Consider the following 137,003-nt stretch of genomic DNA (forward strand, 5'->3'; position numbering starts at 1 on the left):
TTCCTCACTGAGTCTTTTGAGGTATTCTTGTGGAGAATGAAATCCAGAGAAGTTTTTCATCACATTGCATCTTGTTGGGTTTGCGAAGTTATTTGCTGCCATGAGGAAAGTGTCCTTGAGCTGGATTCCTTCAAGGGCTGGCTCAGTAGCATGCATTAGTCCATGATTAGGAGGGTAAGAAGGGCCATAGAGCATGAGTCAGAAGGTGTGATGATTGTGATGTGGAGCTGTGGGGGTGTCCTTTCAGTTAGGAAGCTTGGTGTGGTTTATTGGAGCAGGAGGTTTGCCTTGGTACATAATGGGTTAATAACAGAGGGTAGAGAGATTTAATAAGAAAGGGTGGTGGGTCAGGATTAGGGGATGAGCGAATAGAGGGATTTCTGAAAGGTGGAGGGATAATATAATAATAATATAATATATACAGTTTAGGCATGGTTTGTTTACATTTTAGGTTTGGCAATCAGAGAGAAGGCCACTGTCTACAAACTCATGCCCACGTAAAGGTAGACATTAGTATTCTATTCCTAGGTTGTTGTTGGAAGCCTGACCCTCATAGGCCGGGTTTGAATTTTTGAGATATGATTGAGTTAAGAAAAGATAAATAGGGGCCGGGCAGTTAGCGCTAGAGGTAAGGTGTCTGCCTTGCAAGCGCTAGCATAGGACGGACCACGGTTCAATCCCCCAGCGTCTCATATGGTACCCCCAAGCCAGGGGCAATTTCTGAGTGCATAGCCAGGAGTAAATCCTGAGCGTCAAATGGGTGTGGCTAAAAAAAAAAAAAAACAGAAACAAAAAAAAAAGAAAAGATAAATAAGGCCCCATGCCGGAGGCCTTCTCCCTAGCCTGGGGAGTGCTGGGAGGCTTGGCAGGCCCCCAGCCATCCCCCTCTTTTTTCCCTGGACTCCAGGCCCTCCCTGGGTGCAGGCTCAGATGGCCAGAAGTGGGTTCAGGTGGAGGTGGATTCTTAGGGGTCCTCAGGCTTCCCTCCTCCTTCCATACTCCAGGTGGGGAGGTGCATGAGGAGGAGGGTGGGCAAATATCTGGCTTCCAGTTTCCCCTTTGATTCTGGAGGCCAGCTCTTCCCAGGTATGGAGTTTGGGGAGTCCCCATGCCGGAGGCCTTCTCCCTAGCTTGGGGAGTGCTGGGATGCTTGGCAGGCCCCCATCGTCCCTCTCTTTTTCCCCTGGACTCCAGGCCTTCCCTGGGCGCTGGTCCAGGTGGGCTCTATAGGGGTCATCAGGCTTTCCCCCTACCTCTCCCTACAGTAATGGGAATTTGCTTTGGGAGGAGGGCGGGTCATTCTAGCACTGGTTTATGTTGGACAGTCACTGAAAATTTTTTCTCCTTGGTCTCCTATTGATAGTATTGTATGCATAGTTTGTATATGCATAATATCCAACTTGTATTGTGACCTTGAGACTGCCCTACAAAGCTCATATCTAATTTTTACTGCCTCATTCCCAACCCTTATTTCCCCACTTCTTCCCATGTAGTTGCAGCTCATGACATGAAGCTCACCGCATAGAGTGATGAGTGCAGTTAGAGAAATAACTACACTGAAAACTATCATAACAATGTGAATGAATCAGGGAAATAGAAAGCCTGTCTTGAGTACAGGTGTGGGTGGGGTGGGGAGGAGGGAGATCTGGGAAATTGGTGGTGGGAAACTTGCACTGGTGAAGAGGGGTGTTCTTTATATGACTGTTATCATACAACTACAATCATATTTGTAATCAATAAAGATAATTAAAAAAAGAAAAGATAAATAATTGGTTAAGATTTGGCTTAGGATAGAAAGGGGGAAAGAACAAAAGACTAGTGAGAAGAAAAAGAAAGAATAAGAATACGGTAAAAACAAGTTAAAGAGGGCCCAGAGAGATAGCACAGCGGCATTTGCCTTCCAAGCAGCTGATCCAGGACCAAAGGTGGTTGGTTTGAATCCCGGTGTCCCATATGGTCCCCCCCGTGCCTGCCAGGAGCTATTTCTGAGCAGACATCCAGGAGTAACCCCTGAGCATCTCTGGATGTGGCCCAAAAACTTAAAAAAAAAAAGTCAAAGAGAATTGAGCTAGTGCGTCTGTATTGGCGGGTTTTCCTCTTTCAAGGCTCTTCATCCCTGATGGGTGTGGTCTTTGATAGATAAAAGTTTCAGGATTATATAGTGGCTGGAGGTTTTTAGAATGAGCACAGTTTTGTTTTGTTTTGTTTTTTTATTGTAAGAATTTATTCAAGAGACAAAATTGATTAACATAATGGGGTAAGCTAACATAACATAATATAGTGATATAACATAACATAATATAATTGATATAATAATAATAATACATGTAAGTCAAAGAAAGTTTCTGAATAAAAACATATTTTTTCCATAATGGCTTACATACCTTTCACAGTAGTATTTTAGATGCATATTAACATTGAGTCAGGGGAATACCCATCACCAACTATGTGCTCCCCCCATTCCAGTTCCCTTTCTACAACCCATATACCCCACCATCACCCCCCAGGTTGCTAGAGTAGGTGGACCCCCCTTTGTCTGGCTTACTATTAGTGATCTCATATCTGTTTGGTCCTGGAACCCTCGTTTCCCCTTCTATTTAAGAGGCAGAGCTAGAAAAATCGAGGTATGTGGTTTTGTTTGAAGGCAAGAAAAACAATAGAATGGGGTACAAAATAAGAGCAAAAAAGAAAAAAAAAAGAAGTAAAAAGTCAAATACGCTGAAAATGGGCTGAGTCTCTCTAGAGGCTTCCAACCTCAGTTTGAGAGAGGATGTGAAAAAGGTAATTGAAATACCACAACAATACAGAAAAAATTATCGAATTAAATAACCGGTGAGCACTACAGCAATAAAGATAGGCACCACTCAATAGTGTCGGTTCTGAAATCAACTCATGCTCTAATGCAAAAATAAAGAGAAAGACAAGACAAAATAAAATAAAATAATATTGGAGACATCAACCGTAATCTCCACACCAAAATAAAGACGTCAAAAAAATCGATCAATCGATAAATAAACATGTGAAAAAATGATTGTTTTGTGCTTTTTTTTTCCTCCTTTTCTTTATCACCCTGCACAGGTACAGTAACTATTGGGGTTATTGTGTGAGCACAGTTTTTGCATCTAGAATACTAAGCAATGTGACAGTGAGGACTATAGGATGTGGTTACCTTATGTAGTTTTATCTGTTGCATCTTAAGTATAGAGGTATCTTTCCTACAGAGCAACTGACAGCTAGAGCTCTTTTTATTTTAACAGAGTGAATTGACGGGGAAGGATAAAGGAGTAGAGGGAAGAAGAGAGAAAAAGAAAGAAATTTAAAAAGAAAGAAAAGAGAAAGAAAAAGCAAAAAAGGAAGTAGTGATTTGCCAGGACGCGTTCTGTGAGTGGGACCTGTAACATAGGTCCTTGGTGCACCATTGACTGTTCCAGTGGTCGAAATGATCACCTACTTTGGGTCCCCTGGTCTACAGGTCTACAGGGAGAGAGGGGAAGGTCCTGGTGATTTATTTTTTAAATCCAATAAAAATTGTGATCAAGTGGATGTTTTCTCAGGAATTCCAATTTGAATTAACATTGAAACAAAAATCCACACTGAAGAGAGCTCTGAGGCTTAGAACACCTACTTAGCAAGCATAAAAGTCATAAGTTCAATTGCCACATGAGCCCACCATGATCCTGGCAACTCTGCAGAATAACCCACAATGCTACAAGCACTAGAATCCATTTAAGCTACATTACAGCCAGATGTTGCAAGACCCTGGGTTTTGAACAAGGAGGGATGCCATTGGGTAAAGAACCAATGCTATAAACCTCTTAGGCTTCTTTTCTCAAGCCTAAATTTCCATTAACACAACCCGGAGATACCTGGCCACACGAGGTGACCTACCTGGAAAGGACATGAGGGAACAGTAGGAAGGTACCATAGACAGCAACCAATCATTTTTAAGATCAGAAGTTAGAACTTCCCTATACTCATCCCCTCCCTCTATCCCTGCTCTATATAAACTGGCTTGTGACCTTGGGTGAGGTTATCTCCTCTGCAGAAAGCCATAACCAGTCAGTATGGGACTTTAGGCTGATGGAATAAAGTTTTGATTTGCTTTATTTCAGTTGTGTGGTCTCTCCTTTGACTCTGGATCCTAACATTGTATGTAAGCTCCAAATGAAGAACTGTGGCCCCTGGCAAGCACCTGTGTGACCAGTACAACCAGAATGTATATGAGTATAGTGAAAGAATTAAAAACCCAGCACAAGCATCAAAATTAAGGGAATGGAATCCTTCATAAATAACTAGGCAATACAGCAGCATGGTATTGGAATAAAGACAGTCCCTCAGAACAATGGAATAGACTTGAATATTGAGAGAATATTTCCCAGACATACTATTAATTCATCTTTGATAAAAGGGCAAAAAATGCAAAATGGAAAAAGAAAAGCCTCTTCAAGAAGTGGTGTTGGAACAAATGTTCAGCCATGCCTACTTTCAAGTAGCTTAGAGTTTGACCAAGCAGTCAACAAATAGCCAAATGAATAGACAAATCATGAGAAGACACTGGATACACAGGCTTCTACCTTCTGTATTTGGCATTTCTTAATGTCTATGACTATCCTTGGTCATTTATTCTGTGGAGAGATAACTGGAAATGATCAAATAAAGACAAGCAGAAAAATGAAGAAAAACCACTGACCCAGGGCAGAATACTCAGGAAAAGAGAAGAGGGCCTTGTCCATGGAGGGAGCAGACCAGCAAAGATCAGACAGTATTTCCTCGCAACATAATAGCACATCACTAAAGACAATGATACATTCTGAGAGACAGGTTTATTTTGACACTGAGCTGCCTACTGGGCAATAGGAGGCAGCTTGCCAGGACCACCATCACTGTGTGGTTTGTCACTGCTGTGATTGGGAAGTATATTTACAGACCTTCAGTGGGCAAGAAAGGAAGTGACCTCTCCAGAGTCTTGCTGATATTCCTTGGCAAGGCTGATGAGGAGGGTTCTTTTACTTTCCCTGGCATCTTTCTCTCCCATTGTATAAGACCAGAGTCTCCCTCACACACTAGCTTCCAGAATGAAATACCAGCTGACCGACTGACCTCCAAAATGGGCACTCACAGCAATTCATCTCTGGTATTCTTGATTTCAAGCTGCATTTCTTTGGGCCAGCCAGCTCTATACACTGACAAATTGCAGTAGTTATGATCATAATAATGACAGCACAAGAATAATCATATGCGATTGAAACAAAAATGTGCCAATTCAAGCTTGACTTCAGCCATTGTAATGTGCATTAAGTTTATGCACATCTATGATTATAATAAAGATGATGTCCTCTATGATTCCTGGGAAGCTGTGATAGACTGCCCTCTGCAATCTGGTTCTGTTTGGCTGTTTATTCATTTCCCTTTCTCAATTTTAAAGGAAGGCAACCAACCCACTTGCTGTAGTCAGGCACCAACTCCTTCCTGTATGTCTAAGTGGCTGACTGAATATCCTATTACCCTATACAAGTCAGTTGGTTTCATTCTAGAAACTCTGCTACTTGCAGACTCTTTTTTGGGGGGAGGGGTGGGAATCATACCAGGCAGCGCTCAAGATTTACTCCTGACTCTACGCACAGAAATCGCCCCCAGCAGGCTCAGGGGATCATATGAGATGCCAGGATTCAAACCAATGTCCTCTTGTATGCAAGGCAAACGCCTTGCCACTGTGCTATCTCTCCAGCCCCATACTTGCAGACTCTTAATATCAGGCAATGTTAGTCACTGACAATTTCTACAAAAAGAAGCAATAAACATATTTGAATACCAAAGGCTTTGGCTTTACTGTATTTATATATTTGTTTGAAATGTCTGGGTGAAAATTGAAGTGTTGTGTAGTTAGAACACTCTCAGCTCATTCCTCCTAACCACAAGTAGGAACCCTTCTTGGAAGATGGTTTTATTTTTGCTATTTCATTTTCTATTTCGTTCACCCCAGTGGAAGGCCTCTCTCCACATCACAGTTAACCTTGGCATCTCTTTCTCATCTAAGTTCTCTTTACAGCCTGACAGGTACTAGAATTTCTAAGTTTTCTCTATTAGAGAGGATCATTTTATGATCTTTACACATATCTCTCTTACAAGTCCAGTAAAACCTGAGAAAATTGTCAAAGTAGAAAAAAAAAAAGCAGTTGATTCTATCTCAGTGAAGCTGTATCTGAAGGCTGCAGAGAAACAGAAGTAGATTGACTGTATTTAGATTCTATGAACAAAGGAAGTACCCAGATCCAATGATCAGAATTTCCCATCAGAAAGGTTTGACTTAAACTTTTATGGGAGGAAAAGGAAAAGAAATAAGTTATGAGTGAGCTCAGAGATGTGTTTGTTTTGATCTGGTTGTTTTGAACACCAGACAAGTCTCAGTTAGTCCTCAGATCAAGAAATGTTCTCTATGCTGGACTAGTTTCAGGGAAACAAACAGCTCTAATCTCAGCTAATCATGAGATAAAAATAAACAACAATAGGGTTGTAGGAATCTGTGCACCAAACTGTCAGCAGATTCAGACAAAAGGGAAAAAACTGTATTAAACCTTGTCGCAGGTAAATAAGGTAAATCTCAAGAATTGTAAAAACTGCAGGAAGAAGAGAAAGGACAATGACTTTCATCTAAGTAGAAGTTTATGGAAAACTATTTACCTAAGAAATAGCATCATGGGACATTTATTAACTGTCACTGTTGTCTAGAAGTATGGGGGCACAGACAAAGTTCAATATTGTAAAGTAGTTTATATCTTTGTAGTTTGCAAATCCTTCTCTTTTGTCCCTCTCCTGCACCATTATAAGGGAGAAAAGAAGAAAATAAAATAGAAAAGAAATAAAAAAGGGAAGGAAGGAAGGAAGGAAGGAAGGAAGGAAGGAAGGAAGGAAGGAAGGAAGGAAGGAAGGAAGGAAGGAAGGAAGGAGGAAGGAAAGAGAAAGGAAGAAAGAAAAAATGAAGGAAGAAGAAATGAGGAAGGGAGGGAGGAAAGAAGTAAGAAAGGAAGGTAGGAAGGAAGAAGAAAGGAGGAAGGGAGAGAGGGAGGAAGAAAGAGGAAGGAAGAAAATGAGAAAAGGAAAAATGGAAGGAAGGAAGGAAAAAAGAAATGAGAGAAAGAAAGAAGGAAGGAAAATGGGGAAAGGAAGAAATGGAAGGAAGGAAAGAAATGAGGAAAGGAAAAAATAGAAGGAAGGAAAAAATGAGAGAAAGGAAGAAGGAAGGAAGGAAAATGAGAAAAGGAAGAAATGGAAGGAAGGAAAGGAAAATGAAGGAAGAAAGGAAGGAAGGAAAAATGAGAAAAGGAAGTGTAACTCCACCCTGGATTTAGGTGTACCTACCTGAAACCCTCCCATTCCAGGGAGTGGTCTTGAAAGGTTATATAAGGCCTTTGACCCAGGGGATTAGGCCCTTTTTCTCTTTTGGTCTTTTGCCAGCATGAAGGTCAAAGGGAAGATGGCTGAAAGGAGTTAAGATGCAGGGCTAGCTAAGAATAGCAAATACTTAAATAGGTTTATGATATAGGCCACACAAGTAATGGCCCAGGCCAATAAAGATGATATCTCTCCTGAAGCCTTTCTGAGTGGGTCTGATTCCGCCGTTCACCTAAACCTGGGACCCGCCAGCTGAATGGGGATTGCGGAGCCACGTGGCGTGGGGTGGCAGAGAAAGATCCCTCCATCCTTCACCATCCACCTCTATCCAGCACCATCGTTAATTATTTAATGCTACAGGAAGAACTGGAAAGAAGGAAAGAAGAAATGAGAGAAAGGAAGGAATAGGTTTTTAATTGTTTTTATTTTATGAGATGTCATTATTAATGTTACTATCCTGTTACCTAGAATAGTCTCCAGCATATAGTAGGTGTTCACTAAATGGATATCAGCTGGATGGTTCATAATGGTACTTATTCTTCTCTCATTAAAAAATGTGTTGTATCTACCAGGTTTTTTGTGTGTAACTTGTCAAACATAGCAAAGTTTGAATTAGCCATCATGGCTTATCTGTTTACTACATTTTAAAGTCCTTGTTATTGGTGGTACAGATGAATAATGTTGCAGACAGAGGACATGGGGAAAATGTATCTAAATGCACAAATTGGTGCCCAAAAGTGTTCATTCTTAGTCAACAAGAAAAAAAGTTCTCTTTGTTTGCCTGATGAAACTTGACATCTAATTTATAGAGATAGAACTTTCTAGACCATGCCTTCTTTTGGACTTAGCAACCACTGTTCTCCATGGCCTTGATATCAGCTCACATAAGCTGAACAAAATGGTAGACTAATATTGACAGGGAAGATCTAATTAGGTGACATCAGCTTTGGTAATGGCTTGATGGTGCCTCAATTTTCACTGGGAGCTCTATGAAACATGTAAAATAAAGTATGTACTCTAAGTTTGAAAATGCAAGGCAGATGACTCCCCAAAGTGTAGCTGTCTCTCCAAAAGTCTTTCTCCAGAGTGAGGTTTTGAGGTTGAGAAGCTCCTTTTACTTTTCTCCTGCAACATTCAGGGAACACTAAACTTGGGCAAGTGAGAAAAAGTTAGAACTAAAACTTCATTTCTCTTGTTCTTAAGGAATACCTGGATTAGTACTTACAGATCTTGGCATTACATTTGGTTGCCTTTTTTCTGAGTCGAGAGAAGACCACATACTTTTCTCCTAAACTGGTTAACCTTTTTCTGAGGCAGCACCCTAACTCTGTTAATTTATTGCTGCCAGGTGTTCAGACATGCAATCTTCTTTTAAGACTTTGTTCCCAGAATCTAGAGCTGATAACATCAGGGCCCTTGGTATATGAAGTGAATCTCATAAAACTGATTGAATCCATCAATCAAGCCAAAGTGAAAAAAGATTTTTACTAGAAACTCTTAATCTACATTCTTCTTGTCCCTCAGAACTTTCTAATGTCTTACACTCAGGGCAATGGGTTGTTTTGTGTTTTCTTTTTTGTTTTGTTTGTTTTGTCTGGTTAACTAAAGATAGTGCCCAAAAGTTGATTAAACTTTGTTTAACTAAAAATTCTGGGTCAGTGCCTCCCAAATAATAGTTTTCTCTGTGGGAAGCTCCTCAATGTCATTGGCTTTTTGTGTATGGAGCCATAATTCAGGGTTGTAGATGAAATTAGCTGGTGACCCTAAATTGAGACTATTGAAAAATGTGGAATCTGGAATTTCACTAATTAGTAGTTCTGATCTAAATAGTTTCACTTGCAAAAACACTATTTTGATTGTTTTCAGACATGGTGGCAAATCCATTTGGTAACAATTCCATAGTAATCTAGAAATATGCCCTTCATTCAATGTGAGCAAATTAAGCCCTCTATTGGTTCTGTTAAAATTGGTTGTTCTGAGACTTTTTTCATTTTCTTGACAAAGGCCTTTTGCCTACTGTCATTCTAGGGTATTTTCTGACAACAACCACTGATTCTATCAGTCTCCAGATACTGACTGAAATCCAGTAAATTAATATGATTGATTCTATGTCTGACAACATGGAGTGAGAAAAGACCCTGTAAGTTATGGGCTCAGTCCTGCAAGATGGCCTATCCTGAACCTCCCCTACTTCTGACCAAGTAACCATAAATCAGTGATTCCCACAACTCTTTTCTCAGGATTGATCACTTTTTCAGACGAATGCACACAATTTAGTAAACACTTTATTGTTACCAGTTTTTCATAAAGAATGTGATTCAGAAACTTCCAGATTGAAAATAAAAATATATGTCAGAATAAGTAGGCTGGGAAAGACTTGGAGAGAATTTCCATAACATCTCCAGATGTCCCACCCTCTCAATATTTTCATATGCCCACCAACTCAGAAGTGTTCCAAACACAACCATTGATGAAGTTTAGCAGTTTCCATTACCCAACCATTATCAGTGATGGGCTCACTCTCCAAAGGTTGCAGGTTCCAGGCTACTAATAAAGGTTCAGTCTTTCTGGATTAAGCCCCATCCTGAAACTATACAAGGGTTTTCCAAGAGTCAACTCATTAGAACAAAACAAAAGGATCCTATTGCTCTTATTGTTCAAGAAACTAAAGATTTCTGTCTGAAACCAAAGAAAAATATCAAATTTCTTTCTTTTTTTTATATAATTATCTGTATTTAAACACCGTGATTACAAACATGATTATAGTTGTATGATTACAGTCATGTAAAGAACACCCCCCTTCACCAGTGCAACATTCCCACCACCAATTTCCCAGATCTCCCTCCTCCCGACCCCCCTACACCTGTACTCAAGACAGGCTTTCTACTTCCCTTATTCATTCACGTTGTTATGACAGTTTTCAGTGTAGTCATCTCTCTAACTGCATCCATCACTCTATGTGATGAGCTTCATGTCATGAGCTGCACCTACCAGCCCTCATCTCTCTTGTCTCTGAGATACTATTAAAAATGTCTTTCATTTTTCTTAAAGCCTATAGATGAGTGAAACCATTCTGCGTCTTTCGCTCTCCCTCTGATTTACTTCACTCAGCATAATAGATTCCATGTACATCCATGTATAGGAAAATTTCATGACTTCATCTCTCCTGACGGCTGCATAGTATTCCATTGTGTATATGTACCACAGTTTCTTCAGCCACTCATCTGTTGAAGGGCATCTTGGTTGTTTCCAGAGTCTGGCTATTGTAAATAGTGCTGCAATGAATATAGGAGTAAGGAAGATATTTTTGTATTGTATTTTTGTGTTCCTCGGGTATATTCCTAGGAGTGGTATAGCTGGATCGTATGGAAGCTCAATTTCCAGTTTTTGAAGGAATATCCATATCGCTTTCCATAAAGGTTGTACTAGATGGCATTCCCACCAGCAGAGAAAAAGAGTTCCTTTCTCTCCACATCCCCGCCAGCACTGCTTGTTTTCCTTTTTTGTGATGTGTGACAATCTCAGTGGCGTGAGGTGGTACCTCATAGTAGTTTTGATTTGCATCTCCCTGACGATTAGTGATGTTGAGCATCTTTTCATGTGCCTTTTGGCCATTTGCCTTTCTTCTTTTTCAAAGAGTCTGTTCATTTCTTCTCCCCATTTTTTGATGGGGTTAGTTGTTTTTTTCTTGTATAGTTCTGTCAGTACCTTGTAAATTTTGGATAGTAGCCCTTTATCTGATGAGTATTGGATGAATAATTTCTCCCACTCAGTGGGTGGCCTTTGTATTCTGGGCACTATTTCCTTTGACATGCAGAAGCTTCTCAGCTTAATATAGTCCCATCTGTTTATCTCTGCTTCCACTTGTTTGGAAAGCCTTTAGTCTCAATGTCCTGGAGTGTTTCACCTACATGTTGTTCTATATACCTTATAGTTTCAGATCTGATATCAAGGTCTTTAATCCATTTGGATTTGACCTTTGTACATGGCATTAGCTGGGGGTCTGAGTTCGCTTTTTTGCAAGTGGCTAACCAGTTGTGCCAACACCACTTGTTGAATAGGCTTTCCTTGCTCCATTTAGGATTTCTTGCTCCTTTATCAAAAACTAGGTAGTTATATGTCTGAGGAACCTTCTCTGAGTACTCAAGCCTATTCCACTGATCTGAGGGTCTGTCTTTATTCCAATACCATGCTGTTTTTATAACTATTGCTTTGTAATACAGCTTAAAATTGGGGAGAGTAATGCCTCTCATATTCCTTTTCCCAAGGAGTGCTTTAGCTATTCGATATTATTTATTGTTCCAGATGAATTTCAGAAGTATTTGATCCACTTCTTTGAAGAATGTCATGGGTATCTTCAGAGGAATCGCGTTAAATCTGTACAATGCTTTTGGAAGTATTGCCATTTTAATGATGTTGATCCTGCCAATACATGAGCAAGGTATGTGTTTCCATTTCCGCCTGTCCTCTCTTATTTTTTGGAGCAGTGTTTTGTAGTTTTCTTTGTATAGATCCTTCACATCTTTAGTCAGGTTGACTCCAAGATATTGAGTTTGTGTGGCACTGATGTGAATGGGATAGTTCTCTTAATGTCCATTTCTTCCCTATCATTATTAGTGTATAAAAAGGCCATTGATTTTTGTGTGTTAAATTTGTAGCCTGCCACTTTGCTATATGAATCTATTATTTCTAGAAGCTTTTTGGTAGAGTTTTTAGGGTTTTCTAAGTAGAGTATCATGTCATTTGCAATCAGTGAGAGCTTGACTTCTTCCTTTTCTATCTGGATTCCCTTGATATCTTTTTCTTGCCTAATCGCTATAGCAAGTACTTCCAGTACTATGTTGAATAGGAGTGGTGAGAGAGGACAGCCTTGTCTTGTACCAGAATTTAGAGGGAAGGCTTTTAGTTTATCTCCATTGAGGATAGTATTTGCCACTGGCTTCTGCTAGATGGCTTTAACTATATTGAGAAAGGTTCCATTTATTCCTATCTTGCTGAGAGTTTTCATCAAGAATGGGTGTTGAACCTTATCAAATGCTTTTTCTGTGTCTATTGATATGACCATGTGATTTTTATTTTTCTTGTTGTTTATGTTGTGTATTATGTTGAATAGATTTAGGAATGTTAAACCAGCCTTGCATTCCTGGGATGAAACCTACTTGATCAAAATGAATGATCTTCTTTTTTTTTTTTTTTTCTTGTGGTTTCTGGCTCCAGGCTCAGAAACTGCTCCTGGCAGGCACGGGGGACCATATGGGACACCGGGATTCAAACCGATGACCTCCTGCATGAAAGTCAAACGCCTTACCTCCATGCTATCTCCCCGGCCCCAGTGAATGATCTTCTTGGTGAGACACTGGATCCTGTTCGCCAGGATTTTGTTGAGGATCTTTGCATCTGTGTTCATCAGGGATATTGGTCTGTAATTTTCTTTTTTGGCAGCATCTCTATCAGGTTTGGTATTAAGGTGATGTTGGCTTCATAAAAGCTATTTGGAAGTATTCCTGTTTTTTCGATTTCATAAAAGAGCCTGGCCAGAATTGGTAGTAGTTCCTCTTGAAAGGTTTGAAAGAATTCATTCGTGAATCCATCAGGGCCTGGGCTTTTGTTTTTGGGTAAATTTTTGATTACAGTTTTAATTTCCTCAATAGTGATGGGGGTGTTTAGATATGCTACCTCTTCTTTATTCAACCGTGGAAGGTTATATGAGTTCAGAAATTTATCCATTTCTTCCAGGTTCTCATATTTAGTGGCATAGAGTTTCTCCAAGTATTCTCTGAATACCCTTTGAATCTCTGCAGTATCTGTAGTGATCTCCCCCTTTTCATTTCTAATACGCGTTATCAAGTTTCTCTCTTTCTTTTGCTTTGTGAGTTTTGCCAATGGTCTATCAATCTTGTTTATTTTTTCAAAGAACCAACTTCTGCTTTCGTTGATCTTTCGGATTGTTTTTTTGGGTTTCCACTTCGTTGATTTCTGCTCTCAGCTTTGTTATTTCCTTCTGTCTCCCTATTTTTGGGTCCTTTTGTTGAGCACTTTCTAGTTCTATTAGCTGTGTCATTAAGCTACTCAGGTAAGCTCCTTCTTCCTTCCTGATGTGTGCTTGCAAAGCTATAAATTTTCCTCTCAGTACTGCTTTTGCTGTGTCCCATAAGTTCTGATAGTTTGTGTCTTTATTGTCATTTGTTTCCAGGAACCTTTTGATTTCCTCCTTGATTTCATCTTGGACCCACTGGTTATTGAGTATGAGGCTGTTTAACTTCCAGGTGTTAAAGATTTTCTTCTGTCTCCCTTTGTAGTTCACATCTAACTTCAGAGCCTTGTGGTCAGCAAAGGTAGCCTGCAAAATGTCTATCTTTTTTATTTTATGGAAGTATGTTTTATGTGGCAGCACGTGGTCTATCCTGGAGAATGACCCATGTACATTGGAAAAGAAAGTGTATCCAGGTTTCTGAGGATGGAGTGCCCTATATATATCTACTAGGCCTCTTTCTTCCATTTCTCTTTTCAGGTCTAGTGTATTTTTGTTGGGTTTCCATTTGGTTAATCTATCAAGTGTTGACAAGCCTGTGTTGAGGTCTCCCACAATTATTGTGTTATTATTGATATCCTTCTTCAGATTTGTCAACAATTGTATTAAATACTTTGATGGTCCCTCATTGGGTGCGTATATGTTTAGGAGAGTGATTTCTTCTTGCTGTACAAATCCCTTGATTAGTACATAATATCCATTTTTGTCCCTTACAACTTTTCTGAGTATAAAGTTTGTGTCATCTGATATTAGTATGGCCACCCGCATTTTTTTAAGGGTGTTGTTTGCTTGAATGATTTTCCTCCAGCCTTTGATTTTGAGTCTATGTTTATTCTGACTATTCAGGTGTGTTTCTTGTAGACAGCAGAAGGTTGGCTTCAGTTTTTTGATCCATTTCGCCACTCTGTGCCTCTTAACAGGTGCATTTAGTCCATTGACATTGAGAGAAATAATTGACATGGGATTTATTGCCATCTTTGTGTAGAAGTTTGGTGTGTTTTTTGTTCTGTCTTGTCTTTAGAATAGATCTTTTAGTTTTTCTTTTAAGGCTGGTTTTGAGTCTGCAAAGTTTTTGAGCTGTTGTTTATCTGTGAAGCCATGTATACATCCTTCAAACCTGAAAGTGAGTTTTGCTGGGTGCAATACTCTTGGCGAAGCATTTATTTCATTGAGTTTTGCCACTATATCCCACCACTGCCTTCTGGCCTTGAGTGTTTCTGGTGACAGGTCTGCTGTAAATTTCAAGGATGCTCCCTGGAATGTCATTTCCCATTTCGATCTTGCTGCTTGCAGTATTCTATCTCTATCTGTGGATTTCATCATGGTGACTAGGATGTGTCTTGGGGTGTTTCTCCTGGGGTCTTTTTTAGCTGGTACTCCTCGGGCATGCAGGATTTGGTCACATGTTTTCTTTAGCTCTGGTAGTTTCTCTGTGATGATGTTCTTTACCATTGATTCTTCCTGGAGATTTTCTTCTTGGGCCTCTGGGACTCCAATGATTCTAAAGTTGTTTCTGTTGAGCTTATCAAAGACTTCTATTTTCATCTGCTCATATTCTTTGAGTAACTTTTCCATTGTCTGATCCTTTGATTTAAGGCTTTTTTCCAATCTCTTCTGCTGTGTGAAGTTGCTATTCATCTCGTCTTCCAGAGCACTAATTCTATCCTCAGCTGCTTTTAACCTGTTGTAAAGCTCATCCATTATGTTCTTCAATTCATCTACTGAGTTTTTCAGATCTGTTATTTCACCTGATATTTCAGTTTGGAGTTTTCTGATTTCTACCTTCATATTCTCTTGATTTTTATTAGTGTTCTGATTTATACTTTCTTTGAGTTCTGTGAGCAACCTCCATATTTCTTCTCTAAACTCCATTTCTGAAAAACTGCTTAGGTAGTTGGCCATTGTTGGGTCATCAGAGTTTCCATCTTCATTCTCTATGGTTGAAGTTGGTCTGTGTAGTTTCCCCATTGTCACATTTATGCTGTGGGTTTTTCTATGTGTTGTGGTGGTACTCATTGGCTAGGTGGAGTGTGCTTCTACCCCTTATAGGTGGGCTTAAGGGGGCCAGCAGAGTCAGCTTTATCTGCAACTCCAGCCCCCAAACACTCATCTCAGCTGAGGCAAGCCATCAGGGGATGAATGCCAGAGAAGATCAAAGTTCCCAGGTTGAAGCAAGCCAGGGGAAGCCCCAAAATGTCTGCCAAGCTTATGGGGCCCAGCAGAGTCTCTTATCCACAACTCCAGCCTAAAAGACACACCTCAGCCGAGGCATGCCTTCAAGGAATTAATACCGGAGTAGATCAAAGTTCCCAGGTTGAAGCAAGCTGGGGGAGGCCCCAAAATGTCTGCCGAGCCTAGGGGGCCCAGCAGTCAGCTTTATCCACAACTCCGGCCCCCAAACACTCACCTCAGCTGAGGCAAGCCATCAGGGGATGAATGCCAGAGAATATCAAAGTTCCCAGGTTGAAGCAAGCCCAGGAAAGCCCCAAAATGTCTGCCTCAAATTTCTTTCTATGATGCTATATGAATATATTTATGTTGTTATGTCAGTGATATTTTAGGTGTGTCAATCTATCCAACATTGGTAACAAAGAATTCATTTATTAAAAAAGTAAGGGATGGGAGCTTCCTGCTCCTTGTCCCAATGAATTAATAAACTAAATCACAATGGGGTTTTGAGTATATGCAGTAAAAGATTAACACTAAAGACAGAAAAAACAGTGTCACTTTTACTTGGAAGTTTATGAGAATGTCAATATCAATTTCTATATAAAAAATATCCAAGACTTGAAGCCAGAGAGATAGCATAAAGGTAAGGCGTTTGCCTTTCATGCAGAAGGTTGGTGGTTCGAATCCTGGCATCCCATATGGTCCCCTGAGCCTGCCAGGAGCAATTTCTGAGCATAGAGCCAGGAATAACCCCTGAGCACTGCCAGGTGTGACCCAAAAACCAAAAAAGAAAAAAAATTCAAGATTCATTAGGTACAAAGATACACCTTATGATTTCCTGCCCAAATCTTACTGCCTTTATTCCCTATCAGTGAAACTTCCCTCAGTTTATTCAAATGAGTACTCTTCTTTGAAATTCAGACAAATGTGGCATTTAGTAAACATCAGTAACCAATGGACTAATAAGGATTTCACTCCTAACTAGTTCTCATGAGTCTCTACTCCAGAGAGTAGATCCTTGTTCTTAGGAGAAATAAAGTGGAGAAGTAATTCAGAGTTCAAAGTTAAAAGAGCACTGGCCTAAAGTATTTAATGTGAGAAGTCTACTAACCTTGTCAAAAGAAGAGCATAAGGAACAATTGATCCTTCTTATGTACAAGTTTCCATTAAATTAAGTTCCTTTTGCTAGAAAGATCATTCAAGCAATATACATATAATAAGCACAAAAGGCCCGGAATTGTGTTCACTTTGGCAGCACATATATATTGTGCTTTATATTGGAACAATATAAAGAAGATTAGCATGGCCCCTGCACATATGAAATGCAAATTTATGAAGCGTTCCATATTTTTAGTTGATTAATATTTTTGTGTGATGGATTCTACTGTTTTTGACTTTCTGAGTAAGAAGCGGAAGAGAAGCTATTTGAATCAGGGCACAATGGAATAGAAGTGATTCCAGGAATGCCCACCATTATTCGTCCTGGACTCACTTGAGATCAAGAGAGCTTATATAGATCCCCTTCCCCTGAGCACATTTACAATAGTGAGGGGAAATGGCTCAACATCCGAAAGTTTCATACCTACAAAAAAAACACAAGGAGGAGGTCACAACCTCATCACAGAAAATGGTTGTGCTCAACCTTGACCTCAAGCCACCTGTAGATTACCAACCACCAGCAACATGTGTGAGTGATAAAGTAATCATTCCACAAGATGAATATCCAAAAACCAACTTTGTGGGCTTGCTCATTGGGCCTAGAGGAAACACCTTGAAGAACATAAAGAATGCAACACCAAGATCACACTCGGCGAAAGGATCTGTGAAAGAAGGGAAAGTAGTGCGCAAAAATGGCCAGATGTTGCTGGGGTAAGAGTTTGTAATGGCCCACCGCCTCAATTAGAGACCACTACAATTCCAAGAATGCAATTAGCAAGGGCAGATTTATTAAAATGACCACTCAGGGCATTTGGTACCTCAACAGACAGAGGACGGGAGCCCTGAACAAAAAAGTAAGAGAGTTTTTATAAGGTAGGGGCTCAGAGGGATGTAGGGTTAGGCAATGTCCAATCATGAGTACAATTGTACTTTCTTCTAATATGGCACAGTGTTCTGGGGTAGCTGTGAAGCAACTTTACTATTACATTCTTCTGACTTTGCTGACATGGGTTGTTCATCCTTCCAGATGTTTATAGCCGGCTAATATTTTGTTGACACATCATACATCTTATGATAATGGGGGAAACCATCCTGTGTCAGGAAAATTCTGTTGGCACAAAATATATCTTATGATAAGTGGGACACCTTATGATAAGGGGGAAACCATCCTGTGTCAGGAACATTCTGTTGGCACACCATATATTTTATGATAGGGGGATTGGACAAATAGCAGAAGTTCAGAAACTGGGAATTCAGCACAAGTTTAACAAGTTATTGCTAAGAGGCATTTTTCATTAGTTGATATATTCTTTTGGGGGGGCCACACCCGTTTGATGCTCAGAGGTTACTCCTTGCTAAGCGCTCAGAAATTGCCCCTGGCTTGGGGGATAATATGGGATGCTGGGGGATCAAACCACGGTCCTTCCTTGGCTAGCGCTTGCAAGGCAGACACCTTACCTCTAGTGCCACCTCGCTGGCCTCTAGTTGATATATTCTAAGCAAGCTTTTCCTAACTTTATATATATATATATATATATATTCCAAATTCTACTCCCACAGGGGAAAGATGAGCCACTTCATGCTCTGGTTACTGCCAACACCATGGAGAATGTAAAGAAAGCACTAGAACAGATCAGAAACATTATAAATCAGGGGATTGAGACCCCAGAGGAGCAGAATGACCTATGGAAGATGCAGCTTCAGGAGTTAGCTCGCTTGAATGGGACCCTTTGGGAAGATGATAACAGGATATTAAGACCCTGGCAAAGCTCAGAGTCTTGCAGCATTACAATACTACAGTGTGCACCAAGTGTGGAGGGGCTGGCCACATTGCTTCTGATCGTAAATTCCAAAGGCCTGGAAACCCCCAACCAACTCAGATAAAGCACAGATGGATAAAGAATATTTGTCCCTTATGGCTGAACTGGGGGAAAGCACCTGTCCCAGTATTTGTGGACTCCACTTCTGGCCCTGCAACCACACCTCTAGCCATTGCACCTAATGAGAGACCAGCAAAATATTTAGTACTATTATTGACAAATATGAAAGAAGACATCAATAGCAACACAATAATAGTGGAAGACCTAGACACTGTCCTACTGTCCTATCACCACTTGATAGGTCAACCAGGCTAAAACCAACAAGAATACACTAGTTCTGAAAAGAGATATGGAAGAAAGTGGACTAGTATATATATATATATATATATATATATATATATATATAGGGAACTCCATCTCCAGAAAACTGGATACACATTCTTCTCCAATGTGCATGGGTTATCCTCCAGGATAGACCAAATGCTAGTCCATAAAACATATCTCCATAAAATCAAGTGAATAGATATCATAAAGACAAACTTCTCAGATCACAGTGCACTGAAATTAGAAGTGAACTACAAAGGAACACAAAAGAAAAACTTCAACACCTGGAAATTAAACAGTGGGTTAGGGGTGAAATCAAAGAGGAAATTAAAATATTCCTGGAAACAAATGCTAATGAAGACACAAATTATCAGAATTTATGGGACACAGCAAAAGCGGAATAAATAAAAAAAATTTTTAGCTTTGCAAGCACACAACCTGAAGAAAGAAGGGGCCTACATAAATCGCTTAATGATACACTTATAAAATTAGAAAATGATAAAAAAAAAAAAGAAACCAAAAATAAGTAGGCAGAAGAAAATAACAATGCTTAGAGCAGAAATCAGTGAAGTGGAAATAAAAAAAAAAATCCAAAAGATCAATGAAAGCAAAAGTTGGTTCTTTGAAAAAATAACCAAGATTGATAAACTACTAGCAAAACTCACAGAAATGAAGAGAGAGAAACTTTAACCAGCTTATTATGAACAGGTGAGATCATGACAGATACTTCAGAGATTCAAAGGGTAATCTGAGACTTTGAGAAACTCTATGCCACAAAATATGAGAACCTGAAAGAAATGGATAAATTCTTGGACTCTGATAATCATCCATGATTAAACCAAGATGATCTAGCATCTCTAAACAGATCCATCACTACCAAGGAAATTAAAATGGTAATCAAAAGTCTTCCCAAAAACAAAAGACTAGGCCCAGATGGATCCAATAACGAATTATTTAAAACCTTTAAAGAGGAACTACTACTTTTTCAGGCTTTTTCAAGAAAGTGAAGAAACAGGAACATTCCCAAATTTTATGAAGTTGACATCACCTTGATATAAAAACCATACAGAAATGCTGCAAAAAAAGAAAACTACAGAGCAATATCCCTGGTAAACACAGATGTAAATATTATTCTCAATGGAGATAAATTAAAAGCCTTTCCTCTAAAATTTGGTACAAGACAAGGTTGCCCAATCTCACCACTCCTATTCAACACAGTGCTAGAATTTCTTGTCATACCAATTAGACAAGAAAAAAATATCAAGGGCATCCAAATAAAAAAAGGAAGAAGTCAAGTTTTCACTGTTTGTAGATGACATGATACTCTATTTTGAAAATCCTAAAGACTCTACCAAAAAGCTTCTAGAAAGAATAGATTCATATAGTAAAGTGGCAGGCTACAATTAAACACTCAAAAATCAGTGGCCTTCTTGGACCAGACCAGAGGCAATTCACCATTGGGCTGGGACAGGCACGCTTGGAGGTGAACCACACCACCTGGCAGGGACTTTTGGATACAAAGGGTACTTCGGTGCTAAGTCATACTAGATACCATATTCAGTTTGCATTATAAAAATGTCTTGATAAAATACCCCAATATACCCTTTTTCTCTGGTTTATGTCCTCTATTAGGACCTGAAGTGCTGCGAACCCTTTATCCTAATGAGATAATAAGTCCCTAAGCATAACCTTAGTGAGTTCATTTTCCCACTGGAAATCAAGCAGGAGCACGAAGAGGCGAATATGAAATATGAATTATGAAATATGAAATAAATGAGACCACACAGAATTACATGGTGAAAACAAGAGGTGAGGCCAGAGAGAGAGGCCAGAGCTTTATTGGGCCTTAAATAGATGGATATTTGGGGCGTAGCCAGGGAGAAAGGATAAAGGGGATAAACCAATGAGATCAGAGCTAGAATTAGCATGTGAAGAGACAGGTAAGGAGAAACCAGATACCTTTATGGAAGTGAGGGGAGAAAGGGAGATCACAAAGGAGCTCTCAGCAGGAGAATTTTGGCGGGCTTCTGGCACTGTCCTTCTTTGTTAGAAAAACTGAGGCCTGATTTCTAAATAATGGTCAAAAATAGAGAGATAGTTACAGCTATGTTTTAGAATTATAGCCAAACAATCAACTGATTTGACTACTCTAAGCGGGCCTTTTTGGCAAATAATTCTTTTTCAGGAGTGCAACACTTCTGATGTGTGCCCTTCCTGAGTGGGATGTAACAGTGAAGCATATGACCATTCAGACCCCTGAAACAGTCAACTGTGAGCCACAGACTTATATTACAAGACCTATTCTTCAAACACGTTTGGGCAAATTAACATTTCCTTTCTCTCTCTTTCTCTCTCTCTTCTCCCTACTTATTTCCTTCTCCCCTTTCTTCTTCTTCCTCTTCCTGATCATCATCAATTCAATCTATGTCAAATAAAACCCATACTGATAGTTTCTCTTTAGGAAAAGAACTTCAATACATAAGATCCAGCAGACAGTACTAGATAGGGTAGCCTCACACATAGGTAGGCCTCATTAACACTCAAGACGTGAAACCTATGTGTATTCTAAATTGCTCCAGCCATTATCTAACCCTGAAATCTTTATTTAGTAAGACCCAACCCCATCACTGACAAAATGCATATAAACTGGGAAAACCTCCCAACTCCAATGCATTGACCCATTCTCATTTATTTGATTTATTAATTTTTTTTTATTTATTTTTACTATATTTACCTATTTTTCTGTTCTCCTCTCTCTTATCTTTTGCTCTCCCTTCCTCTCTCTCTCTTATGCTATACCTAAGCTAATTGTTTATCTTAATTCAGCCAGTCCTCAAGATCTCAGACCCATCCTATTAGGGTCAGACCTGTAACAACACTTTAAGAATAGATCACTAATGTATGTCTTTATATGGGCATGAGTACATAAAGAGAGGACTCCTCTATGAGAGCCAAACCTAAATTGTAAATAACTCATGCTTATACTGTATATAGTCCCTCCTATATACTATCCCTCCTTCCCCCCCTTCAGAATTCCTACTATCCCTTCACCCTCAATCCCAATCCGATATCCTACCTTATTAATGCTCTTTACCCTCAGTTCTTAACCCATTAGGTATCAAATTGACCTCCTTCCCCAATAAGCCATCACCCAGCTCCCAAGCAAAGGGGCACCACTGCAACATTCCCACCACCAATGACCCTCATCTCCCTCCTTCCCCACTCCCTGCCTGTATTCATTAACATTGTCATGATAGTGTAGTCATCTCTCTAACTATACTCACCAGTCTTTGTGGTGAGCTTCACACCAAGAGCTCGTCCTTTCAGCCTTCCCACCAATAGTGAATGAGAGTTCCTTTCTCTCCATATCCCCACCAGCACTCTTTTGCATGATATGGTATCTCATTGTTGTTTTGATTTGTATCACCCTGATGATTAGTGATGTGGAGTATTCTCTCATGTGCCTTTTGGACATTTGTATTTCTTACTTGAGAAATTGTCTGTTAATTTCTTATCCCCATTTTTTTGATGGGGTTAGATGTTTTTTCTTGTTAAGTTCTGCCAGTACCTTGTATATCTTCAATATAAGCCCCTTATCTGATGGGTATTAGGTGAATAGTTTCTCCCATTCTGTGGGTGGCTTTTGTATCCTTGACACTTTTCCTTTTTTTTTTATAGAAAATAATATAAATAAAATATCTCTTTTTCACTTGTATCTTTAACGAAGTATTTTATCACCATGTTTGGTAGTTATTTATTAAAACTCTGTCTTTCCTGCTAGACTATGAGAAACTAGGTTCGTGATATAAGTTGGTTGCCCTTTCCTAGAATTTTAAGCAGTATATGTGTTTAAGAGATATTTTCTTCAGGACTACTATTGATGCTGGTATGAATATTTTTCTTTTTTTTGTTTGTTTGTTTTAAGAATGTACACACTCCAATTAGAGAATGGAGGCTGAGTGAACTATTACTCTTACTTTTTATGATTTCAATCATGTTAGTGCTTACAGTTTTAATGTACAGTATTTGGACTTTCACCACCACCAAAGTACACGAGAATCTCCAACAATGTCCTTGTCACATCTAACCACCTCTTCTCTCTTCTCACTTCCTTCCCCAACTGCTTAGGAATCTCATTTTTGCAATAAATGTAAAATAATCACGAAGAAAATGGCAAGTGTCCAGTATAACCAATTCATCAGGTTTGGAAAGCTAAGTGATAAAAAGAAGAAGAATGGGAGATTTGGCTGAAGTCAAATTACATTGGGGCATAGATGTCAAAGCCTATACTCACTGCAGGCACTTGTGCTTCCAGCACACAAATAAATATTTGTGAAGCAAAATGACTTCTGAAAGAACAGGTCTAAGGCTGATTTATATTCCCAAATGTTTTATTTCATAAAGAAAGAAAATTCCTGTTGTCTCCTGATTTTTACCTTCCTTGTGAGGAAATAAGATATTCATGTTTCCATGACCATACCTTTCAGGTTTCCAAAAATATAATGAACAAATAAACTAGACGACAAACCAAGCACTAACGTTTAAGCTGCATTCTGTTATCTTTCTTTTAAAATTTACTTGGGAGCTGAAGAAAGTAGTAAGAAATAAGTCTAATCCTCCCTTGTCACTAAATCAATAAAGAAATTAGAGACATTATTCAAAACTATGGTTCTTAGAAGAAACCACCTTTTTTAAATTATTATTATTATTATTATTAGTCATTACTATTATTGTTATTTCATTTTTCAGTTACCACTGAGTCTGAAGGTTGAAATTACAGGTGTAGCAAGATATAGAAAAGATATTGCTTTTGCCTGAATTTCATGAATCTGATATCAATCTTTATTTCATAAGCTTCACTCTGGTTATTGCTGTAAACACAAGCTTTGCTGCATTAAATGAGGCACTGACAGGAATACAAATAAGAGAATTTCCCATATTAAATAGGGGTGGGTGAGAGACTACCCCCCTTCCATGCCTAGGAATGGAATACAAGAACATTCACAAAACATCCAGAATTTGGAGATAAATCTGGCTTCAACTAAATCAATACTCTAGTTTTTATTGTTGTTTGTTTACCAGTAAGAAAAGACAAAGACTTTGATTGAGTCTAAAGAAGGAAGTCTGGCTGTGGTGGGCTTGAAAGGCTTCAGATCTCAGAGTCAGAAAATCTGAAATTTACCTCTAATTAATCAGCTAAAGAGTCAGAAAACTGGGTTCCATTTAGATCTGTGAGATGCAATTTGCAGTACCAACAAATCCTTTCTTGGTTGAAAATTTAAGAATATAGTACATTTCTATAAAAAGAAGTAGTCAATAGTTGGAAAATATTTTTGTTTGTTTTTATTGGTTCACACCCGGCTGCTGAGCTATCGCTCCAGCCTCCATGAAAATAATTTTTAAAGGATTATTTCCTAAATGTTAATAAAAGAAATATTGGAGTAAATTGAGGGTTCTAGAACTGGCCCCAGGTGATAGGTGTTCTGCCTTCTAATTATGTGTTCTTTATCTTATCAAACATGATTTTATCTAAGACAATGAAATATCTTTATTTAAAAGATCATATTATAAACCCATATATAAAGGAAACATTCAAGTTAAATAGAAAAATGTGCTTTTAAGGAAAAATGTGCTTTTAAAAATAAATGTGCTGGGTCTGGAGAGTTGGCGCTAGAGGTAAGGTGTCTGCCTTGCAAGCACTAGCCAAGGAAGGACCACAGTTAGATCCCCTGGCATCCCATATGGTCCTCCCAAGCCAGGGGCAATTTCTGAGAGCTTAGCCAGGAGTAACCCCTGAGCATCAAACGGGTGTGACAAAATAAATAAATAAATAAATAAATAAATAAATAAATAAATAAATAAATGTGCTTTTGTGTTCTCAGGGGAAGATTTGGACTTAAACATACCATAAAGACGCATTGGGCTTCTCCATAAGGTCAGAATTGAGAACTCCTGTGTAGATACACAAAAGTACTAAAAATAAATCTATATGATTAGGGGGTATAAAAGGAGTTTCTAAGTGAAGTATAAATTTTGTTATGTTACTTATAATTTTTATAATGTTATCTAGGCTTCAAGGTGCATCATAATTCATCCTTATATCTAAACATCTATAATACATCCATGTTATGTATTAGAGAATCTCTATTACAATGTTAGAACAAGTATTTTTTGGGGGGAATTGGATTTTGGGGCCACTCCTGGTGGCACTCAGCTCTGTACTCGAAACCACTCCTGGTAGGCTTGGGGCACCATATAGGTTGCCAGGAATTTTTAACCCAAATTGGCCATGTGCAAGGTAAATGCTCTATCCACTGTGCTATAACTTCAGCCCCAGAACAAATCTTGATGTTAAAAAACTTCTGGGCATTATCTCCATAGAAGACAGTCATGTACCAGATAATCCAGTCATAACAAAGAATTCTTTCCAGTTATCTGCATCACAAAATCCTACTATCGCTATTGCTCATACTCTATTGTACTAAGAAGCATGCTGTGATTTATTCAGCTAGAAGTGATCCTCTTTTCATAACTAGTTTTCTCTTTCTTCTATATTCCTTACTTCTCTGCTATATTATAATTATTCTTCAACTTGCTTTATCTGTCTTCATAAGTAGCACTTCCCATTAAGGATGGAGAAAATGAATGATCAAAGCTCAGATTTGGGGTTTCAAATTAATCCAATATTTATTGCTATGGTACCAGGATCACTAATTGTTATCTTTGAAAAATTGGAAGGAGGATCCCAAGCAATACTCAGGGGAGGCCCTTCTGGCAATTCTCAGTCAATCTGACCCATTGTTCAATGCAGGGGTCCAAGTGAAGCTGGGGCTGCAACACATGCATCTTCACTGTTCTACTATCTCTCTGGATCTTCTAAAACTTTATATTTAGATATTCAAAACATGGTAAGTACAACTGCATACTTATTTTTTTTTTTCACTCAGACTGCATCCTCTCCCTCTACCACTTCCAGAGGAAAGAGAGACCTATCATCAATGGCCAAAGGCAGCCACAGAAGCGACACCTCAAGCCAGCTTCACGCTCAGGAGAGAATGCTCTGGCTCCTCCTCATGGCTTCAGGTGCTCTACAGGATCAGAGAAACTTCTCTAGTCACATACTATTGAAATGATCCCTGAAAGTATAGTCTTTGTGTGTGTGTGTGTGTGGTTTTTTTTGGGGTCACACCCGGCAGTGCTCAGGGGTTACTCCTGGCTTCATGCTCAGAAATTGCTCCTGGCAGGCACGGGGGACCATATGGGACGCCGGGATTCGAACCGATGACCTTCTGCATGAAAGGCAAATGCCTTACCTCCATGCCATCTCTCCGGCCCCGAAAGTATAGTCTTAAAATGCATGCTTATTAAATGTTTTTATTTGTTTGATTTTGAGTTCACTTGAACATTAATTCTTAATTGAAATTTTTAAAGCAGTTTTATACAATAGCACAACAAATTGGTGTAGTTGAGAACTTATAGGATCATTGTTAGTCATTTTCTTCAAGGTAAAAAAATGGAGCACTGAAGGCCGTCTCAAGATCTCTTTCCTAATGTTCAATTCTGATATCATCAGGATAACTTTAGCTTTGAAGATAAAAATGGTGGGTGTGTGGGGGTGTGTGTATGTGTGACATTTTTAAAGAGCCCAAATGAAAACATGCTGAACTGAAAGAAAATATTTATTTTGTTATGTTAAACCTTCCTTCAACTGGCTGCTAAAACCCAAGCCTAATCAGGGCACATATTTAAAACCATGAAATATTTATAATGTAATGCCCAAGGCAGATGATGTATAGTATACTCATTCTACAGTTCAATAAATTCTGGATACAAAGACTCAAATTGATGCCCCCAAGTCGAGGCAAATAAACTTCCCTCAAAAATATTTTTTCATCTCCAGGATCTGATTTTCATTCTGAAAGATGGTTTTATCAAGATAGTCTTAGATGACATAAATAAATTTAGGCTATAGCTCTTTCCTACAGCTATCAAAGTGAATTCTGACATCAAAGTGAATTCTGTTGGTGACTGAATCATCTCTAAGCAGGTGATATTCTTCCTACTGTTCCTAATATATTAGAGATACTCCACAGAAAACTACAACTAAGTTCTAAGTTGTGAAGTGAAATGAAAGGTATCAATGGAATTTTTTAGAATACTCCCCACTGTTGTCACAGAGGGAGTGCTGTCAGCATGAGTGCATTTGTAATTCTGGGGAAATCAAAAGACCTGGAGTAGAACTAAGTAGGGCATGCCCAATCTCTCCACCAAAGATAAAAAATGTTTTTACTAAATTCCGTGTGGTACTTATTTATGTCTTTAAATCATGCTGCATCTCAATTAGGCCTTATACCCTGAACATTGGCATAATGATTTGGCTTAGGCCTCAGAAGAATGGGCATCGCCCACACACACTTGAACAATGGATACCATCTATGGAAACAACCACAATTGTCTATAACATTACCAGGATCCAAGCCTGTACCAAGGAAGACCTACCACTGCTTTGGCATTGACTTACTCAAGAGTGCTCTTAACACCCAGACGACTCAGCAACAGCCTGCTTGCAGAGCAGATCGCTCCGCATTTAATGGTATGCTGAAAATAGAGGATGCACCACATCAGCCTGACATCAATGAAAGAAATGCACAGAATCCAGAATCTTTAAATATAAGAATCTGATACCAACAATAGCTAAAGTGTGAAAAAGTTTCACCGGGACCACAGAGAATGACTCGGGTTGGACAGACTGGTATGCCTGGAACCCAGAGTCAGTCTTATGCCAATAAACTTCTGGGGTGAGACCTTTTTGTAATCAGGTCAAGGATTTTTTTTTTTCATTTTCCCCATTTTTCTGGACCTATGCAAACAACAGCGATTGCCACTATCACACCTTTACTATATTTTTTACTCTTATCCTTTAAGGGAAAAAAAATACAATTTACTGAACTTAAAAACAAATAACTGTAGTAGAATGCCTGTCTCGAGTACATGCAGGGTATGGGAAGGGGGCGGGGGGAATGTTACACTGGTGAAGGGTGGTGTTCTGTTTGTGACTGTAACCCAACTATGATCATGTTACTTAAATGAAAAATATATTTAAAAAATCATGCTGCATCTACAACTTTCCTTTCTCTAAATGTTCCACAACCACTATGTTTTGTATCTATTTATTTTCTTGCTCACTTGGTACAATAGTCACTGGACTTTTAGTGAGTGTTCTACAAATATTTGTTGTATGCTAGAAAATTATGTAAGAAGTATAGTGTTGGGTACCAGAGATGGAATTATTAAAACATCTCATACATTGGTATTCTCAGTCTAACTGGGAAAGACAGACTATCTGTCAAACCAGCACCAAACAAATATTGGTTCACAGATGCACTTTATACCAAGAAAGAGCAGTTTTCTTGGTAGGGGTGGCTTTACGGTGGGAGCTCTGAGCTTGTAAAGAAGGTAAAAGGCAGGGCCCGGAGAGATAGCACAACGGCGTTTGCCTTGCAAGCAGCCAATCCAGGACCAAAGGTGGTTGGTTCGAATCCCGGTGTCCCATATGGTCCCCCGTGCCTGCTAGGAGCTATTTCTGAGCAGACAGCCAGGAGTAACCCATGAGTACCGCCGGGTGTGGCCCAAAAACCAAAAAAAAAAAAAAAGAAGGTAAAAGGCTGTTTCCCTGAGAAATGAAATTTAACTGAGATCTGGGAGGTAACAGACAAAAACAGAGTAGTCATATATTTGTCCCATGTCACCTCACTTGTAAAGAGACACCAAACTTGTGACTCAAATCAAAGGCTTTTTCATCTCCAGGATGTTGTTTGAACCAAGGGACTAATTTGCTTTCCCTTTGGGGTGTTTTTGAGAGTTTTATCCTTTTCTGTATCCTTGGGCTTCTCAGCCTTCTGGAATGGTCTGATAAGGATATACTTTTTTATTAAAAAGTTTAGAAAAAGATGTTAACAATCTGTACACTTGATTTTCTTTGTATGTATTACAGAATTAATACTGAGACTGCACATTCTATGTACAGAATCCAAAATTCTGATTTCAGACATTCTAATTAAAAATCTGAACTTTTATGCTTAATTCTGTCAGCCTTATGAAGTGGATAGGTCTGTCTCCTAAAAATAGAGTCTCAGAGTCAAAATCTACTATTTTCTAGGGGTACCTTCCTACTGCTCCCTTGTCCTTCCCTGATAGTCTATCTGGTATGGTCCAGTAGCTTGGGGTGGGGTCTATGAAAATAGGCTTGAGAAGACCTACCATGTGGCTTACACCATGTGGTTGTTACAAAATGGCTTCTCTCCTGCTCAGGACCAGAGAAGAAGCCTTCCATGTGACCTTTACAAAATAGCATCCCTCCTTGCTCAGAGTTCAGGTCCCAACAGGAGCATAGAGAGGCAGTGGTCAGGGATTGAGGATATCAGGGAAGTAGATAGGAGAAGGGTGATCACAGGAGCTTGGAGGCAGAGAAAACACTTGCTGGCACCATTATGATAGGTACATGTCATTTATTTGCCAAAAGCCAAAGACTGTACCCACCAGGGGGTGAATTAGGATGGAAAACTATACCCATAAAAAAGGCAATACATGGAGCTTCTGCTTTTACCTCAGTTTTGCTGGGTTTGATTTGTTTTAAGTCTTTTCTTTAAATTTTTTTTTATTTAAACAACTTTATTACATACATGATTGTGTTTGGGTTTCAGTCATGTAAAGAACACCATCCATCACCAGTGCAACATTCCCATCACCAATGTCCCAAATCTCCCTCCTCCCCACCCAACCCTCGCCTGTACCCTAGACAGGCTTTCTATTTCCCTCGTACATTCTCTTTATTAGGATAGTTCAAAACGTAGTTATTTCTCTAACTAAACTCATCCCTGTTTGTGGTGAGCTTCATGAGGTGAGTTGTAACTTCCAGCTCTTTTCTCTTTTGTGTCTGAAAATTATTATTGCAAGAATGTCTTTCATTTCTCTTAAAACCCATAGATGAGTGAGACCATTCTGTGTCTTTCTCTCTCTCTGACTTATTTCACTCAGCATAATCGATTCCATGTACATCCATGTATAGGAAAATTTTATGACTTCATCTCTTCTGACAGCTGCATAATATTCCATTGTGTATATGTACCACAGTTTCTTTAGCCATTCATCTGTTGAAGGGTATCTTGGCTGTTTCCAGAGTCTTGCTATGGTAAATAGTGCTGCAATGAATATAGGTGCAAGGAAGAGGTTTTTGTATTGTATTTTTGTGTTCCTAGGGTATATTCCTAGGAATGGTATAGCTGGGTCGTATGTATGGGAGCTCGATTTCCAGTTTGTGGAGGAATCACCATATTGGTTTCCATAAAGGTTGAACTAGACGGCATTCCCACCAGCAGTGGATAAGAGTTTCTTTCTCTCCACATCCCCGTCAACACTGCTTGTTCTCATTCATTGTGATGTGTGCCAATCTCTGGGGTGTGAGGTGATACCTCATAGTTGTTTTGATTTGCATCTCCCTGATGATTAGTGATGTGGAGCATTTTTTCATGTGTCCTTTGGCCATTTGTATTTCTTCTTTGTCAAAGTGTCTGTCCATTTCTTCTCCCCATTTTTTGATGGGATTAGATGTTTTTTTCTTGTCATTTTTGAGAGTAGACCATTGGAACTGTTTGCAGTCGGTGTACTCAAGCCCCACCAGCCAAATAGTTCCTTGGTGACTTATTTAAAATGAGGAAGAGAGAGGGGTAGGCCTCTTCCCCTGGGAGAAAGCCTGGGCAAGTCATGACTGACGCAATTCTGTGACTAGTCACTGCCCTGACCCTCACTTCCCTGTAGCCCCAAAAGGAAGCTGCACCTAAAGTCTACTTGTTCTTCCTGGCATGGCAGATGATCCCCGCCACCCATTTCTTAGGGAGCCATGGAATCAGGCTGGAGAGAAGAATTTCATTTTGCAGGAAAGTCAGTCCTAATCTTACTCAGGGGTCAGCCTTTCCCTGCCAGTGGGCTGGAGTGATAGCACAGAAGTAGTGTTTGGGTTACACGAGGTTGGCCCGAGACTTACCTGGATCAGAACTCCGGATCCCATATGGTCCCCTGAGCCTGCCAGGAGCGATTTCTGAGTGCAGAGCCAGGAAAAACCCTTGAGCACCTCCGCTCTCAAGAGAAAGTTACAAAAAGGAACACGCTCTGGACTCGGGTCTCAAACTAGCGGCCAGCTGGCCGTTTGCGCCCTTGGTACATTTTATGGCCCTGCCCTAGAGGAATCTTTTTTTGTTTTGTTTTGTTTTAGTTGTTTGGGTCACACCCCCCAATGTTCAAGGCTTACTATTGACTTTGCACTCAAGGATCACCCCGACTTTGCCTCCTGCGGCCCCCAGGTAAATTGAGTTTGAGACCCCTGCCTGAGTCTGGAGAGAACCGAGGCTTCTCCAGTATGGAGGGAAAAGCCCATAGATATTTCAAGCAGGGTTGTGAGGGCCATTTCCCCAGAACATGCATCTCCAGAGCAGTTGCTCGCCTGGCACGCAGCAGAGTTAAGTTACAGGCAGTTTTCCCAACCCCTCTGAACCAAGTCCTTTGCAGGTTGCCCATGGGGAGAACCTGGAACAGCTAATGGTTTTCTTTGATATTCTACACTTGGCCTTTATTCCAGCATAACCAGCAACCCTGTGCTATTAACTTGGAATTCTGTATCTCAAAGATTTTCCCTGCTCCTAAATGGCAAGGCTTCCTCGCCTTCAGGCTAGTTTAGGTTTCAGACACAATTTTCCAACGTACTTTATCAGCCTGTCCTATTTTCCTTCCAGCCTACAATAGATCTTTCTAGCAAGGAAGAAGTTGATTAGACTCAGCAGAGCCCACCCCTGTGCCCCCAGCAGCTGGGGATGTAGCAAGAGAGCAGAAAAGGTTTTTTGAGGCCTCTTATCAGTCCCACTTTGGGGACGCTTCTCTCCAGGTCCAGTCAGCTGGTTTTCAGCCCATTGTTATTCAATCAGCGCTACCTTCCCGGAGTCAGGGCTGGTAATCTAAACTCCAAGCTCCAGAGGCTCCTCCCCAGGACTTTGCTGAATGTGCTTCCCAGAGAGTCACAGTGCCATCTGCCGGCAGCACGCTCCGCATGGCCCGCCCAGACCCAGACGGCTATGCTATAAAGTCCCCAAACTAGATTCCTGGAGAAAAAGGTTCTGGCAGGTATGAAAGCCGCCAGCACTCCTTTGAGCTTTTCTGGGCATCTCCCTAGTCTCAACATCCTTTTCCTCAAAACCTTTCTATTATTCATAAATAGATGTTCCACCTCCTCCCTACCTGGGCATCTCAGTATGTCCTTAAAGCCAAAGGGGAGAGCAGAGGTCTCCGTGGGAAACATCAGGCACCTTCCACTCACCCCAGGAGTTTCACCACAGCCTCAAATCCCACGGTTTGTGATGTTTCACGTTTTAACAATTCAGAAATGAGGGTGAAAAAACCTTTGACTTTGCAGAGAAGCACCAACTTGTCTCGATTGAATTAGGTAAGTTGGATTGGCATGTGTATTGCTTTCTCCATAAAAGTGCATCTCTGGGCCCGGAGAGATAGCACAGCGGCGTTTGCCTTGCAAGCAGCCGATCCAGGACCAAAGGTGGTTGGTTCGAATCCCGGTGTCCCATATGGTCCCCCGTGCCTGCCAGGAGCTATTTCTGAGCAGACAGCCAGGAGTAACCCCTGAGCACCGCTGGGTGTGACCCAAAAACTAAAAAAAAAAAAAAAAAAAAGAGTGCATCTCTAAGGCAAACAATGAGTGGGGCAGAGATATGACTCAAGGGCTGGAGCACGTGTTTTGCATGCGGTCGCCCCAGGTTCACTGCATGATCTCCCGACTAGAGTAACCCTCAGGTTGAGTCACTGCTGGATATGGTTCAAATCTTGCCCTCCCCTACAAAAAAAAAAATTGGTGTTTCCAACTGTGCTAAAGTTATGAATGCAAAAATCCAGCTTACATATTTGGGGACACATTCTAGAGGACTTTTCTCATTCAGTTCTCTCACCCAAATGGGAGATGACACCACTAACCTCACTTAACAGACTCAGAGAGGCATGTTTTTGCCAAAGAACTCACAGTTAATACACTTTGTCCGCTGCTCTGGAAACATGTTCCAAACTAATGCATCAACCTGCCATTCACATGTTATTTTCTTTTTCTTTTTTTTTCCCCACCCCACACCCCTCACATGCTATTTTCTAAAGAAAAAAATCACTAAGATTTTTCTCCATAAGAAAAAATTTCCGGGCCCAGAGAGATAGCACAGCGGCATTTGCCTTGCAAGCAGCCGATCCAGGACCAAAGGTGGTTGGTTCGAATCCCGGTGTCCCATATGGTCCCCCGTGCCTGCCAGGAGCTATTTCTGAGCAGACAGCAGGAGTAACCCCTGAGCACCGCCGAATGTGACCCAAAAACCAAAAAAAATTTAAAAAGAAAAAAAAGAAAAAATTTCCAGGGCCAAGAACATGTTAGTAGGGTTAAGATGTTTGTGTTTAGCCACAGAGACTGCACATATCAAAAAAAAAAAAAAAAAAAAACAAAAACAAAAAAAAAAAACAAAAACAAAAAAACAAGAATAATCAGTGCTGGGAGGGATGTGGAAAGAAAGGAACTCTTATTCACTGCTGGTAGGAATGCTGTCTAGTTCAGCCTTTATGGAAAACAATATGAAGATTCCTCAAAAAACTTGAAATTGAGCTCCCGTATGATCCAGCTATACCACTCCTAAGGATATACCTTAGGAACACAAAAATGTAATTCAAAAATCCTTTCCTCACACCTATATTCACTGCAGTGCTATTTCCAATATCCAGACTCTGGAAACAACCAAGATGCCCTTCCACAAACGAATGACTAAAGAAACTATGGTACATATATACAATGGAATATTATGCAGCCACCAGGAGAGATGAAGTCATGGAATTTTCCTATACATGGATAGACATGGAAACTATTATGCTGAGTGAAGTCAGAGGGAGAAAGACACAGAATAGTCTCATTCATTTGTAGGTTTTAAGAAAAATTAAATTAAATTAAAATTATTGTAATAATTCCCAGAGACGATGGAGATGAGGGCCAGAAGGACCGGCTCACAATATGAAGCTCACCACAAAGAGTAGTGTGTTCAGGGAAATAAGTACACTAACAATTATTATGATAATCTTAATGAGTGAAAAAAGTAGAATGCCTGTCTTGAATACAGGCAAGGGTGGGGAAGGAGGGAAGGGGAGCATTGGTGGTGGGAATGTTGCACTGGTGAAGGGGGGGTTCTGTTTATGACTGAAACCCAACTACAATCATGCTTGTAATCATGGTGCTTAAATAAAGATCTTATTAAAAGAGAAAAAAAATAAGATGCTTGTGTTCCCCCCTAGTTCAAATCCCAGCAGGAATGATCTCCGAGAGGAGCCAGGAGGAAGCCCTGACCTGAACACCACTGGTTATGTCTCCCACACATCAAAAAAAAAAAAAAAAAGATAAAGAAAAGAAAAAAGTTCTCTTTAAATAAATAAATATGTTACAAAACCAATAAGTGAACTATAGTTAATATTGACTCAGTAATAGAAATGAATTAATCTATGAAACCACAAAAAGGAATGAATGAAAGTCAATGACAATGAATCAAGAGACCCAAACTACAACAAGCTGTACACAAAAGGTACCTTTACATTAGCAGTCCAGGTGGCTAAGGGTGGAGGTATGGGATGTATGCTGGGAACGGTGGCAGAGGGAGGTCAACACTGTAGTTGACCCTAATTCATTATCACTATGTACGACTTGTAATTCACATTGGTCTCAATAAAAATTACATATATAAAAAAGGAATGAATGAATACTATTTAAATCTTTAACTTGCTAAGTTAAAGATTAAAAATTAAACATGCATTATGGTTCCACTTATATGACTCTAGAAAAGGATTTATAATGCAAAGGTTGGTGACTGTCAAGAGTCTGAGAGACAGCCCAATAGGAGCCATACAGAGCTTTTGGGGAATCAGGTCAACAAAACTATGCAAGGGATTCTGTCATTGTGGAAACATGGCATTCTGCATTGACCCAAACCCATTGTAAGCTTCAACAGAGTGAACCTTAATGGGTACGAACTTACAAAGTCATCAAGGTCAAAGGAATCCCAGGATGCAACACAGAATGGGATGAGTCCATCTCACTGTATTGCAATGTAGCAACAACCTTATAAAAGAGAACAGGAGGATGCTGACAGGTAACTTTGGAAATGAGTTTAGACCAAAAGACCCTCCCGAAAAAACTAAACTTAAACCTTGCACTCAAATTGATAGTCATTTCCATCTGTGGTGCCAGTTAACATTTCTAACACTGCTGTGCATGCACCCTGGATTAAATAAGTAGAGGGGAGGGGCCGAAGCCATGGCACTAGAGGTAAGGCATCTACCTTGCAAGCGCTAGCCTAGGACGGATTGCAGTTGGATCCCCAGGTGTCCCATATGGTCCCTCCAAGCCAGGAGCAATTTCTGAGCGCATAGCCAAGAGTAATCCCTGAGTATCAGATGGGTGTGTTCCCCCCCAAAAAATGGAGGGGAGATGCTAGGATGCCCCCCAATGAAGTGGGGCCTGATACACAAGTAAGGGAAGTGAGAAGGATTGAAGTTGGATATGGATGAGTTGGATATGAGTATAGTATTTTAGAACCAAACAGATAATTACAGACAGAAACACACCCACAGGTCTTAGCCTCTAATAAATGAATTAAAGACTAGTTAGTCACCCACTGCTCCTTCCCTTTCCAACCTGTCACCCTCTTCCATTCCCCAACAGTCAACAGTGCTCAAGCAAATTGAAAAGTGCCACAAAAGTACTCAGACTCAGCTGGTGTGAAGGCCCAGCTGCTGAGAAACAAGGACACAATGTCCCATTGAACACTCGAATATAACCTCTTTTCGTTTCTCAATTGCCCTCTCAGACCTGATGAAAAAGAAGACTGTCAGGGCTGGCAGCTCCTTGTTAGTCAGGGCCCTCAGGCCAACCAAGGGCTGAAAGGATGGTGGCATATAGAAGTTAGCTGCTGCGATTCCACAGCAAAGGGCCCACATCTGGACCCTGTCTCAGAACTGATCTTAAACTCACATCTTGAAAGTGAGCTGACAAAGAAATGAGATCAACACCCTTGGAGTTATTCCATAAATTTAACATAATGAGTGATTTTTATGTCCAGCCTTTTGACTTAAAGTAAAAAAGAGCGGGTTTTTGGACCCACATCTCCCCCACTTCACTGAGCTCTTCACATTAATTTTATTTTGCCCCTCAGTCTTTTCGGGACCGTCTTGTCTTGTTTATATCCCTTGGACTTATTGCCAAGACATGCAGATCCAGACACTGGCACCAAGAAACATTTGCTTCTTGGGCCCAAGCCAATTAAACCAAACTTGCTCTGAGACTGCCTTGGGGAGTGACAGGCTCAGGGGCCTGATGAGCAACCAGTGGAGTGGCCGTCACAGCTGACTTACGATTTGTTTAAAACTCCAAATCAGCTGCATGTCTCTGCTCCCATTTCCTGAGAGGAGGAAACCTTCAGCTATCACAGAGACAGTGCTATGAATTCTTTCAGAAAGATGATGCATGAGAAATGTGATTATGTTTCATCATTTGAGGAGAAACCTCTAAACCCAATGTCTTGAAATAGAAAGATGAACAGTGTAAATCAAAGTCATCCAAGAACTGATCTTTGCTGGATCGCAAAATTCTTGTGAAGCGCCACTTCTCTATTTTCCTGGCCTTGTTACAGATTTAACCTGAGAACTGGCCATGGATTGTGCTTCCTCCCACACAGCAAGTTGAAGTCAATGATCCTTGAGGGGAAAGGAGTGCTGGTGCTGTCACTTTCAATCTATCTTGTTGGTAAAACTGTGCTGCCTGAATGTAAATGGTAAATATATAACAGCTCATTTCATGTTCTGCTTCCCATGCTAAAGAAAGCATTGGGTATCGCCAACTCTGCTTTGGCAGATGGTCAAAGTATTATATTTATTCACCTTTCAAATATATCCAAATCAGAGATATGACTTATTTAATGGGACTAGGTTTTTCTTTTTTTTTTTTTTTTTTTAGCTCTTGCATGTCCATTTATTTATTCATTTCATTAAAAAAAATCAGTGGGATGGACAATAGTGAGAAAAAATTAGCTAACTATTTAAAATTTTTGTATATAATTTCACATTATTTGAAATAAATTATAATTTAAATGCAATATAGATATATCAATTCTTTTTTTTTTTTAAGATTATTTTTTTTCTCTTTATTTGGATATCTTGATTACATAAATGATTGTGATAAGGTTTCAGTCCTATAAAGATCACCCCTCTTCACCAGTGCAACATTCCCGCCACCAAAGTCCCAAATCTCCCTCCATCCCACCCCACCCCCACCTGTACTCCAGACAGGCTTTCCAGTTCCCTCATTCATTCACTTGATTATGGTAGTTCTCAGTGTAGTTATTTCTATAACTGTGCTCATCACTCTTGTGGTGAGCTTCATGGAGTGAGCTGGTGTTCCAGCTCTCCTCTAATTGTCTCTGAGGATTGTTACAAAAATGACTTTTAGTTTTCTTAAGACCCATAGATGAGTGAGACTATTCTGCGTCTCTCTCTCTCCCTCTGACTTATTTCACTGAGCATGATAGATTCCATGTACATCCATGTATAGGAAAATTTCATGACTTCATCTCTCCTGACGGCTGCATAATATTCCATTGTGTATATGTACCACAATTTCTTTAGCCATTCGTCTGTTGAAGGGCATCTTGGTTGTTTCCAGAGCCTGGCTATTGTGAATAGTGCTGCAATAAATATAGGTGTGAGGAAGGGGTTTTTGTATTGTATTCTTGTGCTCCTAGGGTATATCCCTAGGAGTGGAATAGCTGGGTCGAATGGGAGCTCAATTTCCAGTTTTTGAAGAAACCTCCATATCGCTTTCCATAGAGGCTGTACTAGACGGCATTCCCACCAGCAGTGGATAAGAGTTCCTTTCTCTCCACATCCCCGCCAGCACTGATTGTTCTCATTCTTTGTGATGTGCGCCAATCTCTGTGGTGTGAGGTGGTATCTCATCGTTGTTTTGATTTGCATCTCTCTGATGATTAGTGACGAGGAGCATTTTTTCATGTGTCTTTTGGCCATTTGTATTTCTTTTTTATGGGACTAGGTTTTTCTTGATTTTGTTTGTTTCGGGGCCACACAGCCAGCAGAGCTTAGAGCTTACTCCTGGTTTTGTGTTCAGCGATTACACGTGGTGGTGCACCAAAGCACCAAGGATCAAACCAGTCAGCTGCATGCAAGTCAAGCACCTAAATCCCTGTATTATTGCTCCAACCCCCTAATGAAAATGATTTTTAAAGAATGTAATAGCCCAGTTGTTAAAAGTTTCATCTAGGGCTACCAGTATGAAAAGAAAATATATTACACCAAGTGAAAAAAGCAAAATGTTCTCCAAGGACCACTGAGGTGGCCCTGGTTGCTCCCAGAGGTAGAGTTCAACAGCTCCACATCCTCAGGTTGGTCCTAGCATTGAATTGTCCAGATTGATTTATCTAGTATTGCTGAGATTGGCCCTCAGGTCCCCCTGGGTAATGCTTAGGTGAGCCTCTCCCCTAAAAAAGCAAATGGTATATATAAATATATATACAATATATATAGATCCAATGTATGTGCATATAATTTATGTGCAAATATATGTATATATATATATTCTTTTGTAAATATATACCCACAAATATGTGGTATATATGTAATATTTTTACACATAACTCAAAACATAGAATAGTAGTTACTTAATATTAATATCTAAAAATTCAGAAAAGGGGCTGGAGAGATAGCTTGGAGGTAAGGCGTTTGCCTTGCGTGCAGAAGGTCGGTGGTTCGAATCCCAGCATCCCATATGGTCCCCCGAGCCTGCCAGGAGCGATTTCTGAGCATAGAGCCAGGAGTAACCCCTGAGCACTGCTGGGTGTGACCCAAAAACAAAACAAAAAAAAAAGACAAAAAAAATTTTTTTCAGAGGGAAAAATACACAGAAAAAGAACAATATATAACAATCATATTTAAATCTCCAAACTATGTCTTAGATTGGGTTTCTAGAATCTAACAGGGATTTGCATATAGATAATTTAATGAAGGTGGTCTTGGTAATACTAGTGGATGAAAAGGAAAGTAAGACCAAAAAAAAGAAATACAGCAATGGTGTATTTTTAAAATTACAAATATATGTGTATCTATTTTCTAGAAAATAGGAAAAGAGGCTTATAATAAAGCTTGTGAGTATGTAAAGAGTTAGGTAGGGTCTCTTCTTAAAGGGCACATCCAGGACCAGAATGACAGTGCAGAGGGTAGGGCACTTAGACATGCGTGTAGCCAAAACCCAGATGTGATCCCCAGCATCTTTTCTGGCACCCCCTTGAGCCTATCAGGACTAATTCTTAAGTTCAGAGCCAGGAGAAACCGAGTATTGCCAGTGTGGCTCACAAAGAACACATTGCTACCAGAGGCCACTGGCCTGGATGTTAATCGACCTACACACAGTATAGGAACACAAAGAAACAGAGAAACAAAGAAAGTTTTGACATTTTATTTGCTGATCATTAATAAGTCTCATGAGCAGTGAGGTGATCATGAAGAATGTACTAGCACCTGGAACATGGCCGGCCCAGAGAACTCCTTGTCTTGCCTCATGGGCCAGAGAACTCTCTGTAGCGGCTCAAGTGTCTCCCTGACTGAGTGTCCAGCCCTGTGGGGACCCGACTTTCTGGTGCAGTGATTTTATTCATGGCTCGCACCCAACAATTTTTTTTTTAAAAATCATCAAAGATCAAGTATTTGCAAGAAAATAGGAAAAAAGATAAGATTCTCAGTTCTTTTCAAAGTAAAGAGGGAGGGGAAGAAGGAAAGAGGAGGACAGTCCTGGGTCGCCCAGTCTTCCTTTCTCCAGAGCGTTGGACTAGATAACCCAGGGGTGGAGGTGGCAGACATGTTAGTGCTGTTTGGAGATGGGCTGTGTCTCTCTGATGAGCCACTCCAGGGCTTCAATGCGACCCTGCTTCTGCAGCTCTGTCCCGATCACATCCCGGCAGGTCAGGTGATAGTTGTTGAGCCAGTCGCACTGTAAGGGGAAGAAGCACAGTGTAGAGAGAAGCAGTCTGTAAGATGACTTCGAAAAACCCAGAAAAAAAACATGGTCCAGGGGCAGAGTGGCTTGTAACCAGGTGTTCCTGAACAGTGCCCCTAAAATTTGTACTCAAAGCTCTTACTGAAAACATGGGGTAGAGACAGATGAGAACCAGAGAGGAGGGATGTGAAGCTATAAAAGGACAAAATTTCCTCCTTAGAATGGAGATGAAGGCCAGACTGGATCAAGTCTACCTAGAGGAAAACAATCCATTTTCTTCACAAAGAAGTGGGCCTAACCCAGCTATTGCAAGGCTGGGGAAACAGGAACATCAGAGATGTGATGTTTATCACAAACAACATCAAGGAAGGTGGTACTTTTGCAAAAGCACAAATTCTAGGGGCAACAGTCTGGGCCAAGACTAAACTAAAGTGTCCATATGATGCAGGAAAGCAAACAGACAAGTAGTATTGACCAAGTTAGTTTTGGTTCAGCCAGGGCTCCAGTCCCCCCTGATAACACTCTACTAGCTCCTATGAGAGCTGAGAACAAAAGTATCAAACGCCAAGCTAAAGGATGAGTTGCTAGCAAGTCCTGGCAGGGCTACAAGGCCGTCTGTTGTCTAAAAGTGCTCAGTAGACAAGGGGACAGGAGCAGGCAGCAAAAGCCACAGCAAAACTCCATGGATAGTACAGGATTGGAGAGATGGAAGGGAGGAGGAAGGGACACAGCAGCTGGTCCTGCAGCTGACTCTACTCAAAGGCCAAGCAAAGCCCTCTGCTGCCATCAGGTGGCAACATAAGTAAATGAAGAGCCAAGCCCAACACTTTATCATCTCAAACGTTGTTCCTCATTTCCTTAATTTTATGTGCAATAAAAGAAGCCTATCCGGTAAATACAACAGATAGAAGGCCGCACCCTCGCCATGTGGCTTCTCTGTGGGAATAACACACAACCCATGTTTGCTCCACATGCTTCAGTGCAATTCCATCTCGTACCCCAACCCCCAAGCACGGACACTCCACCCACAAAGCCCTGCTTCCCACTTTAACTTAAAATAATGAAGTAGAGAATGTGGAATAGCTCTTCACCACCATCACCCTGCTTCCCCAAACACACAAGACTTCTGCCTTTCCCACACCATTACCTCTTTGTCTGTAAGAGCATCCACGTCTATCATTTTGGTCTGTATCGGAACCAAAGTGAGAGGTTCAAAGGTCAGGCTTCCCCGGTTACTGAAGTTATACTGTAGAAGAATGAAGAATACAAACACGTTTATGCCTCTTTATCAGGGTAGATCTCCTTAAGAGTGCAGAACCAGGGGTAACTGGGCGCCAAAAAGTGGGAGTTGTTCACCATGTGAAAGTTGTTCACCAGTAAGCACATCTGGCAGTATCCAATGAGAGCTGCTCACCTGTGTGCCACAGCCTGAATCGGGACAAGCCCAGCAGAGGGTGTAGCTACGCCAACTGCAGGCTCACTGGCCATGGTCTCCAGAGGCAGGAGTAAGTGGTCAGGGTTTAGGAATCAGGGCATCTCTGGTTTTGATTTTCTATTAAGACTACTAAGGCAGAAGTCCCACAAGTCCTCAAATCTTGTTTCACAACAATCAATCATGTGTCCTGACTTGACCTAAGCAGCCTAATTTATCAGGCAACAGCAAGTTTGCTGTTCTGTGTGAAAAGAACCCAAAAGAAAGTGGGGTCTCCTATCCTGGCACAGCCTCTGAGAATAAAGAGAGAAGCTTTAGTCAAGAACATTGACTTGGGGTCAGTGAGATGACTTAAGGGGGCAGGAGAGCCTGTTCAGCCTGCATAATGCACATTCTTTGAATCCCTGGGACAACAGGCCATTCCAATACCACCAGGGTACAGCCTAGGTGATCCCCAGAACCAGCAAGGCAGCCCAAAACAACCAAAAAAGGAACATGACTTCACTGAGGAAGAAGAGAGCAGAAGAAAAGCCTAGCACCCACCACCTAACACCAACCGGAAACACTGAGACTCAGCACTCCTAAAGGTAAGAAAAGTTCACTGCTGACCTATGGGACATGGCCCAGAGGATAAAAGGTTTCCTCAGGTGCAGTAGATAAAGTTGCCTGAGGTATTTGGTGAACAGTTTCCAGGGATTCTGACTTCAGGTTTGGGAAAGGCCTTTAAAAAGGCTTCTCCCAGCAAGGGGACTTCCAGTAAGGTCTTCTCTAGCTACTTCAGAGCCTGGAATCCAAGCAGGTTGACAACAGCTCCATGTAGTCCAGTTCTGGGTCCCAGTTCATTTTACTTTTGCAGAAGAGAACAATTCCGCAGGAAGTCTCAGAACAAATTTCATTTTGACCCCAGAAGGAACAAAATTTTTGATTCCAAGGCAAAAGTCTTCATCTTTCTCCCATTAAGAAATAAATTTTAGGGGGCCGGGCGGTGGCGCTAAAGGTAAGGTGCCTGCCTTGCCTGCGCTAGCCTTGGACGGACAGTTCGATCCCCCCGTGTCCCATATGGTCCCCCAAGCCAGGAGCAACTTCTGAGCACATAGCCAGGAGTAACCCCTGAGCATTACTGGGTGTGGCCCAAAAATCAAAAAAATAAATAAATAAATAAATAAATAAATAAATAAATAAATAAATAAATTTTAAAAATAAAGAATAAGAGGCCAGGAAGACAGTACAGTGGGTAGAGTACTTGGGTGCTTGCCTTAAACATGGCCAAATGAGTTCAATCCCCAGCCACCTATATAATCCCAAGCCCCACCAGGAGTGATCTCTGAGTGCAGAGACAGAAGTAAAGCCTGAGAATCTCCAGGTGTGGCCAAAAAAAAAACCAAATAAATAAATAAATAAATAAATAAAGACATAAATACAAAATTATTCACCTTGGTCTTTACAGGAACTACCAGGACAACATTCTCAATACGAATTCCAAAAGCCCCATCTTCATAGTATCCCGGTTCTGAAACAAATTAAATCCCAACAGGAAAAGCAACACATGGTGAGGACAGACGTGTACAAAGGAGTTTTCACTCCCATAATACAGTTCTTCTTTGAAGGAGGAGGCTACCCAGGTGGAGGATGACTCAGTCGGGGGTCCAAGAGCCCAGAAGTGCTGCCTGCCTCCAGATGCCCACTTTTCACACAGTGCATAGCAGAAACGGGTCTGAAAACTTCAGGGTAACTAGTAGGGGAACAGGATCATGGCTCGTGTTCAGAAACCGAATGAGCTAAGCAGTAAAGAATATTCAAGAATATTTAGCAACAAAATTGGAAAAGGTAATTATCAAATAAGAAAACAGGATATAGACCACAGATTCAGTACAATCTTGGATAAAAAAAATTCTATGTAATACCTATATAAAAGATTAAAAGCTAGTAGATCAAGTATCAAGTCAGGCTTCTCCAGGTAGCTGGACAACAAAGGATTTTCATATTCTTTTTTGTTTGTTTGATTTTTTGGGGGGGAAGCCACACATGGTGGTGCTCAGGGATGGCCCCTGGCTCTGTTCTCAAGGACCACTCCTGATGAAGATTAGGGGATCATATATGGGTGATAGGAATCAAACCCAGCTGGCTATCTGCAAGGCAAGCACCCTGCCTGGTGTACAGTCTCTCTAGCCCCTGATTTTCATATTCTATATAGAGTTCCCATAGACTCACTCTTTCAATACTAAACACTGATCATCTTATCATCAAGGAAAATCATTTTCCATTTACTTTAAAATAATAAAATTCTAAGAAACAACAAGCATTTAAAAGGTCAGAGAATCCACACACAGCTTTGTGAAGAGAAACTTACAGACACCTACCATCAGTGACAATCATGCCTGCCTCCAAAGGCTCATCAGAGAATGTTTTATAGCTGATCCCACAAGGACCCTCGTGAACATTCAGAAAAGCACCAACACCATGCCCTGTCCCATGCAGGTAATCCAGGCCAGAATCCCATAAAGCTGAGCGTGCAAAGGAGTCAAGAAGGTGGCCTGAAAGACATATAAAGAACCACTTGATGATATTTGTACAGCACTTTTCAATTTGCAAAGCACTTTAGGAGATTAGATTTATTATGTTTGGCTCCAGAAGGTGAAACTGAAACCAGCAGGAAAAAGTTACTGAAGGATTCATATTTCAGCCAGGCCATAAGGAAGAACTTTCTAACAATCAGAGCTCCAGGGAGGTCAGTGCTCCAGCCAGCCAGAACTCAGCCAGAAGCCAGAGGATCATTTGTCCAGGTGAGGGGATGGACACCTGCAGCAGTCAGGGGTTGCCCAGATGGCAGAGAATTTGGCCTAGCACTGAGCCCATAAAGTTTCAGAAAAATGAATTTCTAACCAGACTGCAAGTAAGCAGACAGGCCTTGGATTGAAGGAAGCTAAAGTTCTGGGAGATAGCATATGCCCAGACTTACTGGGATAAAGACCCAGGTCTTGGTAACTCCCAAGCTAATGGCTCGTCCACCAATCTGCAAGCAAAGACCTTTATATCTGAAATCTGGGCCCCACCCAAAAAAATGGCAGTTAGGATCCTGAAAAGGAGACACTAAAAGAAAGAGAAAGTAGGTTATAGCAACTTCTACTCACCTTCGGCACCTTTGGGCCGAATATCATCTTGTAGGAACCACCAAGTATCATCCAGTACCATGAGTGGATGGAAAAAAGCTACACAAGTCAAATCGCATCCAATCATTAGACCCTGGGAAGCCCTCTGAGCTCAGTTAGTGGCTCAAAAACTCACTCCTAGTTGCACTCTGCCCATCTTGGCTGGGCCTGAATTGGGCTGGGGGAACCACACGGCAAGTAAGAAGACATTTCTGGCATTCGATCTCGGAGTATGAGTAGGAAAAAAGAAGCTGTCACATGACAGGCAGATCCACCTACCTTTGGTTCCGGCTGGGAAAATGGCTGCGCTCACAGCTATGTGGCCCTTGAGGACATAAGTGAAGCACTCCTGCCAAAGAAAACCCACAAGGCGTGTTACAGAGCAGAGCAGAGAATATCTCAGAGCTCTAGTTTTGCAGTCATTCAGAAAACTTGGCCTCAAATGGCTTTTTAGCAATGCCTCAGAGGAAATCAAAATAAAAAGAAAAATATTCAGAGGGGAAGGAAGTTTAGTCCTGGAACCAATTCTCCAAAAAACACATGAAGTTCCATTTAGAAAAACAGAACTAGGCTGCAGATGGTTCTCTTACAGAGAACTCTAACAAACTCTCTGTCAGGCAAGTGATAGTGAGACAGGGAGATGCACTAACACTTCCTAAAACCACTGAGCCATTCATTCCTCTATGAATGACACACTCTCCAGCACTAGACCATCTGTCCTTCCTCCCTTCTTTCCCCCTCCATCCCTTCCATTCTTCCTTTTTCTTTTTTGGAGGGGCCATACCAGCAGTGCTCAGGGGTCACTACTGTCTCTACACTAAGGAATTACTCCAGGTGGGCATAGGGGACCATATGAGATGCCAAGGATCAAATCTGGATTACTCCATACCAGGCAAATGCTCTCCCTGCTGTACTATCACTCTGGTCCCTAAAGCCCACACTTTCTGAGGAGGATACACTGCCATCTCAACTTTAAAGAGAGATTAATTATCAGGCTAGGCCTAAGTAGCAATATCTGGCCCAGAGGCAAACGGACCCATTTCAACAAAGCCTGTTCCACACACCATGCTTAGAGAACCCTACAGAGGTCAGGGGCTCATCAGAGTCAGGACTAAACTCCACCCCAATCTGATCCCCAAGTACTTGATCCAGCACAGAGCCTTACAACAAAGGTATTGGGACCCAAGTTAAACTCCGGAGCATATAATTGTTTGAGGTAAGGGACCCAAATTCAAATGCTCCTCTGCTGTGGCACTTAAAACCCTCTTCTTAGAGGGGCTTCTGAAAAAATAAGATTCACTTGGAGACTGAATCAACTTTAGCAACAGGCCTGGGAAACTCCACAACCAGCTTTTGAAAGCAATTACTTTCATCCCCATTTTTAGGCATTTTCTGAGTGTTTCACTCAAGGTCATAGAGCCAATAAACAGGAAAGAAGATCTGAAGTCTCCAGAACTCTCTCCCTCAGGTCAGCTATTTACTCCTTTCCACACTAAGCAGAGCAGAAACTGAGCAGGATATGTAATTTCAGTGGCTTACTAGAGAGTTGAGTCTGTAAATAGGAACCGTGAACATGCAGAGAAATGGGAAGAAATCCAATCTAGGCAGTGTGACGAGCAAGTATTTCACTATTCCACTCCATCCCCACAGAGTCTTCCAGACTTGAGAGGCCAAAGCTTCTAGAATTTGACTGAGTTGTTTTGATCTTAGCAGACAGAATGCTGTATAATTTCTCTTATAATCAAGTGGCTGTCATACAGTAGACAAAGCTTGACTACAGAAATGAGCTACCTGACTATAGTACATATATACAGCTTTTATGCAACCCCTTCCATAAAAGCAATGCTCTTCGTAAGAGAGAGTCCTCTCAAGGTCTCTGTCACTCTGTACCTTCTCATAGGCCGTGGGGGTCCCAAAGTGCATGGTCCGAGTCACATCTGTGGTTCCATCCCTTTCCAAAAGAAAGGACACATTAGTGCTTTCTGTTAAAATACATTTTTGATCAAGGGCCCGGAGAGATAGCACAGCAGCGTTTGCCTGCCAGGAGCTATTTCTGAGCAGACAGCCAGGAGTAACCCCTGAGCACCGCCGGGTGTGGCCCAAAAACCAAAAAAAAAAAAAAATACATTTTTGATCAAACAAGATATGGAGAAACACAAACTCACAAGTATTGTTGGCAGACATATAAAATAAGGTGTCACTTCCAAAAACAATTTGCATTTCCTTAAGAAGTTAAACATAAAGTTACCATATGGCCCAGCAATTTCACTCCTAGGAACACATCCCCAAAGAATTGAAAACAAATATTTACAGCATCAGCATTCACAATACACAAGGGTAGATACAACCTGCAATTGGGCTCGCCCTACATCCCAACCAAATCTTGATTTCTCCTCTGAGAATTGATTCAAGATGATTGTGAAGGCGGCAGGACATGAAAAAGGACATTCAGAAATTCAGGGAAATGCCTGTTTCTAATTGAGTCACTCAAAATTAATCCCTCACAAAGTCTGCTATAAATACAGGAAACTAGCAGACAGTTTACAGTTTGGGGCAGGAGACATTCCAAGGGTTCTGAAACAATTACTTTCAACTATTTATTGAGTATTTAGCAACTTCTAGCCAAAGACTAAACATCTATCAGACAGTCCTTTGTGAAAGCAATGAGCAGAACTGGACTATTCAATTAAAGGTTAAAAATAAGACCCAGGCACAAAAATGTCTCCACGAGTGGCCCAAGCAGCATGAGATTACCAGCTAGTGCCTGGCATATGTGGCTACTAAACTGCCTTCTCCCAGCCAAGTAAAGTTCTAAGGCAGCCTAGTTTACTTACTTGTACTGAGCACCTGAGTCAATGAGATACACCTCTTCAAGTGACAAGGTCCTATTTGTCTCTGGGACTGGCCTAAAAAAGAAAATTAAAATTAATTATTCCACAAATGAATCTGAATCTGGAAGAGGACATAGAGTGTCTTGTACTTATTCCTGCCTGCAACTTATATAAATCTCAAACCATATCAAAATTAAGTTACTACCCAGTAAATTGATCCAACTAAGATTAACCTTCTACTTTTCAAGGCCCCGGTCAATCTATTATCTCTCCAATAGAGAACTGCTGAAAAGGAAGGTTAATGGTTTTCTGTGGGTGTACCTATTTAAAACCCTAGACCCACCCATTTCTGGGAGGGGTCTTGGGAACCGGATAGTAGGTGTAACTTTACCTGCGAGCCCCTACCATTCCTGGGAGGGGTCTGGGAAATGTTAAATAAGGCTTGAACCAAGGGAATTCGGCCGTTTTTGGCTTTTTGCCCTTTTTGCGCTGCTGTGCGTTCTGGCTTCTGGGTTTCTGTGTTCTGGTCTTTGACCAGCATGGAGCCCAAAGGGAAGATGGCTAACAGGAAATAAGATGCAGGGCTAGCAAAATATTGCTGTGCTTGAAAGGTTATGAATAGGCCACACACACGTGGTGGCTAGGGCTTGAATAAAGTTGCTTCCTGACGCCTGACTGTGAGTGAGTGATTTCACCTGGGCCTGGGACTCGCCGACTGCATGGAGGTTGCAGAGCCACGTGAACTGAAATGGCACGGAGAAAAATCCACCGCCATCCAGCCCCATCATTAATTATTTAACACAACAGTTTTCTTTGTCTATAATTCCATTTATGTCTGGGAAAAACACAAATGGTTCTTGGAGATGATGGTAAAAACCACAGAACTAATAATCAAGAGAAGCAATGGGAACAAACTAGAGTCACAGACATAGAGAAGAGCAATCAATCCAGTGTCACTTGTCTTGGGGGTCTGAAATAGGGATCCTTCCAGGTCCCTCACTCAGTCCTGACACATCAGGTGTCTCCCTATGTGTCCCCATACCAAGGGGTTCTCCATCCTTTCAAACATTATTTTAAGAAATAAGGATGGGCTGAACAACTTCAGAAGACAAGCAGATTTTAATCTAGTTCTAACACTCTGCCTCTCTTCCAATGATCACAACAAAGAAACAGCATAGGAGAAGCAATTTACCTATAGTCTGAAATATTTTAATGTATTAATTATGGGCAAAGCTCTAGGCTCATATCCCAGCCAGCAAATTCATCACTGGAGTTAAACATGACTAAAACTAACATCTTTTTCATCTTTTAATATTGGACCAGAAGCATTAATCTGATAGATAGAGTCATCTGTGACTATCTCCCACTCAGATTCAAACTGTCCTAAGACAGAAAACTAAACACCGTTACTTAAAAAAAAAAAAAAAAAAAAAAAAAAGCCAAGACATGAAAGACACCGGTGTTCTTTCACTACAGGTTATAGATGAGAGTAAAAAACTCAAAGTGTCCAAGACAAAGTAAATCCATCGACCTAATGTCCAATGGCTAAGCCAGATTCCCTCACCTACCACTTCCAAAAGCCAATTTATTAGTCCTAAACTTAGCTGTGCCTCCTGTTGTCTCTCAGTTCAAGAATGTTCAGCTCTGTGGGCCTGTGCACCCTTGAACACAATTTTAAGAATCCCCATTGGCTGGAGTGCCACACTCAGGTCCAAAGGGAAGAAAAAGAAAGCACTACTTATATTCCTAACACATAAGTTTGCCCTCAAAATAATGGTATTTTTTTAAACTATGATGGTACTAGAGATCAAAAGATTTCAGATCTAGTACATCAAGAAAACTGTCAAAAGAGGAATAGAAGACAATGAAAAATCCCCATCATTAAGATGCAGGAACTATAAATACAGCTTTAGAGTCAGAGAAGAGGGCCTATCTACTTGACAACATCATGGAATGTCAACACCAAATGTGAATCCAAAAGGCAAAAGCTTGAGGATTCACAGAAATTAAGACCTTAATAGCAGAAGTGTCTTTAACAGACACATGGAGGTGGATACTAGAGCCTCTGGTACAACAATGCCTTTCCCCTGCTCAGGCTTTTGGGCAGAAACAGCAACAAAGCCAAGAAGTGTGCTCCTCTGCATGCCTTACGCATAATGAATGATGGCACCATTGGGTCCTGTGCTGGATATCGTTGGGAAGCTCAGATCCACAAAGTCAGCCTGTTGCCTGGAACACAGAAACACAGCAAAGGAATTGAAAGGATTTTTCTGTGCCAAGAATCAGGGCCTTCCCAGCCTTGTTTGACTCTCCATGGAAATGAACACAAGATTCCTAGTACCCCAGATAGATCCTTACCTTCGAAATTCCTCTGCCTTGTCAGCAGCTGAAATCTCTGTTACATCACCTTTGGGCACCTACAAAGAAGTTGCTTATAAGTCATCAGGTGGCATTAAGTCTAAGTGTCTCCAGCTCCAAAGGAGGTGCAATAAAAATTGGCTTCTTCCAAATTCCTAGGTTCAGATATCCAATCTACAGAAATCAGATATATCTCATCTGGAACTCTAGGGGGATTTCCAAAGGTGTCCACCCAAGTTATCCAAAGTAGAAGCATTCCTAGTCACATAATTTCCCACATAACTATTTTTGCCTCAGTACAATGCATCCCAAAACTCAATACATCTAAGTTTAAAGTCAAAAGCCTCCCTTCCTAGAATATCATTTTAACAAATTTAACCTAAAAAAAGAGAAAAAAAGATTATTACAGGATTATTGATAGTAGTAAAATCAATTTAAACCAATATTTTGAAAACAGGAATGTTCAAATAAGTTAATTTACTCAGCAAACAGATTCCACTTGGATCATTTGAAGGCCTCAAAGCCATTAAAAATGCTTACATGGGGCGGGCCCGGAGAGATAGCATGGAGGTAAGGTGTTTGCCTTGCATGCAGAAGGACCGTGGTTCAACTCCCGGCATCCCATATGGTCCCCTGAGCCTGCCAGGAGTGATTTCTGACCCCAAAGCCAGGAGTAACCCCTGAGTGCTGCCGGGTGTGACCCAAAAAACAAAGAAAAAAAGCTTACATGGAGGATGGAGTGATAGAGTAATATTACAGTGGTCAGGGCATTTACCTTGCATGCGGATGACCCGTGTTCAATCTCTAGCAACTCATATAGTCCCCCAAGCCCACCAGGACTGATTCCTGAGCACAGAGTCAGGTGTACCCCCCTCCAAAAAAAAAAAAAACACATGATAGAGAATAATGAATAACCATACACTGCAAGACAATGAAAATGGAGTGACACTGAAAAGTTATTCTCACAAGAGGGGAAAAAATTGTCACCCCAGTAAAAAATAGTAAAAAAAAATTCCTTCTTCCAATTAATCTTTAAAGACTTGTTTATATAATATGTAAAGGTAACATAATATTGTTTAATAGCAAAACAAAGAGATAGCCAGATGATAAAAGCACCACCTTTTATCATCATCAGAAAGTGAATGAGCAAGAAGCTAATATTCAACTGTGAATTTAATATCAGAAGATTTATGGCTTTAGTGCACAGTCAAAATGTATACAACAGTCTTTTTCTCCTAATACACTCTTGTTCTTCTTTATAATGATATTCCACTTAGTTATAATTCCCAATTGTCCAATTTAATCGAAAAAGGACTCTTCTGTATCCTTATTACTATGTCTTACAATTAAAGAGTTTGTATTTACATGTACCAAATTGCCTGAAACAATGTTAAAATATATTTCATTAGATCAAGATCTTAGGCATCTGGTCAGCAGAGCATGCAAAGCACCACAATGAGAGTCATGAAAAACCTTACAGCCATGGATTTAACAAAGATTTAAAAACCAACCTCTTTCTCCAGCCAGTTAAAGAGTTCACAGAGGGCAACAGCATCTTTAATCTGTATAAACAATGGAGGTAATTTTTAATTCATCTTTAGAAATCTGAGGGGTGGATTCAAAGCCCTGCCCTGGCCTGATGTGAGATGGAGGCGTGCTCTTACAGGACCCCTACCCCCCACTCCCAACTAGCAGCACAATGGGTCACAGCTCTTGGGCATTTCCTGCAAACACTGTTTCAGCAACTTCAACTGCAGGGAAAAGGCCCCCCTGCTGTTAAGAGTTCAGGCAGTCAGGAAGGTACCATTGCATGCTCACAGCTCACTCAGAGGGTTCAAAGCCTGTCCATCACTGGGTCAGAAAAAGACAGGCCCCACCGAAAAACCATCTCTGAACTCCAAATTATTTTAGAGCCTCTGCTAGTCTCGAAACACAACTTGACTCTTTCCAAAGGTCTCATCTTCTTCACCGACATCAATCTGTGTTCTATGTCACACCTTGCAGAGCTGTAGCCCATCAAGAACATTATTTCATTCTCCATGAACTCTGCAGGCTAAGAGGTTCTCACTTTGTGTGAAGCTCAATGCCATAGGCAGGTCGTGCATCCATTCCCCTGCAAAGCCTGTTGTACTCACATGAGCCTGCCTCATGCCTTCAGACTCAGCAGAATTCTTCACGGCCTTGGCAACGCAGATGGGGGTGTAAGGCATACAGCAGCGGTGCTCCTAGGGACACAGTAGGAGGGGAATAAAACTTGGCTCCACTGCAAATATCCACAAACATCACCTGCTTATCCAGCACCTCAGACATTAAGACAAAATGAGGGCATTTGTCTTCCACTCAAGACCCTCACAGCAGTCCTTTAGGGCAAATTACGCCTGAACAAGGAGACTTAAACTCCTCCCAAAAAAACTAAGTTTGCCGCACAAGGCACTGCTCTTCTACTACTATCCATCAAGTTCTGTGGAATGTTGGCTGCAGCCAATAGTAAGACTTTGTGTATCAAGCCTCCCCCTATCTGTGGTTTGTATGTACCTGAAAATCAGAGTTTCACCCTTTTTTTAATACACTGAGGAAACATTTCTCTATCAAGGAGAGTCAAAGATTTGACTCAGGTCCAAGAGAAGAGGAAGGACTATGAAACTTAGAGCAGAAGAAACTCCATTTGTCAACCCAATATTAAGATTCCATTTAAGGCTAACAAGGCTAAGTTTCCATTCTATTCCAACAATAAATATATACCCCAAGGCCCTATAAATCACAATATACTGCCCTAAACATCTAGCCATAAAACGGACTTGATGAAACATCCTAGAAACACCCTAAACAACAGCCTACCAACTTAAAGGGCAACACTTCATGCTTCTAGCCCTATATAACCTGTCTTGTGACCCTGGGCAGGGTCGTCTCTCTGGGAGATGACCCTAGAGCGTCAGCTTGTAGCTTGTTGGTTGATAGAACAAAGCTTTGCTTTGCATTATTTCAATTGTGTGGTCTCGATCTTCAACTCCAGAATCTAACATCAACTTCTGCGGAATGTTGGCTGCAGTCAACAGTCGTATTTTGTGCCTCAAGTAGGACTTTGCATCTCAAGTCTCCCTATCTGTGGTTTGAGTTCACCTGCCAATCAGAGTTTGACCCCTTTCTTGCTGCACTGAGACTTTTCTCATACTATCTAGGGATACACATGACTGATGCAGGAGACCTCCAGTGCCCTCGCCTAATACTCAAAAGTCCACATCAACTAGGGTTAATGTTCAGATCATAAATAGGGCTGGGAAAGACCCTAATCAGGTGGAGAAATAGCTGGACTGGAGCCCTGTGCTGGAACAAGCAGGGAATTTCTGCCAACCAACACCTTCAAAGTTTTACAAAGGCTTTCTTCCCCAAGCACAAACTCTCATCCTTCTCTAACACACACCTAAAAGAAAAGGCAGGAACAGGCAGCACTTTGAGGAAGTCAAATTCTGAGTGAGGGTCACAGTCTGGCAGTGGCAGGAAGAACTGCAATGGTAAAGCCAGGCTGAAAAGATCAGGGCTGGGCTCTTTCCAGGGAAGTCCACACCTCCATGGAGATGAGACAGTGTTGCTGGGCTTGCCAAGGGTCTAGTAGGAAGGTCAAAAAAGGCTACAACTAGTCTGTACTCAAGTCTTGTCCTAGACCCTAGTTAAAATGAAGAGACAGGCTTAGCATTGGGCAGCAGGAGCTTAGTTAAAGGCAGGACTATTGTTATCACTTAGTCTTGGAATCAAGCCTCTTGAGGCATCAGGACTCTTCAGCTAAACAATGTTCAAGGATTAGGAGAGTGAAACCCTAGTACCATCCATTTACATGCTCCCTGCTCTGTTCTTTTTTTTCTTTTTTTTTTTTTAATTTTTTGGTTTTTGGGCCATACCCGGCGGTGCTCAGGGGTTACTCCTGGCTGTCTGCTCAGAAATAGCTCCTGGCAGGCACGGGGACCATATGGGACACCAGGATTCGAACTAACCACCTTTGGTCCTGGATCGGCTGCTTGCAAGGTAAATGCCACTGTGCTATCTCTCCGGGCCCCCCTGCTCTGTTCTTATCCTACCTTCCCACCTTTTGATCCAGTACTTTTTTCTTTTCAGACCATCCTTCAATGAACTTAGCTTATTAAACTCAACTCTCCCTGAAGAAATAATATTTATAATATCACAGCCTCAAAGTCCAACATCTAAAATCATCTCTCATGTTATATTTGAGGAAACTAAGGACTCAATGATTCCTACAGGTTTTCAGACTCTCAATATGGCTACACATAAGGGACCTGGCCAGAAGATGCCGCATCCATCCTGACACCCAGAGTTGGAACTCTGCCCAAGCCAGCTCTGATTCCCAGACTACACTGCACCATTCCTAATGGATCTGGGAGGGAATGGGCAGGCTGGCAGGACTGAGGTGTCTCAGCAGGGCAACCAACCTTGGGGATGGCCTCGCTCACAGCATAGCTGGCCTTGTCACTGACCCACACCTTCTCCCTTGACAAGAGGTTGGCACACAGGGTCTTGAGCTCATTCAGGATGAACTTGTAGGGAAGCACCTGGATTCTGAACTCGGGTTCCGAGCCCAAGTCAAGCAGCAGATGCTCCTTCACACTAGGAGCATCTATGCGGTCGCCATCAATGAAGAGCCTGCAGAAATAAAAGGAGAGGCTCAACTCTTGGGCTGCCCCCCATCTCTCACAGAAAAGAAAGATCTGTTCTGAGGACCAAAACCTGCATTTCCCTCACCCCACTCTTCCTTTCCCAAATCCAGCTCCTGAACTGACCGTATCCTTCAAGTCAGAACTTAGGCACCATCTTCATTGATACCCCACATCACCTCCTCAAATCTGTACAGCTTTAACAATAACCTCATCTCGGTTCAGCCAATACTGAACCTCACAGTTGCTTAATGCCAAAGACTCCAAACCGTCTGCCTGCCTCCAACCTTGCCCTGTCCATTCTAATTTTCATAGTCATGACATGACTTGTAAAGCTGATGAGACAATCCCTTGAGAAAGATTCATTCCCTAGTTCTCTAGTGTCTTCAGAATTTAAGACCCAGCTCCTGAATTTGGCTCACACAGCTATCTTCTCTGTGGCCTCTGCTCATCTTTGCTCACCTTGTGTTGCAACCACACAGCCTTGTGTTGCAACCACTCCTAGCCTTCCACACATACACTGTGACTGTACCAGCCTCTAAAATACTGCTCCCTTGGTTTAGATCACTATTCCCCATCGTTTTCCTTCCCTACTCCCCTATTAGCTACTCCCATGGACTATAATCAGTTTCAATTTTACTTTCCCCAAAACGTCTCCTCTAAATCATGCCCTTAAGATCACACTGGTTCTCGTTGTACTGATTAATGTCCACTTTTGTGCCCAAATCCCCACAAGAGACACTAGACTTACCAACTTTAACCTCTAAGGTCATTTCTCTCATTTACTCCAATACCCAATAGAGACCCACTTGATAAACATGTTATGAGTGAAGAAATTGTCCCCAAAAAAGGACAATGACCAGAAAGACCTCGAGAAACACCTGAAAAAATAAACTAATAGTTCAATAGAAAGTCATTTCCATGCAATTTCTGACCAGCAAGCTGAGTTCATTTGTGCTGAAGACACAGAATTATTCAACTGAGTTCATGTTCCTTTGACTTGCTATGAGAACACATGGAATCAAATGTGCTGTAGGAACAAGACTAATTGCAGGGAGTTTGTGAACTAACATCGCTCCCTCTGGTTTGGCTCTGACAACCTTGCCATCCTATTCTTTCACCTCATATGCATCTTTTCATAGATTTCAAATCACTGGGGTAGAAGTGGAACACATATAAATACCTACTGTTGAGAAAGATAAGGGAAATAGGGGGATGCAGAAAAATTTAAAAAGCAGCATGGGCCAGAGAAATAGCACAGTCCTAGGGTGTTTGCCTCCAAATAGCCAATCCAGGACGAATGGTGGTTCGAATCCTGGCATTCCATATAGTTCCTCATGCCTGCTAGGAGCAATTTCTGAGCACAGAGCCAGGAGTAACACCTGAGCACTGTCAGGTGTGACCCAAAAAAAAAAAAAAAAAAAGGAAGGGAGGAAAAAGGGCAGCTTATCAGTGAAACATCAGGTAGTGGGCTGGACCCAGAAAGATGAAGAAACTGTGAGGAAGGACTTTCAAACACTCACATGATGGTCTCTAGTCCTATGATTGCGTAGGAGAAAAATACTGGATTGTGTTCCACATCTGAGCCTCGGAGATTGAAAAGCCCTAAAAAACAAAAAGCAAAGTCCCTAAGACGGAGGGAAGCGTTTGAGTTTAGGCCAACTGCTCTTGAAGGACACTGGATGCATCTCACAGACAGATAGGGAACCAGACTTCCTCATTCCACCTCTGAGCTGCAGTTGCTCACATCCACCAAATGATGGTGCCAGATCTGATTTTTTTTTTATCTCCAAGTCAGTGACCCAAGAAGGGAAGAGAAGGGCTATCACCCCAAAATGACCTCCCAGACAAAGAGTTGAAAGGGTTTTCTTAGTGTGACCTGCCAGGTCTAGCCAGAGCAAAAAAATCTCCTATGCTCCCAAATAAAAGGGAAATAGCCAAGTACTGGCTCCTTTCTGAGACAAATGACCAAGGGAAGAAACACTGAGACCCACCCATGACCAGATGGGAGCCAACCAACGCCCTCCCACCAGGGTCAAGAGTCTTTGGAAGGCGGAGCTTCCCGGAAAAGGAACAAAGGCAGTTAGTCATCCAGTGCTTAAGCCCATGAAGGACACTCCAGTTTCTGTGGCCCACCAGAGGGCCTGTGGCTCACCTTAGATTCACCTAGAATGGGGTAGGTAGGGTAACTAAATGGAGGGCCCACATTCAGCTAGCATCAAGGGGGTGAGGACCCACAGTCAGCTAATATAAGATAGTGAGGACCCACAGTCAGCTATCATGAAGGGGGTGAGGACCCATGGTCGTTAAAATATGGAGTTTGTCAAAGTCACTGCACAGCAGAGAACCCCTTCTCTACCCCTCTTAGCCTCCCATCAAACTGCCTAATAAATGTTCACATGAAGATCAGAGTGCAAAAAAGAAAAAAAAACAAGCACTGCAATGAGGCACCATTTCTTTTTTTTTTTTTCTTTTTTTTTTTTTTTTGGTTTTTGGGCCACACCCGGTGATGCTCAGGGGTTACTCCTGGCTATGCGCTCAGAAGTCACTCCTGGCTTGGGGGACCATATGGGACTCTGGGGGATCGAACCGCGGTCCGTCCTAGGCTAGCGCAGGCAAGGCAGGCACCTTACCTCTAGCACCACTGCCCGGCCCCGAGGCACCACTTCTTACCTTAAAGACTTAGCATTGTAAATAGAGCCTGGGTCTAGTAAACATGTGGTAAGATGGATATAGTGACTTTCTAACTAGTAAATGGTGAGGTGGGTCAAATGCCCAACCAAGCACATACACTCTAACTCATAGGTCAACTAGAAAAAGGAAGAAAACTGTGAGAAATTAGCACAAATCACAAGGTAGTGATGTTCATGGCAGCATCATGTAGAAGTTCAGCACAACACAGAGGTCATCCTTTGGGGAAGAGTTTAGTTAAACTGGCATCATTATCATGGAATATTTAGTATTCATTTATAAGTATGATGCCAATACATTTTTAAAAAACAAAGCCAAAAAATTATATACACAAACAGTAAATAGTGTTTATCTCCAGGTGTTGCCATAATTACTAATCAGGGATTGTTCTTCTTCCTCTGCATTTCTTAGGTTTTCCAAATTGGGAATATGTTTGGTTTTCTAATTATCAAAGGAAGAAAATAACTATATATTATTTTTCTGATGCAGCGGCAAATTCGCATCATAAACCATATAAATCACAGATATGCATGACAAAGTTGGAGAGGACACTATTCAGATTGTCTCTTTCTCCAATGAGGAAATAAGTGAGAAAGTGTGTTTCATCTCAGTTTGAGCCAAATAGAGTCAGGAAACAGAAGGCAGGACAAGTCAGATCAACCAGATCCCAATAAGTTCTAGAATCCTAATAGGTTCAGATGATAGTTAAAAGTCTAAAGACAATGGGGCCGGAGAGATAGCATGGAGGTAAGGCGTTTGCCTCTCATGCAAAAGGTCATCGGTTCGAATCCCGGCGTCCCATATGGTCCCCCGTGCTCGCCAGGAGCGACTTCTGAGCATGGAGCCAGGAGTAACTCCTGAGCACTGCCGGGTGAGACCTAAAAAACCAAAAAAAAAAAAAAAAAAAAAAAAAAGTCTAACCACAAAAAAAAAAAAAAAAAAAAGTCTAAAGACTAAGAAAGTGGGGCCGGAGAGATAGCACAGCGGTGTTTGCCTTGCAAGCAGCCGACCCAGGACCTAAGGTGGTTGGTTCGAATCCTGGCATCCCATATGGTTCCCTGTGCCTGCCAGGAGCTATTTCTGAGCAGATAGCCAGGAGTAACCCCTGAGCACCACTGGGTGTGGCCCAAAAAACAAAACAAAACAAAAAAAAGACTAAGAAAGTGCTACCGGATTTGGTGAAAAGACCTTCAGTTGCTGAGTTTTCAGAGGGAGAAATATTCAATGAACATCTTCTAAACTGGAAAGATGTTCCGGAACTACAGGCAAAGTATAAAGAAAAAACTCTCCCACTATTATCTCTGTACTTCTAGAGAAACATGAAATTATTTTTCTGAAAGTTCTTTCCCAGAGATGTCACAGTTCTGAAGATATTCATCAGAGGTGGTTGTCACCACAGATATGACATCACCAGCCGTATCACTTCTTTAAGCAAAGCTACATTTTCCTCCCCCATGCTCTATAATGTTCTTCTCCATCCTATTTGGCAAGTTGTATACCCACAGGTGACCATGTTTTGCTCATTCCCTGGCCACTCAGAAACTAAACTGCATGAACACAGATTTCCAAAGAATAGGTAGCATACCCAAACACTGAAGTCAGAGCACTTACATGCAATCTCATCCAGGGCAGTGACCACAAACCACACGATGTTCCTCTCAGCCATTTTCACGCGAAGGTCTGCAACCTTATCCTTCCAGGAGATGCCTGTGAAATAACAGAAGTGTCCAATTCCACTCCTGGTCCCTAGGGGACTGCAGGAGCTCAAATATTCTTCACCAGCATTTAGAGAGTTAGGTGACCATGCCAGGACAAGTCATCAGAGCAGACAGATGCCTGGATTCAAGCCCTAACCAAAGAGTCAGTGGATTGTCCAGAGCCCTGATCTTTAAGCAGCAAAATCAATTCATCTGTGCATGCAAGAAATATCTATTGAAGCTGCCAGTCACTCAGGCAGAGGTACTGGACACATAGTATGTTGGTCCTGTGGTTCCACTCAGTAGCTGCCTTCACTGGGCTGACAATCTAGAAGGAGAAACATGCCATTAAGTCAGCCTCTAATCACACAATTGTATGACTGATGCAAAACAGGAGGCCCAGGAAGCTTGGAGAATTCACAGATGAACACATTCAGTCTTAGAGGTCAAGGGCTTATCATCCAACACTTCATATATTAAGAGTCAGGAGACTTGCTTTTCAGTTAGGAATTCCCTGTGGTCTGACTCACTGTGACTTCCAAAATACATCAGCCCTGTAAGGCACAGCCAGAGCCTCTCCCCACAGCACCCCAGGGTTAAATTTTGCCTAAGAGAAGCTCATTTCATCGCCACCAGCAACAACAAAACAGCACTTGCAATTCAGGATGGAAGGAACCACGAGTGGCCCTGGGAGGCATCTGTCTTTCTCACTCTTTAGCACACTGCCTGCACAAAGTCCTTGAAGAAACACTTGTTCTCCCCTTGCCTACATGCAGCAAGTCAGATGTACTGCTCCAATTTAAATATATATTTTTTCAAAACAAGCTCATGGAAAATGTTTAGCTGACCCTGAACCACTCACTAGTCCTATCCCTCCCCCCACCTCAATCTGCACTACTCTCCCGTGTGGGTGGAAACTGGAAAGCAAGTTGGGGGCTGCCCCCTACAACCCAAGGGTGCTTTGAAGATCAGCTCAGGAATGCTGTTTAAAACCTGGCTCAGAGTGTAAGTTGTAATGTTTTCTTCCCAGGACCCCTCTGGGCAATCTGCCTACATTCCAGACACACACCCCCCTCCACCTCTCTGTGTCTACGGCAGGACTTACTCCCTCAGCTGTTACCTCCAAGGCCTCTCCCTCTGCAAACCACTGCAAACCCCCCCAAAAAAAATGTTCCATAAATCCACTCTTTCCTCTCCCAAAAGAAGTTCACAAAACTCATTCCTCATCTGCTACTATTGTACAGGCCAAAGAAAATCCCCCTTGCCCAAAAATGCCTCTACAAAACAGAAAGTTCAAGACAGATGTTGAGGGGTCTCAGAAGGAAAACAAATGCTGGCAGGAGAAAAGAACGGAACCAAGAGACCTATGTGAGACATGAGCGCAGCAGTTAGCAACTCAGCACTAACAAAGGCACCTCACAAAACCCAGAAGTTTGCCAAGAGACATAGGATGATCACACTCATCTGAGAAATATATAATAATAATTAAAAAAAGAATCAACACTGTAGGAGGAGAATACCCAAAAACAATATAAATAATAAGAGTGGAGTGCAGTTAAGACAGAAAAGGGACCACTATGACAATAACAGTTAGAAATGATCATTCTGGACAAGAATTGGGAAAGGAAGTGATGTGCTTAATATCTCTTGTGTAAATAACATTGTAAACCACAGTGCTAAAAGGAAAAATAAAAGAGAGAGAAGAAAATAAAATATCTGCTGCCATAAAAACAGGCTGGGTTGAGGGTAGGGGAATGAGAGGGTAACTGGGGATATTGGTGACAGAAAATGAACATTGCATAAAAAAAATTTTTTTTTAATTTAAAAAAAGAAGTCTTGGGAGAAAAGTTCTGAAAGTAGAAAAATGCCAAGTGAATGCCAAGACAGCAATGATGAAAAAACTACACTCCTGAATTGAGTTAGATCTAATGCCCTCAATGCCAGGGTGGGGAAAACACGTTCCATCAGTTTGAGCTCATTTTGGATTAAGATGGGGAAAATATGGTGATTAGAAAGGGACAATGGCTAGGGCCCCTCTCAGGTGCATGATTCTTTTTTTTTTTTTTTTACATAATTTTTATTTTGACCATTTGGCTTACATATCTTTCACAGTATTTAAGGGATGATTTAATGTGAAGATGTGTAGACAGGTTCTCACTGCTGATTTTTCATTTCTCGGCTTGCCCAGGCATGTAGCCCGGGAAAGCCCTGGAGATCTGGAGCAAGGCGGTAGAGGGGTGCTGGGGTTACCCAAGTCCCGAACCCCCACTAGGCCTGGTCAAGCAGGCCTCCAGCATGGCGGGGGCCTGCCAAACCTCCTCCTGCTAGACTCCCGGCTCCCAGGAAGGAGAGAGCAGGTGCATGATTCTGACCTGTGTAATTCAGGCCCAATGTGAGAAGGGGCCTGCATGGTCGCTCAGGACGGTCTGTCCAGATCTTGTCCACAAGGTTCTCCTTGACAGGAATGAGGTAGTGGCCAGCGCTTCTCAGAACCTTGGCCATCTTCTTCCAGTAGTCTGGGGAGAGACACAAATAGCCCAGTCACGAGCTGAATGGCCACTTCAGTAGACACACCAGAAGGAGAGCCAGGCCTGGCACCAGTAGTTTAGGATCAAAAATTATTCTATAGTTCACCCCACCCATAACCCCTTGATCCTCTCCTGCACTCTGTACCAGAACTTTCCTCCTGGTCTTGATCCTTAATGTGACAGCAAATCATGCTTGGTCCCCAAATGCCCCTCCACCCCACAGGCAAAAAGAGAAAGAAGCATTATAGCCCACCTCACCATCTCACCCAAACTAGAAGGACTCATGTTCACTCACCTGTAGGAATAATCAGTGGGTCCACACCAACTCTGGATCCTTCAGGAAGGACACTCACCAGCCAATCTTCCTGGGTCGGTGTGTCCTTCAGACCTATAAAGGAAAGACTGATAAGGAACCATTCCCAAGCTCACTCTTCTACCTAAAGGGATGCTATTCATCAGAATCCTGATAGAGGATCTAATTTTAACTGCCTTCAGTAAGGCAGACTGTCAACACTTACAAATTTGAAAATTATTAATTCTGAAAGACTGTGACAAAGGGCAAGTAGTATATAAGAAAAGCCTAAGAAAAGGGTAAGGCAATGGATTGGGTTAGATTGGGTTGGGTTTTTTTTGTTTGTTTGTTTGTTTTTTTGTGGTTTTTGGGTCACACCCGGCAGTGCTCAGGGGTTATTCCTGGCTCCAGGCTCAGAAATTGCTCCTGGCAGGCACGGGGGACCATATGGGACGCCGGGATTCGAACCGATGACCTCCTGCATGAAAGGCAAACACCTTACCCCCATGCTATCTCTCCGGCCCCAGATTGGGTTGGGTTTTAATTTTTGGTTTGGCAATGCTCAGGAGTTACTACTGGCTCTGCACTCAGAAACTACCCCTGGGAGTGCTTGAGAGACCATATGGGATGTCAAGGATCGAACCCAAGTTGGCCATGTGCAAGGCATGCACCCTACCCACTGTGCTACAACTGTGGCCCTAAGACAGCAGGGTTATCTTTTCTAAAGTGAGCACAATATTCACTAGATTCCTATGAAAATGGCACACTAGGCATCATCACAAGAGCCAAGGAACAAAGACCATCTTAGCAGCCCTCAGTCACTTCACCAATACTGGCCGCAGGATGAGAATCTGGGTAGTAATTTGGTGAAAGCCAAAGCTGGCAGTTTCTCTGAAGTAAAGGGGACATGGCATGTGCCCTGCCCATACCTGGAGGGAAGCACAGCAGACAGAAGCCTCCTAACCTGGGCATGACCAAGGGCAGGATGTGGCAGCAGAGAATATTCCCTCACCTTACAAGGCACTCAGTGCTGACATCTAAAATGTGACTCCCCGAGGCATTGTGATCCCCAAGAGCTAGTAACCAACGTTGTTTCCAAAGACTAACCATAGGACTCCAAAGTAGTTAGGAAAAGAAGTAAACTCACATTTTATGCATTTTGTTTTTTCGTGTTGTTTTTGTTTTTGAACCACACATTTTATATATTCTTTTGTGTGTGTTTGGTTTTGTTGTTATTTTTGTTTACGATACTTGTTGTGCTATGGCTCCAGCCTTGTGTTTTACGCATTTTGTAAGTGAAAGTTCACATCTCTCCAACAGTATGTTCTCTGCTGACGACCAATAACCACATAACCACAGGAGGTAAGTTCAAGGGTTTAGACATGAGCTCAGTCTAAAAACCTGCCCAGAAGCTGGCACTGAGTTTTTATTTTGCTATTTGAGACTGTCCAATTTTTTTTAATACCACTAAACCACTTCATAATGAAGTTTCTTTTAATGCCCCTACTATAACTTTCAAGAGATGAAATCACATCTCCCAGCAAACAGGTATTTGGCAAACCCCCAGGCATGAGTACATGAATACCTGCCCCCACAGGAGATACCTGAGAAAGGCAGACTTGGTGAGGAGAGAGAAGGGTCACAGGCAGGACTGTTAGAGCTGCATCACAGCTACTTTAAGGAGCCAGCAGGCAGTACCAGTTTCTCACATACATACCAAGCACTAAAGATTGGGCAATTAATGTTGAGAGACCCAAAAAGAGATGCCCACACCCCAGAGATGCACTGCTGCCCAGCAGGGCTCAAGAATAAAGTAACAGAATGACTGTCTATTCTTTTCTCATTTAACTGGGAGCTCTTTCCCTAATCCCCTTATCTTCTATTCTCCAAGTTAAAGACCTCAGGAGGAGACACCTTTGAACAACCCCTAAAATCAAGTTTCAAAGGGCTCTCTTAATAAGGAAATATGCACACAGCTCAAAAGTAAATGAAGCCAGCATGTACATACACACCTTTATTCATTAAATACAGAGCTCTATGCTTTCATTTTTCTGATTTAGGGACCACACTGGACAGTGTTCAGGGCTTACTTCTGGCTCTGCATTCAAGCATCACTCTTGGCAGGGCTTGGGGATACCATACAGGGGACTAAGGATCAATCTCAGTTTAAGGATCATAGGCCCTACCCGCTGGAGTATCTCTCCAGCTCCTCTGACTTCTATGCTTTTCATTTGTAATTTATTTAATACTCATCATTGTATAGTTGTACCTGCTATTGATACACACAAAGACACTACCACAGTGAAAATCAACAAACTTGACAAGAAAGTTCCAGACCCACACACTTGGCCTCAGCTCTTTTCCAACACTGAGCTATTGGAAGAAAGTCCAAGATACTCAGAGAGACCCCCACAAAAGAATGTCCTGGATTCTGTTGTCTTATTTTTAATCACACTCTAAATGAGCCAGGCCTGTAGTGGGCTCAATTTCCCATGGCAAAATGAAGTTCCTAAAGCAGTACCTTGCAAACTTGAACGTACAATCATTTACATATGCATATGTTAGTGTGTGCATGTGCACATGATTTTCAATTCCTAAGCTGCTCCTCCCAAAAAAAATTCCTTTATCAAAGTCCTAACCCACAATATGTCTGTACTTGTAGAAAGGAGATTTTGTTTTGAAAGGTCATGAAGGGTAAAGGTAGCATCTACTCCAATGGGGTTAGTGTGTTTAAAAAATAGGAAGAAAGACAGCCTAACCATCTGAGGACACATGAGAAAGTAACCATCTACAAGGCAGGAGGAGAAACCTCCCAATTGTCAAGTTCCTTGGCCTTCTGACTTCAGACTTCTAACATCCAGAGCTGAGAATATAAATTTATGTTTCTTGTTTTGTGTTTTTGTTTTGCTTTGTTTCTGTTTTGTTTTTGGGCTGCACCCACTGACGCTCAGGAGTTACTCCTGGCTATGCACTCAGAAATCACTCCTGACTTGGGGGGACCATATGGGATGCCGGGGGATCGAACCGTGGTCCGTCCTAGGCTAGCACTTAAAAGGCAGACAACTTACCTCTAGCGCCACAGCTCCAGCCCCTAAATTTATGTTTCTTAAACTACCCTAATTATGGTCATTTGTAATGACAACCCAAACCAACAGAGACAACTTACTCTCAAAATGTTGCCCAAAGAGATGAGATCCAGGAGTCTCAAAGGCCTCTAAATCCCTTTCCCAGAACCCTGACTCAAAGAGGTGGGTGCTTGTGCCACACGTACCCATCTTCATGAGCATCCAGTTGCTATCCATCTGTTTGGCAGCCTGGAGAAAGTAGCGCCCATCGGTCCACATAGCAGCATGCTCTTCTGTGACGATGGCTGTGCCTGGAGCAAAATAGAAAAGACAAAGGCTCTGACAACAATGCAAAAGCTGCATAAAACAGCACAGAGGGGCACCAGCTCCTGTGTAGCTCAGCACCCACTCTGCTCTCGTGAGAAGCTGGGTCTCTGACTCCAGGGAAAGCCCCAGACAGGAGATGACAGTGCACCTGAAAACCAGCTGTAGGCCAGGCTATGGCGAGAACAGGATGTCTGGGCATTGATCCCTGCAAAGGAAAGACCTAAGCTGGACAGGAGGAGTGAAGCCCAGTGAAAACAGAGATGCATACAGTCCCCATTCAGTAAGCACAGTGATCTATCTCGCCAGATAGGACGCCAAGAAGCTGTTTCAATTTTCTTAAGAAACCTATTAGTAGCACACAGGTCAACAACAGGGATAAAGCCTCTTACTAACTTCTGCCCACAGATCCCACAGGCCTGGAGGAACCAGGGTTTTGGAGAGCTAAAGTCAATTCAAACCACAGACCCAACGTACACAAGCACTAACACTGAAGGAAACAGTAGTGGACAGTGGGAAGGCCAACGGGGAAGGGAGCAGGTAAGAGAACACCCTAGAACTCCAGGACTCAACAGTTCCAAAAAAGTTAGATCAGGACACCAATACAGGTCATTCACTATTAACCTTTGTTATTTAAACTGACAGTGAAAAGAAAAACTAAAATCCAAGCTCTTCGAAAATTATGCTGGACCATAATGCTAAACAGTGGCCTGGGATGAGAATGGTGTCCCAATTCTTTTTGGGCTGTTAGTGACACAAAGAATCTCTTTCACTGACATATTTGTCTGTATGTATATCATAGTCATAAAAGGTACAACATCTTTTTTAAATAAGAACACTTTAAAAGCAAAGGCCTAAGGAAAGGGTCAGGAAAAGAAAATTGGGGAGCAGGGCACTAGGAATGCTCACCTTCCTTAGACACTCAATGGGAGCAGCTACTTTGCAATTTTCTTTTGATGCTACAGCACAAGCTGTTACTTGGTCCATTTGTTTGGGGGAATGTAAACAAAAATGTAGGAGGAAAAAATAATAGAATTGAACAACTCACCCGCAGAGCCATCAAATCCAGAGACAAAGGCCCGCCGACAATCACATGGAGCAATGTATTCACTCTGGAAAACAAAAGGGGCAACAAAATAAGCCCCAATTTGTTGGCAGTGCCAACTGCTCCATCTGTGTGCAGCTCTGTGCTAGGTTTGTCCCATAGGCATCACAAATATTTGCATATCTATGGCACCTGCCTTCAAGGAATGGACAATCTAGCTGAAGAAACAAATGGATTATCAACAATAGCAACTCGTACCTGCTGAAGAAGCCCCATATTAAAGAAAGGGAAAGCTGTACCGGTCAGCTTCTTTCCTCTGTTTCCTCACCAGGAAAAACAAAGTGAAGGAAAACAAATGAAAAAAAACTAACCTTGCACCTCAGAGAGATCTAACTCAAAAAAAAAAAAAAAAAAAAAAAGCCAGAAGCCTTTCTCCCTCCCTTGCCACAGACATTTAGGCATCTGTTATTTTTCTGGGGGAAAAAAATTGGCACTGATTTTCAGCTTTAAAAGCCAATAATCTATAACTGAAGTCGTTTTGGTCGTGTACAGTTGCTTCTGAACTTCCTGTTTGTGTCCTGTGTCCTCCCTGCAACAAGGTAGCATCACCAATCTCTCCCATGCAGACCCTCTTCCCTTCCTGTAGGGAATGAAGGGAAGTGCTTCCTCCAATCCGGAAAGTTTTGGCAAAATAAAATATCATGTCCAAGTCCAGGCACTTCCCAGCTAATGATAATATATGATAATAGCTAATGATATATAGCTAATATATATATATGTATATATAGCTAATGATATATAAAGGTTCCCATCTAAGAACTGAGGGTTCCAGGCCATGGTATATACCTTCCAGTAATACACTCAAAGACAGAATCAATAAACTTGTCCAAACTTACAGAACAAGTAGCAGAGGCAGGATTTGAACCTGGGAAGTAAGCACCAAAGCACTGAAATCCTATACCAAGCTGCCCTGTATCCCCTCCGCCCCCACCCACCAAAATTCATCTCTCTCCCTCTAGCATCAGGAAATGAGAAAACTGAGGTTGAAAGACAGAATCCTGGAGTAATTAAATAAGCTATAATTTTCCTCTAACCTAGTAATCATTAGGTGAAATACAGGTACAGGGGACCAGCTGGGACCCTAACCCTCTCTGAGCCTGTTATGAGTACAGTCAGTACTTAAAACTGGCCAGTTGTTGAGAATGCTGAGTATACATGGGGACAAAAGTTAGTCATCTTTCTTCCTAAAAGGTGAAAAAAATACAACTCTTATGCTAACTATAACTCATGAGGATAAGCTGCAGCAATGATGGGAGGGGGAGTGGTAGGAGAACAGGGGTTGGGGCAAGGAGGCAAGTAGTGCTGGGGGTCAAACCCAGCAGCCCACATCTGGTAGCAATGAACTCTGCCACTTGAATCCTACCCCTGGGTCCACAAACTCTCTCAACTAGAAAAGAGGTTGCCCTGGCCTGAAATTCTCCCACCTATGACATGTAATCAGTGTGCAGGCAAAAAGCTGGAAGAGAAGGTATCATAGATCTAGGCTGGCTGGGTTCCTACTCCCAGGGCTGGTTCTCTCAGAATGCCCCATCCCTCTCTTGGAAAAACTTCAAAGGACAGAACCCACTCGGGGTGTTACCTATAGTGGCCCATTTTAAGTCAAGGAAAGGGAAGTGTTTCTCCAGAAGAAGGTAGAATTTATAGCAGGTGGACATATTTGGTTTGAGACCAAGATGTAGTCTGAAACGAGAATGTCTAGACATGAGCTAAGTGGTCCACATGCCAGAAAGACATTGATGACCAAAGCTGTCACCTCTCTATCACCAGGCTAAACAGGACCAGACAAGAACTGAGCTCAGGCCTCCCACTCTTTTCCCCCAACCAAAAGCTGGCAGAACCCAGAAATATTCTCTGTAGAGAAGAGGGCAAGTGCTAAAATAAGCTAAAGGCGTAGCATGCAAGAAGGCAGGAACAGAGCAGCCACAGTAGGAGGTTTCTTCTCCCAGACAATCCATCTCTGATATCAGACTCAATCCAAGCCTCTATCATTTCTACCTGGACTACTGCCCCTCCAATTCACACTCACAGTGTGCTTTTCAAAGAAAATCTTTAATGACATATACATATACAAACATACATACTAACAATCTTCTTTCATTTTTTAGGTTTGGGGCCATGCCCAGTGCTTAGGGCTTTCTCCTAAGCTTTGTGCTCAAGGATCACACCTGGCAATGGTCAGGGTACCATATGGGATGCCAAACCCTGGTCAGCTGTGTGCAAGGCAAACACTCTATCAATTGTACTATCGCGCTAGCTCCAATATTTTACTTTCAACCCTCCAACAGCTTCTCATCATATTCAAGATAAAATCAAAGCCCGAGTCCAGCCCTAAGCACTGGATCAGGCCCTCACCCCACTGGCCTTTTCTCTGCTCTTAGTGCTTCCCAAGCTCATTCCTGCTGCAGAACCTTCACATATACTCTTCCTGTGTCTGCCATGCTATCAAGCTGCAGCATAGGATGTGACAACCAGGTAAACACCATCTGAATTGTGCTGGCTTGTAGTACACCCAGATGGTGTCTGAGAAAGCTTATTTTGGGGTGTAGAAGGTTCCCACCCACTCATGCTCTGGAACTGCGACAGAACTTTCGGTCACCCAGCTGACTCATGTTGGATGCCAGGCCCCCAGATCATAAATGTGTGTTGTTTTAAGCCACTAAGTTAGTAGTAACTAGCGTCAACAGCACTAGGAAATTAATTACGTCGTCATAAGGAAAAAAGTCTATAAGGTACTATAACCAGAGTTTCAATCTCAACTGCCATAGGAAAGGAACTAAATGAGGAGCCCAGGCAAAGGAGGATCATTTCTACAGCAAGTAGAAGGCAAGTAAGGCCTGTCCTGGTACAATGCAGACCTCGTTTTGCCAATCTTCAGCATTTTCAGAGAAACTGAACACATGTATTCATGAGATTACCTCCACTTTTAAGCGCAGGCATCAAATGCATACAATAAAGCCATCTCTGAAAACCTGGTTTGCCTTTTACAAAGCTCTGCCACACACACCTCTGCATTTTCAACGACTCCACAACAGAACTTCTCCATGTTCTGCCTTGAGTGATGCTAACAAATGGTAGTAGATAAAATTTACTAAACACCTACTAGTTATCAGTAACTAAATTCACTTCCTTCCAAGCCCAACACTAGCTTTACACAAGCTTACACAACAGGAAGAAAAATACACTGAGAAATATTCTACCAAGGTGTCCTACTGTTCTCAGAACCACACCAGAGATCTGATCTGGTCTGATTTTCCAAAGTCCACACCCTTGCCATGCTGCTAAGCAACCTCTTCCATTTTGAACAGACACTGTACACATCCAGTTTGAACACTGGATTATTCTGCCAAAGAGACAATGGCACATTCTACGTTCCCTTCTACTTTCATCACTCTCATAACAAGATATTCCACCCACCCAAACCTGGCTTGATTACCTACTGCCTGATAAACTGTGGACTCAACTTTCTCATGTTAAAAAGGGGATGAAAAAGGGGGGCTAATACATGTTAAGTTAATGATAAAGTGCTGCAATTAATATGTTCCAATGAACTAGATTCTATAGATAGGTTCTAAAACTTATTTGACCATTTTATTTACTTTGCATAGATAAATATATATTAGTATATATTTATGTATATTTATATATGTATTCATATATATAATATAAAAGGCTACATCCTTTTCAGAAAATCTACCTTCATTTGGGTGTTTTATTTTCCTGCCCTCCCAAGTGATGCTCAGAGGCTCAGTTGATCATGCCAGGGTGTCTGGAGTTCTCCAGGACTGTACCACCATTGCTCAGGGAACCATTAGGTACCAGAGGATCTAACTGAGGCTGAACTCCGTAATTATTAATTCCTGTGCTATCTCCCTGGCTTAAAAATCTATTCTTTTTAAGCAAACAGAAAGCACTACCCCTTTACATCTGAGGCTACACTCCCCCCAACAGTCCAGAGTTCCCCAAGGGACAGTATTACCTATTTTGATAGATGCTGTTCTAGAGAAAACAGAAAAGTATCCTCTCATGACTGAATGATTGACCAACAAAGTAGGAGGCATCTATGAAACATGAGCAGTCATATAAGCTATGCTGACTACACAATCTTATATGCTACATAGTTTCAAGGTTGCTCAGATCTGACTTCTACCATCAGGCTACCTGAGTTACCTATTCTGAATCCTGAGAAGCAGGAAAATTAATTCAAGGTACTGGAAAAATGTAAGAAGACTCAAGAGTCAGGGATCTATAAGGGAACAGTGAGCCAATTAGCCCAACTGCAGTACACTAGTTCAAACAGGCAATAGCAAGAGATTCCGAGAAAGGCAGGCAGAAGACAAGGATGAAGGGTCTTAGACTCCCACAGAGATGTGCGTCTCATGTAATTTCTAAAGAGAAACTCAAAACTCAAGAAAAGAAGGTGAAATTACCCAGACTAGAATAAAAGAAGAGGGCATGATGTGGTCACACAGACTACAGAGACACACAACCACTGTCATAAGGGTTCACAGTAAAGCAGCATTATCCTCATCTCCAACTATTCACTGGCATGGGCCATCAGCCTGGTTCAGCACTTAAGTTAGATGAGAGTCTCAATAAAAATAAAACTGAAAGAGTAGAATGTGCTCTAGGAGTCCCTAAGGTTAGACTGTGCACTGAGACGAGAAAAAGACAATCTTCAATCTATAGCCTTTTCCTGTCTCTGAAAAGAAACCAAGACAAGGTACATTAGGAAAACAAAGACTGTACAAACATTATTATCTACTGCCCATTCTTTATGTAAAGTTACCAAGACAAGGCATCTTGTCCAGGACTCTCAGACCCCCACACAGCAAGGTGAAATCACATGACTAGATCTCAGCAATAAATGTGGATAGGAAGTATTATCTGGATTGGGTATCTTTCCCATCGCCCCCTTCTAACAGTTGGAATGGTGGCATTGGAAGATAGAAAGTGAAGCCAGAGAGAGAGTACAGCAGTGGAGCGCTTGCTTTGCATATGGCCAACCTGGGTTCAATCCCCTATGATCCCAAGTCCAACTAAGAGTGATCCCTGAGTGCAGAGCCAAGAGTAAGCCCTGAACTCTACCCAGTATGACCCAAAATAAGCCAAAATAAGATGATGATAGAAAATACTTGGTCCCCTGAATTACTCCTTCCCAGAGGAAGAAAGTTACACACCAACAACTCTAACCTACTACCTGAACGAGAGGCTCCACAATTCCTGACTATTGAAGCTCTGAGATGTGTTACAACTCAGAGCATGACTCTAACCATGAATAAAACTTGCTCTGTGATAAAAATCCTTTCCCATCACTCCTCCAGGAGGAAAGCTATTTAAGAAACATAAAACAAAACAGGAAGCCAACTCCTGGAGGAATGAAAGTAGGAACGAAAGAGTTTAGGAAAATCTGATTCATGTCTTCCAAAAGGAGGAACCATGCACACAGCCAAAAGCTCAAGTTGGCAGAAATTACCCCTGACCCCCGCCCCCAAAAATGACCCTTTGACAAAATCAAGCCCAACAGCAGAACATGGGGCTTTTTACAAATGGAGAAGATAAAAAATTCCAATTTCTAACAGGCCATGCTGGCATAGCTCTGGCTTCAGACAAGGATTCTCCTGATTTGAAGCCAATGGCGCCTACAAATCTCAATGTTTGACTTAGATGACACATGAAAGCATCCAGATTACCAGAAAGAATAGACTACTCCTTCCTGTAAAAGTCCCTCTGGGCCCAAACTCATTAATACCACAACCCTTGTTCTGTTTTAAAAAGAAAAACCCTTGGATTTGTAGCGAGAGGGAAAAGCAGAACCCTAGGTTGCCAAGCTCTTGTATAACTCAGCTCTGAGGGGTGCTTTTTTCTCTAGCAGGAACAGTGTGTGGGTGTGTGTATTTGGATTTTGGAACATACACAAAGGACAGAATTCAAGATTCCCCTTCATTCTCTAACACCCTCCCTTCCCCACCCAAAGGAGAAATTCCATCAACCCTGAATCTAGCCTGAAATGAAACAATCAAGAAGCAGAGCCACAGAGAACAACGGTCTCTCTCTACTCAGAAAGCTGCTGTGGAAAGTCACACACGAAGCCAAGCCTTCCTCCTTGTCCTCACAATCCTGGCTGTGACCCAGAGTCCCACTTAACAGTTGCTCCAACTGTACCCCTCCTTTCCACAGGAACCAAAACAAGGACTCTCCGAAATAAAGACTTCTCCATTCTTTCTATCGGTGGCACCCAAACACTGACCCTGAACTTTCCGGTCTGCTCTGCTCACTGATGCAATGGCTGCAGCTACAATTCCTCTTTGAATCTCTCTTCTTTGCCACTAAGACCAACACCCAAATCAAAACTATTAACCAAAACTCTGGCTCTTTCAGTGGCCTCAAAACAGGTTTCATTCTTGGTTCCTGGCATTTCCCTTCTCAAATTCATACTAAACACTGCCTCTCTGATTAGCCATGTCATTGTCTAGTTCCAGGACCAATTAGCAAGAGATTAAAAGGTGGAGAAGACTTTGACTATCACCCGTGGTTAGGCCAGCCTCACTGCCATCCTCAAAATTTAACAAGGAGATTTATTTGGTTTTATTAGATTTTATCTAATATCAAAGACAGATATTGTTTTAAAAAAAAATCAAGATATTGGGCCCAAAACTGCTTTAATAAGATCCAAACCAGAAACATAAAGAGAAAGCTTTAAAAACAGTACCAAGGACAAACAATATTAAGATAAACGGTTTGGCTTGTGTACAAGAATGAACCCTACTAGTAAATATAGTTAAGATATTATCTTAATTCCAGGCAAAAGAAAACTGAAAATGAAATTGAATCCTGCAAAGCTCCTCACATCCTTAACAAGAAACCTGCCACTTTTAATTCAAGGAATACTCACAAGTTAAATATTTTTATACAATGAGGACTCTCTTGAAAATAAAGGGTAATAGATAAAATGTCAGTCTTCCCTCCCAATTTCTTACAGGCTGGTTATATTCTTTGGAAACAAGGAAAGCAGAGACAAATCCACAAATATTCAGTGGTACCCATCTGAACCCAGGTCGTGGTATCAAGCCCTAGAGGCTAGGGAGATTGTGGCTTGACAACTAAAATCCTACAAACACATTTAGGCTGAAGGAAAGAGTGCAAAGGAAATGATGACTTCTGCTGTCAAGTCATCTTCACTAGGTACCTGGTGGGCATCTCCTGATGGGATGATATAGGCCTGGATGGGTTCTGTTACATACTCGGAGTTCCTCATGGCTTGCCTCAGCAACCGGAGCAGCTCTGATGTTATCTTAGGGGCCATTCTGCCACCTGCAACAATAGAAGAGACAGTTCCAAAATAAGCCTTTCCCTGGGTAACTCAAAGATGCAGCCAAAGGGAGCCCTAAAGTATGATCTGACTCAAAGTAGCTGGAACCTCAAACTGACATTCCCACCGTCAGATCAAGATCAAAGCTACTAATACTTACCATTCTTAAATACCATTTCCAAACTCATCAAGTTACCCGTTAATTCAAGAACTTTATTTTACAGAGATTAGGATGCAAGTATGTGAAGATACAGGAGCTTATCTTTGTTTCTAGGAGTTAAAAAAAAATAAAGGTTGGCAAAGCATAAATCACTAAAGTACACTCTGAAATCATTAAAAATTATATAACCAAAAAATGCGAGGTCTATATTTAATTTGCAAAGATTCAATACTGATGGAGGATTAAAAGCAGATTATGAAAGAATAGATTAGATTATTCCTATTTATTTTAAACCCAGTGTGTGCATATGCAGAGAGACATTTCTAGGTTACCCATCTATGTGTTAATAATATTAACTTGGGCAGAAAATGTTAGTAACATTTTTATTTTATTTTATTGTGTTTCATTGCTTATGTTTAACTCCTTTAAAAAAAATGTGTAGGGTGTTCTTCCCCTTTTTTTGCCCCTTGTTGCAATAACTGGGCTTGCATACTTAACTGTAGTGCTCACCCTGGGGCTACATTCTTCAGTTGTGCTTATGCACATTCTGCCTATAGCACTAGCAGGGGATCCCTGTGATGTTCACACTTGCCTCTGGGGACTTACACTTCCTGGCCACAATACTCGTCCATATTTACAGTGCTTGAACACCATCATGGCTCTCACATACCTAGTGTGTGCCAACATGCACATTCTTCTGTGGGACTGAGGTTCAAGAAGGTTCAGCACCTTCCTCAATGCACATGGCTGACACAAAGAAATCAATCACCTGAAGGCCTCAGATTTGCAAAGCAGGTATTTTTAACATGGACCATCTATGGAGTCCAAGAAATATGTTTTATGTTTGTGTTAAATGGCCAATCATATAGGAAGAAGAAAGATCAATTTATGAGAAGTCAAAGATCTTAAGCCATGTGTTCTCTCCAGCAAATAGCGATTACTAACTGGATACATAATCTCAAATAGAAGTGGATGGAGGGGCCAGAGAGATAGCATGGAGGTAAGGCATTTGCCTTGCAAGCAGAAGGACGATGGTTCGAATCCTGGCATCCCATATGATCCCCCAAGCCTGCTAGGAGTGATTTCTGAGCGTAGAGTCAGGAGCAACCCCTGAGCACTGCTGGGTGTGACCCAAAAAACAAAAAACAAAAAACAAAAAAAAGAGAAGTGGATAGAGACCTAAATGCTGTGATTGCTTCTCTCTAAAATGTGGAGAGCAGGGTAAAAACCAAGATTTTCAAAATGAGCCCCAAGAACTTACCAAAGTCCCTGAGAATCTGTGATCCTAATAAAATCAGCGTTGGAGCCACCAGCTCTAAAAAAAAATACAAAATAGGGCCCAAAGAGATAGCACAGCAGCATTTGCCTTGCAAGCAGCCAATCCTGGACCAAAGGTGGTTGGTTCGAATCCCGGTGTCCCATATGGTCCCCCATGCCTGCCAGGAGCTATTTCTGAGCAGACAGCCAGGAGAAACCCCTGAGCACCGCAGGGTGTGACCCAAAAACCAAAAAAAAATTAAAATTAAAATTAAAAAATACAAAATAAATGGAAATATAACAATGTAACACAGTCCTACCAAAACTTCTTAAATGTCTACTAATTTCTAAGTAATCAAGGGACACTGCCTCTTAGTGAGTATGAGTCCATGTCATATGTAATGATGGCACAAATAAGGCCAAGCTCTTTGAAACCACTTTGGCTGGTTCTTCGCAAAAACCTTATCTCAATAAATACTAGCCTCAGTTAACAGTTCTGGTAAACAGCGTAACTATAGTACCATGACTACATAACAACTTCTAAGGCCTATTACAGAAAATTAATCAGTTAGACTTTATTACACTCCACATAAAACCTAACCTATTAGAACTCAAAGTAAAACAAACCCGCCAAATAATTTTTAAACCCATTTTATGTTTTGGAGTTATTATAGTTTCATGGCTAAACTAAATGGAAATTGTACACGTACTCATATACCCATATACCACTTAGTTCCTACATACACTACATACTACAAAGAGACACTCTACAGAGTGGTACAACTGGTGAACCTACATTGATATGCTTATTCCCCAAGATATATAGTTTACCTTACGTTCACTCTTGGTATAGTCATTTCTATGGACTTTTGATAAATTCATGATATACATACTTAAATGTCACCATTACACTATCATACAGTCATTTAATTATTTTCAATGCTCTGGAAATCCTCTGTTCATTCTATTTATCCCTATTCACCAAAATTCCTAGCAACACTCATTTTTTTAACTGTCTCTGTATCTTTTCTAGAAAGTCATACAGTTGGAATCATGCAACAATTAGTCTTTCTGAATCAGGTTCCTTCACCCAACAGTATGCATTTAAAATTCCTCCATGTCTTTCTATGTCTTAACAGCTCTCATCTTTTCGTGATATTCTTTCTTCTAAACCAGTATTCCTTAACATTTTTCCCAATTATGGCTGCTGATGGCTTGGCCCCCTATCTCATGCTATGGCCCCCTTTTATGTAATTCTCACATGTGCACCCCTTGGAATTTCCTAGGGGCCCACTCCACTCCTAGGGAGCCATCTGGCCACTGGTTGAGAAATGCTTATCTAGTCAAATCAGCTGGCATATTGATTACCTACTGAAGTTTGATTTGCTTTCAAGTTTTGATCATTGAAATTTGAAAGTTGTTTCCAACCTCTGGATATTATGAATAAAGAAACTATAGGGCCCGGAGAGATAGCACAGCAGCCTTGCTGTTTGCCTTGCAAGTAGCCGATCCAGGACCAAAGGTGGTTTGTTCGAATCCTGTTGTCCCATATGATCCCCCGTGCCTGCCAGGAGCTATTTCTGAGCAGACAGCCAGGAGTAACCCCTGAGCATCGCCAGGTATGGCCCAAAAACCAAAAAAAAAAAAAAACTACACACATCTAAATGCAAGTTTGTATGTGAACCTAAAATTACTTTTATTTGTATGTTTTGGAGCCATACCCAGTGGTGCTCAGAAACTACTCCTAGCCCACTGACTTAGAAGTCTCTCACAGCATGTTGAAATCAAATCCAGCTCCTCAAACATGCAAAGCATGAGTTTGACCACTAAGCCACACTTCTCAATAAAACCAACTCCTCTAGATAAAACAAAAAAAAAAAAAAAAAACTTGTTAGATTCCATAGTAAGAATACAGTAAGAGAGACCAGAGCAACAGCACAGCAGGTAGAGCATTTGCTTTGCATGAGGCAACCCTTGGTTCGATCCCTGGCATCCCATGTAGGTCTATGAGCCTGCCAGGAGTAATTTCTCAGTATTTGGAGTAACCAGAATACCATCCAAAAAAAAAAAAAAAAGACTTTAAGAAATTGCCTGTTGTTTTCCCAAATGACCTGATCAATTTCTTTTCCCACCATTGAAGAAGAAAAGTTGCTACTGTTCCACTTCCTTTACCAGAATTTAATATTATCAGTTTTGGGTTTTGCCAATGCACTTTGAATACAAATTAAAGATTTTCATTAAACCAAAAATACTCTAATGACATATGAGAAATTATATTAACTCATAATTAAATCTAGTCATGATACAATTATTCCTTCAAATCTGTAGATTATTTATATTCACTCTTGGTATAATATTTAAAATGTAATAGTAAATAATATTAATAATAAAATTCCAAGGGGTACACATGTGAGAATTACATAAATGGGGGGCACAGCATGAGATAGTGGGCCAAGTCATCAGATAGGTGATCATAGGTGGGGAAAATAATGAAGCCATTTTAGACATATTAAATTAAAATATAGTATCATCGAGGATTTAGCCCTGACTCACTGTTATTTATAACCTACTGATATAAATCCTTTTATGGTCCTTTTTCTTTCATATTTTCATCTGCGGTTTTGTCATCACTAGCATCTTAAGCTCCTATAGCTCAGTCATTAGGGTCACCTCTCAGAGCTCGGCCTATGAGTCATTCTATTGATCTTGGGACCCAATGAAAAGTGTCACCATCATTTAATATGCCCCACAGCATACTCCATCCTCAGTGCAACCTCAGGGCTCTGCCTTGGGACTCCCAAAGGACAAAGATACTCAAAAAGAGGGTCACTACAAATCGTTCTATTTGCAAAGCAAACATGTTGCTGCTTCTTTCATTCCAGATGCTTCCGAATACCTTTCAGAAAGCCATTCTTTATTTCCATCTGATCTACAGAGCCTGTTATTTCTTACCTATGTGAAAATGAATCAGAAGTATTTGATCTAACTAAAAACTTATCTGCCAACATCTCTATTGGGTTCAAAATGAAGCCTCCAAAGCTGACAACACCTGCGAATTTTCTGATGAAATCTTTGGAGAGACTCAGATTAGAACCTGTTTCCAAAACGTATTTCTAAGCAAGTTAACATTAAAAAAAGTCAAGTAAAAACAAAGACTTCCTCTGGAGAAGTATTTCAACTTTGGCTGTACATTAGAAGCACTTAGGGAGTATCTGATTTAACTAAGCTGGAGAGCAGCCTGAGCACCTGAAATTTTAAAAAGCAAATACATGACATAGATCAATGAATGTGCTTTCAAGATCATTAATTTCTGTAGAGGATTTGGCTTCTATCAGGGTACATTCTAACATAAAAATCTGAGCGTTTCACAGCTCTGACTATTCTGTAGCAACATTATCTGTCCTATTTCATATCAATAAAAGGTCAAAGGACCCAATGGTAAACACACATCCTCAATTACAAACAAAAGCCACCAAAGGAAAAATGAAAGTGCTGTATCCTGGTCTCTATAACCTGCTTCCTCCCACCACATTCTGATCTTTATCAGTGCTTGCCTCATACTCCTCTTGATAGCTTCTTAGAATCCCCAACAACATAAATTTCACTCAACTATACTGTCATTTTCCAATTTCCCTCCATGACACCACTTTCATCCCTGCCCTAATACCACTCTTTTTTGTTACTTTGTCAGTCACACCCAATGATGCTCAGGGCTTACTCCTTGCTCTACACTCAGGGATCTCTCCAAATAGGTTCATGGGACCAAATGGGGTGCTGAGGATTGAACACAGATTAGCCACAGGCAATGCAAACATGCTGACCTCTCTGTATTATCTCTCTGGCCCTTTTTCCCATCACCATTCTTAAAACTCTTCCCCTGATCATACTCTTCATTCTTCGATCTTTCCAATTTTGTGCATGCTACGGTCACCAAATGAAATGTAAGAAAAAAAGAAAAAGAAAAAAGCCAGTAACAATGACTGAGTCAATAGCCTATGGGGAGTGGAAGCAACTACCACTGAGGTGGATTCAAGGGGCAAAGGCTGAACACTGACATGCAATGACAAAGGGCAAGCAACTAGCACTGAGAAAGGGATAAATAAGCAATTAAAAGACCTAGTCACGGCACGGATACCGAAGCAGTTGAAAACTCAGTCAAGATAAAGGAGAAGAGATGATGGATGTAGCTGGTAACCCACACAGGGTAACTAATATGAGGATTTCATGGGTTACTATCTATAAAGCACTGCCACATAGTAAATGCTATTTGCAATTACAATAATTACCTAACCATGAAAACAATGTGAATGCTAGTACAATTTATATATTGTTTCTCCTTAAGGTAGTATGTCATCCTTATCTCTGAACCCACCTACTTAGCCCTGCATTGAACATGTACATAAGCTCACTTAGAGCTAGCTAATATTACAAACTTGTCTTGATCTTTTTAGAATCAACACAATAAACAGTAATGAATCTTCAGCTAAAGGAAGGGCCTTACAAGATGCCCTATTACAGTGTATACTCATTTCACATCACATTACTTTTCAGAAACATTTAGAGCAGCCAAAAGCTAATCAGGGTGTTCAGGGAAGTTGGAGGCCAAGAACAACAAGCTTTGTCCATGACGTAACATTAGTCTCTATACTGCCAGGTATTTTTAAATCATGCTTTAAGGAGAATGACTCATTTAAAGGTCTTGATAATGTAGGTCTGTTCTTGAAAATAAGTTTCTTCAATCTTTTATCACAAAAAGACTTTAGTACTGCTTAGATGTACATGAAAAGAACACCATTATTTAACTCACTAAGTTGTGACAAGAATTTAACATGACAACATGTATGGAATCTGTATACACAGTATGTAAGACATTCATGAACTCAAGAAATATTTCTTGAATCTGAAGATTACTACTGGTTTAGTCCAATCTCAGCATCTTAGCACGCATAAATGCCAAGTGCTCTATCTGCATGAGAGATTTGTTTCTCTAACCCACCACTAAGTGAAAGCCAAAAAGAGCTTTACATATACTAGTGGTTAATCCTCACAATAATCCTCCAAGAGAAATTACACTCTCCCAGTTTACAAATCAGGGAACAGAAATTAAGTACTTAATGAAGTCAACTGAATCATCAGGAACCAAGACCCAAGACCCAATTCCATGCTGTATTAAATTACCTAGGTATATACCATAGTTCTCTTGAAATATTCTGAAAGCAATTGAATTAAAACAAGTGTCTTTCAGCATCTAGCTGGGATCTACAATCTCAGGTAACTTCAATATTCTCTAGTTCCCTGAACCTTTCTATTCCTATATAAAAGAAACAGGACAGTGGTTCTTTAGCTTTTCTCCTTTCCTAACTTTTTCCTATTCTTCCTCTTCTCTCCTTAAAACTCAAAATGAGTTAGACAGATCTATATTTATATGTTTAAACTACAAATTATCATACATACTACAATAATAATAATTATTATTATTACAAACTAAAATTATCTATAATTAAAGCATTAAAGCACTTAACTTCCAAAAAGAGATTGTCATGATTTCCTATGTGCTTTAAAGAATTATTTTTTTAATTAGCAAAAAGAAAATGTTGGATTATCCACAAAAAAAATTTCAAAAAGAAAAACAGAGTTGCATGGTTAAAATACACAATATATACTACATTTTAGAATCCAGGTTCTGGCATCCCAACAAAACAACTAAGCATTTTGGCAATAGGGAAATGGCTACAGATATTTTCCAAAAAAAATATCTTCCTAAATGTACCTTAAAACTTACAAAGCACAGTAATAATTTTTTTCTCACTTCATGGTCTTCTGATGAAAATTAAATGCTAATGTCTAAGTGGTCAATAAAGGATTGACTGTAATAATCAAAATACCAGGATTTTTCCAATTTTTCCAATCACTACCATCACCACTACCCCTGCTACCACCAAGAAATAAAAAATGCAAACAGCAAATACGTATAATAAAATACAACATGTGTATGGTGAAGCAAAATAATAACTACCTACTTAAAGTGACAAAGGACAAAGCATTAACTTCCAGATTAATGTCTCCCCACTCCCAACATGATCACTTACTAATTCTTTACACTTCTCTTTTCTCCCAACTAGGGTGGCATACAAGGAACCAAAAATTCTCTTGAGATGTCCCAGGTAATTAATAGGTAAAATTATTACCTGATCCCACACCTGAGTCTCCTAAGTGTGTCACCACCTCGTTAGGCTCAATTATCCTTAAATTTTTCAGCTGAAGATCCGGGTGACTTTCCCTGAAGGAGAAAGAGAGAGAACATGATATTGGAGACTTTGAACTCAATAAACGTGGCAAGGCATTGTCAGAAGGGAAATCAGCTTAATGTCACAGCTTTCCTCCGTCAGTCCAAAGAACTCTCACCCCATTATCAAGGACAAAATAAATCTCAGATGAAACACAGATAAAACATCACATAGCAGTTAAATCTCCTTAGGTCTCACCCTAACCTATAAATATTATTTAGTCAAGTCTTACCCCCATTTTATTTGTCTAAGAAAAAACAATTTGCAATAGTAAGTCTTCACATGAACAAATTCTTTTTGGTTCTTTTTCAAGTGTGCCTATTCTTTCTTCAGAGTGTCCTGATCTTCCACTAGTTTCCATTCATTTCCTTAGCATTTTAATTTCAGGATCCCCAATTTTAAAATCCAATTGAGACTTCCTTCCCATTAGAAAATCTTGAGATGATAATCCCCAGTTTCTTGAGTCTGCACTTCCTGGTGGTGGGTCACTCCTTGTGTACTTTGTAATCTGTACCTAAGTGCTTATCTTAAGTAGAAACAATTTTACCTATGATGAGACATGGCTGATTACATAAACTTTACTATCACTACTTCTGAGATTAATTTTCACTTAATTTCTTAGCTAGAGATATGCTCACAAATCTCCCATCCCAATGTAGGGATAATCCAATGCCATGTAACCTAAGTATGAAAGCCCATGGTGTAAAATTACCTCCCCAAGATTTAATCAGGCTTTATCAGAATTTCAATTTCTCTTAATTCATTCTCACTTTGGCAGTATACTAAAATGAAAATAATTCAGAAAAGATTATCATGGACTCTGTGCAAGGATAACATTTAAATTCATGAAGCATTACATATTTTTTCTTTTCACTCTTAATTCCTTTTACATTGTAGGATTAATTATTTCACATAATTTTTAAATTAATTATTCTTATTTTAAATACAAATACCTGTAAATAGTTTTTTAAAAAAACTAAATAAGGGGCCGGAGAGATAGCATGGAGGTAAGGCATTTACCTTTCATGCAGAAGGTCATCGGTTCGAATCCCGGCGTCCCATATGGTCCCCCGTGCATGCCAGGAGCAATTTCTGAGCACAGAGCCAGGAAAAACCCCTGAGCATTGCCGGGTGTGACCCAAAAACCACAAAAAAAAAAAAAAAAAAAAAAAAAAAAAAAAAACACAAAAAAAAAAAAAAAACAAAAAAAAAAAAAAAAAACTAAATAAGACTTTACTTATTAACTTACCCAATATACAATTATTTTTACAGAATTCCAGGAAACTAGATCTATTCCTCTATGTGTCATCATCTCTACAACAGGATTTTATAAAAACCAAAACATAGTGGGCTCAGAATGACAGTACAGCAGGTAAGGTGCTTTCCTTGCTTAATTACAGCCAAGCTGGTTTAATTCCCAGCATTCCATATGGTCCCTTACACCCACCAGGAATGATTCCCTAAGCACAATGTCAAACTAAGTACTGAGCATCGCAAAATGTGGCCCCCCAGAGAGAGAGAGAGAGAGAGAGAGAGAGAGAGAGAGAGAGAGAATTCTTCCAATAGGAAACAGTAAGGGAACAACAAATATTTTAAGTCATCAGATCTTAATATTTTTTCTTTCTTTTTTGGGGGGAAGGGGTGGTTGGGCCACACCTGGTGACGCTCAGGGGTTACTCCTGGCTATGCGCTCAGAAATCGCTCCTGGCTTTGGGGGACAATATGGGTATGTTCGGGATTGAACCCAGATCCGTCCTGAGTAAGCGGCGTGTAAGGCAAACACCCTACCACAGAGCTATCGCTCCGGCCCCTATTTTTTCTATAGCAATGAGCTTAAGAGGAGTTATCCAGGGGCCGGAGAGATAGCATGGCGGTAGGGTGTTTGCCTTGCATGCAGAAGGACTGTGGTTCAAATCCCAGCATCCCAGATGGTCTCCCGTGCCTGCCAGGGGTGATTTCTGAGCATAGAGTCAGGAGTAACCCCTGAACGCTGCAGGGTGTGACCCAAAACAAAAAAGAGGAGTTATCGGGAATAAGAAGGGTCCCTGGAACACTGATGGAGGAAAGAGGGGTAGGGTATGGTAGGTCTAGTGTTGTAAAAATATATGCATAACAAGTATGATTAACAGTATTGTAAATCCTGATACCTCAATCAAAATGATAAAAAAAAATTTTTTTTTTGGTTTTTGGTTTTTGAGTCACACCCAGCAGCGCTCAGGGGTTACTCCTGGCTCTAAGCTCAGAAGACGCTCCTGGAAGGCTCGGGGGACGATATAGGATGCCAGGATTCAAACCAGGGTCCGTCGTGTGTTGGCCACATGCAAGGCCTTACCGTTGTACTATCATTACGGCCCCCAAAATAGTAAAAATTTTAAAAATAAATAAGTTCCCCTAAATTTCTGGCCCGAGAATTTTATTCTCTCAGATCTAATCAGCCAACATACTCACTGAGAATCTTCCATGATCCAGTTCTTTTTTAGACAAAACAGTGAACAAAACTGACAGTGCCAACCTCAAGAGGTTATAGAGGAAGAAAGAGGCAGACAAAGGATAAGGGAGGAGAGGAAACAGATGTAAAACAAGAGTACATCCTGTCAGGTAAAGTGAGAAATCTATGAAAGAAAGTAAAACAGGGTATGCCTGAACACCTCAGAGAAAAGGAAGAAGAGAACATGCTGAGTGTATTTACCTATAACTCAACTACATATCATAGTAGTTGTCAAAGCCAAGTTAGAACAATTCAGTACATGCCAGAAACAGAAGATAAAGGCATTTTACCAATCACTCTTGGTCTGCTCTCAGATGGCTTCTTACTCTAGGTTCACTGGACAGACTGAGAAATTCTTTATTGGTGGAACCATTTATTCTTCATTAAGAATCTCCATATCACAAAATATCCTTACCACAATTCTCCCTCCCAAACTGAATCAGCAATTCATAAAAAGGATTTTATATCATTACCAAGTAAGATTAACCTGAGGAACACAAGAATAGTTCAAAATACAAAAAGTAAAATAATCTATAGTATAGTAATATAAATCATTACCTCAATAAATACAAGGGAAAATGTTGACAAGATCTAATACAAGTTCATGAGAAAACTATTCAAAATTAAAGAAGACAAATTCTGGATCAGAAATATCACAAATCACCAGTTATCATCCTTACTGTTAATAAGACAAATGTTGTGCGCCAGGAAGACAGCTCAATGGACTGGAATACATGCTTTGCATGACTGAAGTCCAGGTTCAATCCCCAGTACAACATGGTCCCCTGAGCACTGAGCCAGGAGTAACCATTGAGCACTGACCCCATACCCATTTAATTTGGTCTTTTACTTCATTCAAAAAGATTTTATAGTTTCAAAAGTATAAGTCCTGTGCTGTTTGTATTAAAATTGATTCTTAGGTATTCTATTATTTGGATATTATTATAAATGAACTTATTTGTGTATGTGTATGTGTTTTTGTTTTTGGATCATGCCTAGCTCACTCCTGGTTCACCATTTAGGAACCACTCCTGGTGGGCTCAAAGGACTATAGGGTGTGCTGGGGAGCACCTGTGGGACTATCTCTCTAGCATATTTATGTTAGTGGGCATAGGATCCCTAAATAGTACAAAGTAAACTGGTCCCAAAGGTAACTGAAGCACAAGACTAGAGAACTAGAAGCAAGTTATTCGTTCATCCACTTTATAAGAGACAAAGATAATCTGCCACGGGCCATATAACACAGTCTCTGCCAAGACAGAAATCACCTAAGTTGAAGCCCTCTGTGAGCAAAGTCACCTTTACCTATCAAAAACAAAGAAGCCAGGAAGCAGCTAAAATTCACAATGCCCTGATCCTGTCATACATTGGTTTCTGTGTATGATCCATTTGCTTAGATATCCCTAGGCTCTCTACCCGAGCGGGGTTATGTCAAAAAATTACAGCTAAAATGGAGCTCAGGAACCCCTTCAACTTAAGCTTCCCTCCTCCTCTAGGCAAAGAAACTGAAACACTCCAGACTTGGCTCAAGACCCATGGCTATTTGACAGAGTTAGACTAGCATCCAAGTCTTGGCCTTCCAACATCTACCTCTGGGCTCCCCTTTCCCAGGGCTTTTCTGGAGTCAATGGAGAGATGTGAACTGAGGCAGATAAGGCAAAAAAGAATGCAGAGATTCAATGTATGCATCAGACAGTTATGGCACATTTCCCACCCTCTTTAGAAAGAAATTCCCAGTAGGAATGGGGTGCCCCTTTACTTAGCCCAGTGCATGTGAGAATCACACACATCTATCATTCAGAACGGGGCAAAACAAGGCCTCAGATGCTCAATACATCTCAAGGTGAGCCTATGGATAGACTGGACAAGTTCTAGGTTGGGTAAGTGGGCACTGCAGTCTTTGACTCCAACACTCCTCCTTTTTGATTAGCACACTGTGACTTTTCTTTTTCAGAACGAGGAAAAATTGCTCATTCAATGCACAGAGTTCAGATGAGTCCTCCCAGGCAAGGGCAAGGACCCAGGCCCATTTAATCCATCCCTCCAGCTGCCTTACTGGCTTGGAGATGGCAGACTAGGATCAAATCAGCCCAATGAGTAATAAAGGGAATTCAACTCTATTCCTTCTCTAGTTGAGCCAGCGCTTGAATTTCAGAACTGCCTTCCTTGCTATATGGAAATTCTGCCTGTAAATGAAGCAAGCAAAGATGAAATCAGAGTCAAAAAGATATGCTAGAGAGGCCAAGTCTGATGCCAGAATTGTCTCCTGCATTAGATGTCGGCTTCTAACCTAATTCACTTTGAATTCATACACCATCATCTAAAACAGAAGTCCTCTCATTGCTTATACCAAATGGCACTCAAATTCTGCCATTTATGAAAAGGGTCTGGGCAGGGCCGGAGAGATAGCATGGAGGTAAGGCATTTGCCTTTCATGCAGGAGGTCATCGGTTCGAATCCCGGCGCCCCATATGGTCCCTCGTGCCTGCCAGGAGCAATTTCTGAGCCTGGAGCCAGGAATAACCCCTGAGCACTGCCGGGTGTGACCCAAAAACCCGCAAAAAAAAAAAGTTGAAAAGGGTCTGGGCAAACTGTCCCTCCCTCCCTTTCTCAGCTTCTCTTCGAAGGGGGCTCTATCAGCTGACCCTCCAGTCCCCAAAAGGTTGTGATTCTATAAACCTGCCAAAGACCACTTGGTCCATTCAGACTTCTATGGGTCTGGGCCACTTGCCTACTGCATCAAGATCTGTTCGCTTGCTGCTATTTCCAGCCCTTTACAGGAAGTCCCCTCCACCTTCGGGTTTGCCACCTAACCACACCCTTCCACAGGGCAGATCTGGCCCTGTCCCAACCCTGATGCACAGTGGCAAAGCCACTGTCTGGATCGGTCTACCTGGATCGGTTCACTCAAGCACAAGCAGTAAGCCAGGGTCCTCCTTCAGCTCCCGCGTGTCTGTCTACACTGCCCATCATTTATTCCCTCCAGGCTCAGCTTAGATGAAAGCCAGAGCCTGGGGCAAGTGAGCCCTGGTGTGGATCTCCCAGTAGTTTGGCTTCTGACCTCTGTAAACTCTTGCCAGCCTCGTCCCTTCTTCCCACCGCTTTCTTTGCACTGCTCTGGTCCATCAACCCTGATTAGGGGCGGTGGGATGGGGTGGAAGAGACAGACTGCAACGTGCTTTAATGTGAGACAAGGGGATCAGGCCTCTTCACCTCTCTGCTGGCAGGAAAGACCTCGGGCCGGTCACTGCATGGGGGGGATCTTCCTAGAAATTCTGTCAACCCCTGGGCAGGGGTCGCAGCAACTGGTCTTTGGGGGAGGTGACAGAGCAGGATGCAAGAGTGGGATTTGTTGGGGTTTGTCACTGGAGGGTTTAGCTTCGGGGAGAAGAGATGGGAAGGCCCTGGGGCTCACTCATCTCCCGATTGCTCAAAAGGGGGGTACCCCCTGAGGGACTAACTTCCTCCAACAACCGGGGCCTTCCAGCCAGGCCAATAAAGGGCAGCTCCAAAGGCCCGGCTGGAAACGACCGGAACTTGCCCGACTTCTCGGCCCCCTCTTGGGGGGCTCAAAACAGCCCCGGCCCAGGCCCCAGCCTAAGTGCAGGGGTGACCTGGCCGCTGCTCGCCCGCTCGTCCCGGCCCTCCCGGGTGCACCACGCGCGCTCAGCCCAGGGGGCCCCACGCGCTGCCCGGACGCTGCTGAACCGGCACCGATCCTCACCTTCCTCGCGGTGCCTTCCTGGAGGCTGCCATTCGGCGATGACGTGCCCGCCCCACGTCAGGCAGCGCAGACCAGCTGATCCGCCCGCGCGCCCGGCCCAGAGGGAGGGACGCCGGCTCCTCGCGCCCGCAGGCCACGCCCCTCGAGGCGCCGAGCCACGCCCACTCTCGAGCCGCGCCCGCCGCGCCTCTGATTCCCGTCGCTAAGGCAGCGGGCGCGGCAGTTTCCGCCTCACAATGCTGCCGCCGCCGCCGCTGCTGCTGCGCGTCAACAGGCCGGACGCGAGGCAAAACTAGTTCTCCCGGAAGAAGAATTGGGAAGGAGGACTTTTTTTTTTATGTTGAAATTTTAGTTTTATGTATTACTTTGGTTTTTTTTAATTGATATCTTTACTTAAACACCTTGATTACAAATACGATTGTGGTTGGGTTTCTGTCATGTGAAGAGCACCCCCCTTCACCGGTACAACATTCCCATCACCAATGTCCCAAATCTCCCTCCATCCCACCCCAACCCCGCCTGGACTCTAGACAAGCTTTCTACTGCCCTCATTCATTCACGTTGTTAGGATAGCTCTCAATGGAGTTATTTTTCTAACTGCACTCATCACTCTTGGTGGTGAGCTTCATCGTGAGCTGGAACTTCAGACCTCCTCTCTTTGGTCTCTGAAGGACTTTTGAGATTTGGAACTGCTGTGCCCTCATGAGCCGCTCTCCCTGCTCCTCTTATAGCAATGTCAAAAAGGGACATGTCCCTTTCCACAAGACCCTCAGGAGAAGGGTATTTTCTGAGCTTTTGGAGATGGGCCCTCCCCCCAAAAAAAAAATCCACCCACATTTAGCTGCAAAATCCTACTGTTCTCTCTACTTGGAGAGCTAATAGGCGCATCCAAGTATCCAGGCCTTAAGGGTGCTTCTGTCTGTTGGCAGGACTGTGACTCGGTGGGAGCCTTGCATGTGTAGGAACGGGGTTCAATTCTCACATTTTCAAACAAAAAAAAAAAGTAGGAAGTGCTTCTGACTCACTGCCACCACCACCCAAAAATAAATGAGCCCAGCAGGAATCTCCATCTCTAGCAAGCCGTGACTGACTGCTCCATTCAATCAAGCCAAAGCTGCTGCAGTCACTCCTGCCTGGCCCACATCCAGTCTCACAGTATTGTTTTGACTTTACCTCAAACTAGACACCTAACTGGTCCTCCCACCACCACCACCTCTCCTCCTGCCCAGTCTGCTGTCTCCCCAGTGTCATGGATGACCAGGTCCTCCTGTTGTCACCTACACCTGCCTGCATGACCTAACTGAAGTACAGAACACTGCTTTCCAGTTTGTGATGATGTCCCTGGTCTGTGGAGCACTTTCTGATGGGTTCTCATTGTACTTGCCACCTTAGCCCTCTTCCTGCTACTTTCTCCTTAGGCACTCCACACTCTATAACTGGCCTCCTTGCTACCCTTGAAAGAGCTGGGTACATCCATACCCTCAAGCCTTGCTCCCTCCTCATCTTCTTACCTTGTTATTGAGACATTCTGTCCACCCTATTTAAAAATCGTAAAAACAAAATGATTTATAATTTCTCCTTTTCTATAGCACTTACAACTTTGAAACATTATTTTTTCAAAGTCGATTTTCTGTTATATTGTCTCCTCTTGTATACACACAAGTGCACATGCATAAAGATACACACACTAGCCATCTGTGCAAGAATTGTCTATTTTATTAATGATGACCATTGCCTGACATATACTGTTTTCTGCATGAATTAATGTCCTCCAGAATGTACAGATCTCAATGATAGGTAAGATAGTTCTCTGTTTACTGTTATTATCATCATGCTTACAACAATACCCCACTTAGGAAATGGTGTGTATGTAAACATTTTATGGGATTATTATGTTACTGACCCTACCTACCCTGATCGGTGATTGTACCCTACCCTAGGGTGTGACCTGGCATTCTGCTCCCACCCTAGGGTGGTACCTAATTCTGCTTCCACCATTGGGTGGTATCTAATTCCACCATTGGGTGGTACCTGATTCTGGGGGATAAAAACAAGGGTCTGTGGAAGGTGAGGGGCTTTTGGCTGGAACTGATGCTGAGACTTTGGACTTCAGTCTTGTCCACCGAATAAAGCTAATATTTCCACAAGACTGACTGTCTGCAAGCTGTTTACCCGCCACTTCACCTCAGAACCACCGGCTGAACAGGGTAGCAGACGCCTGCTCCGAGCTGGAGGGGAAAGACCTCATCCTCCATCCCTCCATCAGTCAACCTCTTCAGGGGCTGACTTGCAACAAGGAAATATTTGCTAAATAAAAAGAGGGGCCACTTTTTAAAAAATGGCATATCTCTCTTGCTTTGACCTTTATGGAGGCCTATAAACATTAAAAAATAGGTTCTACTCCCTTTAAGAATTCAAAGTTCTCCATAAGCATTTAGAAAAATTAAATTAGACCCTAAAAAAAAGTGAGAAAGAACAAAAAGATGTGAGTGCTTTGGAAAGCAGCAGATGCCTGTCCCATTTCCCCCAAATATATGGAGCCAAAAACAGAGAAGCTGTAAATAAAATGACTGGCTGCAGCCCACATCTGAGAAATGGAGAGAAAGATCAAGTCATAAGATACAAAATGAGATGTCAGAGAGGCAAATAAGAGAGATCTAAAGGGAACTATTATTTCACAATCACATTGCCAAGGAAAAGTCTGTTCTGCATTCATGGATTTCAGCTTTCCAAAAAATAGCTTGTGCTGCCTGAATCAGCTCGCAAAGAACGCAAACATCCCACCTCCTCTTGACTTCCTTTGGCAAGGCCTCAAGGAGAAGTTGATCAAAGTTATCACCGTAGAATGAGGTCATTCAGCTTCTAGTTGTGTCAGAATGACCACCATGCATGGAGCCCACATAACCCAGAGAGTGAAGCACTGTTGTCCCCATTGAACTGTTTGACACTGCAGTCTGCAGAGGTTAGGTCACTTGCCAACTGTCCACAAGGTGATTGAGATGATCACATATATTCAGCCAGTGAGATGGACTCCTAGTCCTCTGGAGACCCTAACCTCTAAGGTTTATGGAAGGCAGGCTATGGGTCACTGACTATCGACCTCCTGGCCTACAGGTTAGATAAAAAGAAGCACCTAGAATCATCATTGAAACGCACTAAGTGAGTCTTATATATGACCAGTGTTATTCAAAAGATACAAATGAGCAACTCATCCAAAAAAGGGGCTTTATTGACACAAGAACCGCTTAAGTTGGGCAGCTTATCTAAGAAGTATAGATTTTAGGGCAAGCTTCCCCCCAAAAAAATGAAGTGAATAATGCCACATGGCTTTATTTATTGTTTGCATAGGCACATTAAAACGGGAAAATACTATACATACAAATAAGTTTTTATCTAATAGAGATGGGAACACACAAATCTTGTAGTGCAATGGGACCTTACACCCCAAACATTGACATAATGACCTGGCACAGGCCTCAGAAAAATGGGCATTCTCCATTCATCCCTGATCTAGGGAAGCCATCTACGAAACATCCAAGGTTGTCTATAGCATCACCTGGAAGCAATCCTCTACCAGGGAAGACCCTACAGCTGCTCTGACATCGACCTACTCAAAAGAGACTTCCTTTAACACTGAGAAGACTTAACAACAACAACAACCTGCTTACTGGACAGGGCTTTCTGCATTGCCCTTTAATTGTGAGGTGAAACGAGAGAATGCTCCACACCAGCCTGACTTTATACATTAAAGTATAATGTATAAATCCTGCAGATTCCAGGATCATTAATACAGAAACCTGATGCCAACAATAGAGACTGCATAAAAAATAAAACTGTATTGGCACTACAGACAATGACTTGGATTGAACAAACTAATTTGCCTGGAGCCTAGAGTTGGTCTTATGCCAGGAAACTTCAGGGGTAGGGTCTCCTTGTATTTAGGCCAAGGCTTTTCCTTTCCATGTCCCCCATATTTTGGTGGGCTTATGCAAACAATATTTGCTACTCTAACATCGTTTTTACTGTGCTCCTTTGACTCTAATCCTTAAAAAAAAAACACTTAAACTTTTGATGTTAACTTAAACTAATATGCATGTGCATGAAAATGTAAAAAAAAAATACTATGCCTTCAATGTTTAAGGAGTCACATAAATTTTATGGCCTTATATTGCTTTGTGTACTGCTAAGAAAAGTTATAATGTACTACAATCTGGGGACTTGTGGACAAAGTAATTGTACATGGGTTCTGTTTTATTTTTCTTAATGTTCTTTGACTATAAGTTAAAAATTTAGCCGTCAGCAAGGGGATTTCTTCTGAGAACTCTGTTTATGGGTGATTGTCCTCCCCCTGTAACTTTTACCTTGTCCTCTTTCTTTGCATAATTGTTCTCATAATTAAAAATAAAAATTAAAGAATATGCAGATTCCAGGATCTTTAATACAGAAACATGATACCAACAATAGAGACTGTGTGAAAAATAAAAGTGTGTTGGCACTACAGACAATGACTTGGATTGGACAAACTAGCTTGCCTGGAGCCTAGAGATGGTCTTATGCCAGGAAACTTCAGGGATAGGGTCTCCTTATATTTAGGCCAAGCTTTTTCCTTTCCATGTCCTTCATATTTTGGTGGGCCTATACAAACAATAATTGCCACTCTAACACCGTTTTTACTGTGCTCCTTTGACTCTAATCCTTAAAAAAAAAAAAAAAAAGACCCACTTAAACTTTTGAGGTTAACTTAAACTAATATGCATGTGCATGGAAATGTAAAAATTACTATGCCTTTAATGTTTAAGGAGTTACATAAGTTTTATGGCTTTAGATTGCTTTGTGTGCTGCTAAGAAATATTATAATGTATTACAATCTGGGAACTTGAGGGATAAAGTAATTGTACATGGGTTCTGTTTTATTTATCTTAAAGTTCTTTGGCTTGAAAGTTCAAAGTTAAGATATCAGCAAGGAGACTTCTTCTGAGAATTCTGTTTATGGGTGATTGTCCTTCCACTGTAATTTTACCTTGTCCTCTTTCTTTGCATCTTTGTTCTCATAATTAAAAATTTAAAAAATTTTAAATTTAAATTTAAAAAAATGAAGTGAAGAGCCCTGGAGACTGCACAGAGATAGCTATCTCCCTGGATCTTTCAGAAGTCTACCCCAAAATGCTCTTATGTGTTTAAATCATTTTAATATGAATTCACTGTCACTTGCAATGAAAAGATTTTTCTACATAGGATTATTTATAAACCATCTGTACAACTGGATCTATGTTCAGAGTTTACATAATTATATTAATTTAGATAATTATAAACTAATGAATAGGAAAATGGATTATAAGGTATTGAATGGAAAGTCCAGGACTTAGAAACTGTCTTGCATGAGTCAAATTCAATTCCTGGTACTACATGGTGCCCTAAGGGAATGACCCAAATCAAGTATCATGCCAACAGGATAGAGAAGAAATTAAGGCCTTGAGTGTGGCTGATCCCAGTTTAATGCTTAGCACCGTATAGGATCTTCTAAGTACTCCGAGTAGTGATTTTGAGCACAGAGTCAGAAATCAGCTGTAGAATGCCTATCTCAAATACAGGCAGGGGTGGGGGAGGAAGGAGGAGGGGGCATTGGTGTGAGAATGCTGCACTGGTGAAGGGGAGGGGTGTTCTGTTTATGACTAAAACCTAACTACAATCATGCTTGTAATCATGGTGCTTAAATAAAGATTTTATTAAAAGAAGAAAAAAAAAACCTCTAGCTGGATAAAAAATGTTTGGTTGTTTAAAGAACCGCAATTAAAAAAAAAAAACTAATAAGCTCTAAACATATGTCCCTAAAATAAACAAAAATGTAAATTACAAAAGTGATAAATCATTTTATAATTAAACATTTATCTATAAATGCCTATATCTATACTAATTTACAAATTTTTAGAATAAAAGAAAAATTAGTCAGGAAGATTAACTGTTTTTCTTAAAATGATAGAACTTGGGGTGATTCTAATTTGGCTTTGATTCAACAGATTACTTTTAGATTATTCTAATTAAAAAACTCCCAAGTCTTTAGTCTTTTTTTATCCTTTTTCCTTGAAATAAAGAACTAAGAATCTGTTTTATCTGTCAAATATGACCACCACAAGTAAGAGTAGTCCTCCAGCATTCAACATGTTGACTGGTTGATGTCCACTGATTACAAGTATGAGAAGGAAATCATTCCTTTTAATAAAATCCCCAGATAAGAAAGCTGAAAAAAAAAAAGAGAGAGAGGAAATTCTGTAAGCCATCAAACAAAATTAAACTCCAGAGAAGGGTTTTAACCTTTTTCAAACATTTCCTTTTTACTAATAAAATTGATAGTTACAGGAACAGTGGTGAGTGAGGATCTCATAAATGGTTAGAACATGGCCTTATTTTTCATAAAGTTAACTGAAAGATATTCTTGTGGTTACACCCTAGAAAGGAACGGAGAAGAAAAGCCAGCTTTCAGAACTGTGGAGTCTGCCAAAACAATGTCCTGTAAATTAAAGGGTGGGAGAATGCATTTGGCTCAGTTTAGAATCCACTCACCCTTTGTATTCAATGAAAACTGAACTCAAAGCCTTTAGATATCTGAGTTCCATTTACTCTTGGCAAAGTTTAGTTCTGGCTTAAATTTTTTTAAGCGAAAGAAAACCTTTAAGAGGCCCAGAGGGTTTCTTGGACATCAAATGCTTCTTCTACAAACAACATAATGATGAGCTAAGTGTAAATTAATCAGAAACAGAGTAAGTATGCTCCGAAACACACATACTACAGGAAGAAAGGTTCAGGAAACCTTAAAGTTGTCTCTTCCTCTTAGAACTATTCATTTTTCTCATATTTTACCCCTTTCTCAGGAGGATATCTTATCCTTCTTTGAGTGATACTTAAAAAAAGTTGGAAAGAAAAGAGAGTATATCCAGCTGTTCCTGATGTTGACTTTTCACAATCTCTTACTAGCTATGCCTTGAGCTTTGGGTAGAAGGAGCCTGGCTAAAAATTCAACTAAATAAGCATGTGACTAGAGAACTGGCCCTTCTCTGATTTCCTGAGAAGAGAGACTTCTTCAGCCCCTTCCATACTGGCTAAGTTGTGATTAAGTCTTAATCATAGAACCTGAATTGTCATCCTGACAGATAAGTTTTGTGTGTTCCTTACTGTATCAATTTTGGGATAATATGATTATTCAACTATATAAAATTGACATCGTCACCCTTTTAGAGCAGAAAATTCAGTGCTCATTTCAGAACATAGATTCTAAAATTGGAATACCACAGAGCGCTTTAGTGTGGCTGCTGCACAAGGATGGCAGGCTAATTCAGGAAGCAGTCTATATTGAGATTTTTTTTTCAAATTTTAAAATGGGGGGGAGCTGGAGCAATAACACAGTGGGTAGGGCTTTTATCTTGCACACAACCAACCAAGGTTCAATCCCTGGAATTTCATAAGGTCTCTTGAGCTCTGCCATAAGTTGTTCCTGAGTGCAGAACCAGGAGTAACTCCTAAGTATCACTGAGCCTCCCAAAAAATAATCCAATGATTTTTTAAAAAATATATTTGCAGAGCTATACAACCATCATCACAGCAATATTTGGACACCTTCATTCACTTCTAGAAGATTCTGACTAGAGGGCCTGAGTAATAGCATAGTGGGTAGGGCATTTGCCTTGCAAGTGGTAAGTTCAAGCCCTAGCATTCTATATGATCCCCTGAGCCTGCCAGCAGTGATTTCTGAGGGTGGAGCCAGTAGTAACCTCTGAGCTCCACCACGTGTGGCCCAAAAACAAAAAACAAAACAAACAAACAAAAAAAAGCAAACAAAAAATAAGGATTCCAAGTACCTTTAGTACATTTAGCAGTTACTTTCCCTCCATCCTCCCTGATCTACAAGGCTAATGTAGTTTCAGTCTCACTGGATTTGTCTCTTTAAGACATGTCATGTAAATTGAATCATAATATAATGTCTTTTGTGTCTGGTGACTTTCACTTTGCAAGTGTTCAAGCTATTTTATGTAAGTTATAGCAGGCATTAATACTTGATTATTTTTAAAGGTAAATAATATTCAATTCAATAAAATTCGGGGGCCAGAAAGAATAAAGGGGTTAAGGCATTTTTGCCTTGTGTGTGGTCAACCCCAGTTTTATTTCTGGCATCGAATGGACCCACACATACCACTGGGAGCAGCCCCTGATCACAAAGCTAGAATTACCCACCAAGTGCCACTGGGTGTAACCAAAGTACACCCAAAATATATTACACATAGGAATATCAAATTGAATAATATTTATCATATAAAATATCATTTTGTTTATTCATCATTTGATGGGAATTTGTTTCCACTTTGGGGATACTATAAGTAATGCTCATCTTATCATTGATCTACAAGCCTCTATGTGAACACATGTTTTCATTTCTCTTGAGTATATACTACACATGAAAATGTGAGTCATTTGACAACCTAATGTCTAAGATTCTGAAGAACTGCTGATTGTTTTCCAATATGACTTCACTATTTTATGTTTTTAACAGCTATGTATAAATAGTCCCATTTCTCCATTTTCTTACCCACACTCATTATCTTTCTTTCTAAATCAGATATTTGCACGGATATGACATGGTATTTTTATGTTTTTTATTTTCAGTTCTTTTTTGTTTTGTTTTGTTTTGTTTTGTTTTGTTTTGTTTTGGGGTCATACCAAGAGATACCCACGGGGTTGTTCCTGGCTCTGCTCTCAGGAATAATTCTTGGCAGTGCTCATGGGCTCATGGGACTACCTGTTGTGCTGGGGAAATGAACCCTGGTTAACAATATGCAAGGCAAATGTTCTACCCACTGCATTATCTCCCCAGTTCTTGATTTGCAGTTCTCTGATAACTAATGACATTGAACTTTTCATTTTCTTGTTAGTTATTTATTTTCCTTCAGTGGAAAAATATATTTTAAAAATTCACCACTTTTCATTTTTCTTTTTAAAAAAATCATTGTACACTTATGTCATACATCCTAGATGTGTATCTCATTAGATGCATGATATATAAATATTTTTCAGTTTCATGGTTATTACATTTTAAAAATTCTGATCAGATAATACATTTAAAAGAGAAGATTTTATTATTAAAAAATCCTTATGGTTAGCCTGGAGGGATTGTACTATGGGTAAGGTTTTATATATAAATGTGGAAGTTTTGGGTTTGGACTCAGCTATCACATGTTCCCCTGAGCACTGCCTAGAGTGGCCTCCAAGCACCTCTGGGTGGTCTCCCCACAGAAATTCCACTTATTCAGTTTCTTTTGGAAAATTAGAAGATGGGTTTGGCACTCTGGGTCTTCATCCTATACAGTATCAAAATAGCATGAATGGAACAGAGTTGCTCCCCTGAGACAAGGCAGGCACCCCCTCATTGGACCTCACTGTGAATCCTCCATGTAGTAGCTTCCAGTTTTACCTGCCAGGTTCTAGTTTGGAACTTCTTTTCTGAGGAAATCTCACCAAATGTGACCTGGATTTCAACTCTACTAAAATTGCCCTTGCAGTTGAGTTAAATCAACCACTTCTAGCCAAAATATATCACCTTTGGCACTGAAACATAGGATCCCCCAAACATAGCACCATTAGCAAGTCCTCTACTCTTAATGCTGTGTGATTTGGATTTTGCAAGGCATGAGGCAACTCACAAGGCTTGGCAAGACCCCCAGAATTTTGGCTGCCCTATTGGTACTGATGTCATGATGTCCTTTGCCATAATGTGTCCTCTTACTAACTCAAAGCAGCCAAACTCAAATAAATAAGAATTGGAAAACTGAGCAACAGTCAGCCTGGGCTTCAAAATGCTGCACAGAAATACCCAGAAAAGAAATTTTATGCTTAGAATCATAGCCAAAAATGAAAACCATTATTGTTTCATCCTTTTCCCTAAACATAATCTGTCCACTGAAAGCAGCCCTCTCTCAGAATAAAATGAGGAGCCTAAAATGAGATATTAGTAATTTGAACTACATAACATTTTTAATACTTTATTTAAAACATTGTGGTTTATGGGCCCAGAGAGATAGCACAGCGGCGTTTGCCTTGCAAGCAGCCAATCCAGGACCAAAGGTTGTTGGTTCGAATCCCCGTGTCCCATATGGTCCCCCGTGCCTGCCAGGAGCTATTTCTGAGCAGACAGCCAGGAGTAACCCCTAAACACTGCCGGGTGTGACCCAAAAACCAAAAACCAAAAAAAAAAAAACAAAACAAAAAAAAAAAAAACATTGTGGTTTACAAAGTTATTCACAGTTGAGTTTCAGACATACAATGATTCAGGACCAATCCCACCACCAGTGTCAACCTCCCTCCACCTGTATTACCAGAGCCCATACCATTCAACCACCATGCCGCCCGAGCCTGCCAGCTTAAGAGGCATCTTTTAAAATTTGGTTGTTAAAGTTTGGGTTTCATTATTTCTTTGTTGTTGACTCTGGCTTGGATATTTAGTACTGTCCTTTCTTTTTTGAGGGGAGAGGGGCACACCCGGTGACACTCAGGGGTCATGGCTATGCGCTCAGAAATCACCCCTGGCTTGGAGGACCTTATGAGACCCCCGGGGATTCATATTTGTGATTAGGATGTGTCTTGGGGTGCTTTTCTTTGAGTCTCTTCTAGCTGGTACTCTTCAGGCATGCTGGATTTGGCTGCATGCAGTCTTTAGCTCTGGGAGTTTCTATGCAATGATGTTCTTTTTTTTTTTTTTTCCCTATTTCTTCTTCTGCAATGATGTCTTTGTTGATTTTTTCCTGAGGATTTTCTTCCTGGGTCTTTGGGACTCCAATGATTCTTATGCTGTTTCTGTTGAGTTTATCAAAGACTTCTATTTTCTTCTTTTTATTCTTTGAGAATTTTTTTCCATTGTCTAATATTTTGCTTTAAGGCTCTTCCAATCTCTTGATGTATGGAGTTGTTATGCATCTCATCTTCTAGCTCACTGATTCAGTCCTCAGCTGTTGTTACTCTGTTAGAGAGGCTTTTCAATGAGGTTTTCACTTCACCTACCAAGTTTTTCAGTCTGTTATCTCAGTTTGAAGGTTTTTCTGTTCTATTTTCATATCCTCATGGTTCTTATTTGTCTTGATCCACTTTTTTCTTTGAGTTTAAAACATACTCTATATTTCTTCTTTAAACTCTTATCTGAGAGGCTAATAAGTGGTTGACATTTTTTGTGTCATCAGAGCTGCCAATTTCATTCTCTATGCATGGTGTTGGCCTGCATTGTTTCTCCATTTTCAAGCTTGTAGTATGGTATTTTATATGTATTGTGCTGCGTTCACCTCTGATGATGTGCCCTCAGGAGATGTTCTTTGTTGTCATGCCCTCAGGAGTTGTTCTGTGTGGTGTGGTTCATGGACACCTCATAGAGCAGAAAAGAGGCCATGCAAATTTTTTCCTGTGTGCTAAAGCTCACGGCAAGAATTAGGCTCCACCCTTGTGGTCAGAGACAGCTCACTTCTGATGACATGCCCTCAGAAGATGTTCTCTGGTGTTGTGCCCTCAGGATCTTTTCTGAGTGGGGTGGCATAATATAAAAGCTTTCTATAAGATAGCTAATAATAATTAAGAATACCAATCAACTACTCTCTTGCAGAAACCTGAACTTGGTAAGTATGCTTTACATTCCATTTTTTATTATCTAGTTTTGATTATTCAGAATCTCTAGATTATGAAGTCTGCTAGAAACCAGCCTATTCTGGAAACCAGTCTAGAGCAATATGTTTCTGCCTAGCTCTCCAAAATATCAGTTATGGCAATTTCCTATCCTCATTAATTTAGTACTTAGGCCAGTGGGATCGAACCACAGTTCGTCCTAGGTTAGCACATGTAAGGCAAACGCTCTAGTGCCTGCGCCACCGCTCCGGCACCTAGTACTGTCCTTTCTTAACACCAGCAATATTCCTAAGACCCCTTTGCCCCTGTCTCCAATCATTTCATATGTGTCTTTCTCCTCCCCTACTCAATTTCTTTCCCTCTCACTATATCATGGGACCTAGGGTGGTCTCAACAACTCCCATTTAAGTCATTGCATTTCTTCAGCATTTATCCTAAATACCACATATAAGTGATATTATCTTGTATTTATTCTTCTTTTTGTGGCTTACTTAATTTAGCATAATATCTTCCAGCTTCCATCCATGTTGCAGTAAATTGCATGATATCATCATTCCTTACAGCTATGTAGTATTCCATTGTGGTTATACAAAATCCTCCCCCCCCCCCCCCCGTTTCTCTTTAACCTTTATTTAACATTTTATTGTTGCTTTGTTTTTGCTTTAGGAACTGCACCTGGCTGTAATCAGGGATCTTTCCTAGTTCTATGCTAGGGGATCATTCCCAGTAGTGCTTTACAGGATCATAGATGATGCCAAGGATCACATCTGTGTCAACCACATGCATGGTAAGCACCTTGCTTACTGTACTATCTCCCCAGTCCTTGTTTAATTGTATTTATTTATTTATTTATTTATTTATTTATTTATTTATTTTGGTTTTTAGGTCACACCCAGCAGTGTTCAGGGAATACTCCTGGCTCTACACTCAGAAATCGCTCTTGGCAGACTCAGGGGACCATATGGGATGCCAGGATTCCAACCACCATCTTTCTGCATGCAAGGCAAAAGCCCTACCTCTATGCTATCTCTCTGGCCCATTTGTTAATTCAGATGGCTCAATATAGCAGAACCTAAAACAGCTCCCCAAAAGATTGAAAATTAAACTATAGATGTAAAAGGGCATTTTTCCAAAGGAGATGTACAAATGCCAACAGAATTTGGAAAGGTATTCAATATCTTTGATCAGCATAAAAGTGAAAATCAGTGTCACAATGAAACATCACTTCATTCCTATCAGGATAGCTATTATTTACAAAAAGAAAAAGATAACTAATGTTGGTCATATTGTATCCTATTGGTGGAATGTAAATTAGTAGGACCACCATAAAAAAAACAATGCAGACAATCCTCAAAAAATTAAACAAGGGCCGGGCGGTGGCGCTAAAGGTAAGGTGCCTGCCTTGCCTGCGCTAGCCTCGGACGGACCGCGGTTCGATCCCCCAGCATCCCATATGGTCCCCCAAGCCAGGAGCGACTTCTGAGCGCATAGCCAGGAGTAACCCCTGAGCATCACCGGGTGTGGCCCAAAAACCAAAAAAAAAAAAAAATTAAACATAAAACTACTATATACTTCAGCAATCCCACCTTTGGTTATATATTGAAAGGCACAAAATAACTATCCAAAAGACATCTACACTCTGGGTTTATTATAGTATTATTTTTTTTACAACAAACCAATTATAAGCATACTCTAAATATCTATGATCAAATAAAGAAAATGTTAATTTTCCCCATGTACATGGGTTTTCAAGCTGAAAACTCTGAGGTTTGCCTTTCATCTTTATACTATTAGAAACCCACAGCAATCAGACCTACATCCCACAGCAGCCATCATGTAATCAACTGCCCATCTTCACAGCTTCACCATTAATTTCAGAAAATACGCCAAGCCAAATTGATCCAATTCACAGGTCAGCATATCATCGGGCTTGAAATCCACAGGAGTGGGGCAGACCAAGAAGCAACTCAGTTCTACAGATCCTAGAGATTCTGAATAGTGTGGCTACATATGCAGCCACATAACACATCTACATTTACCAAGTGGCATGTCATTCACTTAATTTGTTCATTAATTCATGACATCTCCAAATTCACTATGTGAAATACATTACAGTAACATGTCATTCATTGAATACGTTCACTGATAGGACACATGAGTGCTCCAAATTCACAAGTGATGTTCACTAAGTGGCCTGACATTCACTAAGTGAAATACAAATACATAAATTATAGTATTAAAAGACCAAATTGACAGCCCATAGGAGCACAGCAGAGCAGATGGGAAAGTAGATTAGAAGCAAATAATGCTCAAAACAAAAATAAGAACACAAGTTCAACAACCAACAAACAGCTTAGTATATACTCATAATTTTAATAGCCACATTTTGAAATATAACAACTGTCACAGATTTTCTTCTGCTAAACCATTTTTAATAATCTTATTTGCCATTTTGTTGTAACAAGAAATATAAAATAACTTATTTTGTGCCTGCCAAGAAGGTAGAATTGAGAGGGAAGTGGGAAACTGGAGACAATGGCGGAGAGAATATCACATTGATGTTGGAATTAGTGTTGAATATTTGAATGTCTAAAACAACTATACTATAAACAATTTTGTAATCTATAGTGGTAAATAAAGTTTAAAAAGAAAAGAAAATGTGGTCTATGTAATTTTGTAGCAGAATACTTTTCAGACCATTTTTGTTTTTTGATTGTTTGTTTGTTCGTTTGTTTTTTGGGCCACACTCGGCAGCACTCAAAGGTTACTCCTGGCTCTAGGCTCAAAAATCGCCCCTGGCAGGTTTGGAGGACCATATGGGATGCCGGGATTCTAACCACCATCCTTCTGCATGCAAGGCAAATGACCTACCTCTTTGCTATCTCTCCGGCCCCTACTTTTCAGACTTTTAAAAAGAAGAAAATCTTATCATTTTAAGATTGGATGAACATAGAGATCACCTAGATAAAGGTGAAGGACATTCATTAAGTAAAATACAAATACAGAAATATTAGTACAAAAAACAAATGTCTTATCACTTATGAGAATAATAAAAATAAAATTCACAGTACATGCTATAGAATGGTCGTTACCCAGAGATGAAGGTGGGAGAAAAGGAGAGTTATTTATAAAAAAATACAAATTTATAGTTATTAGATATATTTGGTCTGGGTCAGAGAAATAGCACAGCTGTAGGGTGTTTGCCTTGCAAGTAGCCGACCCAGGACTGGCATTGGTTAGAATCCCGCATCCCATATGCACCCCTGTGCCTGCCAGGAGTGATTCCTGAGCACAGAGCCAGGAGTAACCCCTCAGTGCCAGTGGGTGTACCACACACACACACACACACACACACACACACACACACACAAAAGATATATTTGGTCTAGAGAGCTAAAGAATATAAAGATGGACATAGCTAACAATGCGTGTTTTACATTTGTCACTTGGAGAGTCAAGCAGTCTCACCATAAAATAAAAAGAACTGAGGGAGATTATGAATATGTTAATTAGCCTGTAGTAATCATTTCACAATGGATGTACATCCAAAACACTACTATATATGCTTTAATGATAGTTTCATTCATCAGAAATAATTTAATTACCTGCGAAGATTTTTATTAGGTTTCAAAGCTGAGTTCAAGTGTTAGTTAAACTGAAGGGGAATTATCAGTGACCCTTTTTTTTTAATTGGGTTATTTAACTTATAAATGCATTAACAGGGCTCAGTATGTGTCCCATTTGTTGCCTCAGGCCCAGCAAATATCATGAAATGCTACCTCCTTAGTACTGTTTCTCTACCTCTGGAAAAGGTGAGCTGAACTGCCCTCCACACTGGCTTTACCTCACCCACATATTCTCAAACACCAGCCCAACTGAACAATAGATTCAGTTCCTCTGATTTTCAGTAGTGTCCCACCAGAATGCATCTCACCAGGGCACTTCCATCCTGCATCCCTCATGGGAACATACTTGGGACTCCTGAATCCACAAAAATCACAGTTTCTGGACTTTTTGATATAGATCATCTTATTGGTGTGAGATTTGCATTTCTATGATGATTAGTGATAATGAACACATTTTCAGACCTATACCCTGGTTGACCATCTGTATGTCTTCTTTGAGAAAGTATGTGTTCAGCAACTCTCCCAATCTATTAAAAATTTTTTTTGTTTTTGTTGTTGAATTTTGAAAATGCCTTATGTAACATGAGTGTTACACTTTCATCTGAAAATATGTCTTAATGTTTTCTCCTGATCAGTAGGATGTGTTTTACCTTTACTCATCATTTATTTCATAGTGTAGACAATTTTTTGGTTTGATATGGTCTCATTTGTTTGTTTATGCCTTTGTTTTCTTTGTCTCATTATAGACTCCTCAGAGGTCAATAACTTAGAGTTTTACCTATGTTTTTCTCAATGTACATTTGAGGATGCAAATTATTTAATTCATTTTTAATTAACCTTTGTTTATAGCCTGAGATTGAAACCTAGTTCCTTTATGGGTTTTTTTTTCATAAGTATGATTCGTTTTTATAGAACAATTTATTGAAGAGTCATCTTTGCTCCTAATACTTTTGTCATAAATTAACTATTCATAGAATTTGGGATTTACCTCTAGGCTCTCAATTCTACTTACTAAGTCTAAGATGACTTAATGTGTCTTTTTGATTATTATAGTGCTAAAGAATAACTTAAAGCTCAAGGAAACATGCCTTCTCTTTTATTCCCATGCTTTGATGAAAGTTTTATGGGTCCATACAAACTTTAGAAAATTTTTGTGGAGTGGAATTGAGCCATACTCACAGGTTATTTATACCTCTATGCTCTGAAAGGTTCCCTGTGGTAGCAGGGATTTGAACCAAGGTCAACCACATAGAAGGCAAGCATTTCACCTTCTGTACTATGTCTCTCACTCCTGAAAAGCATTTTTAAAGTGACATTTGGAATATTTTACTTTGAGGTCTGATGAATAATGAACAATGAATATATATTTTTATAAATATGTTTTCATTTATCTTGGCTATAAAACCAAATATGAAATTGACAGATTCCTTTTAAGTTAATTTAATAATTTGATAACATATCAATTGTTTTCTAAATAGTTGAACCATTTTATATGACCACCAGCAATAAATAAGAGAAATAATTCCTCCAAAATGTTCTTCTGTTCTGATTATGCTTTCTCATCGATTTCTTTCCATTTATGTATATAAAATATAAATATATAAAGTAATATTTTTAGTGAATTTTGCCACTAGAAAAATATGGTAGCATTTTTATTTTACAGAAAACACAGATTCTTCTTCTAGAAAAGCCACTGGACAAAGTAAACACTTTAAAGATCCCCAGCCCTTATTATTGCAAATTAGTTTCTTTTTTTTTTTTCACAGTACAACATGAGCCTGAGTCTCTAAGTACCTAGCCTATAAATTTTAGATGCAGATTAAAAAAGCAATTCTATCATTTAAATTAAAACTACAGATTTATAGAATTTGAGAGCTGGGAGAAGTTGGAACAATTCCCTCATCAATGCTTTCATTTTATAAATGATGATGCACAAACAATGAGATTCATATGAATTCAGTAAACTAGATTCAGTAAACCAGACAGCTGGTTTACTACAGAATAATGCTGGAAGCTCGGTCTTCTGATTCCACACTATTGCTCTTGTCAGTGCAACCCACAGTCTCCTGGTCAGCTGCACAAACTCAGTCTTGCAAACACTGAGGCATTTATAATTTTGAAAGCAAGGACTTGCATTCATACACATTCTAAGCACAGTGAAGAATTAAGTGATTCCTAAGATAACTCTTGCCACAAAACCTACTGAAGTGAAAACCATCAAAGGCTGGGAAGTGAGTAACTTGGGACTGATTCTAACCCATATATCTTTTATATTAGCATACATGGTATTTCTTTTTTTTTGTTTTGTTTTGTTTTTGTTTTTTTGGTCACACCCTTTGATGCTCAGGGGTTACTCCTGGCTAAGCGCTCAGAACTTGCCCCTGGCTTAGGGGGACCATATGGGACGCCGGGGGATCGAACCGTGGTCCTTCCTTGGCTAGCGCTTGCAAGGCAGACACTTTACCTCTAGCGCCACCTCACCGGCCCCATACATGGTATTTCAATATTCTTTTAATTGTTGTCAACTCATGGAAACACAGAAATTCCCACCCAAAAAAGTCTATTAACATCGGGTCTATCATTCCTACTTTAATTCTATCAAAAACAAGCTGGAATTGTATAATACTTCCAGGACTCACTGGGCCAAACCTCTTCTACCAGTTATTTTATTTTTAGACTACTAATGCAAACGATTGAGAATGATGAGAGGTATTTGTTGTATTGTGGGTTAAAAGACTGTACATGGTCATGATTAAGGGGAAAAGAAGTTGGGGCTAAAGAGAGTATAGTGGGTAAGGCACATGTCCAACCAAGGGTTCAATTTCCAGCACCACATATAGTTTCCCAAACCTCATTAGGAATGATCCTTGAATGCAGAGCCAGGAGTAAGCCCATAGCACTGAATACTGCCAGCTATGGCCCAGAGAAAGAGGGAGAGGAGAAACATAGAAAGACACACAGAGAGAGGCATATAGCAGCTAAGAGATAAATACTGAGGTGCAACTCTGCTATCTTGGAGAGTTTATCACTGTGCTTCAAGAGTGAAGAGATTGTGGGACCTCTATGATGGCTCTCTTTGACCTACAGTTCCCAAAATAAGCAACAGATGATACAAGCCCTCCATAGATTTCAAATAGAAACAAAGACAGTATGTCTGCTCAAAGCACAGGAGAGGTCTGGGAACACCACATAGTCTTGTCAACTGGCTCTTTACCTCTCTAAATGTAACAGGTCTTACTTGTTTCCAGAATGTGGAGTCCAATTTACTTTTCTGTACAGCACATCAACCCTGAAAATCAACTGAGAATTGCTGCCCTAGCATCTCATAGCCATCAAGCCCCAGGCAATAGATCCTGTGGAGCAAAACATTGCCCATTCTGTCAATGCAGGCTGGACTCATATGTCAGGTAGTAAAGCAAGCTGTTAATGCTTAGTTTGTTCAGCTATTAATCCTAGAAGGTGACCAGACCTCAACCTGTAGATGGGTCATGGCCACTGGACAAAGTTTTACCTTATCACAACCTGATTCATCAGCCACTCTGAAGAACTGGCCTTGGGAACCATTAAATCCACATTTGAATTCTTACTCTGTCCCTTACTAGTTATGAAAACTTGGGCAACCTATTTTTCCTCTCTAAACATTTGGGAACACCACTTTAAGTAAAGTGGAGCAAAGGCTACTATCTTTTAAAAACTTACTCCAGGGCTGGAACCATAGTACAGAGGATAAGGCGCTTGCCTTGCACACAACCAACCCAGGTTTGATCTCTAGCATCCTATCTGAACCCAACCCCACCAGGAGTAATTCCTGAGTGCAGAGCCACCAGGTGTGGCAAAAAGAAAAATAAAACCTCACTCCAAGGAGCAAAAGCAAGACAATCTCCATGATGTCCAGGGCACAGACAAAACACAATGAAGCTGTAAGCTCCCATGGGCATTTTAAAAGCCTGACACCAGATCATCTCCATAAAAATCATGACCGAAAACTGGAGAAGTCCTGAGAGACCATGAAGCTCACTAAACTTACGAGGAAAGCAGTTTCCTCCTCAGTTAAACAAGGTGAAAGCCCTGACCAGCCTGTGTCCCCATCAGTCAGGGATTTGTCAATGACCTTATTGTAAAGCAACGCACACCTGTAAAGCAAGACAGCAGGGTTAACTCACCCATGGGGATAAAACTTACTATTATGCTAAAGAATCACCTTTACTGAATGTTTTGGCCCAGTACTTACTATTTAGAACTTAGGAAGCCCCTGAGTGAAGGAAGCTGGGAGACAAATGAGTTTGGAACACATGTGATGGCATGATTTACCTTCTCTTTCTCTTTGAGAATGTGTTGAGGAGTAGGATGGACAATTCTCAGGTTGGAAGTTCAGCACAGCTGTAAAAACAGCCTGGCCCCCTGGTTCCTTCCACCTCCTTGGCAAAAAGAAGTCATAGAACAGCTTAAAAAAGAAGGAACATAAGAGGAACATCTCTCCAATAGAGAGGGAGTAAAGTGAAAAGTTTCTAGGAAGTGACCTCATCATCAACTAAGACTCTCCTCCTTTCTTTGAAGTTAGGTAGGATAGAAATCATGTGGGTGTTAAGGAATAAAAAGAAAGAAAGATTAATAGTCTTGAAAAACAATTTTGTTGCACACGGCAGTTGCAGTTCTTGGGGCCTGCCAACAGCTAACAGGATTTCAACATCCAAAAGCCTTAAGTTTCTAAAGAGAGAACAAATACCAGATGATCTCACTCATCTGTGAAATACAGAGAGACAAAATTAAAGAATAGACATATTGAACAATGAAAAACCTTTAGTACTGAAATATAGAATTTATTGATCAAGTGGGAGGTGAAGGAAGACAATCACACTAGAGGTGGCGTAATGATGAAGGTGATGGTTGTGGACATGGTGGTGGTTGCAATGCAGTAACTCTGTGCATGAATACAATGAGCTTAAACTTTACTAACATACTTACTAACATAACAATACTAAGAGAAGTAGAATGCCTGTCTCAAATACAGGCAAGGGTTTGGAAGTGGGGAGCATTGGTGGTGGGAATGTTGCACTGGTGAAGGGGGGTGTTCTGTTTATGACTGAAACCCAACTACAATCAGGTTTGTAATCATGGTGCTTAAATATTTTATACATTAAAAAATAATATGCAGGGGCCGGGCGGTGGCGCAAGAGGTAAGGTGCCTGCCTTGCCTGCGCTAGCCTTGGACGGACCGCGGTTCGATCCCCCGGTGTCCCATATGGTCCCCCAAGCCAGGAGCGACTTCTGAGCGCATAGCCAGGAGTAACCCCTGAGCGTTACCGGGTGTGGCCCAAAAACCAAAAATAATAATAATAATAATAATATGCAAAAATAAAGTATTTTGACATAATCAAACCATACTAACTAAACTACAATAAACATTTTTAATAAAACAAAACAAATTGTGAGTTAGGACACCAACAGGCCTTATGCTCTGTGTTGGACTAGACTTCATCATTTCTCAGTCCATCTACTCTTTCCTCTCTCTTAGCCTCCTCTTCTGCTTCCTAGTGGGACCTTTATTTGTATCTCAGGTCTTTGCTTGGTTATATATGTACTGATGCTATAATGATTCTGAGAATTCAGGAAAAGGTTTTAATTGAAATTGACTGACTTAGCCATTTGAATGAAACCTACTACTTGTTTTCAGAGGTCATCGGTTAAATAGAAGAGAGTCATAAGGCCAAGACTCCCAAATTTACTAGGTGGCTTTAACAGTCTATCTCAAAAGTGGTATAGGTATCTAAATACTAATAAAGAAGCTGAAATAAGACAATCTCCACTGATTTGGAGTTCAGACCTAGGAGGTCTCCAAAGCTCTCTCCAGAGTTGGAGAACTGCCACTGGAGGCTCTGTTCAGAGACTCAGAGTTCCCCTAGCTCAAGGGCTGATGCAGTAAAAGAATGTTAGAGTTTGTACTCAATTTTCCCAAATCTCATACTTGGCAACCTCATACTTTTCATGTCAATTGGACTGTATGCTTTTATTACTGTAATGTAGATCACCCCCCAATAAATCATATAAAATGTGACAGCTTTGCCTTGTTAGTATGTTGAATATGAAAAATAGATTTTTGCTTTCACATTCTCTTCCCTCAGAATGAACTTTCCCTCTCCCTTTCTGGTCCAACATAGATTTCACTGGTGAGTATAGACTTATATTCAGAGTTTCAGAAAATGTTCCAGCCTAAGGTCACTTTCCTCCCAACTAAATCAGATGTTATCTGTAACAACTTCCAAAGCTTCAAGTTCCCTGACATCAGGCACTCTCCACATCTTGTTTCTTACCATAAACCTAGAGCCAATTCATCAATTCTGCAGGAGTTTTCTTTTATTTAATATGATAGATATTAAATAATTATAATTAAATAATTCTAATCGTGGGTCAAATTAAATAACTATAGTTCTCAATATTTTTCTCTAAGGAGCTCAAGTCTAGAAAAACAGAGTTGAAATAACCATCATCTTTTTTGCAAAGCTCAATTGATTGAGAGAAGCATTGAAAAGAGAATAAAATATGCTGGAACAACCAATATTCATTAAGTGCGCACTAGATGCTTGACACTATTCCTAGCAATGCAAGTGAAAGATGATTCAGCCCAGCTCTACCTGGAAGTGAAACCCCTGGTGGGTATTGAACTTGGAGATATGACTCTGAAAGCAGTGCAAGGTATTCTACTTCTAGCCAAAATGTTCCTCCCTCTCCAACCCTGTGCTCAGTTCTTCTTTTGGGGGGGGGGATTTGGGTCATACCAAGCGGTGTCAGGGGTTACTCCTGACTCTGTGCTCAGAAATCAGCACTGGCAGGCTCGGGGTACCATGTGGGATGCCAGGAATCAAACCAGGGTCCATCTGGGGTTGGCCACGTGCAAAACAAACGCCCTAATGCTGTGCTATCACTCTGGCTCCAGCCTGTGCTCAGTTCTTATGCTGCAGAATAGAAAGAAAAAAATGACCCACCTTGTAAGAAAAATCACTTTCTTTCTGAGTTATATCATAGGAGCTAAGAAAGAGCTTAGAAAATTAGCCCCTTTCAGTTTAACTTAAAAAGAAGAAACCAGGTCAACGCATCAGTTCTAAAGAACTCAGATTCAACATTTAACTCAGTAGTCAACATCTTTTCCCTACTATGTACCTTGAACCATTCTTTTTTGTTTGTTTGTTTGTTTGTTTTTGGGTCACACACAGCAGCACTCAGGGGTTACAGTCAGAAATCGCTCCTGGCAGGCTCAGGAGACCATATGGGATGCCGGGAGTCGAATCACTGTCCTTCTGCATGCGAGGCAAATGCATTACCTCCATGCTATCTCTCCAGCCCCAACCTTGAACTATTCTTACTTATAGTGATAGAGCAAAATAAAACAAAACCAGAAATGGATAGCAATGTTCTTCTATGCAGAGTGGAAAAGACAACCAATAAAATAAATATACATTATGTAAAGTGGTGATAAATATTACAGAGAAAAAAAACCTGGGAAATAGAATTGTGACATGGATGAGGTACAGATTACTCAGGACTATTAGGCAAGGTCTTTCTAAAAGGCTAACATTTATATATAGGGGATGAAGAAGCGAACTTTCTCTATAAAATCTCTGTGTCTCACATGCAAGAAATGCCGAATTGGATCCCTGATGTGAAAGAAAAAAGAGAAAGGGAAAAGAAAAAGAAAGAAAGAAAGAAAGAAAGAAAGAAAGAAAGAAAGAAAGAAAGAAAGAAAGAAAGAAAGAAAGAAAGAAAGAAAGAAAGAAAGAAAGAAAGAAAGAAAGAAAGAAAGAAAGAAAGAAAGAAAGAGAAAGAGAGAGAGAGAGGAAGGGAGGGAGGGAGGAAGATAGAAAGGAAGAAAAAGAAAGAAAGAAAGAAAGAAAGAAAGAAAGAAAGAAAGAAAGAAAGAAAGAAAGAAAGAAGGAAGGAAGGAAGGAAGGAAGGAAGGAAGGAAGGAAGGAAGGAAGGAAGGAAGGAAGGAAGGAAGGAAGGAAGGAAGGAAGGAAGGAAGGAAGGAAGGAAGGAAGGAAATGTCTTGGGAGTTTAGGATAAGTTTCAGTAAGAAAGAGAGACATTGAAATTGAGTTAAGAAAGTAGCATTGTAAATGTCCTTAAGTGCTGATTCCTAGAATAGGACTTAAAGAAACAGATTCCCACTGATTTCTCAGAGCTACAGCATGGTAGGTTGGAAGGAGAGGTGATGGCTCATAAGAGGTTCTGCCACATTTGAGCTATGTGACTTCAATAGTCACTGTGTGCATGAGGCTGTCATATGGCAGACAGAATGTGCTAAGAGCCCTGTTTCTGCTCTGATATTAAGTGACTCTAACATCAAATGAGAACTGACCCCAATTGTTTTCTCCTAGTCTGTAGAAACAGAAACACAAGCACACTCATTAAATGGCATCTTCAATAGCAGCATATTCCTTGTGTCCCCAAGTCAGGAATTACCGTATTTGCCGGCATATAAGACGACAGGGCATATAAGACAACCCCTAATTTTGCAGTTAAAACATAGGTTTAGGGCCCGGAGAGATAGCACAGCGGTGTTTGCCTTGCAAGCAGCCGATCCAGGACCAAAGGTGGTTGGTTCGAATCCCGGTGTCCCATATGGTCCCCCGTGCCTGCCAGGAGCTATTTCTGAGCAGACAGCCAGAAGTAACCCCTGAGCACCGCTGGGTGTGGCCCAAAACCAAAAAAAAAAAAAAAAAAAAACATAGGTTTAGGGCCCGGAGAGATAGCACAGCAGCGTTTGCCTTGCAAGCAGCTGATCCAGGACCAAAGGTGGTTGGTTCGAATCCCGGTGTCCCATATGGTACCCGTGCCTGCCAGGAGCTATTTCTGAGCAGACAGCCAGGAGTCACCCCTGAGCACCGCCGGGTGTGGCCCAAAAACCAAAAAAAAAAAAAAAACAAAAACAAAAACAAAAAAAAAAAAAAAAAAAACAAAACATAGGTTTAGGCCTATATTCGCTGTATCAAACAGAACGTTCCTGTGCTGCAACTGTATGTACCACAGTGAGCCAATCACAACAAGCAAAGGTTCAAAGGTAATAGACGTCCTCTCTGACTCTGGCCAATCTGAGCAGGCTTTTTACAGTGTAGATTCGGGTCCAGAACATTGTCTAATTTGCATGCATCAAAAGCCAGCTTGGATTGGCTGAGTTAGAGAGGCGGTCCGAGCAACCTTGCAGTGATTGGTCCCTTATCATAGGCACCTTTTCTAGCAATTCCCTGGTGGCGTCAGTTAATCTCCCCCACTACATGAACCAAACAACACCCCGTCCTCGGACCCTAGCACTGAACCACCAACACGGTTAGCTGGGTTTTGCCAGAAGTGGCCCCCAGATCTCTTGAGTACTGTTTGAGAGCCCCGAAGAAAGAGATTTGGAAACTCTGTGGCCTGATTTTTTGTTGTTGTTGTTGTTTCGTTTAGCGGCATATTGAAACATTTTTGGGGGGATATACTCGGCGTATAAGACGACCCCGATTTTCAGTTGACTTTTTTTGTTTCAAAAGTCGTCTTATATGCCGGAAAATATGGTATTCAAACGATCCCAAATAGCAGAATGGTAAAATTGTAGTACATAAAACTGAACATTATAAAGCCATGAAAATAAACAAAATACTGCTACACACTTAATCTGAATGTACCTCACCATCTGGACCTAGATACATAAGAATACACACTGTATGAATCCACTTTTATAGAGTTCAGAAACGGGAAAAACTAGTTTTTTACTTCTAGCATGACCTTGAAGTCAGGCTGACTAGAGGTTGGAGAGAATGAATAAAGGAGACCAGGTTTCTTTAATGAAGTACTCCTGCTCTTTCTTGATTTGTGTTCTGGTTTATGGATATTTAGAGTGTAAAAAAATTAATAGCTTGAATAAATTCTTACAATAAAAAAGTAATAGGATTGCACACAAAACCACATTCTCTAAGCCTGTCTTTTATACATTAATAAAAAGTTCTTAGAAGCAGGTCTAGATAAAAGGCAACATAGAAGATCATATTTAAGATCATGGGATAAGGAAAAGCTTCCTAAATATGGTACAAGACACAAAGTTTAGGTATACCTGTATTTGGGTTGATATCATCAGGGCTCTTTAGAGTGAGTGAGACACCTTCCCCTCACATTCTCCTACATGTCCCACAAAAGCCACAGTATTAGTAATATTGTTTTGAATTCCTGTATTATATGGCCACATTTGCATCCACATGACAACTTCATTTGTTTGATGCTGTCATTCCCATAGGAACATACCAATTTAGATGCCAATGTGTAGATGAGGTCACTTAAAGTTAGGAAACAATGAAATAACAAAGTGGTCAACTAGCAACAAGAGCTTACTAAATTTTATGCCAATAACTTAATGACCTCATTGGAGATACAATATTTTTCACAAATTTGCTTGTGCTGTACTTTTCTTTTCTTCTATCTCTTTTTATTTTTTCTTTCTATTATTTTTTAAAGAATTTTGCTTTGACTTATCTGGAAACAAATCTATTATAATTAACTACATCAATTATGTGATACATGGTCTTTTTAAGTAAAGTAAATTTATAAAAGAAAAGCAGAAACACTAACATCAGTTTTAACGTTAGTGTTAGTGACCCTGCAAACAGCTTCAGGAGGTTAAGGAAGAGCATCATGAATAGGAAGCATCAATTTTTGCCAGGAATTTTATCAAACTATCTGTAAATGTTTTTCTTTTGGGAGTGGTTTACACGAGGCAGCACCCAGGTGTTACTCCTGGCTCTGTGCTCAGAAATCATTCCTGACACAGGGGACCATATAGGATGCCGGGAATCAAATCACATTCATTCTGGACCGGCTGCTTGCAAGGCAAACGCCCTTCTGTTGTGCTATCTCTTTAGCCCCTGTAAATGTTTTTCTATTGAAACCTCAGAGGTGCCTATTATTATTCTCACTGGACAAGGAATAAACTAAGCCTTGAAAGAATTAAATTGCTTGCCCTAGTTAAAGAAATAACTACACTGACAACTATCATGACAATGGTAGTAAGTGAGAGAAATAGACTATCTGTCTCAAATACAGGCAGAGGGTGGGGAAAAGACAAATGGGGGGCATTGGTGGTAGGAAGGTTGCACTGGTGAAGGGGGGTGTTCATTTTTATAACTGAAACCCAGCTACAAGCATGTTTGTAATCATAGTACTTAAATTTAAAAAAAAATTGCTTGTGGGGCCAGAGCAATAGCACAGTGGTAGTGTGTTTGCCTTACACGCAGCTGCTCAGGACGAATCTGGGTTCGATCCCCAGTATCCCATATGGTCCCCCAAGCCAGAAGTAATTTCTGAGCACATAGTCAGGATTAACCTCTGAGCATCACCGGGTGTGGTCCAAAAACAAACAAATAAAAAAATTGCTTCCCTGAGTGCTCTTAGCTAGTAAGAAGAGCCACTCCCTGACTTCTGGACTCTTTCCCTTCCCTCTCCCAGTCAAGAAGGCTGGGACAGGGGCAGCTTGCCAGAAACTGGATTGTGGGAAGAGGATTGTTACCGGTCAAGTCCAGATTCCCATCTTAGTCCATCATCTGCAGTGTGCAAATAGAGCAAACCACTTGTATCAAGATGTAAGGCTACCCTTTCCCTAAGATTGGGACAATGAAGTCCAAATAGATGTGTCTGCTCCCTGACCCCTAAAATGAGAGACAGTAAATTTGAAGGATAGAATCTATCCTCTTAATATAAGAGAGATAAAGTCTTTGATAGGTCCCTAGGGAGAATTTCCTGCTCCAACTAGTACACTTTTCAGGGGATGTCCCAATACCAGGCTTGTTCAAACCTCCAAACATAAGCTTTCAATTTCTCCCATCAATTTCATCCTCTTCTATCTGATTTTGCTATTCTTTAACAATCTATTGGTTTTATACCTAATCTCTGAAATTTTTCAAAATTACTTCAAATCAACATTACCCTGAATGTTTTGCAAAATGAAAATATTAATACATTTTATATTTTCTAAATGATGACCACCAGAAATATATGGCTACAGAACATAAACAGTATGATTATGAATGTGAGGTTTAGACCACAGAGATAGTACAGTGGGCAATGAACTTGCTTAGCATTAAGCCAGCCAGGGTTCAAAGAAATATAGGGCTACAAAACATCATGATCAGGGGGCCTGAGCACAGCGATAGGGCGTTTGCCTTGCACATGGCTGACCCAGTAAGGACCTCGTTTTGATCCCTGGCTTCCCATATGGTCCCCTAAGCCAGGAGCGATTTCTGAGCGCATAACCAGGAGTGGCCCCTGAGCGTTACCGGATGTGGCCCAAAAAGAAAAAAAAAAAAAAAAAAACCACCATGACCAGTATGACTATGAAAGTGAGGTTTGGATCATAAAGATAGTACAGTGTAGGTAAGGAACTTGCTTAGCATTAAGCCAACCAGTGTTCAATCTCTAGCAGCACTGCATATGGTGCCCCCAAGGACCTCTGAGTGGTATCCCTGAGTGTAGAAGCAGGAGTAATTCCTAAGAACCACTGGTGGTTCTTAAGAAAAGAAAAAGAAACCGGTTTGTGACCTGAGAGACGGTACAGTGGTAACCTGAGAGACAGTACAGCCTTAATTGTGGAAAGCTCTGATTTGAACCCCAGCACTGCATGTGGTGTGCTATCTCAGCAAAGTCACCCACTCCATTATTTAAAAAAAAAAAAGAAACTAAACTAAAATAAAAGAAACTAAGGAAAGAAGGCAGAAAATAAATGAATTCAAGTCAGGGAAAAGTTCTAGGATCAAGCCCAAGACCTTTTTTATTTTAGTCTTTTTTCATTTATTAAATAATTTATTTAAGCACCTGATTATAAGCATAATTGTAGTTGGGTTTCAGTCATAACAAGAACACTCCCCTTCAACCGTGCAACCTTCCTATCACCAATGTCCTCATCACCAATGCCCTCATCTCTTCCCTCTCCCACCCCACTCCTGCCTATATTTGAGACAGGCTTTCTACATCCCTCACTCACTGACATTGTTATGCTAGTTCTCAGTGTAGTTATTTCTCTAACTGCACTCACCACGTTTGAGTGGTGAGTCTTGAGTGGTCTTTTCAGCCCTCAACTCGGAATTATATCAATGTCTTTAATTTTTCTTAAAACCCATAGGTGAGTGAGACTATTCTGTGTGTGTGTCTCTCTCCCTCCCTCTGATTAATTTCACTCAGCATAATAGATTCCATGTACATCCATGTATAGGAAAATTTCATGACTTCATCTCTCCTGGCAGCTGCATAATATTCCATTGTGTATATGTACCACAGTTTCTTTAGCCATTCATCTGTTGAAGGGCATCTTGGTTGTTTCTAGAGTCTGGCTATTGGAAAAAAGTGCTGTGATAAATATAGATGCTGGTGGGAATGTCGTCTAGTCCAGCCCTTATGGAAAACAATATGGGGATTCCTCAAAATACTGGAAATTGAGCTCCCATTTGCTCCAGCTATACCATTCCTAGGGATATACCCTAGGAACACAAAAACGCAGTACAAAAATCCCTTCCTCACACCTATATTCATCGCAGCACTTTTTACAAAAGCCCAAGACCTCTTACAAGAATTGCACTTTACCACTGATCAACATCTCTAATACCCCAGAAAATAAGTAAATTTCCCTTAATTTATCATTAAATAATCATATGTGACAAGCAGTGACCACATTGATTAGTACATTCTAAATCTTGCCATGATCTGATTCCTCCAAGAGCAGAACACAAAATTGATTAATCCCTTCGTTGTTTTGGAGGGGGTTGCTGTTGTTGCTTTTTTTGTTTTTGTTTTTCAAAACCCTTGCCTTTGGAGTTTGTCTAGCATTTGGAAGTCAGGGAGAAGAGATAGAATCTACTGTTTTGACCCTCCAAGTGAAGGCTAGTTTAATGTACAAGGCAGAGGAATCACCTACTAAAATTAATTACAGCTCAAACCAAACAGAGAGGTTAGGGGTTTTATTGCGTGTGCTGTGGTGCTGGGTTTCTTATGCTTTTCTCATTCATTACCCCAGCCACCATTTTTTTTTCTAATTACCTTATTTAAGCACTATGGTTAAAGAATTGTTCATGAATGAGTTTCTGTCATAGAATGTACACCACCGTTCACCAGTGCACTTTTCCGGCCACGAATGTCCCCAGTTTCCCTCCTATCCACTCATCTCTGACTGCCTCTGTGGCAGGTATTTTGCTTCTCTCTCTAGAGAGAGTTGAAATGCAAGACCTGGAGCACTAAGAATTTAGTTAATGGAGTAACTTTACTTTACTAAAGGGAGGTGCTGATTTGAGTGTGATTCCCTGGGAAAATGCTAACAGCTCCCTAACAGCCAGAGCCCAACACCTGCCCCATGAGGGCAGCACTGACTCCGGTGAAGTGTCAGCTACCCAAGGAACTTCCTGCATCTCCTGGAATCCTTTTCTTGGATCTCAACGGTGGCTCACACTTCCAGTAAATACCCAGGACTGAGGGAGAACAGGCAGATGATTACAAAGATGTCAAAGGGGGGTGGGGTTTTTCTAGGTACCAATTAGCTACACTTACAGCAGTGTGACTTTAAAGTGAATGTTCCCTTCCCCTCTCCAAGCTTCTGAAAGCTCTTTCTTTTTTCTTTATGGATTTTGGTTTTGAGGCCACACCTGGCAGCGCTCAAGGGTTACTGACTCTGCACTCAGACGTTGGTCTTGGCAGGCTTGGGGGGCCATATGTGATGCCAAGGATCCAACCATGGGTCATCCATGTGCAAGGCAAATACCCTAACACTATGCTCTCACTCTGGCCCTAAAAACCCTATTTTAACTGAGATATTTTCTCTGTGAACAACCCAGGTTGAAAGAGAAAGGACGGGGCCGGGCGGTGGCGCTGGAGGTAAGGTGCCTGCCTTGCCTGCGCTAGCCTAGGACGGACCGCGGTTCGATCCCCCGGCGTCCCATATGGTCCCCCAAGAAGCCAGGAGCAACTTCTGAGTGCATAGCCAGGAGTAACCCCTGAGCGTCACAGGGTATGGCCCAAAAACCAAAAAAAAAAAAAAAAAAAAAGAAAGAGAAAGGACACAGGCCAGGATGAACCTGAACCCCAACTCTGTAGCTTCTCAGTCTCTGCCAGTCAATCCAGAGTGATTTTCAAGAGAACAGCTGTTGAGGGGAGAGACCTACAGGGGCCCTGTGGGAGCAAATGAAAGGAGAAAAGCTGAGTCCACCAGGAGAGAAGAGGCCTGAGGGCCATTAAGGGATGTTCCTCAGAGTCTCTGTGAGTCTTGATACAGGTGAGCGTGATGCCTTCTTACTGCAATCTTCTTAAGTTCCCCTCAAACCATCACCACAACCACTCTTAGTTTCCAAGGTGTGTAAATGACTTTTATTATCACAGCACATTTCCATCTATAGCTTTTTGCATTTCTCAAAGCACTTCTTTGCTCAATTCACAGGCACAATTGCACTTAGACAACCACAAACACCCAGAAACAATTATGATATCGCTGCAGATGGAGTCTGAGAAAGTGAAGTTACTTGCCCAACTCCAGAGCAGAAGAAATTCAGGTTTGCTCAAACCAACCAGTTTCCTTTTCTCCTCCTGTGAGGGCAAAATGAGATCACAAATAGGAAAGCACTTTGGAGAGAAGGAAACTCTATTGATGCCAGTTGTATTATTATAAAGCCAAACCTAAGTACAGAGTGACCTTGTTATCACCCCTGGAGTGGAATGCTTAGGATCAGGCCTGGTTAATCTCCTGCTACCCTGGGAGACCATCTGGATCTTTCTGCAACAGGGTTAAATCTTGCCTGTTTCTGACATCACTTTCTCCAGAGGTGACCCATCAAGAAGAAAAGAGTGACATCCCCTTCATTTTTTAAAATCATCACCCCCTAGTTATGTCCAACTCAGGTCAATCTAAAAGTCAGAGGGTAATAGTGCAGATGTCAGGATTCAAAATTTATACACAGGGTGATGGTTTGTTTGGGGAAATGGATCAGTCAGTGCAAGATATATGGCACCAGATAAAACATTCTGACAACATTACACACTGAGGTGGGGGAGGGGCATGAACACACTGTTATGACATTTAAAATATTACAGGGTGAAGCTGAGGAGTTTCGGGGGGCTGAAACAATGCAGGAATAAGCAGCTGCACACGACCATAAGGAATCATTAATTTTTACTCACCAAGTGGATTTTCTAGTTTATTCCCTCACAAACCATGTTATTCAGTGTATTTGAATTAAATTTGACCTGGACTATCTAAAATTGTACAAAATAAGAGTACTAATGAGACTCACTTTTAAATTATGAGAATATACATACCTTTCAATTTGTGCAAAATTGCAAAATTTTCAACCTAAGAGTTCATCAAATTGAAATACCTGTGTGTTTTCTCCTTATCTGGCCAATAAACATGACCACCATCTTTTGCTAGGGGGAATCAAGAAGGGTTTTTTAGTGTTTGTTTTTCTGACTATAGTCATTGATTCTCATGTAGAAAATTGCATGTAAGGACCAGGAGTAACACTTGAGCATCACCAGATGTGGCCCAAAAACTTAAAAAAAAATTAAAAAGAAAGAAAATTGCATGTAGGGAATTGAGCCCAAGATTCTGGCATACAAAGAATGAATTCTACCCCTAAGCTATACCACAGTCCCTGAATCAAAAGATTTTTTAATTTTTTTCTTACATGAGTCCTTTTAAAGTGCAACCTTTATGGAAAATGCAACCACTTTATACTCAGAAGCATGACTTTTTAGAAAGCTTATTGTGTATACACTTTCACACATTTGCTATTTTCAACTTTTCCATGCTAAGAGGTCCCTGTTACCACCCTCCCTTTTCAGAGAAGACTGTGAAGAATTGGAGGATTTGAATAACTTCCTTAAAGGAGGATGCAGAGCAAGTGGCACTTCCAGGCAGGAATTCTAAGCCTTCCTAACATATCCACCTTAATCCCCAAAGAAATGGAGGCCATTAGTATATGAATCTATAGACCTCAAGACCTGTTCCAGGCACTGGCCTAAGTACTAAATTAATGAGGATAGGAAATTGCCATAACTGATATTTTGGAGAGCTAGGCAGAAACATATTGCTCTAGACTGGTTTCCAGAATAGGCTGGTTTCTAGCAGACTTCATAATCTAGAGATTCTGAATAATCAAAACTAGATAATAAAAAATGGAATGTAAAGCATACTTACCAAGTTCAGGTTTCTGCAAGAGAGTAGTTGATTGGTATTCTTAATTATTATTAGCTATCTTATAGAAAGCTTTTATATTATGCCACCCCACTCAGAAAAGATCCTGAGGGCACAACACCAGAGAACATCTTCTGAGGGCATGTCATCAGAAGTGAGCTGTCTCTGACCACAAGGGTGGAGCCTAATTCTTGCCGTGAGCTTTAGCACACAGGAAAAAATTTGCATGGCCTCTTTTCTGCTCTATGAGGTGTCCATGAACCACACCACACAGAACAACTCCTGAGGGCATGACAACAAAGAACATCTCCTGAGGGCACGTCATCAGAGGTGAACGCAGCACAATACATATAAAATACCATACTACAAGCTTGAAAATGGAGAAACAATGCAGGCCAACACCATGCATAGAGAATGAAATTGGCAGCTCTGATGACACAAAAAATGTCAACCACTTATTAGCCTCTCAGATAAGAGTTTAAAGAAGAAATATAGAGTATGTTTTAAACTCAAAGAAAAAAGTGGATCAAGACAAATAAGAACCATGAGGATATGAAAATAGAACAGAAAAACCTTCAAACTGAGATAACAGACTGAAAAACTTGGTAGGTGAAGTGAAAACCTCATTGAAAAGCCTCTCTAACAGAGTAACAACAGCTGAGGACTGAATCAGTGAGCTAGAAGATGAGGTGCATAACAACTCCATACATCAAGAGATTGGAAGAGCCTTAAAGCAAAATATTAGACAATGGAAAAAAAAATTCTCAAAGAATAAAAAGAAGAAAATAGAAGTCTTTGATAAACTCAACAGAAACAGCATAAGAATCATTGGAGTCCCAAAGACCCAGGAAGAAAATCCTCAGGAAAAAATCAACAAAGACATCATTGCAGAAGAAGAAATAGGGAGAAAAAAAAAAGAACATCATTGCATAGAAACTCCCAGAGCTAAAGACTGCATGCAGCCAAATCCAGCATGCCTGAAGAGTACCAGCTAGAAGAGACTCAAAGAAAAGCACCCCAAGACACATCCTAATCACAAAGATGAATCCCACAGATAGGGATAGAATACTGAAAGCAGTAAAGGGGAAATTACATTCAAAGGCACATCCTTAAAATTAACAGCAGAACTGTCACTGCTGGTGGGAATGCTGTCTAGTTCAACCTTTATGGAAAGCGATATGGAGATTCCTCCAAAAACTGGAAATCGAGCTCCCATACGATCCAGCTATACCACTCCTAGGAATATACCCTAGGAACACAAAAATACAATACAAAAACCCCTTTCTTACACCTATATTCATTGCAGCTCTATTTACCATAGCAAGACTCTGGAAACAACCAAGATGCCCTTCAACAGATGAATGGCTAAAGAAACTGTGGTACATATACACAATGGAATATTATGCAGCTGTCAGGAGAGATGAAGTCATGAAATTTTCCTATACATGGATGTACATGGAATCTATTATGCTGAGTGAAATAAGTCAGAGAGAGAGAGAAAAACGCAGAATGGTCTCACTCATCTATGGGTTTTAAGAAAAATGAAAGACACCCTTGTAATAATAATTTTCAGACACAAAAGAGAAAAGAGCTGGAAGTTCCAGCTCACCTCAGGAAGCTCACCACAAAGAGTGATGAGTTTAGTTAGAGAAATAACTACATTTTGAACTGTCCTAATATTGAGAATGTATGAGGGAAATGTAGAGCCTGTTTAGGGTACAGGCGGGGGTTGGGTGGGGAGGAGGGTGATTTGGGACTTGGGTGATGGGAATGTTGCACTGGTGATGGGTGGTGTTCCTTTTATGACTGAAACCCAAACACAATCATGTATGTAATCAAGGTGTTTAAATAAAAAAAAAAAAAAAAAAAAAAAAAAAAAAAAAAGAACTGTCACAAGAAACCCTCAAAGCCAGAAGGCAGTGATGGGATACAGTGACAAAACTCAATGAAATGAATGCTTCTCCTAGAATACTGCATCCAGTCAGACTTACATTCAGATTTGAAGGAAGTATACATAGCATCACTGCTCAGACACTTTACAGACTCAAAACAAACTTAAAATAAAAACTGAAAGGTCTACTTTAAGACAAGAGAGGCCAAGAGTCACAACAAAGTCCTATAAGAATATGACACTAAATCCCAGGACAATTATCTCTCTCAGTGTCAATGAACTAAGTAAGTTAATAAGTTAAGAGACAGAGAGTGGCAAATGAATTATAAAGCTGAATCCAACATTTTGCTGCTGGTAGGAAACACATCTGAATAGTCAGAACAAAAGTAGACTCAAAATCAAAGGTTGGAGGAAAATCATTCAAGCAAATAACTCTATTAAAAAAGCTGGAGTGGCCATATAAGTATCAGGCGGCATAAACTTTGACTTAGAAAAGTTATAAGGGACAAAAATGGATATTTTGTAATAATTAAGGGATATATATATAACAGGAATAAATCACAGTCCTAAACATATACTCACCCAATGAGGGACCAGAAAAATATCTAATACAATTGCTGACAAATCTGAAAAAAGACATCAATAGCAACACAAAACTAGTGGGACAACTCAACAACCTCCTGTCAACCCTTGAAAGGTTAACCAGACTGAAACCCAACAAGAATATACTAGCTCTGAAAGGAGAAATGGAAGTGGCCTAATAGATATATATATATAGGATACTCCCTCCCCAGAAAACTGGAAACACATTTTTCTCCAATGCACATGTGTCATTCTCCAGGATAGACCACATGCTGATCCATAAAACATAACTTCATAAAATCAAAAGGATAGAAAATGTATAGACTACCTTCTTAAATCAAAAGACACTAAAATTAGAAATGAACTACAAAGAGACACAGAATAAAAACGTTAACACCTGGAAATTAAACAGCTAACACTGAACAACAACCAGTGGGCCAGGGATGAAATCAGAGAAGAAATCAAAAGATTCTTGAAAACAAATGAGAATAAAGACACAAATTATCAGTTTGTGAGACACAGCAAAAGCAGTACTAAGAGGAAAATTTATAGCTATGCAAGTACACATCAGGAAGAAGGGATCTACATGAGTAACTTAAACACACAGCTTATAAAATTATAAAGTATCAACAAAATGAACAAAAATAGGTAGGCAGAAGGAAATAAAGCTTAGAGCAGAAATCAGTGAAGTGGAAATTCAAAAAGACATCTAAAAGATCAATGAAATAAAAAATTGGTTCTTTGAAAAAATAAACAAGATCAATAAAACACACAAAGAAAGGAAGAGAAGGAAACTTAATAAACCAGATAAAAATGAAAAGGGGGATATCACTACAGATACTAGAGAGATTTAAAGGGTAATTATAGACTACTTTGAGAAACTCTATGCCACAAAACATAAAAACATGAAAAATAATGGATAAATTCTTGGACTCTTATAATCTTCTATGATTGAATCAGGATAATATAGATATGTAAAAATACCCATCACTACTGAGGAAATTAAAATGTAATCAAATGTCTTTCCAAAAACAAAAGCCCAGGCCCAGATGGATTGACTAATGAATTGTTTCAAAACTTTCAAGAGGACCTACTACCAATTCTTTTCAGGCTCTTTCAGAAAATTGAACAAACAGAAACATTCTCAAATAGTTTTATGAAGCTAATATCACCCTTATTCAAAAACCAGACAGAGATGCTGGAAAAAAAAAAAGAAAGAAAACTACAGATCAATATTCCTAATGCCTCATCAAAAAGGTCATACACTATGACCAAGAAGGTTTCATTTTAGAAATTCAAGGATGGTTTAACATATGTAAGTCAATCAACATAATATACCATATCAATAAAAGAAAAAATGAAAACAATAAGATCAGATCAATAAATGCAGAGAAAGCAATTGATAAGGTCAAACACCCATTCATGATGAAAACTCTCAACAACATAGGAATGAAAGGAACTTTTTCCAATATAATATAGTCAAGGCCATCTATGACAAACCAATGGTAAATATTATTATCAATGGAGATAAATTAAAAGCCTTTAGGGCTTGAACTATGACCTGCACAATAATCATGATCCCCAGTCCCAAAGGTCCAGCAGAGATAATTGTAATGGAATGGGGCTTTTGGAAGCACAAAGAAAGAAGCTATCCTAGGTGCCACCCTAGGTTCAGTGCAAAGACCAAGATCACCAACCACAGAAGATGGATTAAAATGACACTGAGGTAACAGAACCTCTAGAACCACAAAGACTGACTTCATCATAAGTCCCACCTCAGGATCTGTGCAGATACTGAGACCTCTAAACATAGAGCAGAAGTCTTCCACACACCAAAAAAACAAAAAACAAAAAAACAAAAAAAAAACACCATCGGGAAAGTAAAGGATCCTGATCATGAGCAAAGTCTAGAGTTGATCCCATGACAGTATGCTCCAAGGACAGAGAAACCCCATATCTCTTAGGCCAAGTGAATTCCTTTTCGAATGACCCCAATATTTACTGTGCCAGGGCAGGAGGGAAAAAACAAATACAAAAAGCACAAAATCTTGGTTATTTTTTATATAAATATATATTACCTTTATTTATTATTGTTATTATTATTTTTGATTTATTTATCTATTTTGGTCGATTTTTCTGTTTGGGTGCGATTATTGAAAGTGTTGTCCCCAATTATATTTATTGTTTTTTTCTTTCTTCCTTTCTTCTCTTTCGTTATGTGCTATACCATGTTTCTTAATTCAAGACCATGGCGTGATTTTTGTATGTTTGTTTTAGTTTTTGTTTTTTTGTTTGTTTGTTTGTTTTTTGTTGGTTTGTTTGTTTTGTCTGTTCTTTGAGGTGCTTATTCATATAGCTGGAGCCCTCACTGGATGTTTAATACTTCTTTTGGTACTAGTGGAGTGTTTCACCTTCTTTTTCTCCATCTCTCAAATTGATGATGAGAGCCTTTAGAAGGACTCCGCCCATTTTCGGGGTATTAGATTCTTACCCCAGTTTATTATTTTTCTTTTTTTTTTTCAAACAAAACCACGCAACTTGAACTAACTAGTCCTGCCTCCAGTTAGAGGGGGACATAAGGGAGGCATCAAGACCAAACAGGTGCAAGACTACTAAGTAGTGGGTTGGATACAGAGGGGACCACATATTCTAGCCGCCCTGGGGTGAGGGAAAAGGAAATGGGAGGTAGGACAGAAATGGAGGTGTAGGGAGGACAATTTGGCGATGGGAATCCCCCCTGTTATTTAAGAAAAAAAAAAGTTAAAGAAAAAAAAAAAGCCTTTCCTCTAAAATTTGGTAGAAAAAAGGCCACCCCACTCTCACCACTCCTATTCAAATTAGTACTGAAAGTTTTTGCCATAGAAATTATGCAAGAAAAAGATATCAAGGGCATCCAGATAGAAAAGAAAGAAGTCAAATTCTCACTGTTTACAGGTGACATGTTACTATATGTAGTAAACCCTAAAGCCTCTACCAAAAAAACTTATAAATAATAGATTCATATAGTAAAGTGGCAGACTACAAAATTAACATACAAAAATCAATGGCCTTATTATACAAAAATAAGGATAAAGAAGAAATGGACATTACAAAAAAATCCCATTCACATTAGTGCCACACAAACTCAAATACCTTGGAGTCAACTTAACTAAAGAAGTGAAGCACAGCAGTAGCTTTGATAGCACATTGGTAGGGCTGTTGCCTTGCACGTAGCTGACGCAAGACAGACCCTGGTTCGATTCTGGGCATCCCATATGGTCCCCCAAGCCTGCCAGGAACGATTTCTGAGCATAGAGCCAGGAGTAACCCCTAAGCGCTTCCGGATGTGACCAAAAAAAAAAAAAAAGAAGAAGAAGAAGAAGAAGAAGAAGAAGAAGAAGAAGAAGAAGAAGAAGAAGAAGAAGAAGAAGAAGAAGAAGAAGAAGAAGAAGAAGAAGAACACTCTGAACTGGATGTAGAGACTAGCACTCAACAAAGTAGTGGGCCTCAGATGGCTTCTCCTTAAACAGCATGTGGAAGAAGCCACTGAAAGACATGGAAGCAGTAGGGACATGTCTCTGGTTATCAGTTTATGCACACATAAGACCCAACCAATGTGTCTTTCTATAGAAAGAGGGTAATGTTAGGGATATTGTGCACTTCAGCCTATAAGATGAATATCTATAAGATTTGGCCTATAAGATAAATACCTCATGCATAATCTCACCACAAAATACAAGCATAAAGATTCAACAAAATCGGGCCCGGAGAGATAGTACAGCGGCGTTTGCCTTGCAAGCAGCCGATCCAGGATCAAAGGTGGTTGGTTCGACTCCCGGTGTCCCATATGGTCCCCCGTGCCTGCCAGGAGCTATTTCTGAGCAGACAGCCAGGAGTAACCCCTGAGCACCGGGTGTGGCCCAAAAACAAAAACAAAAACAAAAAAAACAAAACAACAACAACAACAACAACAAAAGATTCAACAAAATCTACTCAGAATCCCATCTGAGGTAACTTCAATTGGGCAAATGGAATTATGGGCTGTAGTTTAGAAAGCAAGTGAGTCTAAAAAATATACCTCACGCTGTCATGATATTGAACCCTGGCCAGCCCCACAAAGTCAAATTAGTATTTCTGCAGATCAGACATCTGACCTAGTGCCAGCTAAGAGAAAAAACTGCTCAGTAACAGAAGAGGGTTTGCCTACTGTAATCTGGGCAAGAAAACACTGGCTTTGGAGAGTTAGACTGAAGTCATTTGTGCTCTTTTCTTCTACTGGAAACATTAAAAATTCTAACCAGACTGAACTGACCAGAGATGAATCAGGACATGGAGATGAGAGTTAGAAAGTATGTGGAACAGGAAGCAAATTAATACAAATTAACATTTGTATTTGCTTAATCTTTCAGCTAAGGTTACTAAAATTACCCCAAACACAATCAGGAATGACCCCAGAGCACAAAACTGGAAGTAGGCCCTCAACATTGCCAGGTATAGCCAGGCCTAGATAACTCTTTGAGATAAAGGTCCCTCAGGCCACCTGCATCAAACTGATGGGTAGGCAGAGTCATGATTGGTATGGGTGTGATTTATCTTTTGGCCTTTTCCACTACAATCCACATTTTATATATTGACCTAGTATATAACATAAATAAGATATTATCATAAAATATGCATGCCTTCTCTAGGTGGCTTGCATGTTGATATCCTCTAATATCTTTAATTTCATTTGAATGTTTTATTTGTTTTGTTTTGTTTTTTGTTTTGTTTTGGTTTGGATTGGATTTTGAGTCACACCCGGCAGTGCTCAGAGGTTACTCCTGGCTCTATGCTCAGAAATTGCTCCTGGCAGGCTCGGGGGACCATATGGGATGCTGGGATTTGAACCACCATCTTTCTGCATGCAAAGCAAATGCCCTACTTCCATGCTCTCTCTCCAGCCCCTGAAAGTTTTTTTAAAAGTATGATTCATAGGGGCCGGGCGGTGGCGCTCGAGGTAAGGTGCCTGCCTTACCTGCGCTAGCCTAGGAGACGGACCGCGGTTCGATCCCCCGGCGTCCCATATGGTCCCCCAAGCCAGGAGCGACTTCTGAGCGCATAGCCAGGAGTAACCCCTGAGCGTCACCGGGTGTGGCCCAAAAACCAAAAAAAAAAAAAAAAAAAAAAAAAAGTATGATTCATAGGGCTGGAGCAATAGCATAGAGGTAGAGCATTTGCCTTGCATGCAGAAGGACGGTGGTTCCAATACCCGCATCCCATATTTTCCCCCGACTCTGCTAGAAGAGGTTTCTGAGCATAGAGCCAGGAGTAGCCCCTGAGCACTGCCGGGTGTGACCCAAAAACAAAAACAAAGAAAACAAAAACAAAAACAAAAAACAGTATGACTCACAATTTCACTTCACAGCTCATTAATGGGATGTAGCTCTTACTTTAAAAACTAAGGAATTTGAGGCCAGAGAGATAATACCGAGGATAAAGGGTTTGCTTTGCATGTGGCTGGCCCTTGTTTGATCCCCAACACTGCATATAGTCCTCCATACACAGCCAGGAGTGATACCTGAACAAAGAGAAGCAAATCTTGAGATCCTCTGAATGTGCCCCACCCCAATAACTTTGGACCATAAATGGCAAATGTGATGTTTTTTATGTGAGATCTCTGTGTTCAGTTACCACATAACCCTCCTTCCCTGCACCACTGGAAATGAGCTCCAAAGAACAAATGAGATATAGCCCCTAAACATCATCAGGTATGGCCCAAAATTAATGTGTGTATACTTATATTATATTTATATCCACCCTTTGGGTCTTTTTTTTTTTTAAAGTAACCCTTGGCAATTCCAATGTCAAATTCTTTCTGTAGATGCCATGTATAAAGTCTATACCTTCCATAGATGCCTTTCTGAGAACTGCTTCCCACTCCCCTCAGATGAGCTATACCAAAGGAGTGAAGCTCTGGACTCATGTGTTTACAGCCCGATGTTTCCAGTATGCGTACATCTGGTTAAATAGGAATGGATAACTGATTCAAAATATATATAATTTCTTTCAGGAATTTGAAATTTGATCACAAAATGATAGTTGTTGGACAGAAGGTGTTCATTGAGACAGGACTCTAATATATGGTTGCACAGACTATAAACCAATCACATAAACTATAGTAAAAAGTGGTTTCTAGATTTGTTTTATATACAATCAAATAACTGCATGTGATGTTGGGACTAATTTTTTTTTTTTTTTGGTTTTTGGGTCACACCCAGCTGTGCTCAGGGGTTCCTCCTAGCTCTGCACTCAGAAATCGCTCCTGGCAGGCTCAGGGGACCATATGAGATGCCGGGATTCGAACCACCATCTTTCTGCAGGCAAGACAAATGCCCTATCTTCGTGCCATCTCTCTGGCTCCGGGACTAAATTTAAGTCCATTTCAAAAATGTACCCAAGAGTCATATGTGTTATTTTTTGGATCTCTTTTAGATGGTACTCTTCAGATATGTAGGATTTGGTTGCATGCAATCTTTAGCTCTGGAAGTTTCTCTGCAATGATTTCCTTGACTGTTGATTCTTCCTGGGGATTTTCTTCCTGGTCTCTAGGATTCCAATGATTCTTATGCTGTTTCTGTTGAGTTTATCAAAGACTTCTGTTTTCATCTGTTCACATACTTTGAGGATTTTTTCCATTATCTGATCACTTGTTTTAAGGCTCTTTTCCATTCTCTTCTGATGTATGGAGTTGTTATGCATCTCATCTTCCAGCTCCCTGATTCAGACCTCAGCTGTTACTCTGTTGGAGAGACTTTCCAGTGAGGTTTTCATTTTGCCTACTACGTTTTTCAGACCTGTTATTTCAGTTTGGAGTTTTATGATTTCTATTTTCATATCCTCTTGATTCTTATTTGTGGTCTTTTCAGCTCAATTTATGCTTTCTTTGAGTTCTCTGAACATCCTCCATATTTCTTCTATAAACTCCTTGTCTGAGAGGCTCCCTAGGTGGTTGGCATTTTTCAGGTCATCAGAGCTACAATCTTCATTCTCTATGCATGGTGTTGACCTGCATTCTTTCACCATTGTCATGCCTGTAGTGTGATGTTTCCTGAGTGTTGTGCTAGGGTTCACTGACTAAGAGATGTGTGTAGCCGCTGAGCAAAGCAAAGCAGACGGGATCCTCTGGCTCCATTCCTCTTGGGTGGTTCGAGCTCACCTCAGATCACGTGGTTTCTGCAGATACTTCTGGGCAGGGTTGACTCCAAAAGCAGCAGCTGTGGTTTCAGGCAGCAGCGCTTGAGAGGCAAGAATAATGCTTTAACTCTACCCCATAAAAGCAATCAATAAATTTTTCATGTGATGATTTTCCTCCCTACACTATGACATCTCATTACCATAGACCATGTGACAGGGCCTATTTCTTCCTATCACTATCTTCTGTTAAATGTCTATTAGAGACTAAACGAAAGTTTCTTTGGACTGTCATTTTCCCACAGATTTATACTCTTTGCCTGCATGAGTATGTTTTTTTAGCATGTTGCTTTGTTCATAACAGAGTTTCTACACACTATGGGGTCTCTGTATATATAAAATTGAATTGAAATTCCTTCCTGTTCATTTTAAGTATTAATGCAGACAAAAGAAGCAAGTGATGTCAAGAAAGAACATTTTCCCCTCCCTCAATAATGATAACTCTGCTGGAGTTAGAAGTAAATTTACTTCTAGTGCTAAAATAGCCATAGTCCATCATGTACAGACATAGAAAACAAATTGAAAACCATTTTTATATTACCAGCTAGAGCCAGAATTCATTTTAGATAAATAATTGTCTTTGTGAGAGAAAACATCTTGACCTACTGCTTAAAGAGTCCTTGAATAAAAAGCATAAGTTAGAACTGAGAAAGAGGCACAGGGAAGTCACTATGCTGAGAAGAGATCACTTTGGCTTTTCTTCTCAACCTCCAAACATTGAACAGCGCTGTTGGGAGAAAGCTTAGTTGGGTAATGCCAATCTGTCAACAACAGTGAAATTACACTGGGATTATTTTAATATCACTGCAAAGGAGGAGAGCAATCTGAGATCAGAAAACCTTTTGCAGAAAGAGAAGGGTAAACTCAGAAGAGACACTTTCATAAATCACACTGGGTGGAGATGAATCCTCAGGGACATTACTCTATGAAGAGTTGGTTTTTAAAGAAATTCCTATGAAAATGGGTGGAGTTCAGCACGAATACTTTCTTTTATTCTTTGTGCTCTGCCTGTTTTGTCCAGAGCTGAACTATTTGGGGGTAAAAGTAGAGAATAAGGGTATGATCCTCCTCCTCCTCCTCCTCTGCTTTATTCCCAGGTGCTTCAGGCAGGACATTGCCTGTCCTCCTACTGTTGATTTGAAATTCCATTGGGTTATGAGTCCTTTTTTTTTGCCTTTTTTGTGTGTGTGTGTCTGTGGTTTTTGGGTCACACCCAGCAGTGCTCAGGGGAAACCCCTGGCTCCATGCTCAGAAATTGCTCCTGGCAGTCACGGGGAACCATATGGGACTCCGGGATACGAACTGATGACCTTCTGAATGAAAGGCAAATGCCTTACCTCCATGCTATCTCTTCGGCCTGGGTTATGAGTCTTTTTTGTTTTTGTTTTTGTTTTTGGGCCACATCCTGTGAGGCTCAGGGGTTACTCCTGGCTATGCGCTCAGAAGTTGCTCCTGGCTTCTTGGGGGACCATATGGGACGCCGGGGGATCGAACCGCGGTCCGTCCTAGGCTAGCGCAGGCAAGGCAGGCACCTTACCTCCAGCGCCACCGCCCGGCCCCGGTTATGAGTCTTTTAATGATATCAAACTGTTGTAAATCAAAAAAGAAAATGAAAAAAATTCTACATTTTGCTCAATTAAAAAATGTCTACTTTCACCCTAACTGCACTAATCAGTTGCAGAGGTCAATAAGACAGTGGTTTTACCTGGTGAGAACTTCCAGGATAGACACTATCTAAGATCACCCTGTGATCCTCACAAGTCACTGGAAAAAAGAAACGTGAGATAATGATCTGAAGGCAGGGCTACAAATGTTTTGGGATAAGAGATTCAATTTGCCTTTCTTGTAACTTCCCAAACATGAATTGCTCTGACCAATTAACTCTGGAAACCCTGAGGATTCTGTGGTGATAAGCTCTGTTTCCAGGACTTCCTTTGTAGTTATAAACAATATTTCTTCCTTATCAATCTGCTAGATATCAAGATCCTTCAGAGCCTACAATAACACATTGCCTTTGAATGTCTGTGCCTGGCAATGCTTTAAGGATTAAATTCAGTCCCTGGGGCTACCACATGAGAATGATCAAGATCCTGGTAGTTTTGATATCTCAGCCTGGAAACTTTCTTTGTCATAATCTCTGGTATCAAGTAATTTTCAGGACACACCACATCCAGGTGTGTGTTAGCACCACAATAAAGGATACAAACACCACACACACTAAGCTCCCCAAGTGAAAGATATACAAATACCACAGCCAGGAATTTCAACCTCTACCAATCATGTGTGAGCACTTTAGGGATAGCACTACAAAGAGAATGTGTAGAAGAACTGACATGAGCACCCAAGCAAATATTGTGCAGGCCTTCTAAATAAAGGAGGGTAACTCTCAGTAAGTCACTGCTTAGTATGTGAGCACTGTGATCTGTTGTGCTACTTACATCCAACCTATAGCACAACTAAATAATATCAACAACCAGTCATCACAACAAAGGATAGAAAGAAAGAAAAGAAAGAAAGAAAGAAAGAAAGAAAGAAAGAAAGAAAGAAAGAAAGAAAGAAAGAAAGAAAGAAAGAAAGAAAGAAAGAAAGAAAGAAAGAAAGAAAGAAAGAAAGAAAGAAAGAAAGAAAGAAAGAAAGAAAGAAAGAAAGAAAGAAAGAAAGAAAGAAAGAAAGAAAGAAAAAGAAAGAGAGAGAGAGAGAGAGAAAGAAAGAAAGAAAGAAAGAAAGAAAGAAAGAAAGAAAGAAAGAAAGAAAGAAAGAAAGAAAGAAAGAAAGAAAGAAAGAAAGAAAGAGAGAAAGAGAAAGAAAGAAACAAACAAAGAAAGAAAGAGAGAGAGAGACAGAGAGAGAGAAAGAAAGAAAGAAGAAAGAGAAAGAAAGAAAGAAAGAAAGAAAGAAAGAAAGAAAGAAAGAGAGAAAGAGAAAGAAAGAAAGAAAGAAAGAAAGAAAGAAAGAAAGAAAGAAAGAAAGAAAGAAAGAAAGAAAGAAAGAAAGAAAGAAAGAAAAAGAAATCGATAAAAGAGGGTTCCTTTAAATAACTGAAAACATTGGAAATTAGTTACATGACTTATTTTCAAAAGAACAACCATGTATTCTTGCCAAGCTTAGAATCAACCTATATAAAGGAGACCAAATCTGTGGAGATGAGTTAGTCACCCAGAGAAATCTGCTCACTGTTTCTATGCCAATATAAACCGCCATGTGTATCTTTGAAAAACATCTTTAATTAATTTCTTTCTTAATCTTTGAGTTTATATTTTAGCTTTATTTATTTATTTTAATGAGACCATTGTGATTTTCTTCATATTTAGGTTTCAGACATACAATGAATCAGGGCCAATCCCACCACCACTGTTCCCCAAGTGCATCCCATACCAGCCCTTCTACAGCCCTAGCTTGCCAATATAACAGACCCATTTTAAAGTTTAGATTGTTAAAGTTTGGGTCTCTTTATTACATTGTTGTTGCCTTTGGCTTGGATATTTAGTTCTTTCCTTTTGTAACACCACCAAAACATCTGTGTCCGCTTCGCCCCTAGCCCCCATTCTTTCATATTGGTGTTTCTCCTCCTCCACTCAGTTTTTTTCCTTCTCCTTGCTATACTGTAGGGCCAAGGATGTTCAAGACAACTCCCATTTGGACCATTACATTTCTTCATGTCGTTATTCTAAATATCACATATAAGTGATATCATTCTGTATTTATCCTTCTTTTTCTGGCTTACTTCATTTAACATATCTTCCAGTTCCATTCATATTGCTACAAAGTGCATGATTGCATCATTTCTTATAGCTATGTAGTATTCTATTGTATATATGTACCACATCTACATGAGCCAATTGTCTGTTGTTGGATATCTAGGTTAATTCATAGTCTTACTTATTGTACTGAGTGCTACAATTAATAGCAGTGTGCATACATCCTTTTGGTTGAATGTTTTTCCATCCTGGGAATAGATACCTAAAAAAGAGATTGCTGGATCATATGGCAACTCAATTTTGAGTTTACTGAGAAACCTCCAAACTGTTTTCCATAGTGGTTGCACCAGGTAGCATTCCCACCAGTAGTGAATGTGCTTCCCTTTCTCACCACATTCTCGTCAATAGAGATTATTCCCATTATTTTTGATATGTGCCATCCTCATTTGTATTAGATGACATCTCATTGTTGTCTTGATTTGGATTTTCCTAATGATAAGTGATGATGAGCTTTTTTTTTTTTTTTGGTTTTTGGGCCACACCCGGCGGTGCTCAGGGGTTACTCCTGGCTGTCTGTTCAGAAATAGCTCCTGGCAAGCACGGAGGACCATATGGGACACTGGGATTCAAACCAAACACCTTTGGTCCTGGATCGGCTGCTTGCAAGACAAACGCTGTGCTATCTCTCCGGGCCCGAGCATTTTTCATCTGTTTGTTGACCATCTGTTGGTCTTTCTCAGAGAAGTGTCTGTTCATTTCCTCTCTTTTTAGGTTTTGTGGCATTAACCTTTGTGAGTACTTTGTATATCCTAGATATCTAATCTTTATCTGATGTGTTGCGTGCAAAAGCTTCTCCCATTGAGTAGCTATCTTCTAATTTTAGCCCATGTTCTGCTTGCCATACAGAAACTTTTTAGTTTGATGTAGTCCCATTAATTCAGACTTGAAGCTATAGCCCTTGCCATTGGCATCCTATCATTGAAGACTTCTTTGAGGTCTAAGTCTTTTTTTTTTTTTTTTTTTTTTGGTTTTTGGTTTTTGGGTCACACCCAGCAGCTCTCAGGGGCCACTCCTGGTTCTACACTCAGAAATTGCTCCTAGCAAGCTCAGGGGACCATATGGGATGCCGGGATTTGAACCACTGTCCTTCTGCAGGCAAGGCAAACGCCTTACTTCTGTGCTATCTCTCAGACCCCGAGGTCTAAATCTTAGCATGTTCTGCCTATCCTTTCCTCAGTGAATTTTATGAATTCAGGTCTCAATCTCTTTTTCTTTTTTTCCTTTTTTTTTTTTTTTTGGTTTTTTTTTGGGGGCCACACCCGGCGGTGCTCAGGGGTTACTCCTGGCTGTCTGCTCAGAAATAGCTCCTAGCAGGCACGGGGGACCATATGGGACACCGGGATTTGAACCAACCATCTTTGGTCCTGGATCGGCTGCTTGCAAGGCAAACGCCGCTGTGCTATCTCTCCGGGCCCAGGTCTCAATCTCTTTAATCCGCTTTCAAATGATTTTTATGAGATATGGATCAATCCTTAGTTTATTACACATGGTTATCCAATTGTTCCAACATCATTTGTAAAAATCACTGAGTTTATGGGGCTGGAGCAGTGGTGCAAGCGGTAGGGTGTTTGCCTTGCACGCGATAACCAAGAAGAGACTGCCGTTTGATTCCCCAGCGTCCCATATGGTCCCCCAAGCCAGGAGCAATTTTTGAGCGCATAGCCAGGAGTAACTCCTGAGTGTCAAGTGTGGCCCAAAAATCAAAAAAAAAAAAAAATCTTTGAGTTTATTTAACAGAATGTTTATTTCTAATTACTAGGGAAAGAGAAAAGTGAGTGAAAACTTACAAAATAAATTCAGATCTGGTTAAGGAAAGAACCTGTAAAACAGTGGTGGTTGAGTTTTTAATAGTGACCCCTTCTGTCTCTTCTGTACAAATTTCATAAGCTCCATTTCCATTTCCATAAGTACCCATTTCTCAGCAGACTTTACTGTTCATAATTGCTTTGTGTGAGTGAGAGAGGAGTGTGTTTGTGTCTATAAGGCAGAAAATGCCTTATTTCTGGTTTCATGTGGCACAAAAAAGAGACCAGATGAGCTGAAAAACTCAAGAAAGAGGAATTCAGGTGTCTGCCTTGTAAGCGCTACCAAGGAACGGACCGCGGTTCGATCCCCCGGTGTCCCATATGGTCCCCCCAAGCCAGGGGCGATTTCTGAGCACATAGCCAGGAGTAACCCCTGAGTGTCAAACGGGTGTGGCCCAAAAACAAAAAAAAACCAAACAAACAAAGAAAGAGGAATTCATAACAAACAAGCTCCACTAAGTATTCAGAGACATCTTGGGAAAGCCTTTGACTTCCAAGACCACAGGGAATGAAGACATTATTCCAATTTCACCTAAAATACAAGGAAAAGAGAAGTTCCCTTTAAGATCTAATTTACATACAGAGGTATAATAAAATCTAGTTTTCAGAGAGAAAGAACTAATCAGTCACCTAGAGATTCCAGTTGTTTCTTTTATTAAGTCACTACAGTGGGGTAACAAGTATATGAATTTTTACAATTACTCAAAAGCTGAGTTTAATTTTTCAATTACTCAGTAGAAGACAGCCCTTTTCCATGTAGTGACTCAGAAACCGTGACTCCTTCCAGGTTGGGTAACATTCACTATTCCTTAAGGTCTAGGGTCTCATTTAGTCAGCAAAAGGGGAATGAAGCAAGGAGGGGACACATGACCTTCTTGGCTTGATACTGACTGGCTTTGAGTCACATTCTGTTGGCGAGAACTCACTTCAGACCCGGTTTAACAGCATGTGTGGTCTATTTGCGAGTTCAATAAGAAGAAATGGATGTTTAGCAAACAGCTGTCAATCCATCACAATCCACCTTTCCCATGCCAATTGTCCATTTATAAACTTCTTTCCACATGGAAAACCTATATTCATAACTTCCTCCAGGGAGACAACTCAAAGTTCTATTCAATCACTATACCTACCTTAAAGTCTGGGATTAAGAAAATTTCTTCTGGGCCCAGAGAGATAGCACAGCGGTGTTTGCCTTGCAAGCAGCCGATCCAGGACCAAAGGTGGTTGGTTCGAATCCCGGTGTCCCATATGGTCCCCCGTGCCTGCCAGGAGCTATTTCTGAGCAGACAGCCAGGAGTAACCCCTGAGCACTGCCGGATGTGGCCCAAAAAAAAAAAAAAAAAAAATTTCTTCTCTCTCTGGTCTATAGGTGGCCCCATGTAGTTAATGTTTAACTGAAAGATAGTTATCTACCCCTCTAACACGCATCCACTATGACCCTGTGGAATAGAAGATCCATGAAAGAATATTAAGACCCCATTCAGAAAAAGGAGGAAGCTAAGGGGAGAAAAAAGATGGAGGAGAAAACAGAGTCCTCATTTACAACTTTATGAAATGCTGCTGGGTACACAGTGTGAAGCTGCACTGCCTGGGAAGAAGATAATTCCTTGCTCAGTCCTTTAATCTGCCCATTCAGAGGAATTCTCTGCCTATTTTACTCTAGGATCCCTTTCATAACACTCCGGGATGTTCTTAAGCATCATCATTTTGAGCCACTTGGAAGCACCCTCTTGAAGACTATAGACTTCATAGTCTTCTCTCTGCAAGAGAAAGGCCTTATCAATTAAGAATTTGTTTTTTGGGGCCGGGAAGGTGGCGCTGGAGATAAGGTGTCTGCCTTGTAAGCGCTACCAAGGAATGGACCGCGGTTCGATCCCCCGGCGTCCCATATGGTCCCCCCAAGC

At 40.7% G+C, this 137,003-nt stretch overlaps 1 protein-coding gene, 1 non-coding gene and 3 pseudogenes across 3 annotated transcripts; 3 read left to right on the top strand and 2 right to left on the bottom strand.

Moving 5' to 3' along the window:
* Positions 1 to 16,846: 16,846 nt before the first annotated feature.
* Positions 16,847 to 16,944, top strand: LOC125995461 (uncharacterized; annotated as a pseudogene).
* Positions 16,945 to 16,966: 22 nt separating this feature from the next.
* On the top strand, positions 16,967 to 36,027 carry LOC126033451 (splicing factor 1-like; annotated as a pseudogene).
* Positions 25,833 to 26,046, bottom strand: LOC125995203 (small nucleolar RNA U3). The gene has a single exon (XR_007490769.1). It is a non-coding gene; the product is annotated as a small nucleolar RNA U3 (small nucleolar RNA).
* Positions 36,028 to 39,475: 3,448 nt separating the features above from the next.
* XPNPEP1 (X-prolyl aminopeptidase 1) lies at positions 39,476 to 87,422 on the bottom strand. 2 transcript variants are annotated; one of them, XM_049790581.1, is made up of 22 exons: positions 87,389 to 87,422; positions 81,078 to 81,169; positions 74,894 to 74,947; positions 73,350 to 73,474; positions 66,107 to 66,170; positions 64,941 to 65,045; positions 61,673 to 61,765; positions 61,222 to 61,365; positions 58,764 to 58,859; positions 55,985 to 56,066; positions 54,240 to 54,450; positions 51,933 to 52,022; positions 51,309 to 51,359; positions 49,798 to 49,856; positions 49,591 to 49,668; positions 47,443 to 47,514; positions 46,499 to 46,559; positions 44,888 to 44,957; positions 43,820 to 43,993; positions 42,893 to 42,969; positions 41,175 to 41,273; positions 39,476 to 40,021 (listed from the first exon to the last, which is right to left on the bottom strand). In XM_049790581.1, exons 1-22 carry the CDS (start codon positions 87,418 to 87,420, stop codon positions 39,893 to 39,895), a joined length of 2,058 nt encoding a protein of 685 aa, XP_049646538.1. In that variant the 5' UTR covers positions 87,421 to 87,422; the 3' UTR covers positions 39,476 to 39,892. The 2 variants fall into 2 exon arrangements, with proteins under 2 accessions (XP_049646538.1, XP_049646539.1); XM_049790582.1 differs by lacking the exon at positions 74,894 to 74,947.
* On the top strand, positions 81,941 to 82,041 carry LOC125995490 (uncharacterized; annotated as a pseudogene).
* Positions 87,423 to 137,003: the final 49,581 nt, after the last annotated feature.

This window comes from Suncus etruscus, chromosome 17 (assembly GCF_024139225.1).
Source record: "Suncus etruscus isolate mSunEtr1 chromosome 17, mSunEtr1.pri.cur, whole genome shotgun sequence".
NCBI classification, from domain to species: Eukaryota; Metazoa; Chordata; class Mammalia; order Eulipotyphla; family Soricidae; genus Suncus; species Suncus etruscus.

Excerpts from the sequence above, each read along its gene's own strand:
- XPNPEP1 (XM_049790581.1), bottom strand. The coding sequence starts at position 87,420 with ATGGCAGCCTCCAGGAAGGCACCGCGAGGAAG. Across the intron at positions 56,067-58,763 it reads TGCCCTGGATGAGATTGCAT|GGCTTTTCAATCTCCGAGGC; the intron begins GTAAGTGCTCTG and ends TTTGTTTTTTAG. Across the intron at positions 42,970-43,819 it reads AGGCATGATTGTCACTGATG|AACCGGGATACTATGAAGAT; the intron begins GTAGGTGTCTGT and ends AATTTGTTTCAG.